Source organism: Myotis daubentonii, chromosome 11 (genome assembly GCF_963259705.1).
Source record: "Myotis daubentonii chromosome 11, mMyoDau2.1, whole genome shotgun sequence".
Lineage (NCBI taxonomy): Eukaryota > Metazoa > Chordata > Mammalia > Chiroptera > Vespertilionidae > Myotis > Myotis daubentonii.
The window spans coordinates 67,395,125-67,497,781 of record NC_081850.1 but is presented as its reverse complement, the minus strand read 5'-3'; the positions used below and the strand labels follow the sequence as shown (position 1 = coordinate 67,497,781).

Genomic DNA, 102,657 nt, shown 5'->3' with positions numbered 1-102,657 from the left:
CAACCATTAATGTTTTTATCCTTGTCTGGAAGAATCTCATCTGTTGGTAGAAATAGCTTCTTAAAATGAAGCTGGATAGTCCCCTAGCTATGGTGATAAAAAATAACAATGGCTCATTTAGAAAATGTTTGGGGGAAATTAAAAAGCTGAGCTATGGCCTGTTAGTTCTGAAGCTACTGAACATAAAAGCAGGAAGGGGAAGGCACCAAAAGCATCCACATAGCAGACTAAGTCTGCCTCCTACCCAGCACATGCCACAGTATTTGAGGATACTCAATCCAGTCTGTGGGCGAGATCTCTCTGCACTGAAGGAATGAGTTTCATCGGCACCATTCCACTAAAGGAAATTTTGTGCTGTTTGTTCCTAGGGTCACTCAAAAACATCCCTACGTACAAGTGTTGCCCAAAACAACAGTATATTTGTTTTTTTGGTTAGCCTTTGTCTAATTCAAAGCCTACAAACTGCAGTGCAGTCTTCACCATATTTACCAGTGCAAAAACGACAACACAGCTAATTCAATCACTCGTTCATTCACTAATATTTATTGAGCTCTTTTTGGTACCAGGGCCTGTACTTGGCCTTGGAATTAAAAGATGAAGATAACTTGATAGCAGAGAGTTTCTTCTTTTTCTTCTCCTTCTTCCTCTTCCCTTCTCTTCCCCAGTTCCCCTTCTCCTTCCCCTTTTTTTCTCCTTCTCCTCCCCCCTCCTTATCCTTCTTCCGTTTCTTCTTTTCTTCTTCATCATCATCATTTTTATCATGAATGAATACTGGATTTTGTCAAACGCTATCTTTTGTATAAACTGAGATGATTATCATATGATTTTTCTTTTTCAGTCTGTGTGAATTGCATTAATTTTCGAATATTACACCAATCTTGCATTCATGGGGTAAACCCCAGTACTGTCTTTTTTGTATGTGGTTGTAGTTAGCTTACATTTTTTTAAGAATATTTGGGTTTGTGTTCATGAGAGATATTGATCTGTAGTTTTCTTTTCTTTTAATATCTTTGTCTAGTTTCGGTATCAGAGTAATTAATGCTAATCCCATAGAATAAATTAGGAAATATTGTCTCTTTTTAATTTCTCAGGAAGTTTGTGTTTAATTGGTATTATTTCTTTAAGTGTTTCATAGAATTCACTAGTGAAGCTAACCACACTTAGAGTTTTCTTTGTGGAAGGTTGTTAAATACAAATACAGTTTCTTTAATAGACATAGGGCTAAATAGGTTATCTTTTTTTTTTTAAGTAAGAATCTGTACATTTCACCTAAGTCATCAAATGTATTGGCTGAACCTCCCTTATTATCCTTTTAATGTCTGTAGAAGCCATAGTTATAATGCCACTCTCATTCTTGATATTGTTTGGGGGGGGGGGGGGCGTGTATTCTCCCTTTTAAACTTTTTCCTGATTATTTGGCTGGAAGTTTATAAATTTTATTGAATTTCTCAAAGACCAACTTTTAGTTCCATTGATTTTCTCCCATTTTCTTTTGCATTTATTTTGGCCCTTATCTTTATTATTTCTTATCTTCTGCTTGTTTGGGTTTGTTTTGCTTTTTCTTCTCTAGTTTTTTAATATAGAAGCTTAGGTCATTGACTTGAGATCTTTCCTCTTTTCTAAGAGAAACATTCAGTGCTCTCTGACTTTATCTCTAAGCACTGCTTCAGCTGCATTCCACAAATTTGAAATGTTGTATTTTCATTTTAATTCAGTTCAAAGTACTTTCTAATTTTTTAGTTCTTCTTTGACCTATGTGTTATTCAGAAGTATGCTGGTTTTTAAATATTTCAGAATTTCCCAGATATATTTCTGTTACTAATTTCTCATTTAATTCCATGTGGTAAGAAAACATATTTTGTAATATATTTTTAAATTTGTTCAGACATTTTATGGATAAGTGTATGCTCTATTGGTAAATGTTCCATGTGCAGTTAAAAATAATGTATACCCTGCTATTGTTGGGTGACTGTTCTATGTCAATTAGGTCAATTTGGTGATAATGTTGTTCAAGTGTTCTATATCCTTACTGGTTTTCTGTCTACTTGTTCTATATGTTATTGAGAGAGGGGTTGCAATCTCCAACTATAATTATGGTTTTGCCTATTTCTCTTTTCAGTACTAACAATTTTTGCTTCATGTATTCAGAAGCTCTTTCACTAAGTGCATAAACATTCAGGATTACTATGTCCTCCTGATTTATTTCTTTACCATTATGAAATAAAATGTAGTGGTTTTGTTTTGTCTCTTTAGTACAGATATCACCAAATTATGGCATTTCCTTCCAAACATTTTCTGTATTTTCCAACATAGTTCAAAATTACATTGTATGCACCAATTTAGATCTTAAAATTTTTGGTATGTTACATATATAGCAGAGTATATATGTGTATAAATATGCATAGAGTTTTAAAAAATACAATGAAAAACCCACGTACACACACACTACTTAAGAAAGAATAGTACCAATGCCTTTGAAGTCATCTGTGCATCACTCTCTTTCTTCCAAAAAGTTATCTTCACTTTTGTATTAATCATTCACTTATTTTTCTTTAGTTTTCCCACTTATGTATTTTTAAATAACATTTCCCATTTTAGCCATTATATAAAAGAAATTATATTATATATTCCCTATGAATTATTTGCTCAACATTGTTTTTGAGATTCATCCATATTAATGTATATAGTTGTAACTCATTCATTTTTGACTAATGCATAAAATTCTGTTCAAAGGATATGGATAGACCACAACTAATACATTCTTCAACTGACAGACAGTTGGGTGTTTCAAATTATTATCCTGCTGTAACAAATGATACAATGAAGAATGTGAGTTGTGAATCCTGGTGCACATGTTCAAAATATCCTGTTTTCGTCACTTAAGTTTGTTTCTGTTTTTAATCATTCTTTCTTATTCTTTTTAATATCTGTATGTTATCTCAACAAGTGTATGCTCTGTTGTTAAACACCTAGAGTTTGTCCCATTTTTTTTAACTTTATATACAACTTTGGGGGGGAAATACATTTTTTGCACAGAATTCTGGGTTTTTTTTAGGTCATTTCATTAAAAAGGATTCCCAGATGTGGATTTCTTGAATCAAGGCAGAACCGATTTTTATTCAGTGGAAGGGTTAGGGTTTTTATTGCTGAAATACACAAAGTCATCCCCTTCCAGGTAATTGTTATCCCTTTGGGATCATAGATCCTTTGGAGACTATGATTAAGGGTATGGACCTGTTCAGAGACACACACACACATACACACACACACACACACACACACACACACACACACACTGTATTCACAAACCAAACAGCATACAATCTCAACAGTTTCTCAGACCCTCTGAAGCGCATATGCTGACATCTCTATTAAATTAAAAATATTGTCTTGCCCTGCCAGTGTGGTTCAATGGATTGAGCATTGTCATATGCACTAAGAGGTCCTTTGTTCAATTCCCAGTCAGGGCAAATGCCCAGGTTGCCAGTTCAATCCCCAGTAAGGGGCGTACAGGAAGCAGCCGATTGACGTTTCTCTCTCATTGATGTTTCTCCCTCTCCCTTCTTCTCTCTCTAAAGTCAATCAAAACATATTTAAAATTATATTGTCTTACCCACTGAATATGATTTTCTTATAATACTTCACCAAATAAGTCCACATACCAACTCTTATATCTGTCAAGTACCTTTTGTTTTATACCATCATTTACTGAGCACCCACATGTGCCAGCACTATACCAGATACTAGAGACAGGAGAATAATTAATTGCCCCTGGCTTCAAGGAATAGAGTCTATTGGAGAAGACATAAAATAACAAGTATTTACAGTAAAATATGTACAATAAGAAAGGTATTCATTAGACAAAGTGGAGATACCAATTATGGATTGATCAACTTTCTTTTACCAAGGGTTTGCAAAGAATGAAGTATTCTCTAGGACAGTGATGGTGAACCTATGACACGTGTGTCAGAGGTGACACGAGAACTCATTTTTTTGGTTGATTTTTCTTTGTTAAATGGCATTTACATATATAAAATAAATATCAAAAATATAAATCTTTGTTTTACTATGGTTGCAAATATCAAAAAATTTCTATATGTGACACGGCACCAGAGTTAAGTTAGGGTTTTTCAAAATGCTGACATGCTGAGCTCAGAATGTTTGTCATCACTGCTCTAGGACAAGCATGTCAAACGCAAAGGCTAACACGAGCCAAATAAATGAGGCATGTGGCCCGCCGGCCGCTTGCTCTAGGATGCTATAGATCAGTGGTTCTCAACCTGTGGGTCGTGACCCCTTTGGAGGTCGAATGACCCTTTCACAGGGGTCGCCTAAGACCATCAGAAAACACATATATAATTACACTAGAGGCCCAGTGCACAAAAATTTGTGCACTCAGAGGGGTCCCTCAGCCCAGCCTGTGCCCTCTCCCAGTCTGGGACCCCTCAGGGGATGACCACCTTCTGGCTTAGGCCCGCTCCCCAGGGGATTGGGCCTAAGTTGGCAGTCAGACATCCCTCCAGCAGCCTGGCAGCCCTCGGGGGATGTCCACTTGTCAGGGGGAGCAGGCCTAAGCTGCAGTCGGACATCCTTAGCGCTGCTGAGGAGGCGGGAGAGGCTCCCACTACCACTGCTGTACTGGCAGCCATCAGCCTGGCTTGTGGCTGAGCAGAGCTCCCCCTGTGGGAGCTCACTGACCACCAGGGGGCAGCTCCTGCATTGAGCATCTGACCCCTGGTGGTCAGTGTGTGTCATAGTGACCAGTCATTCCAGTGGTTCTGCTGTTAGGGTCAATTTGCATATTATCCTTTTATTATATAGGATATTGTTTTGTGATTAATCACTACGCTTTAATTATGTTCAATTTGTAACAATGAAAATACATACTGCATATCAGATATTTACATTACAATTCATAACAGTAGCAAAATTACAGTTATGAAGTAGCAACAAAAATAAGTTTATGGTTGGGGGTCAACACAACATGAGGAACTGCATTAAAGGGTCACAGTATTAGGAAGGTTGAGAACCACTGCTAGAGATAGAAGAAACAGCACCAGCAAAGACAGAGACATTATATAACCTAGCATATATAGAAAATTATACATGAATTTTAACATGGTTGGGTTAGAATGGTAGTGAACATTAGGAGAGGTTAAGGCTCTTCCTTATTTGGGATAGAGACTAAGAAAAACAACACTGATGTATAAGACTTTAGCAAATGATCTAACAACACAAAGGAAACCACAAAAGAAGATTTCCTCCCAAATACTTCCTTTATTACTCAAACCTACTCTTGCTACATACAAAGGGAAGACTTTGCCTATTTTTTTCTGCAGCTATCTGAAGTTTGGTGTTCAACATACAAGGTTTAAAACCTACCTATTAATACATACTGGCAACACATTTTAAATTTAACATTGTTTGAGGCTTTCATTTGGTTAGCAGAAGTATTAGGAAGCCTGTACAATAAGTATGACAATAATTTCTTCATAAATTTATCTTGAAAAACGAACATAGGTAAAATTATAACTTTTAAACATTCACTGAATGCTGCTTTTTAGCTTGTCAATTAACACTCCTAATACTATCTCATGAAAAATATTTTGTTTTGAATTTAGCTTAAACTATTTGTGATTAAGCATAACTGTTACTCTGAAGTTACTGATTTAATTATAGTGAGTCATGTGTAATTTTATATCCCTATGGAAAATGAATACAACCAATTTTGACAATGCCATCTAGTAAATATCTTTATCTGATGGACTTTCATCAAAAGTATGACTACAATACCATAAAAGTGTGTTTTTCCTCTTGTAGTAAATTTATAGATTTACTTCCTCTTGAAATTTTAAGTTGCTTAGATTTCTGCCATGCTTATTCTGTTTTCTTAAAACAACACCCAATTCATGTACATCATATATCTACATGTATAGAACCCTAGGTATAAATTATAAAATGGGATTATAAATAAAACTCATTTTCCTGTGTGACTAGAAAAGAAAAACAGGGCTATAAAGTTTAAATATCAACAAGTGATGTTGAATAAACCAGTTGAAGTTTATAAACCTGTCAGCACAAAGAAAGGCCTTAGTTTTTCTTCTTTTTCAAATACTCCCTTGGGTCTCCAAATGGCATCCAAGTAAACACCCCTAAACTATATAAAAATAGAGGATCTCCAAGGGTATTTTAAAATAATAAAAAGATGTACTCTCATTATCAGTTATCTAATAAACACACAGAACATGGTTGTAGCCCTTCAAATTTATCCTAAAAGGAATCCAAAAGGAGCAAGTTTTTTTCCTCTAACATTTCCATGGAAATCCCAATGGATCTGAGGGGACAAGCAAAAGCACAAACAAGCCCTAGCCAGTTTGGCTCAGTGGATAGAGAGTTGGCCTGCGGACTGGAGAGTCCCAGGGTTCGATTCCAGTGAATGGCACATGCCAGGGTGAGGCTCAGTCCCCAGTGGGGGTGTGAAGGAGGCAGCCAATCAATGATTCTGTCTCATCCTTGATGTTTCTCTCTCCCTCTCCCTCTCCCTTCCTCTCTGAAACATATATAATTTTTAAAAAGCACAAACAAGAATATACGTTAACATATGGGTTTTCCCCCTCAGGGTGTGTTGTTTTGGTTTGTTCTAAGAAGGGGAATTTTCTTCAATGTGGCACTTTTTTCCCAAGTGGAAAACATTCTTTTTAAAAATATATACTTTTCTTGATTTCAGAGAGAAAGGGAGAGGGAGAGAGAGATAGAAACATCAAGGATGAGAGAGAATCCTTGATCTGCTGCCTCCTATATGTCCCACACTGGGAATTGAGCCCCAACCCGGGCATGTGCCCTGACCGAGTATCGAACTGTGACCTCCTAGTTCATAGGTCAAAGCTCAACCACTGAGCAACACTCGCCAGATGGAAGCATTCTTTAAAAGGAATTCTTAAAACAAAAAGCATAGTTAACAAGTGAATGGTTTAAGATTTTCATGACATGGTTTGAAAATAAATGATCTGTGACATATATCAAAGGATTTCCAACCACTGACCACATAAAAAAGTAAAACAACAAGTCTACAATAGGTACAAATTATATACATTTATTTTTTAATAATTTTAAATAACACTCTTGTATAAATTCTTTTATATATTCAAATCATACACAAATTTAGAAATGCATCATGAAGCCTAGTACAACATACGTATGAGAACACATTTTTAAAATTTGTGTTAGAATTTTAGTGACATAAATACAAGTTTAATGTTTCAGAAACATTCTCTAATTGCTTGGGCTGAAATTTAATGTATTACAGAGTGCTTGTGCCTAGCATTAAAATTTAACTTTAAATCGTTTAGTTTTTGCATTAACTTAAATCTGGAGCCCTGGGCTCACATTCCAGGGCTGCTGTCGCAGTTACTGCGCGTAGGACAGATTCCCAACTGCTTTTGAAAAAGCATCATTCAGCCACTGACATTTTAATGATCCATAACCCGTAGTCCATTTGATATTTGACTTCTTCAGATGAATCAGCATGTTCTTCCTGCTTTTCCCCTTGGCATAGTCACGGCTCAGGGTTAAAGAGAAAACTTGCATTCATCTTCCATTATTACTCCCCTGCACTTACCAAATTCATTTTAGCTCCCAAACTCCTTACTATCAAGATCATAACAGACCCAAGCTTCTTCATGGATAAAGCCAGAAATGCTTTCCTTACTCTAATAGGTTACATTGGGTTGCTTTTTACTTCTCTAAACTTTTGTCAGAGAGCTTTCCTTGAGATGTGTAAATTCAACTCCTATTCATATACTTCAAAATGTATGAACCAGAGAATGTTCATTACAAGTGGTGTTACGTTCCCCACGTGTCCTACAAAAAAGTATAGGACCAATGTAAATAATCTAATAACCCAATCCCAATTGAGACTGTCAGGAGGAAGTACTGTTGTCAGCAGGAAGTAACTTTCTGCCTCCAAAACAACCAACTCATCTGACCAAAATGAAACCGGGGTCAGTGAGTATTGCTTTAATGGTCAATTTTCTTGGGAATATTGGGCTAGAAAGTAGTCATATAATTTGATGCTTCTATAAATCCTCTTCCCCCCCCAAATCTTCCATTCCATGTCTACTCTTTTATCCTCTCTTAAAATTCAGGTATCCCTAAGAGTAACACATTAAGTCCATAGGACCTTAGTATAAATGAGGTTTAGTTTTTTTGTCATTTTTCTCTATAACTGGAGAAATTCTTAATAAAAGACCTCTGGGAGTTAGAGGATAGAGGTGAGGGTGGGGAGGGAATAAGAAGACAAACATACTTAACAACACTTAGAGCATCTAACTGTCAGAAACGTTTAAGTGCTTGTTAAAATGAATTAATGAAGATAAAAGTATTACTCAATAGCAGTATGTTATTTATCCATTATATTCAACTAGCCTTATTTGAAAATAAACACATTTCTAATCTCTAGACAAAAACTCTTCCAGTACTAGTCTTTCTAAAGGACTGATGGGATCCTCGTGCTGAATGCCATAGTTCATAGGATGGATCATGCCTTTAGAGAAATGAATATTGTGTAATGCATTCCATGATAGTTTTCTAGTCTGATTTTGGTGATAGATCACTTCATGATTGACTTAAATTTTAAAGCAAAATTATTTCCACCAGAAAAAAGAGGGGACATGAAATATTACTTAAAAATGTTTAAGTCCTTCATTTTATTCCATTGGGAAACATTAAAAACATGATCTAGGACTGTTCATAAGTTTAAAGGTAAACATTCTTTGTGATTTGTTTTTGCAATTCCTTCTAAGGTCTGTTTCAAGGAATCTCTACATGACCAGAATCTGGACTGTTTGGCTTTGGTTCATGCCCCAATAAACACTCCTTTCTCTGTTGGGTTAACTTCTGTTTATCAAATGTTTATTTCTTGCCATCATTAATCCCTGGCATTGAGGGGTGGTAATCCGGGGAAAGGCAGGTAGGTATGCCACTTTGCAAAATTTCTTCAAATGTGCAGTGCACAGTCTATACACACATTGTGTGGCAACTGCTTGGGAATGCAGGTTTTCGCTCCCCGTTTGGAAGGATTAATTCACTTTAATGAAGCACAAACAGGTATTTTTATTTTCTTATCACCAATACTAGCTTCAGATAGTAATCTTCCTGTGTTCTTTCCACAAAGTCCTTCATAGGTGTATGCCCTGGATGGCACCTTGTACTTAAAAAATTAGAAACATTCACAGATGGGACTCTTCTTTCCAGCTTTCTCATGTCTGTGGTTAGGCAATTTCTGCATCAGCATGTAGTTGAAAGAATACGTGCTTCAAATTTAGGAGTCCTAATTCCAAGTATAATAGTGTGTAGTCTCGAACAAGACATTTAACCTCATCTGTAAAATGGGGACAGCAATTACTTCCTCAGGGGGCTATTGTGAACAACAAAAGAAACACATATGCAAAGATGCTTTGCAAATGGCAAAGGGCTATAGAAATAACTTATTTTAATGTAATGTAACATAACATAATCTCTACTCTCATGAGCAATGGCCATATAAATATCCAGAGCACCTCAAGTTACCAGAAGTAGATTATCTGCCTTTACATCCTCCAATGCATCATCTCCAAACCCTGAGAACTACTCAGTGGTGTCCTACAGAGGGATGGCCAAATTCCAGGTTTTCCTCTGGGGAAGTTGGCAAAGTTGTCAATTTAGATTTCCTAAGTCTAATAAATCTACTCTTTTTTAACCACTTGGACAATTTTCTGTTCTGCTTAATAAATATCTTCAGTTATCTCCTGCCTGCTTTTTCTGACTTTAATCCACAAACTGCCTATATAACAGATGAGAGCAACAGTGATGGCCTCTGGAAAAAACTGCCCCTAAAAACAAGGACTAACCATATCTACTCAACTACAGTACTACCCTCACCTAGACAAGAAGATAGGCGAACTGTAGCCCTGCAGAGAGATGGTACATTCCTCATGGTATATGAGTGATAGGCTATGTTCAATTGTAGGAGATTTTTTTTTGAGCTGGGGAAGATAAATATAAATATTTCACAGGCATGAAAATGGGACGCCAAGTAATATGATGGCTTTTCTTTTGGAACTTAAATATTTATAATTCCTTTGGAAAACTATATTTTACATTAAAAAGCATTTTAATGAGGCTATGTTCCACATTAATCTATATAAAATATAGAGTGGCTAATGTCTAATTAGGTGAGTAGCTTGGAGAGTACAGCCTGTGTTCCAGCTAACAATCACTGACTTCAAAATCTATTGCTTGAATCTGTAAGTCAAAGAACACATAATTCTATGTTTAGAATGAGAAAGGGAAAGAAAGATTAGAAACATTCAACCTTTTAAAAATTTCAACGATGTCCAAAGAGGGAATAAGAATGACTGATGCTCACCAGAGTCCCAGCTCTAGCAATATTGCCATCTATTTTACATTATTTTAACCAATCCCCATATTTTCTTTTTACAACGCCATTAACTGCTGTACAAATACATTCTAGATGATAAAATATGACATGATTTTTTTACAAATAGATACAAATACAATGTTGACCAGATATGCTACATTAAATATATACACCTTATTTCTCTAGAGGCAGGAATATTCCTTATTTTTAGATAATTCATCATTTACACTGAGACCCTAAGGAGGACTATTAGCTTCCTGCTTCCAGATATTGCCTTCCTCTCTGTACCATTAGAAGCTTATCTTGTGCCTTAATCCTATCATTGAGCAAGAATTCTGGAAGGAAAAATGGAACCCTTCTAAAGACCTTGTTGGGACTTTTCTGCTCCTATTTTAGAAACAATCAAGATTGTGTATTGTGATACAGCCCAGACATTAGCTTTTCCTCAATGATGTCTTTCAGTACAGTAAGTGAATATTGTCCCTGAACCTCCTTTTAAAAAAAAGTGTTTCAGGAATGGAGATGAAGTCTTCCAGTAGTCCTCTCCCCCTCCACATCCATCATCCTGTTTCCGCTGGTTGAGTGAACACTCCCGAAGAGTCTATCTGGAGGTCAATGCAATTAGGGCTGCACTATGGGGTTCAGCCTTTCTATACTCCCATGTGGTTTGTACAAAAATATACTTTACTTCAAGTCCTTATTGACAGTGACTGCTTTAAATCTTCATGGTAAACTAAAAGTAATAGGCTAAGTGCATTATGAATTTGTACCTGAAGACTTCGATGCACTATATGCCTTTGCTTTCTCAGCAAACTCTACCTAGGCTTTGTCATGCCCAGGGGCTGATGCTGTCTTAGTGAGCACTGTGGTCTAACAATTCAGGAGAACAGGTCTAGCTCCTTAGGCTTTGTAATTATGCATGGATGTTGTCAGAGTCAGTTGCCCATTGGGAGCCACTTCATTGCCATCATCTTCCAACAATCCTGACACGTCTGCATTGGGAATGCTGTCATGGTAGCTGCTGAAACTGATATTGTCTTCTTTCAGCTCGATGGTCCAAAAGGGGGCATTGAGTTTCCGGTTTTGGTACTCCCGGTACATATATACAGCCCCCACAAATCCCATCAGCAGCACCACCACAATGATGATGACAGTCAAAATGATGATGTTAAATTGGGTCCATGAAACATCAGCTAAAGCTGACGTGCTGTTTTCAGCAGAGCTTACTGAAAAGATAGTTTGCAAGGTGGTGGGGGTAAATGTACTATTTATAACAGGGGTGGGCACTGATGTGGTCAAAGAGGCATTGGAAACCAAAATGGTAGAACCTTCAGGTGTTGGAACAATAACTTCTGAAAATAAAAACAGAGAATGAAATGTAAAAGACAAAATTATCTAGTTTTAAGAAACAATAAAAGAAATACATGGGAGTGGAAGTTGATATGGCATGTTGACATGATAGTCTTCTTTAAGGTCATGCAAGTTAAAAATAACTTTTAGAGAAATATAGTGAAAAGAATCAAGATTTAGAAAGCTTTATTATTATATGCATGGCTAATATTTAAAATGTATAATATCTATAGTAAAATATTTGGGGAAATTCTAATGTTGGAATTTTCCATCTTTCTTTACTCTTGGATAGATTCATACAAATTCCTACAAAGACAGTAAATATGTCACTACTGAGTTCTAAATCACTTGGTTAAAAGTGACAGGGATAGATGACAATCATTTGAACTACAATAAGTTCAGCATGTCTGATGGCATTTCATAAGGGCAAACTTCTGTTCAAAGCAGACAAAAATGAAATGGGGAGGGGGGGACTGTATTTCTAGTTACTTCTGAATAACACAATTTAAATGCCCAAAGTTAATGTCAGTCAAGAGAAAAAAGAAACTTCCTTTAATTTCATGTGTAGTAATTCTTTCTTGTGTAGATTTTAGCTATTTTATAATTAACATACTACACTTTATACTTCTAATGCAGCATAGCTCAGTGGAAATACCAAAGGCTCTAGAATTAAGTAGAAGTTTGTGGTTATAGGTAAGTCAGTTAATCTTTTTAAAACTGAGATTCCTTATCTATAAATGGAAATAATAATATCTACTTGGCAAAGTTATTGGGTAAGATTAAATGAGATAACATACTATATAACATTGTTATTTTTTAATGTTTACAGTGCTTGGCACATAGTAGTCATTCAACAAAATAATTACTTTTATCTTTATAATTCATCACCATAATCATCCACATCAATTTATCCTAAAAAGAGGCATGTTTTACATTATTTAATAACTAATAATCACCACAGTCCTGACAGCTAACTGTAGACAAGGTATGCCTCCAAGTGGGAAAGAGAAATGAGTGACAGGATCTCCAGGCTAGTGCTGAGGTTCAATCTGAGTTTCATAGCCTGGATCACAAGAGGATAAGGATATCAAGAAAATGGCAGAAGGGCAACCCTTGCCACAGGCTAAGTGTCCATCAGCCCAATATTCAACATCTGTCAGAATATCAAAGGGTAGTTTGTAGAAGAACATGGTCTAATCTCTCTGTGACCTAGTAAAGCCTAAATATTCTTAACTCATCCTGAATTTCTAATCATTAATTTGTATCAAAACCTTCCTGAACCTCCCTATAAGAAACATTTTGCCATTTGAGTAACCTTTTCTTTTAAAAATCAAAAGGAATATTATTACTATTTCCTCCATTACACATGGGAAAACTTAGGCCCAAAGTTAGGATAGATGCTAAAACAAACTCATTTTTCTCAGCTGGAACTTCTAACTAGATTAGCGGTCCCTATTTAAAAAGACCTTTGTTGATTATTGGAGGTGATGAGAATACAGGAAGTAAAGGATAAAAAAAAAATGATAGGACTTTTAAATTATTAACATAAAAATAAAAGTAGATGAATAGAAAATGTGAAAACACTGCAATGACTTGGTCTTGGTCCTCAAATTTCTGGAGTTGATTTTGGAGTATCAGGAGAGCAGCAGGAATAGAAGGAATTCTCTTTAGGCAAATATCTATCAAAATCTATTTCCAGAAAACTCCTCTTGTGGGATTAGAAGGTTTTATAAAGCAAAAGGTAGCTGTCCTGAAATTTTCAATGCTAGGCTTAGATATTAAATTTACAACCTTAGGTGAAGTTTACCTTTCTTGATGCAATTTTCTTCCAGGTCTCGAACATAACCTTCTAGGCAGTTCTCACACAAAAACCCAGTGGTGTTATGGAGGCAGTTGATGCACTCTCCACTCTCGGGCTTGCAAATCTTTGGAGTTTTAATTGGGTCCACGTGGCCATGACATTGGCACTTCATACAGATGCTGTCATAATTGTAATAGCCATTTTCACATTTATTGCAGTTCTGGCCTGTGTAACCCTCTTTACACTGGACACATTTAGGTTCCAATTCACCCAATTCTAAAACAGAGAAAACACCAAAATAATTTAGTCCAGTCTCAAGCTCCAATTGAAAATGCAAAACAATTACTAGTTCTCAAAATGGGTTATAAGCTTTCCCTACTACCTCCTCTCAAACTTAAGAGACACATGGAATCAAACTAAAAATCTACACAATTATTTATTAATTGTCCAATTTATTGTGAGAATGATGGGGCCACAGAAAACCTATTCAGTAGAGAACAAAAGAAATATGCTTACATAAGAAATCTAAATAATTACAGTGAATAGGCACTCAATTTTTTATTCTTTCCTCTTTAGTCATGACAGATTAAATAAAATATGCTTTTAACAAAAATTTCCTCATTCCTCTCTCAAGTCTCATTTCACATATGTATTTGGATTTAACTGCAAATTCCTTGAAAGGAAATTTTTGCTGTTTTTATAACTCCCTTTCACCTGCAGCACCCAGCACTTTATGAACACATTTTATACCTATTGATAACTGATTCACTCCTTTTGCTTCTAAAAATAAAGATTTAGAGAAAGGCCTTACTTATGATACAACTGCCTGTAGATGTCACTGCTGAACAAGGGCAGCGAAAACATTCTTTAGTGGCATTGGGACTCTGGTAAAATCCTTCTTTGCATTCTTCACAGTGGTCCCCTTTGCTATTTCCCCGGCAGTTTAAACAAGCACCTAAAAGAAGTAAATTATTTTAAGAAGTTAAAGATTTACTCTGATAGCACAGTAACTTTATATAAATCATACCTGCAACCAAAATATCTTAAGAGATAACAAGAAAAAGTTATCCAATAGAGATTGGACAGAGTTCAGTTTCTACCCCGTCTTACTTCTACATTGGCCAGGTCTGCAAGTTTGCTGCCCCCTACCAGATTGTAAACTCTTTAGGGAAAGGTGATGAGAGTTGCAATAAGCCCTTGTTGATTGATTGCCTACATCAGGGGTCCTCAAACTTTTTAAATAGGGGGCCAGTTCACGGTCCCTCAGACCGTTGGAGGGCAGGACTATAGTTTTAAAAAAAACTATGAACAAATTCCTATGCACACTGCACATATCTTATTTTGAAGTAAAAAAACAAAACAGGAACAAATACAATATTTGTATTTGCATGTGGCCCGTGGGCCATAGTTTGAGGACCCCTACTGAAAGTAGGCTAGCTATTTATAAAGAAAAAATAAAAACAATCTAAAAATCATTGAAAGAAAATAGATAAAACTATACTATTTGAATCACTGGGATACTGAATTAAATAAGTGAACTAAACCTATATGTTATAAAGATGAATAAATCTTAAAAATAATGTCGATTGAAAAAAGCAAATTGCAGAATGATATATAGGGAAGGAGAGTACTTACTTTTTTTGTTTAAGTGTTTTTATTGCTTTCAGAGAGAGGAAGGGAGAAGGAAAGAGAGACAGAAACATCAATGATAAGAATCATCGATCAGCTGCCTCCTGCATGCCCCCCACCGGGGATGTAGCCCAAAACCAGGGCATGTGCCCTGACCAGGAATTGAACCGTGACCTCCTGGTTCATGGGTCGATGTTCAACCACTGACTGAGCCATGCCAGCTGGGCTGAACTTCTTCAACTTTGATTATTTTTATTGTTATTGTCATTAGGAGAGATGGTTCCTTTCTCACTAAACTCAGAGACAAAATTTTGAAAACATACATTGCCACATGCAAAAAGACTTTTCCTCAATTATTTCACCATTTCATAGTTTATATATAAACCTGTCAAAAATATAGCAAGTACTGATCATGTCTACAGGCAGAAGGCAAACTTTAACCTGTCAAACAGAAAGAAGGTCAAGCTCATATGAACAAGAAAGAGAGTACCAAGAGATAAGGTCAAAGAGAAAGGCAGGGGCCCCTGTTAAGTCACGGAGCAGCAGGTCAGCGAGGGGGCCAAGGGCTGAGTGGGTTCTTGGGGCTCCCAGAGGCCTCCTCTAGCATCTACGTCCATACACCCCGAAAGCTCCCGATCTTGTCTGATCTCGGAAGCTAAGCAGGTTCGGGCGTGGACTTGGATGGGAGACCGCCTGGGAATCCCGGGTGCTGTATGCTTTGTGTGTGTGTGTGTGTGTGTGTGTGTGCCCCAATCCTCCCTTTGTCGGTGTGAGGGGGGGGGGCGGGGGGAGACCTCTCCCAGGGGCTACTCTGGGAACTAACCCCATCCCAAATCAGGGAATGGTATCTCCCACCTTACAGACAGCACCCCTGGATTGGAGGGGGTGCGTCTGTTACATGTTTGAATTTTATTCCAAGAGGCCTTAAGCATGGGAGTGATATTATCTGGTTGTTAGGTGGAGACTGGACTGTGGTAGGGTGAGGGTTAGGGGATGAGAGAACAAAAGAGGAGGCAGAGATCAGATGAGTGTCAAAGTAGTTCAGAGAGAGGACAGTGGCTTACACAAGGATGACAGCAGTGATCATGAACAGTGGTCAGACTCTGGGTGTTAATGTTGAATGTCAAGCAAAGAGAACTTGCTGATGGATTGGATATTTGCAATAGGAAAAGAAAGAAATAAAATATAACTCCTAGGCTTTTGGACTCAGCAACTGGGTGAATGGTGCCAGTCACCAAAATCAAGAACACTAAGAGTAAAGCAGATTGACTTATAGGGTAAAATAGAGATTTTTTTGGATGTGTTAGGATTATGGTGCCAATTAAAGCCTTCAAGTAGAAATGTCAAAAGTATTGTTAGATCTTTGAGTGTGAAGATCAAGAAAGAAATGTAAATCTGGTCATCAGCACATGTGTAGATGACATTTAAATTAAATCCAGGGGGCTGAATGAGATCGTTTAGAGAGCATATAAATGGAAAAGATAAGAATGCCAAGGGCTGAGCTCTGAGGCACTCCAGTGCTTACAGCGGAACAGAGCCAACTGCGATGGGGAAAAAGAGCCCGAAAAGTGTGATATCCTAAAGTGAAGAAAGTCATTGAGGAGTGAAGGAGTGTTCAACTCAGTCAAGCTGCCATGGAACACTATGAATACATGAAGGAGCTGAATTCTTAAAAAGTACATAATATGAACAGAAAGTTCTAGTTTAAAAAATGGTCCCCCCACCTCCATTTTAAGGAAAACATGTGCTCAATAAAGAAAATCTAGAAAAATATAGTAGAATAGAAAGACAAAATAATTACCCAAAGAACTGTGTCAGTAAGATTTTGAAAGGTTACTTGACATCTCCATATACAGAGGTTTGGATTTTGCTTTTTAAATAATCTAAACGTATCCCACATGTCATTTTTATACCCTGCTTCTTTCACTCTCATGTTGTTATATATCATTCTTTAAAACATTTTAATGACAACATAATAACAGTTTCCATTTATTGATTGCTTATAATGAGCCAGGCACTGCATTAAGAGTTTTATAAGTATACTAGAGGCCTGATGCATGGAATTCATGCAAGTGACTCTGCTCTTGCAGCCCCGGCTGCCTTGGCCGGCCCTCGTAGCCTTGGCTTTGTCCAGAAGGCCGTCTGGACAGTTGTTTGCTGTTTGGTCTAATTAGCATATTAGCTCTTTATTATATAGGATTGCATTGAATCTTCACAACCCATGAAGCAATTACTGTCATTATCCCAAATTTCTAGATTAAAAAAAAAAAAAAAAAAAAAACAGGCTAAGAAACTTGCACAGGTAGATTTCACTTTCTGTGCTCTTAACCATGTATTGCCTAGATAACATAATTTGCTTCATTCCCTGTTAGAAATAGGATGGTCTAATTTTTTAGCATTATAACTACCACTTTGATGAACATCGTTGAACATAAAATTTTTTATGAATTTAGAATTATTTTCTTAGAATAGATTCCTAGAAACAGAACTACTGAATCAAGAAAGAATTTTAAGACTTTTGATACACATTGTCAAACTGCTTTCCAAATTTCCCCCCAATATACCTTATCACAAAAAGGTTACTTTAAAGTCTACTTCAATATAAAATACAAGGTATAGAGAAAGACTAGAGTGAGGAAAAATAAAGACTATGAAAACATCATAAGTGGCCACCAGAGGGCAACCATAACACAGCACTCCGGGGGAAAAAAAAATCGCATTTTAGACGAAAGACTAATTTTATATTAAGCTTACAGTTTTAAATCAAGTATTGGCGATGCTTCACATTGGATTCCATTTGTATTATATTTCAAAACAGAGAAATCATTTATTTCTATTATTACTAACTGCTTTTAGAAATCATAACCATGAAAAGGATTTCTTTGGCCTTAAATTATCTCCAGAGCAAGGACAGGTTGGAATTTACTTAACATTAAAGACAGCTAGCTTATTGCTGCAAGGAAAATAATTAGTTACAACCAGCAATGTGGACTGTTTTCTGGTCCCGCAAAAGGTCTAGGGAGCAATTTAAATCAACTCAGGGCCGAAACCGGTTTGGCTCAGTGGATAGAGCGTCAGCCTGTGGACTGAAGGGTCCCAGGTTCGATTCCAGTCAGGGGCATATACCTGGGTTGCGGGCACATCCCCAGTGGGAGATGTGCAGGAGGCAGCTGATCAATTTTTCTCTCTCATCAATGTTTCTAACTCTCTATCTCTCTCCCTTCCTCTCTGTAAAAAAAACCCCAATAAAATACATTAAAAAAATAAATAAATAATAAAAATAAATCAACTCAATATGATAAAGCATTTCTGCCATTACCCAGGATTGGAACTCATGTATTATATGTATTTCCATTTACTTGTTCATTTATTTTTAAAAAATGTTAGTACTTACTATGTGCCAAGTTACATGCTAAAGATAGTGTACAATGGTGAACAAAACTGATGTGGAACTTACAATGTAGTGACTAAGCCTTATGTGACTCATAATCACAAATAAATATATAATTATGAACTGTGATAAGTGCCATCAAAAAATACAAGTGTGTATAAATGGGAATTGTCATTTATCCTGGAGCATCAGGAACTGCTTTCTAATGCAGTAACCTTTAACCAAAGGCCTGAAGGCAGGATATGATTTATTAAGGTAAAGGGTCCAGGGTTGGGGATAGAGGTGTATTAGAAAGGCCATTCTAAGCATCCTGAATTTTTGTTGGGGAAAAGAAGATTTCAAAATTAAAGACCAGAAATATTCATTGTCTTTAGTTTTTTAATACTTTAAGTTTGCCTAAATGTGGTTTTCTTGTTCTTATACTGCCTAGGAGCCTGGCCAGCGTGGCTCAGTGGTTGAGCATCGACCCATGAACTATGAGGTCATAGTTCGATTCCCAATCCAATAGAAATTGAGATGGATTGAGGATGATTCACAATCTCAGTATGAGTCAGTTCACCAATGGTTCATCACAATTCTTGGTCGTGGCCCTCTAAGACTTTTAATTGAGAACCTAACAGGCCTGAGTCTTCTCTACCCTAAAAGACTGCAACAGATACAGCACTTCCCATCAGGTCCTACTCGCACCTTCAAAATCTGACAATGTCTTGAGAGAGAGACGGCTGTATGTTGTAGCCAGTCCTCTTTAAAGAGATTTTTGTCTCCTAAGCACTATAAGACTGAGATGTCTTTCTACCTTTTCGGCTAGCCTTCTATCTCCTACACAGTCAGCTAAGGTCCTAAGAGAAAAATGGCCTTGTGTTTAGAGCTCCTCTAGTTTCCAATCCAACACACAAGCCCCAAATGACTGCCAAAATCTCTTCTTGTGTCTCTTTCCTCAAAAAGCATTCCTTTGCTTGGGCTAACCTCTGTTCCTTAGCCTTTGCCCAGAATCAGCAAATGTCCCCTAGAAAGGAAATGGCTATGATCATCAGCTCATGTAGAAAGAGTTCTACACTTTCTGGAATTTTAGTTCATATCATCCTCTTTGTTTCCACAGCTCTCCAACCAATAAGATTTTTGAAATTTATTTGTATGTTTTTTTCAAGTTTTTGTTGCAGGAGTTTGGCTTGCTATACATCCCACTTAAAGGAGAAAGACCCTTACAAACTATTTAGAAAGAATCAACCTATACATGAAGGACCTCAAAATAAAAATAACAATGGACTGATTTTAAAAAAAGATACGGAAAGAGTGTGTACCTGTGAGGGCATCACAACTGGTAGATCGATTATTGCATTGGCAGGGCAAGCAGCCACTCCTACTAAAGCCATAATATCCATCTTGGCATCGATCACATGCAGAGCCGGTGACACCCACTTTACACTGGCATTTCCCAGAACTGCAAATAAAAGCAAAGACAATAAGCAAAGTAAATCAGTTTAAAATTGTGTTGCTAACATCCCATCATACGAGGATCTTAATGTAGAAATTATTTCAACTAGAAGTATTGGCCTTGTGTTTAGGGCTCTTCTAAATAGTATGACTTTTGGCTGTACCCCACATATTTTTCCATAAATATTCTATTAATGTAGTACTAATACTAATAATTTGTGACAACTTAATCCTCTACATTTAGGAAGTTTAAAATAAATGATAAAGGAGCCATGGAGAATATAAGTCCCAGAGGTTAGAAATCGTTGTTCATTAAGTACTGGGGCATAGAACTGATACCACTGCTACATCTCATTCCTAAATCATTCCACAGTTCCACCAGCATCCACACTGCCCAATCTGGAGATGAAAAGAAAAACTACCTAGCCTTCACCCAACCCTAGCTTCTGGATGAAGAATATGAAGACCAGGATCTTAATGAAAGTATCAACTAATATCCATTTAGATGCTGGAAACTTGATATAATTTTCTACTTTAGGTACAGGCTATATATTAAAATATTTCTGGTAATTTAACTGGAATTCACAGTTATGTAAAATGACTATATGGTGACATCTATCACTTTCTGGATTAAATCCATATAAAAATTATAGATGATCAAACCCAAAGGTCTAAAAATCTAAAGAAAAATAGTTTATTTAGTATCCCAACTCTTCCCATTAATCTATTTACTTTTTCTTAGATGATCATTACATTAATATCACCTCTTTCCAATCAGTGAAACTTAAACCTCTGTTGTCATTTTCAAGTCCTCTCTACCTCATGTTCTTATAATCACTCACTCAAATCCAATATTTCACTAATTTATGTCAAATTTTCTTTCAAAATATCTCTTGGTATTGTTATTTCCTCTACAAACATTTCTCTTAGAATGTCTTTCCTTCTCCACCTCTCAAAAATTTCCTATCAGGCTCATCTTTTTCTATGCAACTTTTCTCCAAAGAGATCTTTTGGCTTCCTGACTTCACATTCTCTGCACCATAAATTTTAACCTTAACTATGGTCTGTTCTATATTCATATATATATTCATATATATATATTCATATATATATATACATATATATATATATATGAAGCAAGACATATATATATATCTTGCTTCTCTAATTACATTGTTAAAGACCTGAGGCAAAGACTGTATCATGCAGGGGTTTTTTATTATCCTCAAGACATAGCACAAGCCTATGGATAGTGTACTATAACTATTTTCATTTCATACATCTTACTTGGTAAGTTTGCTGAGTCCAGGGACTGTACTTAGCCATCTTAATATCCTCAGAGTCTAGTACAGTACCTAGTTTGTTGTAGGCACCTAATATATACTTGACAAATAAATGGACAAGAAATACACAAACTGAATTTTAGAGCTTAAATACTGGAAGGGAAAAAGGTGATGGGCTACAGTAGTTACCTTTCAGAACAGCTAAGATTCTTCCCTTTTTTCCAACAGTATAACCCTTCTTTATGTGATCATTCTGTATCTCAAATTTTCAGGCTGCATCTGAGTAGATTTTGGCACCAGTGATATTGAATGGGAGACAATCCAAGGTAGAACTGCTTCTCAATATAATTTTTTTTAGAAATTCAGCTCCTAATAATGAGTCCCATGGTGTTGTTAGTTTTAGTTCAGGAGCCCAAGCTCAGATTGTTAGTACTTACACATATCATCAGTTAAAGTTATCCCCTACTATTTTCCATATTCCTATTTCTGTAGTAAAAACAGAAGTTCTAAATTTGAGAGTTATTGGAACTTTGGGTTAAACTTTGCAGAATGGAAGTAAAGCAACTTTCAACTCTGTGAATTCTACTTGTAGCATACAAACCTAAGAATTATCGTTTTATGTGAGATAATATATAAATAAATAGAAGCCTGGCTTCCAAAATCAGATCTACATGGAATGTTTTTAGGGTTTTCCTCAAACAAAACCAGTCCAGAAGGGAAAGAAAGCCAGGCTTCTATTTATAACAGATCTTAAAGTCTTGTATCCTGAGAAGTATCCTATCAACATCTTTCTATCTTAAAGCTGCCTAGTATATTGGATTGGTTATTCAATTTCTTGACTAACAAATAATTTACAGAAAATGTAAAATGGAAGCATCTGAAAGCAGGCGTGATGATTATGATGATGATAAAAACAATGCGCCATCGTTCACTGAGGGACTATGTCAATTATATATTCTCTCTAATCCTCAAAATAACTCTACTGGGTGAAGGTCATAATCCTCATCTTACTATTGAGGAAATGCAGACAATTTAAAATTATTGTCCACACCTAGAAATTATTTATACAAAGACAGATTACCCCCCTATACCATGCTACTTATCCTTCCCTAAGTTTGACTCTAAATTTCTACAAGAAATTTGCCTGCCAAGCAACTTGACACCCCTTGAGTATCAAGCTTCATTATGTAGATTCCAAGCACCACAATTCACCATTTATTTAAGTTCTAATCCCAGTGAGCTGTTTCTACCTTACCCAGGATAAACCTCCATCTCTTTTCTCACTGCCAGTAAATTTTAGGACTTCCTAAACAAAAGCTAAGAGGTCTTAATGCTTGAAGAGAAACTGCCTAGCAAAGTCCAAGGTTCTCAGAAGATAAATCCCAAAAATTGTGATGCTTAGTTAAAGCTTAATTAAAATTTGTACTGATCATAGTATAGAAGATGAGCATTGTTTTTAAAATGCTATAGAAATTGATTATTAACAACCATGTCTCTTAAGTAACTTTGCAAAAAATTTAAAGAGAAAAGAAACACCCCCCACATATATGTGTGTGTGTGTGTATATAGATATAAATATAGATACAGTCTCATACAAAACTATCCCAAGTTACTTAAAGATCTAGTAACATAAATGTGTGTTCATCAAAATGAACTTCAGGAATATCTTATGACTCAACAAGAAGCAACCAGTCAACTTAGGTCTTGCTATATTGTCAGAAAATTATAAAGGATATAATGTACCTTTCAGAGAATGGCTCACAACAGTTCACTAGTTCACTAGCCAAATTCCAAAGCTTTTAAAACATTAACCAAAATAGGCTTGCTTCTCATTTCTCTACAGACATTAGATTATTCAATATATAGAAGAATAGTTATTTTTAATGACAGTGTTTGCCCAATCCACCACCTATAAGAAAAAGGTATAATCTTAGAATACCTAATAATATATTAATAATTAATTAATATTATTGCTAATTAATAATATATTACTATTATAAGGTACAGCCAGTGTTCTCAAAGCAGATGCTATTCTTTTAAGTGGATTTCCCTTTTGTAGTTCTGCTCTGGGCACTCGGAAGACTAATTTAAGCAGGCATCTTTCTCCCTGTAGTATATGCTCCTTAGCTGATGATTTTTTTAAAAATCCATGAATGGCTTTAAGAATCTTGATAAAACAGTTAAATAGTCTAGACACTATGCTTCACTTTTCTTGAGTAGATTTCAGAACAACAGGAAAGGAGATGCTTTTTTCTCTCTTTTTAAAAACATATACAGAATGGAGTGGGGAAGTTTAATTGTGAGGCTGCTCTAGTAGGCTTTTCCACCATGCTACTCATGGCCCATGGCCAAGCTCTGCATGTATAAGAATTAAATCACTCAGCAAATATAAAGCTTCGCCTGTGTGACTTCTTTTATAGAATAAAGCCTTTACAACACCCCCTTTCATGGTATCCCTCTGTTAAAAACTGCTGAATGCTTTTTGAAGCAAAGGTCAATGGTATAAATGCAAAGAAGAAAAAAAAGTGGGTCTGTTAACAAACCACTTATGCTTATCCATAGGTTTGAAATGAAAGAACCAAAAACTCACGTATTCATACCTAGAGAATAAGAGCAAACTGGAGTTTGAATAGAAGTCAGAAATCTATACTACTGAAATAAACTAACAAAGAATTTAAGATAGAATTGCTCATCTGATGTCACTCTTTATAGATATGAGTTAGCTGCTAGTAAAGTATAACATGGTATAGAGAATGATATCAGAAAAAAATAATATATAATTAATTATAAAGTAAACACAAGCATTGTGGAACTAAGCTGCACTAAGTATAACTACAAATATACTACACATATCTTACATTATCCCAAATGGAATTCTCAGATTTTCTTATGGTGTAAGTGCTTAGAGACTTTATCACAGTGATAGGTATGAGCAACTATTATTTAAGGTTTGAACACTTAAAAATTATTTCTTAATATGTAAACAAGTAATGTTTTCTGAAGTGAAATGCTTAATATTTCAAAAGGAAATTCAATGTGTATCATCTCAAGATAGGGTACATATTTATATCATACAAGCATTAACCAAAATGTCTTTTTAAAGATTTTGTTTTGTTTAAGATGAATGGGTGGAGAATCTTCAGAATTTCCATTGTTTTATCATCACACTGGCTAGGGTGGGAAGGGTGGGACACAGGAAGGGAGGTATCAGGGTCTATGGAAAATTCATAGCCTAAGGAGATAGGGAGAGCAAATTCCAGTTCTGCTAGTAACTAGCTGGGATCAAGTATTTATTCCATCTTGGACTCAGCATTCTCATTTGTAAAATGAAGGCAATTATACCAAACTCTGTATGATTATTGTGAGAATTAAAGATTGCATATTACATATGTCTGGCACATAATCAGTACTCAAAAATGAAAGGAATATGAGGATAATAACAATGTCCTAGAGCTTGAATTTTTTTCCTGAGAATTGTAAGGAGAATGGGTTAGGTCAGGATCTCTAGTAGGCAAGATAGACAGACTAAGTTATTTACTTTTCAAATTCTGTTAACACAAACTTAGAAAAATTGAAAGAATTTATATGGTAATTACTAGATTGAAGCCAATGTGGGTAGGAAAAGAAAGCATATTATTGAACACATGGTAGAAAAAGTTTTGGGGAAGAGAATTAAAAATTGAGAAGGGCAAGGATCAGCAACTCCTACATTAGGCAGGACCAAAGCCAGGGAGACCTGATGTGCTTTTGTGCCAACTAGCTAAATGATTCAACTTTTTTTTTAAATTGTCATATGTTTTGGCATGTTTTGTTATTAAAAAAAAAAAAACATTGTCTATTTTCTTCCTAATATTTACAAGCTATGAAATGTATGTATGGCATTCCTTTAGCTATCATGTTATTAATTTTAACTCAAGCAGTCACAAAATAACCAAAGATACAGTTCTAATTAGGGGAAATTAATTTATTAAGAAGCTTTGCTTTTCCTCTTTCCTCCTTCCTCAGACAGTTTACATATTGGCAGTCTGACAAAGAACGAGAAATAGAAAAAATAGATAATCAAATGCATCATTATTTTCTCCCTCTTTTTAAATAAGTAAATTTAGTTTAGGGAGAGACTGAAAGTACTAAAATTACTGAACTTAGAGCCTGAAATTATTAGTAAATTGTGGATTACAAGCGCTCTCAATAATTTAAAAATAATATTAACAGAGAGCTAACTCTGGTTGGGTGGCTCAGTTGGTTGGAGCATAGTCCTGTACACCAACAGGTGGTAGGTTCGATTCCCCATCAGGGCACATACCTAGGTTGCAGGTTCAGTCCCCAGTAGGGACACAAATGGGAGGCAACCGATCGATGTTTCACTCTCACATCCATGTTTCTCTCTCTCTCTTCCTTTTCCTCTCTCTCTCAAATCAATAATTAAAAAAAAAAAGACAGCTAGAAAACATTTTTCTAACCAGAAAAAGCTTTTACATCAGAAAATAAATTCTTAATTTCATGTCTGTGTCATATTATAAAGGTAATGAAAGAAATAATTTTTCCTCTTTTGTTATGAAATAAACTCAATAATTAAACATTTTGGCAAAAGACTATCTGCACTTAGTGTTCTTCTATCTACAATCATGGAAAAGACCATTGTGCAATGAGCAAAGCTCCTTTTCTGGAGGGGAAAAAAGATAGCTTTATTAGTTGAAAACACTGGGCCATTATGCTAAACATTCCTTATATTTTTTTAAAGCAAATAGTCTAAAATATGTTTAGAGGAAATCCATATTCAGACAGAAAGTCTCAATACTCAAAAAGGATATTACCTAAGTACAAAAATATTTTTTGATAGCTGATCTTACCAAAATCAAATTTAAACGTTTACTTAAAAAGTCAGAAGTAAAACTTAATGGCAAAGAAAAATAAAAAGTGTCATATTTCCCAAACCACAATTTGGGAAGATTTAGTTAATTTAACTAGGAAAGTTATTTCTTACTTCCGTAAGTGTTTTTTCTTTTTTTATGGAAGAAATACAGCCATAAGCATTCTCAAACCCACACGATTACTCCGTTATTTGATTTGAGATTTCTGCATTTCAAAAGTTCATTTTGGAAAGAGAAAAAGCATGAAGTCCAGTATAATCTTCTTGAAAAGAAGATGCTTCTCAAATATGTTAACATTTTTATTCTTTTGTAACCACTGCAAAAGTTTCGCTAAATGAAACGGTAATTATTAATACTTGATTTGTATACATGCTATGTCACAAAAATTAACTCAGAGTGCCTAGAATTTAGAACTAATTTTTTCACAGAAATGGCAGCATAAGGGGTGGCTTAGTTTCCAGAAGAGCAAACAAAAACAAAATGTTTATACTGATAGTGCTGAGGACCAAGTCCTTTAAACCCAAGTCCTATGCCTTTGAGTTCTGAACCCTTAGGTGATGGAATGGTCAGAAGGCAATATTAACATTTACTGAGTTCATACTATGGAGTTATAAATAAAATACATAGCACAAAACTTATATATTTAAAAATAAAACTTCTTAAACTTGATGGTATCTCAGATCTCTATGAGAATCTATTGAATGTTATTATATGTTACAGACCGCCTCCACAGAAATATGTACATATTCACCATAACATTTCACATGCTTCCCTCCTCTTAGGTTAAGAACTTCTGATCTTGAGCATAGGAGCATATACTAACCCAGAAATGAAAACCATGGGATTTTAATGTAACAGAAAGAACATGGGATGTGGTTTCAGAAGACCTTGAATTGACTCTTCTCATCACTCTGATATTTAATAAATATCCAAGCTTGGGCTCATTATGTAACCTTTCAATTAATATTTCTCATCTTTAATTTGATAGGTAATCATCCTTATCTACCTCTTGGGATTGTTGTTACCAAATAAGAAAATGTACAGGAGAAAAGAATACTGTTAATTGTAAATGACTTTGTAAGTAGGTATTAACATTCCCTGGAAACTACTGAATTTATAAACACAGGTGCAAGTTTGGAAAACCCCAATTATTGAAACATATGAGATAAATAATACCAGAGAATTCACTTAATACATAAAGAACCAAAATAATGAAATTAACAATTTTTAACCTAGTCCTATATACTTTGAATGACAAAGTAATCATGGCTGAAGCAGTTATGTACCTTTTCATAGGAAATCCAGAGAAACTTCAAGTTAAAATATATCTCTCTCTGGGATTAAAAAATTTAGATATTTTGAGTGGAAACCAAGTCCAAGGAGAAAAAGGATGAATAGTCCCATATTTCTCTCTCTACCCTCTAGGAAACATTTCTTGCTATGAAAAGAACCATCTGAGATGGAAAGAGTCATGCTGATTTAATTTTCTTTCAAGGGACACAGGAGAAGACAAAGCCTTCTTTGTGGCAACAAGCATCCTTGTATTTCAGCCTAAGTCTAACATAAGTTTGAGAAGCTCTTCTTTTAAAACTTTAGAGAAAAAAGATATTTAAAACATTAAAATAGGCTGTGAATTTGATTGAATATTCTAATCACAATGTCATACATCTAAAATGGCAGATATCTATGCCACCAGAATAAGTGTATTTCCTTATCCTGATTCCTCTTCTGGACCTCAGGCCAAGAATTATCCAGAAACAACTTCGTCCTCATAAGAATATAGTAATATTATCCATATTCCCTTGACTAACTGCTCCAAATAACAATTCTATTAACTTTTTATTTAGAAATAATACTAGATTTAAAGAAAAGTTGTAAAGATAGTACAGACAGTTGTATATCCTTCACCCAACTTTCGCTTACGTTAACTTATCATATAAACATGGTATATTCATTAAAACTAAAAATTATTAACAGTGCTATAATTTTTAATACTTTTAACTAAACTATAGACTATTATATTTAGTCTAATTTTTATACTACTGTCCTTTTTCTATTCCATGATCCAATCAGCATATCACCTTATATTTGCTTGCCTTGTCTCCTTAGCCTCCAATCTGACAGCTTCTCAGCTTTCCTTGTCTCTTATGATCTTGAAGCTTCTGAAGAGTATTGGTCAGATATTTTGTAAAATGTTTACCAATTTGAGTTTCTTTGATGTCCTGTCACAATTAGACTGAGGTTATATTGAGGAAGAATATGACAGAGATAATGTGCCCTTCTCATTGCATTTTATTAGGGATTATATGATAACTATATAACTTATTACTGATTATGTTATGATCTTGATCATGCAAATGAGAATTTTTCATGTTAGGAATCTGTCTATATGAGACCTAAACTTAGTATGGTTATCATGCTTATTTAGAAAATAAGTAGAAGTTCAGCCACTCAATTAATAAACCCTAGGACCTACTAAAGGCAGTCTAGTCAGACAGGCATTGGTTTGAGCCTGTTTCTGCCACTTACTAGTCTGTTGGGGAGCAAATTATTGAAGTCTCAGTTTCTTCATCTGTAAAATAATACCACTTCAATCAGTTGCTATTTTATTCTTATAACATAGTACATATAGCCCTAACCGGTTTGGCTCAGTGGATAGAGCGTCGGCCTGCGGACTGAAAGGTCCCAGGTTCGATTCCAGTCAGGGGCATGTACCTTAGTTGTGGGCACATCCCCAGTAGGAGGTGTGCAGGAGGCAGTTGATCGATGTTTCTCTCTCATCGATGTTTCTAACTCTCTATCCCTCTCCCTTCCTCTCTGTAAAAAATCAATAAAATATATTTTTTTAAAGATAGTACATATAAAGCATTTAGTCTGGTACATAATAAACATTCAATAAATGTTAATGCTGTTCATTCTGGACTAGATAGTGGCAGTAGTAATGTTAGTGTATTGACCACGTTGTGTGACATTTTCATCTTAGAAGGAAGTCAAACTACAGATCAGAAAAACACTATATGTTTGTAAGATTTTAAAAACTTTTTTTTTAAATATATTTTATTGATTTTTTACAGAGAGGAAGGGAGAGAGATAGAGAGTTAGAAACATCGATGAGAGAGAAACATCGATCAGCTGCCTCCTGCACATCTCCTACTGGGGATATGCCCGCAACCCAGGTACATGCCCTTGACCAGAATCGAACCTGGGACCTTTCAGTCCGCAGGCCGACGCTCTATCCACTGAGCTAAACCGGTTTCGGCAGATTTTAAAAACTTTTAAGTGTAGTAAAATGTCCTAGCAGAGAGATATTTAACTTGAGATTAAATTTGTAGTTTCTTTCTTTTTTAGCAAGAGAAGTTTATAATGGCTTTGCCATTTGGGCAGGGATAGAAAAAAAACCTGGAAGTAGGTCTTCCTGACTGGGTGAAGAATCATTTAAGTTAGGTTTCCCTTAGCTATGTAAGTACTAGAGGCCTGGTGCAAGAATTCGTGCATGGGTGGTGTCCCTCAGCTTGGCCAGTGATTCGGGCCTAGAGGGCTGGCCTGCCATGGGGAGGGACCACAGGAGGTTGGCTGGCCATATGAGGTTGGCTGTGGGAGCACACTGACCACCAGGGGGCAGCTCCTGTTTTGAGCATCTGCCCCTTGGTGGTCAGTGTGCATCATAGCGACCTGTTGACTGGTCGCCTAGTCATTTGGTCGTTCGGTCACTTAAGCTTTTATATATATAGAAGATATAGTGAACAAGCCCCACTGTTCATAGAGAAGGGTTTAATGAGACCTTTTGAATACTGGAAGAAGGGGGGGTTAGGAATTTGTTAGGTAAAATATTCTATAAAATGTCCTTGATCAGTACTCTTGGAGCTGGCTTGGACAGTGGAATGTGGCTGTACGTATAAAACTGAAGGAGATGATTGTTAAGATCTATAACTTTGGAGTCCCAATTTAGAGCATTTTTTTTTAAGAACTGTCATTAAGGGAGTGGATTTATCCTCCCTTAAAGAATTGTTGCTGCCAATGATTCTGGACCAATAAAAACTTCATCAGAATAGTGAGCAAGCATCATCTGTCAGGTTGTTCAACCCAGGCCTCAACCCAGCAATTTTATGAAGGAGTGGCAAACGACAATCTCAGTGAACTAATCAGAATCACGTTCCCTTAATACTTAGCATGAGAGGAAGATTGACTCATAGAGTTATTTTAAAAAATTTAATTAATTGGTGGAGAATGGGTTGCCTCAAAAGGAGGGCACTGGATTTATGCTGAGGTATATGAATATCAGAGGAATTGACTGGGGAAAAACAGGTATGCCTAAATTTGAACACTATTTGTAGAAAAGTTTGTCAGTTATATAAGCTTTCGACTTCCCCATATCTATTATGTTTGTTACCCAAACAGGCCTTATTATAAAGATGAATAGTTTAAAAACTCTTAAAAAATAAAGGGCCCTTGAATTAATTTTAGCGACACAGAAAGAACATGAGTATGGGGACACTGCTTGACATTCAGCAGCAAAGCTTATGGAGGCATAAAAATACCAGGGGATACAGTGGGTGGGAGCAACTACTGAAGCAGAGGAAAACAAATTAAATTTCTGCAGCCTGCAACAAAGGAAGAATGGTAACCCCAGGGAGAGAGTATGGGCCTGAGAAGGAACCCTAGGACTGAGCAAATCCTCAAATTCAACTTAGAAATACAAACTACCTTTAGATTTGTGTGTATGTATTAATGTAAAAATCACAAACTTTCCAGAGAATTATGCACAGAAACACTGCATAACACCATTCTCATTATTCTCCATTCCTTTCAATATTCTACCCATTCTCACTATTATTACTCTAATTTTGACCCTCACTACTTTTCATTCTGTCTCTAATCTTCTCCTATTTACCCCCATCCATTCTACTACTGCTGGAACACAGTGCTCACCGTTCTTCTGCCTAAAAATTGCTTTGTGAATAAAATCCAAATAATTTGTCTGGCCCTTAAGGCCGTCTGTGACCTGACCCCAGCAGGATTTGTCAAATTTATCTCCTTTACCCCTACTTCTCTTACACCTTACATCCTGTGTAAGCACATCTCTGAGACGTTAATCTTGCTGTTTCCTATTCTGTAGTGACTTTCCCACTTCTGTCTAAATCCTTTCCTTTCTTCAAAACTAACTTCAAAAGCTATCTCCTCAATGAAATCATCTCTGATTTTTCCAGCTATAAATGATATCTCCCAGTTTCTTAATCCCCTTGACTTTTTATCTTAATGTTTTATGATGTGGGTCAGTTTTGTATATATTTCTTATTGACCTTACTAGATCAGAAGCTCCTTTGGTCTTCCATTGTCCTGTTTATCCAGCACAAAATGTGTTGAACAAATAAACACCCTGGTACTAAATATAGCATTTGTATGAACTTGGTTATTTGTACTATTAACATATGCATAACTACAGATTTGAGGGAGCTATCCAGAAGAAGCATGATATTTTAATATTATCAGTAACAAAACTTTAACTTTAAAATATTTCTTTTAAAAATTTCAAACTGACCTAGAAGTGGCTTAATAGAAATGAAAAGAGGAGAAGAGTCTGTAAAATGGTTTAGGGAAAGTAACATGTTCCATCAACAGCAACTACATCAATTCACTGAGATATGTTAATGTTCACAAAGGTCACCGAGAGCTGGTGGGGGAAAAGTACGGCGATGTTTGTTTTTGTTTTATTTTCTCATTCATTTGATTAAAGCTGATATCTAAGTAATAATTAGAAGACCAGGAGGACAGATCATGTCCTGTATTGAATGGAGGATTTAAGATAGAAATGCACTGAAAAACGCACAGAGCTTTCCAAACTGTAATAGCATTATGTACACTTAAACCTCAATACACTCAGTGCCTTTTTCAGAATAAGCCCCTGTCTGGCCATTTATTAACATTCAAGTTTTAGTCTAATTTGTTTTACTATAAATTTAACATGATACTTGGTATAATGTGCTTAACATAAACCATGTGGTACTGTACAAAATTTGTTGAAACAAATGAATCACGATAGGTCAGAGGCTGAGTAGAGTTTGCTGCTTTTGATCAAGATGGTTAAAATTCTTCAAGGAAAAAAATATTAAAGTGTACCAAAAAAAAGTTAATTTAAACTATAGATTGGTATGATTGCAACAATAACAATAGGGGTATAAAATAAAGTTATTTTAAAATTAAAGCTATGAGGCTTTGTTCTGTTTTCCTATAAAACAGCATGAAAAATGCGAGTTAAAATTTCTTGACTTTGGTACACTTTGTATATGCAACTGTTTACCAGACATCTCTATCTGAGTTTCCCATAGTCACTGAATGAGCATGTCCGAAAATTAACATCATCATCATGTCCCTCCAACTTGCTTATTTACCTATATTCTTTATTCAGTTAATGAAATATTTTTTCACTCATGTGCCCATGTGAGAAAGAAATATGGGAGCTATTTCTCTGCCTGTCTTATTCTATACATACATCAACTATCTAATCTTGTAGATTTTATCTTCCAAATATTTCTTACATTGGTTGTATGCTTTCCAGCACCATTGCCGGTCAATGCTTTACATCAGGCCTTTAATCTCTCTTGCTGGGATTATTATAATAGCCTTCTAGCTGGTCTCCTTGCCTGAGTTCTCTGTCTCTATCCACCAGACTTCTGATAGAGTAATTTTTCTAAAAAGCAAATCTGATGTCACTCTTACTCAATATTCTTCACTGGATAAAGTAACTTGCATGGCACACAGCAGGTCCTTCATGGCCTCGCCCTATTTATTCTTCATTCATTCAAGCTGTTAATTCATCAAGTATTTACTGAGACTACTTTGTGCAAGGCGTTAGTGATACAACAGTGAACAAAAAGGCAAGTCTTATGTCTTAGCATTCCCCACTCTCCTTCAATTCCTCCTCTCCACCATTATCAAGTACTAGAGGCCCGGTGCACGAAATTCCTGCACAGTTAGGGTCCCTAGGCCTGGCCGGTGATCAGGGCCAATCTGTGGGGCAACCAGCGGGGCGATCTGGGGGGGGCGGTGCTGCTGGCACCCGCCTTGGCTGGCCTGGGGCCTGCAGGCTGGGGGCAGCTCCTGCATTGAGCGTCTGCCCCCTGGTGATCAGTGCACATCATAGAGACCAGTCATTCCGCCGGTCGGTCTATTTGCATATTAGGCTTTTATTATATAGGATTCCTTGCCTTCAAGAAATAGTGAGCCTCTTGCAATCTACTAAAGATGCCTTAATTCTTTCATACAAACTTCTACTCATCCTTCAAGTCTCAATTTAGATGTAACTTCCTCTCTCAAGACCTCTCTGAATTGCTTATACACTTTATAAATATTCATATTTTATTTGCATTTCTATCTTTTCTCTGACAGTAAGTTTCTTAAACACAGGATTAATGTCTTTGGACACATAATTGGCAAATGCAATGTCTTTATTCAATGGAACAAGTGAATAAAATGACAAAGCTTTCCTCAATAACTAATTGTATACCTAGTGATCAAATAAATTTTTCTTGATCTCCCAGAATTACAGGCAAAGTAATAAATAAGAGTTTATACAAGTAGCTGTTATTCTCAATTATTACACAAAATATGATTTTCAGAGCCCCATATGAATGTGAGCCTTGGAGGTTTTGTCATCTTTATACTTGATGTTTATTTCAGCATAAGTTTACTTCATTAGTAAAATTCTGCCCTCTGTCCTGGGGCACAGTCCCATAATTAAAAGTGCAAAATACTGCCGTGGCTGGTTGCCCAGTGGTTAGAGCGTCGGCCTGAAGACCAAAGGATTGCATGTTTGATTCCCAGTCAGGGACACATACCTTGGTTGCAGGCTTGATCCCGGACCCGACTGGGGCGTGTGGGAGGCAACCAATCGATGTATCTCTCTCATTGATGTTTCTCTCTCCCCCTCCTTCTCTCTCTGCCTCCCTCTCTCACCCTCCCTCCCTCCTTCCTCCCTTCCACTCTTTTTGAAAATCAATGAGAAAAATATCCTCAGGTGAAGATTTTTTTCAAAAGTACAAAGTAGTAAATATTTCAAAATACACTGTATAGCAGCAACCACAGATTTTATGAAAAGTATATTAAACCACTACAGAATTTCTTTGCTATCTTACAGTCTAAAATAATGCACCTTAACATACTATGAATACATTTTTAAAAATCTCAAATATGTATATAATTGTCTAGATATAAAGTCAGCCCTGAAATATTTTAAGAACTGTATTAAGAGACTCGGGCTCTCACTAGACATACTGCTCTTTGAGATAAAATGCTATGTGATTTCTTCATTCGTTTATTAAACATATATCCAAATGTAAATCATGAAAACATTAGAAATGAATTCCAAAAGCAAAATTGAAAAGTTAATATATTATAAACCAACTCTGTCCCAGTTAAACAGGTTGGAACACCAATGGTGATGTGAGGGGGTGGCCATCTGTCAGAACATAAAGGACTTTGTTTTTGTACACAAAAACATTGCTCAACCCACAGCTGGTGCCTGTAGCCAAATTCTACGCTCACTGGGACAACTCCCACTAAAATATATTGGCATAAAGAATATGGAAATGAATTTTTAAAAAGCCAGCTGTTTGTTCCCAGGGTATTAGATGTATGAGAGAAATCAGTCAGAATTGAGTCCATTTTTCTACTTCTATTTATTTTTAAAAAGGGAACAGGGAGTTTACAACAGGAAAGAATTTGAGTAGGTGTTAGGAGATCAGATTTTTTTCAACTCTCTGTATAATCTTATAAAATTCATTTGAATTCACTTTTTTTTCCCTCTTGATACAGTTGTCTTCTCCTCTCTCTAACTTCCCAAATCATAACTTGGAAAGTACATGTTAGTTCCTACCTTCTCTTGAAAGCCTTTACTTATTAGTTCAGCTTATTCCTGTTCCTTTCCCACTATAAACTACTCTACTTAGAAACTTAGCATTGTTTTGTATTGGTTTTAGCGTCTTTGCATCCTTTATTGGTCTTGCATAAATTATACATTTCTTCACAAAAGCAGAAGCAATACTGTTTTCACTCCAAAGTTTTTAGTCCTCTTTTGTAAGTCATAAATCCTATTCCTCACTTCTTTTTTATTAAAACAGTTTTGACACAAAGAGATGGTAATATAATAGATATTGTAACTGATAATTATTCATTGAAGGGCTAATCCTCTGATGCTCTCAATTTCTACTACGCTAAAATGGATTGGTTTTCACCAAGGAGTTATTCATATAGCATGACCATCACATTGAAGTCAGGGTCTGATTATCAGAGTACAACCATAAGAAATTCCTATAGCCTGGCCAGTGTGGCTCAGCAGTTGAGCATCGACCCAGGAAACAAGAGGTCGCCGGTTTGCTTAGCAGGTCATGGGTTCAATCCCCAGTGGGGACCGTGCAGGAGACAGCCAATTGATGATGTCCTCTCTCATAGATGCTTCTATCTCTCTATCTGTCTCCCTTCCTCTATCTCTAAAAACCAATAAAAATGTACTTAAAAAGAAATTCCTATAAAATGTCAAATAGTTCACTCCATAGCATTGAAGTTTCTTACAATACTCACTCTCTTTGCTCAGTATCTGAGATTTTGAAAAAGGCTGTGCCGGCATAATGAATAGGAATACATAATCTAGATCTAGATTGAAAATGTTTCAATCCCGCCGGAACCGGTTTGGCTCAGTGGATAGAGCGTCGGCCTGCGGACTGAAAGGTCCCAGGTTCGATTCCGGTCAAGGGCATGTACCTGGGTTGCGGGCACATCCCCAGTAGGAGATGTGCAGGAGGCAGCTGATCGATGTTTCTAACTCTCTATCTCTCTCCCTTCCTCTCTGTAAAAAATCAATAAAATATATTTAAAAAAAAAAAAAGAAAATGTTTCAATCCCAACTCTTTTGCTTACCGGCTATTACCTTGTAAGTGAAACTAATTATCTAACTTACAATTCTTTTCCTGTGCAAGTGAGAATAATAACAATAGTGTTGACCTGATATGGCTGCTCTGAGAAGTTAATTACTACTAGATGCAAAGAGGTTGGGATAGTGCCTAGCACATGTTCAATTAATTTTACCTATTACTGTTTTTCTAAAATATAGAATACCCAATATTAAAAGTTTAATAGGTTTCTTTATGAAAATGGAAGAAAATATATCCATTAGAATAAATAATTTCTTCTTTAACCTACCAGAAAAACCCAAATACCTCAATCCCTACTCATAGCCAAGTCTGGTTGACTTAATCCTCCTCATTTGTGAATCACCAATTCTATTCCTTGCTTTTTTTAAAAAATAGATTCAACTTCTAGGAAGTTATAGAGCTGAATCCATGTGCTAGTCACAATGTAAGTGGGTACACACACACACACACTTCTCACAAAAATCCTTTATGTTGTATGTATTAATCTTATTTTACAGATGAAAACACTGAGGCCTACAGAGGTCAAACATCTTAGTAAAGGTTATATAGTTAGTAAGTGGCTAAACCAAGAATGGATCAAAATCTATTAATTTCAGATTCCACTTCCTTCCTACTACACCTCACATATTTGCCTACAATTTCCTTTCTCCTTTAACTCACCTGTATATAATTAATAGCATAACACAACACAGAGAGGTGTTTCCTCATAGTTTACCATATGTTCTTGCCAAAGCACATAGTTCTGCAACTTCCCTTTCTGTTCCTCTAATCTCAGGTCAATTTAACTTCCTTTCTGGTAGTAAGAAATGTGGTGCTTCGAGATAGATTTAGAGCTCCCATGTCTTCCTTCTAAAAATTTCTTTTAAGTACAGGCTTAGAAGTAAACATTTTTCTATCTCTCCAGAAGTACTCAAAGCAAATGTGTTTGCAGAATCTTATTTTAACAACTAGAGGCCTGGTGCATGGATTTGTGCATGGTGGGGTCCCTCGGCCTGGCTGTGGGGATCAGTCTGAAACCAGCTCTCCGACATCCCCTGAGGGGTCCCGGATTGCGAGAGGGTGGTTTTCAGTTGACGTACCCCAGAATCGGGCTCCCTCCTCTCTAGTTCTGGGTGTGTCACCCAAGAACCACCACTGCCAAGTGATCACAGTTCAGCAGCTCCTGCATTGAGCATCTGCCCCCTGGTGGTCAGTGCACGTCATAGCTACTGGCCGGTGGGTTGCATACACACACACACACACACACACAAACACACACACAAACACACACACACACACTCTAGTGGCCCGGTGCACGAAATTCGTGCACGGGGGGAGAGGGTTCCCTCAGCCCAGCCTGCACCCTCTCCAATTGGACATCCCTCTCACAATCTGGACCTCTGGCTCCTAACCGCTCACCTGCCTGCCTGCCTGATTGCCCCTAACCCCTCTGCCTGCCTGCTTGATCACCCCTAACCTCTCTGCCTGCCTGCCTGGTCGCCCCCAACTGCCCTTCCCTGCAGGCCTGATCTTGCCCCCAACTGCCCTCCCCTGCCGATCTGATCACCCCTAATTGCCTCTGCCTTGGCCCCCATGAACATGGTTTTGTCCACGAAGTCAGACGTCTGGAAGATGGCCAGTTGACCTGGTCTAATTAGCATATTACCCTTTTATTAGTATAGATAGTAGTGAATAGGTCATTAGATACCGGAAGGAACAAATCTCATCTTTTAAAATGATAAGAAATGTGAACCTTCTGAATATAACTTGTGTAGGCATGTTTTGGGGGAGTAAAGGAAGCAATGGTGAGCAATTATTATGTTCTCAACCTCAATAGAGGAATTAACAGTTTTCTCATTATAAAAGCCATATGGTACGGTGATAAGGACACTGAACTTAGAAGACCTAACTTGGAATTCTTTCTCTGCCACTTACAACCTTTGTGATTTAATAACATACATAAAAGGAGTTGCTGTGAGGATTGAAGCAAATAATTATATAACATAACTAGCATCCTAAATTTGTTATTGTTGAACTTGAAATCATAAACTTCTTAACCAAGTTCACGTCTATACTTTGAAGTACAATATGATACAATATTGTACAATAGTACACTATGATTTAGAAAGCATACAAAATATCTACTGCTAAGTATAAAGAACCTTTTCTGCTACAGAGCTAAAACTTCTTTAAAAATATTCCCTCATTAAGCTAACAATATTCCTTTCAAATTAAAACAAACCAGAATTTATTAAGTGATGTGTGTTAGGAATTTTATATAAATTCTACTCATTTGGCCTTCACAACAACCTTGAGAACAAACTGAGACTTGGAGAAATGAAATAACTTGTCAAAAACACACAGCTCCTAAGTGGCAGCAGATCTTGGATCCATACCCAGGTTAGATTGATTCTAAAGCTTGTGCCCTTTTTTTACATAACATCACCTCTTTGACTTTCTGACATGGGTCCACGAAAAGCTACAAGTCTCATACAAAGTCAAAGAATAATTATTTTCAGTGTAGGGAAGGCAAATCCTCAGATTTGTTCTACTAGATTAAGTCACCTCCAAATAACAGACTATTTTAAAGTTAAGTTTCAGACAATTCCTGCTTAATCTAGTTTTGGTCCCCAAAAATGTGCTGGTACATAAAGTGAACTCGGTCTTTTTCCCACTAGCTAAAGAAATTAATATATTATCAAGTTTAAGCCTTAGATGTGCAAAGACACTGTTCTAGAATTTTGTTAAGAGAAAAAAACAAATCAAAGAATACATTTCCTGAATCTCTAATGGTATGTTAATAAACAGAATTGTTTCCACTGGAAATGCCTGAACTTACTGCTTCCATAAAGCAGACTGCTTTCTCCATTATTTTTCCCATGAAGTTTAGAGAAACTATCACAAAGCAAAATTGGTGACTCGGGTGCTTCTGAAGAACTAAATCTGTCAGTTAGAAGCTTTGTAATCTTGGCATTAAATATGCCATAATATATATAAAATGAGGTGATAAAAGTCTGTGAAATATTTTGTAAGTCTATGGCCACTCTCCCTCTTCTTTTAAACCAGTCTGGTCCTTGAGAGCAGGAGCATTATTATTATTATTAATCAAATAAAATTAACTTTGCCTCTATCTTCTGCTGCTTACCTGTTGCAGAGTATGCTGAGGGCTCCATGTGGGCTACATTCACATGGCAGACAGAGCCCAGAAGTGTGATTCAGGTAAAAGCCCTCCTTGCAGGTTTCACAGTGAACCCCCTGATACCCTGGCAGACACTCGCACTGCCCTGTGGTCTGGTTGCAGCGATTCACATCCAGGCTTCCAACCACAGAGCAGTTACATACATATTCTGCAAAGGAGAGAAGGAAAGAGACATTATTAACTAAGATTTAATGCTTTCTTAATAAAATGAACTCTATTTTTCTTAATGTTCATAACAACTTTGTATGGATAGATAAAACTAATTCTAGTTCAAATCCACTTTTTATTCTACTTAGTTCATTTAAATTGGGAAATATATACAGTAAAGTACATGAAACTATGTATCATTCATATTTATAAAACTGACATTTCAATTTCCTTTCCAGTACTCTTCATCTTCTAGCTCTTTGACCTTACAATCCAATGTGTGTGGGTCTGTATATTACTAGTTTTTCTGGATTGTAAATCGCCAAAGGCAGGGCCTAAGTTTATCCACCAGGCACATGTTGGAAATAACAACATATTAAATAATAAATAATCCCATTGTATAGCTGAAAAAGCCTAAGGCTCAAATCGTTAACTATAGTAACTTACATAGATCAGACAAGATTGTGCTACAGCTGGAATCATAAGTTAATATGTTCTTCCTAGGAAGAAATTAACAGAGAATTGAAACTTTAAGTTGAGAAAATGATAAGATAAATCCCAGATGAGAAAGTTTATAGGGTCATCTTGATCGGTGGGTTAAAACCAATCAAAATTTGAATCTCTTTCTCAAGTTAAAAGATTTAGAAAATAAACATTTTCTTTAGATACATTTCAAACAGTTCTTTAGATGAAATTATTTAAAAGTCCTTGGTGTTAGCCTTTTAATTCAGATACATTTAAGGTCAGTTAGGATTTGGTTTGTGCTATTATTTATACTCATTTTATCAGGAAGAAAGCATTTTCAGCATAGTTTGACACAATATTAACATGGGACTTTGCAAACATGCAAAAACTTATAGTTAAAATAAACTGCAGATAAAACTTTGTACATATTTTAGGAATAGCCCCCATTCCAAAACAGCTATGAACCTAGGTTTTAAAAGCCCAGAGAAATCTATGATACAAATTATACTTCTGAATAGATAAGGTACTATATAAAATGGCTTTATTCTGACAAAAGTTTAGCTCAAAAAAATCTTTAATGTAATTTTTGGTGATTTCTTAAAAGTTACTAGATAACTGAAAATCCAGAGTTTTAAATAGAAAGTTATAAAGGAGTTTATTTTTCTATTCTAGAAAAGGAAATTAACCTTCAAAATAATTTATGTCATCAGAAGCAGTTTATTCACACAAGTCAAAACAAAGGATTCCACACAGATATTCCCACGTGGCTAACTCCATACCTCCCACATTTCTTCAGTTCCTAACCTTTAGTGTTAGCTTATCTCCCTTTTCTTTCCACCTCTTCTAATTTGTAAATTTACCAAATGAATAAATATATATGGGTGATTATTTTATGTATATGTCAAGCTTGAGTAGTGAGTTAGTTACAAACCTAGAGTTAAGTTCAGATTTCTTCAGCCCCAAACTTCAGAAAGGAATATGCCTCATATCTCAATCAATATTCTTATTTTTATTAGCTATATAAGCATGACATTTCTTTGACAGTTACATTTTCACATTATTTCTACTCTGTGTGTGTGTGTGTGTGTGTGTGTGTGTGTGTGTGTGTGTGTGTGTGTGGTTTTTGTAAATAAGGAAGCCATGTTTAGTGGTCTGTAAACCTGCCAATGACAACTTCATGGCAAGACCTTCACTCCACCAAAAATGACTAGAATGCTTAAAATAACACTTTTCTTCCAAAATATGGCAGAACTTCAACATGCATCCAAATTCCTCCTGCTGAACCAATTTCACCACAAGTTACCTAACCAAATTATACTAGTAGGGGCAAAACTAGCTAAAAAAAAAAAAAAAGTTTGTTTAACTCTATAATAAAGACTGAGAATTTTGCTCTGACCAGTGTGGCTCAGTTGGTTGGAGTGTCATCCCATGGACCAAAGGGTCGCAGGTTCGATTCCCAATGAGGACACATACCCAGATTTCAGGTTCAATCCCTGGTCAGAGCACATACAGGAGGCAACTGATTGAAGTTTCTCTTTCATCTCTCTTTCTCTCTCTCTCTCTCTCTCTCTCTCTCTCTCTCTCTCTCTCTCTCTCTCTCTCTCTCTCTCCCTCTCTCTCTCTCTTTCCTCCTCCCTTCCCCCTTCCTTTTTGTCTAAAATCAATAAAAACACATCCTCGGGTGAGGATCTAAAAAAAAAAAAAAAAAGATTGACAATTTTATCCTATTATTTCCTTACTAATGTACGTTCATCTGAAACCTGAATCAGTATTCCCAATGAATAATTAGTAGTATTTTTTTAAAGAACTCAATTAATCTAAGAACTCTGAGGCAAAACTAAGGTTTTTCTTCAGTAAAGTTTTAATGGATAAATCTTCGATATTAACCAAGTTCATTAGTTATTTCTAAGGAGCTAATTCAAGCTCTTCATTATCCCCTGAACATATTCTTTCTAGTCCCATCTTTGAACCTTTGCTCATTCTGTTCCTCTTGAAATATTCTCTCCTCTCCACATATTGAAACCTATTTCAAGAATAGCTGAAATTTACTCCTCCATACACTCAATCTCTATTGTTTTTATTGTGAATCCATAACATCTACCACTTACAACTCTCATATGACAATAAAGTGAAGGAGTTTTGAGCACAGTCTGTAGAGGCAGACAGCTGCAGGTTAAATCTAGTTCTCTCACTTACTAATTTTATGACCTTAAGCAAGTTAGCTAACCTTGTGCCTTTCATTTCTCATATGTAAAAAGGGCATAATATAGTACCTATAACATTTAGCCCCAACATCTAAGCTGGAAGTAATTTGGAATTCTGCAATAATTAATACAATTGCTGGTAGAAATGAATACCTAATAAAATAAACACAAATCAGACGTCAGATTCATAGGCCACATAGCTTTGTTGTACCCTGTGGATAAGATCTGAAAGCCCAGTTTTTAAACTGTTTAAAAACAGAAATATAAAGGCCCAAAGAAAAGACAATACACTCATGTTTTTATCTGAGAACTTAAACTTATGGGATAATTTTGATATAAAAGTATTCAAAGTAATTATTGCATTTAAATTTAAAGTTGTGGGCCATCTATAAGTAGAGAATAAAATGGTATCCCACATATACCTCTATACATTACTAATATGGGTTCCTATAAATACAATGACAAAAACAGAAAGGTTTAGGACGTGGTTTCAGACAGAATGAAAAAGAGCATTTATTCCTAACAGTAGTAAGTGAATGACCACCTGAGTGCCAGGAAGAGAGCCGATGTATCAAGACAAAAACACACTATCATGTTAACATTCTTCTCCAAATTAACCAAAGGAAAGGAAGCTGAAGCAAAGCCCAGGAAGATGTGCATCTTTCCTGTTTGGAGCTTAGAATCCAAGGCCCTATCCCAGGGATTGACCTCAAATGAAATGACTCAAGTTAAATAAATAGCCTAAGCAACAGTAATAAATGTAAAGTACCATGAACATCCATTTCATGTATCAGGAAAACTTGCTAACTTGTAAGTAGAATAGTATCTCAGAGCCTTCACAGTTCTTAATATTCATATGGAACCAGATAGGAGTTAATTCAGAAACAATGCAATTTACTAGGAGGTTGGCAAAATGAAAAGAAATAAAATTTCAATTGATAGAAGCAGTGGGAGGACCTATAGCCAAAGAAAAGAGATGAAGTGCTGATTTTTTTTTACAATATATTTTTTATTGATTTCAGAGAGGAAGGGAGAGAGATAAAGACATAGAAACATCAATGATGAGAATCACTGATTGGCTGCCTCCTGCACGCCCCCCACTGGGGGGGATTGAGCCCACAACCCAGGCATGTGCCCTTGGCCAGAATCGAACCTGGGACCCTTTAGTCCACAGGCCAACACTCTATCCACTGAGCCAAACCAGCCAGGGCGAAGTGCTGATTTTTTAATGAAGTAGAACCATAGACACCAGAGCAGCACAAAGGAGTCTGTAACATGACTAATGAATGATAATGAGAATGAAACTATATGAAGAGGACACAAAAAAGTAATCACAGACAAGTCTCAATAAAATGCCAAAAGCTCATTTGGTTGCCTAAGAGTAAATATGGAATAAACTCTCTGTCATTTCAGTAGCAGTTTTCCTTTCAATGTTCTATAATTCTTAGGAAAACTATAGAGAAGAATGTTAATGTGTAGAAAGCAAATATTAGCAGAGAGACTGAAACCTTTGGCAACATTTTTTCTTTTTGTTTGGCTTCTGAAGAGCAATGAAACACAGTGATTTGAACCCTGAAGAAGAATAAGAAAATAAAATTTGGTGCCAAACTGTTTGAAAATAGACATAAAGACCCAAAGGAAAGACAATACATTTGTGTTTTTCTCTGAGAACTTGAATTTATAGGATGTTTTTTATGTAAAAGTATCCAAAGTAATCCTTGCATTTAAATCACACTCTGTACTTTTTCAAATATTCCCTACCAAGGACCAAGAGATGAAAATTTTAAGCACCTAAAAAATATAATAGAGTAATTTTGTTTAGAAGTCCCACAAGCCCCCCAACCCACCCCATGCACAAACAACTGTTCTTGTAAGATATTATCTCCTTGAACATACTAAAGACCTCTTCTGGACCTTTCATACACCTGGCAGGCTTCTCTCTGTGTCAGACTTAAACCACCTTATGTCCCTGCTCAGTAAAAAGTCCATCATATCTTCTAGAAAATTTTAATTGTGTTTTTTTTTAAATATATTTTATTGATTTTTTACAGAGAGGAAGGGAGAGAGATAGAGAGTTAGAAACATCGATGAGAGAGAAACATCGATCAGCTGCCTCCTGCACACTCCCCACCAGGGATGTGCCCGCAACCAAGGCACATGCCCTTGACCGGAATCGAACCTGGGACCCCTCAGTCCACAGGCCGACGCTCTATCCACTGAGCCAAACCTGTTACTGCTTTAATTGTGTTTTTGTACCTGCAATTACTTTGATGAGAATAAGCTGACGTTAGAAAAATTTTAATTGTGATAGTATGTTCTAATTAATGTGTCCTTGGTCTTCCTGTACCTCTTTCTGGAGTCCTTTCTGGGAGATGTAATGAACTATGATGTCTGGAGACTCAAGCAGTTTGGTACAATACTGTGTTTAATCTTTTACAGATAAGAACAAACTTTAAGGCAGTAAATAAAAGATTTGAATAAGAAGATGAAAAAATTGTATCCTCAGTCAATTCATGATGCAAATCTTATAGAACAAAGAAATGTAAATTGATAATAGCATTGTTGCTGAAGTAAAATGATTACAAAATAAGTATTACATAGATACTGGAAAAATACTTGTAAATATAACTAACACAGACCACTCACAAAAATCTAGTTCAAGAATATAGCCTGAAATTCTATCTATAGCTTCTTGCAAAATTATAGAAATTCTTTTGAAAAATTTAATTTCTGACTCTTTTTCATTCCTTCAACAATGACTTCACTCTTGTTTTTCAATATCTTCAAATATTGAAAGAATAAAAAAATTGGTCCATGCTACTCCAAAACTTTTCATTCTTCCCAATATTCAGAAGACATATATAAAATGTAATATAATATTAAAGGCATCTTCTGGCCCTAACCAGTTTGGCTCAGTGGATAGAGCGTCGGCCTGCGGACTCAAGGGTCCCAGGTTCGATTCCGGTCAAGGGCATGTGCCTTGGTTGCGGGCACATCCCCGGTAGGGAGTGTGCAGGAGGCAGCTGATCGGCGTTTCTCTCTTATCGATGTTTCTGACTCTCTGTCCCTCCCCCTTCCTCTCTGTAAAAAATCAATAAAATATATTAAAAATAAAGGCATCTTCTGTTCAATCTCAAAGTAGCAAAAACTAAAAGATATGAATTTAAAATGTATTAAGGTTCAGTACTTAATCTTATATCCAAATTCAAAACATTAAAAACTCAGTAAATTTAAGCTTATCTGAAAATATTTTAAAAACATTATCAATATAAGCTATAAGCAAAGTATTCTAAAGTATACTTTTTGTTCTTAAATTATTTAATATCTGTAAGAGGTGTTTTTCTCAAGCACCACCAGTTTTCAAATTGTTCCAAATACTCCTTAATCTAGGGGAAGGATTTATGCTCAGGACTTCAAAATATCTAGAAACTTTACATTTTATTTGCATACCATACGTTAGTATCATCAGCAGGAAAACATAATTACTTTGTTTGTCAATATTAGTAGGCCATCTATAATTATGAAGAAAGTCAGTGTCTTGGGCTTATTATTAAGCCCAAGGAATAAGCTGATTCCAGAATATAAAATACTAGAGGCCTAATGCACGAAATTTTTGCATGGGTAGGGTCCCTAGGCCTGGCCTGTGATCAGAGCCAATCTGTGGGGCAACTGGTGGGACTATCGGGGGCCCCCCACTGGCACTCACCTGGTGCCACCCACTTGCCAGCCCCGCCCCCCGCCGCCACTGGTGAGGGAGGTGACTGGCAGGGTGATGCGGGGGGCGGGGGGGGCGGCACTGCCCCCCATCCGCTTGCCAGTCAGCGCCGCACCCCACCGCCACAGCCACCAGTCACCTCCCTCTGCGGGGCAACCAGCTGTGCAATTGGAGGCCCCCACTGGCACCCGCCTTGGCTGACCTGGGGCCTGCAGGCTGGGGGCAGCTCCTGCATTGAGCATCTGCCCCTGGCGGTCAGTGAGCATCATAGCGACCTGCCATTCCACCAGCTGTTCCACCGTTCAGTTGATTTGCATATTAGACTTTTATTATATAGGATTTAGGGAGCTTTATGAACTGAGGTCATATAACAGAGATCATGTCATCACCCATCATACTGGAACAATTGTTACCATTTACCACTGTACCCTCAAGCCAAAGGAAAACATAACTTTCTACAGAATAACTGTCTACTCCTATACCTTCTCCCTTTCCCTCTTCCTTTTTCTCTATCAATTGTGGTCTATTGTTTGTATATTAAATGAGATAAAGAATACAATGCAAAGTAAGTATACAATCCTATCTAATAATAGACAAACATGGTAATTAACTGTACCTTCGCTACCATCGCCATTGGCTGATCAGCGTGATATGCAAATTAACCACCAACAAAGATGGCGGCTAATTTGCATACTGCAGGCAGGGCGGGACACCAGGAGCCGCCATCCAGGCCCCTGTGTGAAACCCCAGGAGCCCCTAGGAGCCGCCGGAAAGCCAGGCCGCAGGCAAGGTGGCCCCCTGGGACCCAGGAGCCGCCTTGCCTTCGGCCCGTGATCGTGATCGTGATCATGATCATGATCGGAAAGCTGGGCCGCAGGCAAGGCGGCCCCCCGGGACCCAGGAGCCCATCAGCGAGGTCTGCAGGTGAAGCAGTGATCAAGCTATGAGGGGGAGTGTGGGGGGCGAAAGGAGCTACAGGAGCAGCTCTGGCCGGAGACTGAAGACTCCAGCCAGAGCAAGGAGCAAAGACTAAAGGCTCCAGACGCAGCTAAGACTGTATCCAGAGCGAAGATAGAAGGCAGTGGCCAGAGTGAAGGTCTGGGTCCCGGGTGCCAGAGGGAAACTGGTGCTGGCAGCCAGGGAAAAGAAGGCCTATTGCACGAATCTTCGTGCAACGGGCCTCTAGTATAATAATAAATACTACTTTTAATATTTGGACACATATTATACTTTAGTATGTTTATCAGAAAAGCATATATCTAAGGCTCTGATAAATACTTTTTTATTTATTCAAATTCTAAGTGCAATATAGATATCAGATAATAAGAGTGTTAGAACCATGATCTGACTTACAAAAGTAGAAGTTCTCTTCTCTATACACAACACAATCATTAGAACAACATCCACTGAATGGAAGTCAAAGAACAAACTTCACATTAAGAGATAAGGAGTACCCACTTATTAGAATGCCTAAAATTAATAAAACAAAAAAACCTGACGATATCAAGTGTTGACAAGGATACTTTCAAAAATTACTGTTGTGAATGCAAAGTAGTACACACTTTGGAAAATACTTTGACAATTCTATATAATAAAAGCCTAATATGCTAAGTGTCTGACTGTTCGACCAGTTGCTATGACACGCATTGACCACCAGGAGGCAGACGCTCTGACCAGTAGGTTAGCCTGCTGCTGGGGTCTGGCAGATCAAGATTTGGCAAGCTGGGCCAGACACGCCCTTGAGCCCTCCCGCAGTCCCTCCCCAGCCCTGATCGTGCACCAGTGGGGTCCCTTGGCCTGGCCTGCCCCCTCTCGCAATCTGGGATCCCTCAGGGGATGTCAGAGAGCCGGTTTCAGCCCGATCCCCACAGGCCAGGCTGAGGGACCCCACCCTCTAGTTTCTTATAAAGCTAAATATACTTTACAATATGACCCAGTAATTCCACTCCTAGATATTTATCCAAGAACAATGAAAACCTATGTTTACATAAAAACTGGTATACAAATTCTTATAGTAGCTATATTCATAATCATCCAAATCTAGAAACAAACCGAATGTCCTTCAACTGGTGAATTGGTACATCCTTACAATGTAATACTACTCAGCAATAAAAAGGAATGGACCACTGATAGGCACGAGTATAGAAGATATCAAATGCATTATGTTGAATGAAAGAAGCCAGACTCAAAAAACTACATATTGTATGATTCCATTTACATGATATTCTGATAAAGGCAAAACTATAAGAGCAGAAAATAGATCAGGGGTTTGCCAGGAATTGGAAGTAGGAAGAAGGGCTAACTACAAAAAAGGAAGCACAGGGAATTTTGAGGAGTAATGAAACTGTTTTGCATCTTGAATGTGCATTTGTCAGAACTAATAGAACTGAATATCAAATGAGTAAATTTTATCAGATGTAAATTTCATTACAAACAAAAACTTTTTAAAAAAGCAATGAAGTTTTACTAGATTCTTAAATTTTGCTAAAAGGAAGCCATGATATGCCACAAGCAACTACTTTAGCTGGACTGTAGCACTAAAGTCAACGTGGCACCCAACTAATAAACTTTTTCAAAGCTAATGTTACAATTAAGATAGCAAGAATTGACTAACGCTTTATCTGATTACTAGAGGCCCGGTGCACATTGTAAGGAAATTAATTAGAAGAAATATTTTAATACCGCTATTCACCCTTTCTCTATAATAGAACTGTCAACTAAGTTCACGATCGACAATAACAGATGGAAACACATGCATGCGATTGGCACCAGCAAGAGCTTTATATATATAGATAAACTTGCTTAATTAGACCTGCTTTCTGATTTAGCTAAACTTTTTCTAGCCAAGTGAAGCATCCCAAGTTCTCTTTCAGGTAACTGTCAGAAACACAGCAGTAAATATCAATACAAAGCAGATTATTATTGTAGATCATGCAGGGAGAACGAAGGGTAAAATATTTAACTACAGCAGTGTTTGACTATATCCTGTGCAGTGAGAAAACCTGAAGTCATTTTCAAGGTTCACCATTTCTTACTTCTTTTCAGTCGGGTCAAGTTTCTAAGCTTCCTAAATCGTTTTCCGGCTAATGAAAAGAAAATAGGATTCCACCGAGTCTCCTATCTACCTACTCCAGGACTTCTGTGAGGAATGAGATAAGGCACGGGAAAATGCCTCACAGACATCTGGTTAAAGTGTAAAATGTTTCTACCTGGCTATAAAGCAAGGTGTTCCTGGGCTGAAGAAACTGCAAGGAGGCTAATCACTAGGGAGAGGAAGACAGGAGTTGCTATGTGATATCACTACCTGGAGCCCACAGCCACCGTTGCCAGGCTGGACTGGGTTGGGCTGTGGGCCGCATTTTGCACCATGGGGTCTCGGCAGCGTTGGTGGGTGATATGGTGGGCTGTCACTCAGGGGTGGTGGCAGGGCCTGTGCCCCATTTGGGGGAAGCCGAGGGTTGCTTTGTCAGCACCAGGTCCATGGTGCTGTTTCTCTGTAAATGGCCAGTGTGCGACACGGCAGCTCCTGCGTTAAGCGTCTGCCCCCTGGTGATCAGTACACATCATAGCAACCAGTTGGATGGACGGTCAGACACTTTAGCATATTAACCTTTTATATATATATAGATTGCATAAGAAGTTGTGGAATGTTTTAGGATTTAAAATGCTATTTAACTAAAAGAAGCAGAATCTTTCTCCTTTAGCTCTAGCTTAAGTCATGTTGTAATTGCTCCAATGTAGAATGAGGGAGAATAGGAGAAAATGAGAGCTAAAGATGTATAGGATTTCCAGCTGTTTTTTCAAATACAATCATTTATTTCCTTGAGATTCATCATTAAAAACCCTACTCTATTTAAACAAAGGCCAGGAAAATGCATGTATGACAACTCTGAATCTAGCCTGCCTATCCAACCTAGAACTTCACCCTTTTTAACAAAACTAGGATAGCATCTACAAAAATAACATCTCTCTTGATTTTCAAATTGAAAAGGAGAAATAATTATATCAGAATCAAGAGTAATAATACTTTATTCAAATCTCATTCTGGACATCAAAAGAACAGAAAGTAACAACAATGAAATATGCTATCTTGACTATAGGCCTGTTGTCCTAAGTGCATGGTATCTTTATTTCAAAAATGTACTTTTTATTAGGTCCATATTTCTCTTTGTAGGTTTAGAATATAGGAATCTTAGAAAGGCCTCATTCTAAGGAAGAGGAATTATCAATACAGAGTTTTTATTTTTATAAAAGGTTTTACTCTAGTGTAACAGTAATACTCAAATTACATTTCACATTTATGTTATGTCAGGGCTGGGTCACAAATCTTTACAAAGCTGGGAACTTAATTTTAAAGCTGATGAGATTTTTGAGTTAAACCAGACTTTGAAGAAATTTGGAAAGTTTTAAAACCTTCACTTTTAAAGAAAAGCTTTATGCTTTACCTTTTAAAATAAAAATGTATCCACTAAAATTCCAAATCACAATTCACTACTGCAAAACATTTCTTCTACTTTATGGTAGACATGAAAAGGGGGGAATAACATGACACCGGTTTCGTAGAAATTTTTTCTGTCTCGAACTTAAGGACCATGTTGTTAGTGCTTGTCTCTGGCTCATTGCCACTTTTCCACAATTCAAAGAAATTCATCTAATTAATGAGACAAGATGACAAGTTCTGGGAAAGGTTATAATAACTAGCATTTACTACTACTATTAAAAAAGTTATTGAGTGTATACTATGTGTACATCAAACATCACACTAGAAAGTTTATACATATGGTATTCTTTAGTCTTCACCACAATCCTGTGAGTTAGGTACTTAAATAAGGAAAATTACTCTCAGAAAGGTCAAACAAATCACTCAACTAACCAGTACTGGAGAACAGTTTGGAACCCAAACTGAGTAACTCCAAAGTCCACATCTTTTCACCACAACAAGCTTCTGCCTATGAAAACAAGTAGAAAAAAACCCTAGACAGAGCCAAGATGCCTTAAAATCAGAATTTGCTGCTAACTAACTATCCAGCACTGTGACCTTCAATAAGTCTAATGCTCTGAGTTTCAGTGCCTCAATCTATAAAACGTGAATGATTCTTGTCCTCTGTCTCTATGAAGTACTTAGGTATAAAGCTAACATAATATGTGTGTGATCTTTATGCTAAAAACTCCAAAACCCTGATGAAAGAAACCAAAAAAGACCTAAGTAAATGGAGAGGCATACTGTAACAATTAGATCTACAGATTCAATGACCCCAATCAAAATCCCAGCAGGGTTTTTTTGGGTAGATATTCACAAGCTAACTCCAAAATAAATATGAAAAAGCAAAGAAACTTCAATAGCAAAGAATAACAAAGTTGGAGGACTCTCCATAACTGATTTCAAGACTTACTATAAAGCTACAGTAATCAAGACAATGTGTTATTGGTAAAAGAATGGACAAAATGGCCCTGGCCAGTGTGGCTCACTTGGTTGGGCATTGGTTGTCCCATGCACCAAAAGGTTGCCTGTTTGATTCCCGGTCTGGGCACATGCCTGGGTTGTGGGCTCAATCCCCGGGAGGTGGCGTGCAGGAGACAGCCAGTCAATGTTTCTCTCTCTCCCTTCCTCTCTCTCTAGAAATGAATTTAAAAAAAAAAAGAATAGATACAATGGTCAATGGAACAGAACAGAGAGTGCAAGAAGAGACCCTTACAAATATCAACTAATTTTTTGACAAGGTGCAAAGGTAATTCAACAGGAATATGATATTGTTTTTCAATAAATGGTGTTAAAACAGTTAAAACATCCATGTGCAAAAAATTGAATCTCAGCTTAATCTCACACCTTGTACAAAAATAAACTCAAAATATATCACTGCCCCAAATGCAAAATGCAAAACTATAACACTTGTAGAAAAAAACACAGGAGAAAATTTAATTAACTTTGGGTTAGGCAAAAGACTTTTAGATACAATTCATTTAAAAAATTATAAAGCGGACTTTATTAAAATAATAGCATTTGCTCTTTAAAAGACTACTAAAAGAATGTAAATATAGCTACTGACTGGGAGATTTTTCGCAAATCACATTTTTGTCAAAGACTTATATAAAGAATATACAAAAAAAACTCTCAAATTTCAACAATAAGAAAACTGAAACTTTTAAATGAGGGGAAGGTCTGAACACACACTTCACCAAAGAAAATGAATGTATGAAAAATAAAAATTGAAAAGATGTTCAAATCCTTTATTAGGAAAATGCAAATTAAGCCATAAATAAATAGCTAACTGAATGACCAAATCACCTAATAGAATGACCAAATTTTTAAAAAACTGGCAATACCAAGTACTAAAAAGGATGCTTAGCAAATAGAACTCTTACATATTGCTAATAGGAATGCTTGGAAAACAATCTGGCAGTTTCTTATAAAGTTAAATTTACACCTACTGTATGACCCAGCAATCCACTCCTGGGTATCTACCCAAGAGAAATGAAAACTTATGTCCATACATAAGTGTTGGTAAATGTTTATAGCACTTTTATTCATAATCACTAAAAGTTGAAAATAACCACCTTCAATTGGTGAATTGTTAAATAAACTTTGGTTTATTCTTTTCATATCATATTAATATATTTTTAATACTTTTTATTGATTTCAGAGAGGAAAGGAGAGGGAGAGAGATAGAAAGATCAATGATGAGAGAGAATCATTGATCAGCTGCCTCCTATATGCCCCACACTGGGGATTGAGCCTGCAACCTAGGTATGTGCCCTGTCCAGGAATTGAATTGTGATCTCCAGGCTCATAGGTCAATGCTCAACCATTGAGCCATGCTGGCTGGACTTACATTAATGTATTTTTTCACATCAGAATCTGTTTCTGATTTATTAAGTTGATCTATGCTTATACCAGTACAATATTAAAGTTTTAATAACTGCAGCTTTATCACCTTTCACTAATGTATTACTCTTCTTTACATTTTCTTTTAGTTGTTCATACTTATGTTTCCATCAGAACTCTGTTGGCAGTAGAAACCAAGATGGTGGCATAGGTAAACACCTGAAATTGCTGCCTCACACAACCATTTCAAAAATACAACTAAAAGACAAAACGGACATCATCCAGAACTACAGGAAGGCTGGCTGAGTGGAAACTCTGCAACTAGAAGGAAAGAGAAAAGCATACTGAGACTCAGAGGAGGTGCGGAAGTAAAGTGCAGAGGTACGGAGGCGCACGTGGAAAAGGCAGGCAACTGAGGACACAGTTGTTTTTTTCAATCGGGAGGGAGTCTCAAGCTCCCGACTGCTCTGGACTCCAGTTCCAGGCAAGTCTCTGGGGACCCAGACTCATACGGGGAGAAACTGGACTGTATGGCATCAATCGGATCTCGAGGGAGGCTTTCTCTCAGAGGTGCTTGCAGCCATTTCTGCGGGACACTGAGACGTGGGGCCTCTTAGGGTAGGACTGAGGAGCAGCCATAGCTGCTTGCTCCGCCCTGTTGATCCCCTGAGACCCCACCCAACCCAAGCTGTGCACAGAGGCTTTTGCATATGAAAGGCCTGGCCCTTTGCAATCTGAAAATTACCTAACAAACTGCAGCTGGGTCAGAGAGACCCAGAACTTCCAAAAGAAGGCCCAAGGCCCCACAACAGCTTGCATTGCTTTACAGCTGGGCCTCATCTGGGCACCTCCAAACCCCAAACAAAGAAGAGGAATCTGCAGATCTCTCCGTAGCTCCTGTTGGGTAGCCTCAGGCAGAGGCTAAATTAGCACCTCCTTAGAGATCCAAGAGCCAGTGTAGTGTACCCAGTGGTCAGAGTGGGACCATCCAGATTACAACTTCTCAGATCCATAAGGGACACACTCAGGGGGCAGTCTCAGTGAGCACCAAAGCCCCACTGAAACAAGTCTTTCCCCAGAAGGGTGTCTCCAGCACAGTTCTCCCACTGCAGACACAGCTGATTCTCACAGCGAGTTGGCCTGGAGGTCAATTCCTCCCAGTGATACCTACAACAATCAAGGCTTAACTACAAGAAGACTACACACAAAGCCCACAAAGGGGTACACCAAGAGTGTCCACCTCAGGTAATTGGGGAGGCTGAGCCACTGGGCCCTATAGGACACCTAGCACAGAAAGCCACTCTATCAACACAGGGAAGCAGCCAAAATGCGGAGACAAAGAAACAGGTCACAAATGACAGAAATGGAGGAAAGCAAACTACTGGATAGAGAGTTCAAAACCATGGTTATAAGGTTTTTCAAGAATTTTCTAGAAACCGCTGATAAATTTAGTGAGACCCTCAAGAAATCTAGTGAGACCCTCAATGTTGTGATAAAGGACCAACTAGAAATTAAGCATACACTGACTGAAATAAAGAATATTATACAGACTCCCAACAGCAGACCAGAGGAGCGCAAGAATCAAGTCAAAGATTTGAAATACGAAGAAGCAAAAAACACCCAACTGGAAAAGAAAAAAGAATCCAAAAAATATGAAGATAGTGTAAGGAGCCTCTGGGACAGCTTCAAGCGTACCAACATCCAAATTATAGGGGTGCCAGAAGATGAGAGAGAGCAAGATATTGAAAACCTATTTGAAGAAATAATGGCCGAAACCGGTTTGGCTCAGTGGATAGAGCGTCAGCCTGCGGACTGAGAGGTCCCGGGTTCAATTCCGGTCAAGGGCATGTACCTGGGTTGCGGGCACATCCCCGGTGGGGGATGTGCAAGAGGCAGCTGATCGATGTTTCTCTCTCATCGATATTTCTAACTCTCTCTATCTCTCTCCCTTCCTCTCTGTGAAAAATCAATAAAATATATTTAAAAAAAAAAAAGAAAGAAAGAATGACAGAAAACTTCCCCTACCTGGTGAAAGAAAGAGACTTACAAGTCCAGGAAGCGCAGAGAACCCCAAACAAAAGGAATCCAAAGAGGACCACACCAAGACACATCATAATTAAAATGCCAAGAGCAAAAGACAAAGAGAGAATCTTAAAAGCAGCAAGAGAAAGAAACTCAGTTACCTATAAGGGAGTATCCATACGACTGTCAGCTGATTTCTCAACAGAAACTTTGCAGGCCAGAAGGGAGAGGCAAGAAATATTCAAAGTGATGAATACCAAGAACCTACAACTAAGATTACTTTACCCAGCAAAGCTATCATTCAGAATTGAAGGTCAGATAAAGAGCTTCACAGATAAGGAAAAGCTAAAGGAGTTCATCACCACCAAACCAGTATTATATGAAATGCTGAAAGGTATCCTTTAAGAAGAGGAAGAAGAAGAAAAAGGTAAAGATACAAATTATGAACAACAAATACGCATCTATCAACAAGTGAATCTAAAAATCAAGTGAATAAATAATCTGATAAACAGAATTAACTGGTGATTATAATAGAATCAGGGACATAGAAAGGGAGTGGACTGACCATTCTTGCGGGAGAAAGGGGTGTGGGGGATGTGGGGAGAGACTGGACAAAAATCGTGCACCTATGGATGAGGACAGTGGGTGGGGAGTGAGGGCGGAGGGTGGGGTGGGAACTGGGAGGAGGGGAGTTATGGGGGGGAAAAAGAGGAACAAATGTAATAATCTGAACAATAAAGATTTAATTTTTAAAAAAAAGAACTGATAGCTTTATAATATTGAATTTTCCCATGTATGAGCACTGGTATGCTTCTCCATCTATTCAGTCTTCTTTTATATATCTCTCAGTGAAATTTCAAACTAAAAAATATATGTATATGAGTACCATACATATCTTGTTAAGATTATCTCTAAACTTGTCATCATTCATGGTAATGGTTAAAATTGTGATTTTTCCCATTATCTCTTCTAGTTAGTAATACTTATTAACTTAGATTTTGTGGTATACTTACATAGTCATTTTGATGAACTCCTTTATTATTTCTAATGGTTTTTCCCTTGACTCTTCTGAGCAAGACTTCTATTTTTAAGTTACATGGAGTGAGGTCTTCCACTGAAGGTCATATCTTACCTAGCTTACAACAGATATAATTCTGAGTTTTCTCAACGACAACAGTTTGTTGGCAAAATAGAGCAAACTATTTCACACAGCTGCATATCTTAATCCTTAGGTCAGCCTTATTATTGATTATAATAAAAGTAATTACCATTTACTATTACCTATCATGTCTCAGTCTTTGTCAGGCATTTTACTTGCATGAACATTTAGCTTCACAACAACCTTGCAGTGGTTATTTAGAAATAGAAAAACTAGAATTTAAAGAAGCTACGTACTTGCTCAAGACCACAGAGTTACAGTAAAGTAGTTGAGACAGCATTCAAACCCCAGATTTATCTAACTCCAATGCCCTTCATCATTCCACTTCACCACAGAGCTTTCTTCCTTAAAAAGAAGGGAAGAAGTGAAGGGGCAAAAAAGAAAAAAATTCCACCTAGTCCTGTTAAATGCAATTGTTTTATTGTTTGCGTGGGTTGTGTTTTTTTTCTTTTTCTGTTTTCTTTTTAAGCAAGTGACACTGAGTCAAATGATTAACAAACAGTACAGTAGGGGAAAAGACTTGCTCAAGGTACAAAAATTTCTCAACTGGAGACTTAGAACACCTCGCATTTGCTTTTGGCTGGTGAATCTTAATATATTATTTAGAGCGAAAGACACATGCTCATGATTTAATATTTAGGATTTGTTTATTTTATTTAAATGTAGTCTCATAGCTAAAACTTGAAAAATAATTAATTATAATCTTAAAAATTAAAATAAAATGATACTGCTAATTAGCATTTCTAATATCTCTAGAAATTCTGGATATGAACTATGCTAAATTGCCAAACTGCTATCTGAACCTAGGCAAAAAATTTTTCCTTTTGTGCCATTATTTTCCCATTTGCTTGCATTTTTCAAGGCTTTGAAAAAAACTCATTTTGCCATTTACTGAGTTAATGGCTTACTTTTTGAAAGGGCATTTTATTCTGCAAGGCCCCTATCAAATCTAGGGTGTACTAAAAAGAACTAACTGTACACCTGAAATTAATACAAAATAATATTGATTATAAAGTATAATTGAAAAATAAAATTTAAAAAATAAACAAACACTGCCTAAGTGGATTGAAATAAAAATTATTCTAACAAACTTTGAAGTTACATGAGCTTTTTTATTTATAGCAGTTTTCACAGTACCCTTGAGCTCAAGGGGAGATGAGGTGGGAGGAGAAGCAAATACAGAAAATGAATTTGAACAACTTAAAATCTGGCTCCAGGCCACAACAGAAAGAGATCAGTCTATGAGGTCAAGGGACCTGGGTTTAAATACTGAAACCATTGTTTATAAGCTCTTTGATCTTAAATTTCACGCTCTCTTTATAAAGACTTTTCATAAAATAGTGCCTTGCACGTGTTCAATTAATTTTAGCTAATATAACATTCTAAAATATAGAATGTCCAACCACACATATTTGGGGTAATGAAACCTAACTTAGGAGGGTATTCTAAGAAATAGAAAAGACAAGGCAAAGAAAATACTTAGGACAGGACTTTCTCTATCCCCACCCAACTTTTTATTATAAGCCAACATTTTATTTTTTAGCAAAGAAGCATCCTTAAATGTTAATACAGATTACAAAAATCGAGAACTAAAAGGGATCATCAGAGATTTCTGAATGCACTAAAAAAGTATCCTAAATAAATTCATTCATGCCTTAATTTTGTAGCAATAGAACAGAAAATGTAAGAAAAATAAAAGAACTTCAGTTTCAAGTACTGCCAATTGTTTCAAGTAATACTAGATTTGCCTTAGTGTCTCTGTTTACAGAGCACAGCTGAGCAACTTAAAGGCTAGAACTACGTATTTGCTCATCATACTACCTGGAAAATTAATTCAGAGAAAAGGAGTGCATAGAGAGCAGGCGGAAAGGTCAACTTAAAAATACCATTCTAAGATGCCCGGTGATGTAATCTAGAAACTTTCCTAATTTTCAAAAAAACGTAAAGTTGTTCTCAGATATTATTATTTAGCATTCATCCCAGCCAATTCTTAAACATTTTATTAAGTGGATGGTTTGTGGATTACTAGGAATAAATATGTATTTGATCACAAAATTATGCTAAACTATCCTGGGAAAAATACATGGGGTACACAGGGAAGAGTCAGTAAAGAAAAAACTACTTTAGGGTTGCAACGAAGACTGGCAGGAAGTAACAGAAGAAGAAAATACATATTACAAAGGTATACTGGGACTCTGAATTCCAGTGAAGGAGTTCACACCTCATCCTACATGGAATGATTCTCCAAATGAGTACCACCTGCTTCAAAATCACCTGAGGAGCACAGCAAAACACTGATTCCTGGGTCCCATCCTATCCTATATAATAAAAGCCTAATATGCAAATCGACCGAACGGCGGAATAACAGGTGCAACGACCACAAGCGGGTAGATGCTCAACACAGGAGCTGCCCCCAGTCTGCAGGCCCCAGGCCAGCCAGGGTGGGTACCAGCGGGGGTTCCCTGATTGCCCCGCCAGTCGCCTCGCAGAGGGAGGCGACCGGCAGCAGTGGCAGGGGGGTGCGGCCAGTGAGCAGCCAGTGCCAGGCCGGGTAAGGCTGGTGCCAGCAGAGGCCCCCCAATCTCCCCGCCGGTTGCCCCACAGATTGGCCCTGGTTGCCGGCCAGACCTTGGGATCCTACCCGTGCATGAATTTCATGCACCAGGCCTCTAGTACCTACATAATTGAAATCTCTGGTAGAGGTACTCAGAAATATGTTTTGTTTGTTTTTTTACAAGTTTCAAAAGTGATTCTGGTACCCAAAAAGTTCTCTAGCAAAGGGAAATATGAAAGATTCTTGAGCAAAGTAACGATGTGGCCAGAGTTGCCCTTCAAAAGTAAAAACGACAAAAACAAAAATAGCAACAATAGTAATGTCAACAGTATTTATCTCTACTATTTATTATTTGTTCACTTATTTATTTACTTATTACATGCAAGGCACTATTTTATGTACTTTACATGCATGAACATTAAAAAATTTCAAGGAGCCAATAAGGTAGGTACAGGTGAGAGAGGGGATAATATAAAGAAATGGAGGCACAGAGAAATTAAGTAATTTCCCCAAGGTCGATGCCATAAGGCATTCATTTGTGATTAGATTACCTTTAGCAGCAGCATAAATGAAAGATTCAGGGGAGACTGGAGGTGAAGATTTATTGATAAACTATTGTAGCAGTCTAACAGGAAAATCGGAATCTGGGCAGTGTCACTAGTAAAGATTGCTTCTGCAAACATACAGATACCTGTCTGTATATTATACAGTGAAATTAAGTCTATTTGCTTTTTAAATAAATAAATACTGCAAGGTGGAAAATATACCTGTCTGTAGTGCTAAAAGTTTAATAGATTTGGAGTTAAGAGCCAAGTAAAATAGCTGAGCCTTACATTATTCCAAAGAACACTTAACAGAAGTACTTTCTTCTCTTGGAACTGGATAGTGGGCTATCTTTGTGTTCCCTATCTAATTCTCTTACTCCTCAAAACATGTTGACAAATTCTTCCCACTCTCCTGCCATTCTTCACTATTATCAAATACGAAATACACTATAAACATTGTTCTATACTGCAAGCTATGAAGTTCTTTGCTTTATCATCATGACTAAGCCTTTGGGTAACACCTCAAATTCAAAAATAAGGGCATGAGGAGGAAGAAACCCCTCTTCCAACTCCACTGCTCACTTCTGCTCTTGTACACACCATTAGAGGAACTTAATCACTCCTCTTTAAAAACACATGCACATGTGCGCATACACACAACCCCTAAAAAGAAAATCGAAATGGTCATAAGTGGTCTAAACACAGATTGGAAGGCTGCATTTTTTTCAAATAAGAATTTGGGAGCAACAAGATGTTGAAGACCTTGTTCCAGTTAGCAAACAATACAAAACACAACCTTCCTTAGCCAATAATTGCTAAGGCACTACTGGAAGTTAACAATCTCAGAAATTTTCAAGGATCAGTGGTCAATAAACCAAATTAAAAAATAAATTATTTGTCTCTGTCCTCCACTCCGAAGTAATAGTCTTGAAGAAACAAGCAATTTTATTTAGCTAATATATCTAAGGGAAATACACTCTGGCTAAATAAAATTTGTCTCCACATTAGTGGAATTCACCTGTTCTTCCTACTTCACTTCTGACTTCACATATCCTATTCATCACTTTCTATACTATTAAAAGCTATCAACACACTGTCACTGGGATTGCAAAATGGTGCAATTGCTATGCAAAACAGTGTAAAAGTTTCTCAACAAATTAAGAATAGAACTACTATATGAATAAGCTATTCCACTGGGTATTTATCTAAAAAATACAAAAATGCACCCTAACCGGTTTGGCTCAGTAGATAGAGCATCAGCCTGCAGACTCAAGGGTCCCAGGTTCGATTTCAGTCAAGGGCATGTACCTTGGTTGCAGGCACACTGTTTCTCTCCCATCGATGTTTCTAACTCTCTATCCCTCTCCCTCCCTTTCTGTAAAAAAAAAAATCAATAAAATATATTTTTTTAAAAATAAAATAAAAAATGCTAATTCAAAAAGACATATGCATCCCTACATTCATTGCATTATTCACAATAGCCAAGATATGGAAACAACCTAAGTGCCCATCTACAGATGAATGGATAAAGAAGATTTGGTATATATACACAATGGAATACAACTTAGCCATAAAAAAGGATAAAATATCGCCATTTGAGACATGGATGGACCTTGAGGGTATTATGCTAACTAAGTGAGGTAAGTCAGACAGAAAAGGACAAAAAACATAAATTCACTCATATGTAAAATATAAAACAAAACTAAACAGAGAAAAAGAAACAGATGAACAAACAAAACAAAAACAAACTCACAGACACAGATAACACATTGGTGGTTACCAGAGGGGAAGGTGGGTGAGAGGAGGGCCAAATGGGTAAAGGAGGTCAAATGTAAAATGACAGATAGACACTAGACTTTTGATGGTGAGTACATTATAGTGTATAGAGATATCAAATTATAATGTCTACCTGAAATTTATAATAGTATAAATCAATATTACCTCAATTAAATATATATTACATTAAGTGCCCACAAAAATAAAATAAAAATGTAATAAATCAAAAAGAAATTATTTGGCTTCCTTTTCCACTCCTGAAGTAATAGTCTATTTAAAAAAAAATTTCATGGCCAAAAGCTTTTCTGAAAGAAAGGATTTATTGAGCCAAATGCTAGCCAGAAAAGGACCAGGTCCTGGGTCATGCAGTCTGAACCACCAGCAGCAGGGCTAGGTGGAAAAGACAAACATGTCCACTGTCATGGAGTTGAAGAGGCTCTTGCATGAACACAGTTTGGGGGAAGAAGACATAAGTTGTTTTGAAAGGATTTACATTGACTATAGTTAAGGGGGTGGGAGAAGGTGAAGTGGCGCTAGTTCTGAGATAGGTACCAAGTCTATAAAGAAGAAGTGTTTGTTCTTCAGGACTGGTTGTGGGCAGCAGTCCAGAAAGTTCATGTACAAGCAAGAAACGGAGTTGCCTGGCTATTCTCTTTAGATAATCATGGAAAATAGCCACCTGGAAGTTAATTCAAAGTTTCAACATATATTTAGGAATGTAAGCAGTCTTTGTTGGTTTTGCCCTGCAGTTGTTAACTGATTAACCTCTCTTGTCTCTTCCTTCCACCCTTCTGCCTGCTATAATTTAATTTAGGGCATCTCAGATTTTTTTTTTCTTGTCAGTCTTAGAGAAGCAAGCAATGTTAGCTAAAATATCTAACAGAAACTTGTAATCCTCACCAGAGGATATTTTTTCATTGCTTTTCAGAGAAAGTGGAAGGGAAGGAGGAAGGGAAGGAGAGAAAGAGAGAGACTGGTTGCCCCCACATGTGCTCCAACCAGGGGATGAGAGCGAACCTGCAACCCAGGCATGTGACCTGTGACCCTTTGGTGCGAGGGCCAATGCTGTAATCATTGAACTACAGGCCAGGGCAGGCTAAGTGAAATTTATCTCCACACTAGTGGAATTTACCTATTCTTCCTACTTCACTTCTAATTTCATGTATTCCACTCATCACTTTCTATACCATTAAAAGCTATCACCACACTGCTGGTGGGACTTTAAAATGGTGCAACTGCTGTAGAAAACAGTTTAGAGGTTCCTCAAAAAGTTACAAATAGAACTACCATATGACCCACCTTCTGGATTGAAAGCAGGGTCTTGAAGAGGCATTTGTACAAACCCTGTTCAGAGCAGTATCCTATATAATAAAAGCATAATATGCAAATCAACTTAATGGCAGCATGACCAGTTGGCGAGGGGGTGGGACTGGCGGGGGGACCAGCGAGCAGTAGGCACCAGGCCAGCCAAAGCGTGTGCCAGTGGGCAGAGGGAGGGGACGGCGATGGGGGGGAGAAGGGAAGGGGGCGGTGACCAGCGGCAGCAGAGAGGCAACGGGCGGGATGCAGGCTGCTCTCTGGCCAGTGCCCCCTTGATCACCTGCCCTGTTGCCTCCCACAGAGGGAGGCCACCAGCAGTGGCAGTGGCGGGGCAATGTGGGGCAGGGCCCAGCACTGTCCCCTGATCAGCCTGCCTAGTTGCCTCCTGCAGAGGAAGGCCAGACTGCAGCTTAGGCAGGGGAGCGGGCCTAAGCCATCAGTCGGACATTCCCTGAGGGCTCCTGGACTGCGAGAGGGCTCAGGCTAGGCTGAGGGACCCCACCCGCCACCCCAAGTGCACGGATTTTCGTGCACCGGGCTTCTAGTTATTCATAACAACCAAGATGTGGAAGCAACCCAAATGCCCATCAACGGATGAATGAGTACACAAAATGAGAGAGACACATAAAATGGAATAGTATTCAACCTTAAAAAGCAATGAAATTCTGCTACATCTACAACATCGATGAACCTTGAACTTATTATGTTAAACAAAATCAGTCAGTGACAAAAAGACAAATACTAATGATTCTACTTATATGAGGTATCTAAATTAGTCAAATTCATAAAAATAGAGACTAGAATGGTAATTACCAGGGATTGGAGTGGGGAGGGTGTAAAAGGAATTATATTTCATGGGAACATCTTTAAATGCATAGGACCAACTTCAGAATAGTGGCTACATCTGAGTAGGGAAGGAAGAAAACTGGAGAAAGAAGGAGCACTTGGAGCTTTAATCATATCTGGCATTTTATCTCAAAATGGGGAAAAAATCCAAAGCAAATGTGGGAGAAAATTCAGATATTACAAATATGAGAGGTAGGTATACAGTGAATAACACTCTATTACTTTCTACACTTTTTTGGAAGCTTGATATATTTCATCATTTTTTTTAAATATATTTTATTGATTTTTTACAGAGAGGAAGGGAGAGAGATAGAGAGTTACAAACATCGATGAGAGAGAAACATCGACTAGCCGCCTCCTGCACATCTCCTACTGGGGATATGCCTGCAACCCAGGTACATGCCCTCGACCGGAATCGAACCTGGGACCTTTCAGTCCGCAGGCCGACGCTCTATCCACTGGGCCAAACCGGTTTTGGCTATCTCATCATTTTTTATAAGACATAAGCTTCTCCCCATTTACATTTCTCATTAGTAAATATTCTTCTACTCAAACTTATATTACAGTATAGTTACTTATCTACCTGTCCTACCTAGATTCTAGAACAGGGGTGGGGCCAAGGTATTAGGGGTGAGTTAACTTTTATCAAATATAGCAGGCTAATTTTTAAGTTGATAATTTTGTATGGTCCGTGAATGATGTTATAAATATCCAAATGGCCCTTGGCAGAAAAGAGATTCCCCGCCCCTGTTCTAGAACAGGTTTTACATCTGACTTATTTCTAAATGCATCCTCAACCCTCCCCAAAATACACATACATGGCTCTGTGAGAGTCAGATACCAAGTTAGATGATTTAGAGGTCAAACTTAAGTTGAGTGATAGTTACCTGAAGCAATAAAGTAGATAAACAATTTTTGCCTGGGGCATCCAAAATTATGGCCTCAAAACAGGACTATATATAAGTCTGAAAAGTGAAAGATAAAAAAGAAAAATAGCATAGTATTTTAAACAGAACTGAATCAGGAGTACTGAAAGGTTTAAAAACAAAAAGGATGCACATCTAAGGCCATGGATTTATTCATCCACTCAGCAAACGTATTTTGATTCACTATGTGCCACACATTATATTAGGTGCTGGGGATGCAACAGTAAATAACATACACCAAAATCCATGCCCTCATGCCCTTTATATCTCAGCATGAGGGAGACATACAATAACTGACTTAAGTTAAATATCTAGTATGTTAGGAGATAGCTAATGGTAAAGAGGAAAAGCAATGCCGGAAAGGAAAACATGGAGTGCAGGGAAGAGGAAGGACTGCATGTGTGTATGTTGGGGAGTGCAATTTTAGATAGGATGGACAACGGAAGCCTATGTTAAGTGTATGAAAGAGTTTTCCTTTTGCATGTTCTTTATGTGTGCTTCTGGGCAAGGTATGAAGGTTTAAAAGGCACAAAGCAATTTTCTATTAAATAGCAATGAATAAATAAATGAGTGAATGAATATGACTAGAAGATGGGGAGAAAATATTGAGAATATGAAAACAGCATACTATTTTTCTCTCTGAGTTTGTTAGAGAAAAGATTCTTGGTAAAGTCCATGATTATTAATTCACTCAACAAATTAATATTGTGTCAAAATAGGTAGTGCAATTTCTAGATGCTGGAGATAGAATAATGTGGAAGAAAGACGTGATCCCTACCCTCATAACAGCTGACAGTGTCATAGCAAAGAGAAAAACAAAGAAGCAATAATAGTGTGGTAAGTACTAAAATGGAAATATGCACACCATGTTTTGGGAAAAGATGGTGTGCCTATTTGCAAAGGGAGAAACAAGTAAAGTTTTCCAGGAAGAAATCTAAACTGGCACATAAAGAATGAGGAAGTTTAGCCAGGCTAAGAATAGAGGGGAAGAATATCTCAAATGCAAAGGGGTAGCATATGGAATGACATGGAGGTAAGACAGAGCACAGCACATAGAGAACTGAGTCAAGTTCTTTTTGGCTCCAGCATAGAATAGGAGGTAGGAGTGGTGACAGGTGAAGGACTTTTTTAAGAGCAGCTGGGTAGCTATGGAAGAATTTTACACAAGAGAGAATGACATGATCACATCTACATTTCAGAAAGATTATTGATTGCAATGCCAAGAATGGACTGGGAAACAACGAAGGTAAGGAGACCTTTTAGGAGCCTCCAAGCGAATGTGTATGTTACTAAGACCACAGGAAATTTATCATTAGCTGGGCCAGGTAGTAGGTTCATGTTCTTAAAACTTGTTTTTCTACTGTAGCAAAAACAAATCATATGTGCCAATAAATTATCAAAGTCTCTTATCTCAAAGATAGGGAAATTATATAAAATCAAAGACCCTAATAAAACCGGCCCATACAAAAATTATTATTGTAATTGTACTTTACAACCACCTAAAGTAATTATGCTGTTCCCTAAGAGAGCATCTTTATTATACATTATGTCAATATCTGATAACAATTTCATTCCTTCCCCTTCCCAAAACAAGTTCTCTACCCATTTTAACAGCTTCTGAGACCTTGAGATCAATGGGTAAAAGACAAGTACAGCTTTTCAGCTGAATAAACAAAGACAGACAATGAGCGTAATGTAACAAAATGAGTATACCCACTCAGATATTTTCCAAAGTAGGAGTTCATGCCCAGCTTCCTCGGTTGGAAAGCCCAGGGAAATAAACATTCTGGCTATATAACTAAACCAATATCAAAGACATATTCATTAACACCATCATTTCGGAATTGTTCAGTGGACAGTATGTAAAATTTGGGGAAAATTATGAGGTCTGAGGGCTTAAAATTTTTTAATGGTAATAAAAAAGGTAGTTACACTGGGGTATTTTGTTGACAACACCAGACCTGACACATTAAATCAATTTTATTCACTGAGAGAGGCCAGAAAAGCAAATAACTTTCATCAATGCCCTCTAGAACTCATATTGTATATATCAAGTGTACATTAAAAAATGTTATTGTAGTAAAAAATGTGGTTGTAGTCAAAGGCAGAAGAACCACTCAAAATGAAAATTAATTGTTTGTTAGGGTATATTCAAAAAGACTAATGTTTTGTATTAACTATATAACATGTACTATGTTTGACTTAAGTGATGTAATGTTTGAGGCAGCTTCTCTATCCTTTTTTCTCATTCAATATAAGCAGTACATTCCTAACCAGGTCTGCTCAGACACCCAGGGTGCTAGTGAATGGTAGTACAGACTCTTCAGTGACCAAGCAACAATTATCCAGGAATTTGAAAAGAACTTTTTATAATGAAAAGTTCCACTATCAATAGACCATTTGCCTGACTTGTTTTCATAGTTGAAACTGACTCTCTGCTGGAGACCAAAATTTCCCTTGTATTAGCCATATAGTCACTTCACCAGCTTAAAATTAGGATAGAGCAGAGGAGGGGGAAAGTGTTTCTAAGACAACAAAACATGGAAGAAATTAGGTGATCAAAGAGAAAAATGTCCTTGTTATAAAAATAATGTGGGCCATAGGCATTTAAAAAGAAATGTAAATAGTAAGTTTCTTGAACTAAATAAATATTTATGGAATAAGCATGGTTCAAATGACAAATTTCAACACAAATTGTTTGCAGTTTATATGACCATTGACAAATTATTTTTTTTAGTTCATTTACTCACATGTAAAAACTGGATAATCTAGTATAACCAAACCTACTCAAACAATTCGAGTCCATTTATATTGCTGGTTTTCATCCTCAGTTGGGCTATATAAAGTAATTAGCAATGTCAGACGCAACATGAAAATTACCGATTTTCATTACCTCTTCCAAAAAATAATCAAATCTCTAGATTTAATTTTTTTAAAAAGAAAAGATGTTCTGCCTAATCATAAAGAAAGCATTTTGCTGACTCTGTATTTGATGATAATAAGAAATTATTCAAATTTTTTTTGCTTAGGTATGATAACAGCATTGTGGCTAATTAAGAAAAATAGGAGAAGCCTTGGATTTTAGAAATACGTTCTGAAATATTCATAAACAAAAATTATAAAATGTCTGAAATTTATTTCAAAATAAAACAGGAGGCAGGTAAATGGATAGGGGTATGAATGAGGCAGTATTGGCCCGTATGGTTGTCTGGGTGGGTGACAGGTATGAAAGAAGTCATTACACTACCGGTATTCTGTTAATTTTTGTGTATTTTCAAGTTTTTCCATAATAATAAAATTTTTAAGTGTCTATGCTACTTTCACAGACATATTTTCGCAGGTTTTTGTTTATGATAGTAAGGTTATTCATTGATGCCCTGAGCAAAGGGTCAGATTTTAAATATGCATGCTAGGCAAACGCTCTTCGCCAAGATTAATTTGAAAAAAAGTAGGTTGGTTTAAATGCATTTTAACAAAATTTCCTGAATGTTTGGAAAACAGATGAGTTTCTATTTCAAAGACAATTTTAACAACTAACATTTACTGAATTCTTTCCCTGTGCTTTCACTGTTTTAAGTGGTTTAGCAACATTATCTCATAACATGACACTATGAAACAGATTTACAGAAAGGTAAGAGATGGAACTAGGATTTGAATCCAGACAATGACTTTAGAGCCAACACTTTTAGGTACTAAGGACTGAATACTTTGAGGCTCAACAATATTGGTTTTTGTAGTGTTGGAAAGAAGTAAGAGAAGAGAAGAAAAAAACTACTTCCGGCTCAAAAATATACATGCATTGCCTTGTCAGGGGAAACAATGTATATGGTGGGGGAATGGAAAACATTTGACATTAGGTAGATAGATCAAATACTGAATTATAGCTAGTTACCATTCATTATTACATGACCTTGACTAAATTAAGTATCTTAGTACATTCAGCTTTAATATTCTCACCATAGCAATAATAACAAAATAGTAATTGTGTAAGGTGAAGGATATGTTAACTAACCTTAATTAGGTAAACATTTGCAATATATATGTGTGTATCAAATCAGCACACCGTACATCTTAAACTTACACAATGTTATATGTGACAATGAAGGTGGGAGGAACCTCTCTTATCCTTGGTTTCCTCACCCATACTTTGAAGGTTTGAGGTAAGGATGGAAGGTGAAAATATAATCTACACTAATAAAAGAGAAACATGCAAATTAACCATCACCCGCCACTCCGCTACACCCACCAGCCAATCAGAGCAACTATGCAAATTAACCCAACAAAGATGGTGGTTAATCTGCATACACAGGCGAGGAGTGAAGACTGAAGAGGACTGAAGATGGTGGTGGCCATGGAGCTGGAGCGAGCAGGAGGCTTGGGTTGCTCCTGGTGACAGAGGAAGCCAAGCTTCCTGCCAGCCCTGTACTCCTCTCAAGGAGTGGCTGGGGGCCTGGGTCGCCAAGGGGACCCAGGCTTCCAGCCCACCCTGGGCTCCACTCGAGGAGTTGGAAAAAAAAAAAAGGAGGGGCTGGCAGCAGCCGGAGCGTAGAAGCCAAGCCTTGCTGCTATGGCCAGACCAAAGGCCTGGGTCCCAGGTGCCAGAGGAAAACCAGTGCCGGCAGCCAGGGGAAGGAAGGCTATTGTGAGAATCTTTGTGCAACGGGCCACTAGTCTATTACATAAGTATCCTAAAGCATTTATATACCAGTCTGTCTTCCATCAGACTGTAAATGCCTAACTCATTCATCATTCTATCCTCAGCTCCTAGCTCAGTACCTGGCACATAGGAAGCATTTAGGTTTGTTCAGTCTAACAGCAGATCCATTAAGAGGTCTAGCATCAATTGCTGGCTTTGTCAAGTCTGTGTGTTATACCAACAAGCAAAATAGGTTTCAAATGTTTGCTTAATAAGAGAGGACAGAAAACTAATTGATGTCCCCCTCCTATTATTATATTATCTTAGCATGTAAACCCTTTAATTCAAAATTAATGCTGGAAAAAATTTAGACAGAGAGCCAGTGGCCTCTAATTATCTTTTCTGGGGATCATTTACTCTTTCAGAAGTGCACTGTAGTTTCCAGACTAATCTAAAACACAAACCTTACCATGTAACTTTGAGGCTTATATTTCTTCATCGCTTTTAGAGGAAATTTCTGAGCATGATATATAAAGTACCTCATTATTTCACAACTGCAGAAAATTCCAGCTTCAACTTTCACCATTCCTTGTTCAATCCTCACATATCCTCTCCTCCCCTACTCAGGCGACTCAGGTCTTCAGTCCCCTGTATAGGCTGTACATGTGCTTTCTTACCTCTGTACTTTTTCACATGCCACTCCCTTTTCCTAACCCTAACCCCTCCCCCACCCCAAGACTCAGCTCAGAGAAAACTTCCTCCAGAAAGCCTTCTCTGACATTATCCTGCACCCCACCCCCCTCCAACACACACACACACACACAAAATAGTCTGGGTGAGGAATCCTCTCTTTGATGTTATAGTATGTGCATACCACTGTGATGGAACTTACCATCCTGTCATCTGATTTTCTGTATCCTATATGTTCTCAAGGACAGAAACCATCTTATTTGTCTCTGGAGCATCTCTCTACCCCAGCTCTAAGTGCATAGCAAGTGATTAACAAAGATCTGATAAACAAAGGAATCTTATTTTGTTAAAATGGAAAGCCTACTGTAAACTTACTGACATATCCTTTTCCCTATTACTTAAGTAAAAATGAGTGCAAAATCTTAAGTTGAACCATCTTACTGAGACACAGTTCAAGGCCCAGTATGAACATACCAAGACAAAAAATATAAAATAAAAAGAGGATCTGAAATCTTGTCTGGTTGGGGAAAAAAAAAAAGAAAAGAAGAAGAAGAAAAAAGAAGCTTGGTTAAGCAATAAGGAAATAGAAAATAATAACTTCCTGACACTTGTGGCTTTAAACCCTGAAGATTACTTAATCACTGATTTTAAGTGTGTGTATTTCTGAGTGACCTATTATATGAGAATATCAACTAAAAGAAATATAGCACAGAAAATCCGCACTTTCTGATAAACTGTTAAAAGTCCTGTTGTTAACAAGAAAGATCATATGTTAAGAGAAATAATTCTCTAAAGCAGTAAGTTTAAGTAAACTTCTTTTTGTTTGCAACAAATGTCTGGAGTCTATTTGGAATTTATCAACAGAAATTTTATGCAAAAGTTAAACAATGATTAATAAGCACAAAAGTATTTTATTAAGTTGAAAAGTTTTTATAGCAATGCAATAGCATTTTTTATATTGTCTCTATTTCTAACAAACTTGTATGTCATCTTTTACACTTATTTGACTGAAATGCTACTAAGTTTTTGGAATTATGCAATTTACCTTTAAATGCCTTCCTAGCTAATATGTAAAATTACTTATCTGATTCATAACAGATACCTGTCTTCCCTTCTGGAAACCAATTCACTGTACAGGTCAATTAGACTAACAAAAAAGTAAAAGTAAAATGGACAGTTATACTAGTATGCGAGGATATGCTTTGCTCTTTCAGGTAAAGTGCATACTTTCTACTACAAATCCAAAGAATTAAAGGAAAACCAACGAGGGTGGTTAAAAAAATCTATGGTATGGGCAGAAAAACAATGACTACAAATCGGAAAAGAGAGTGAAGGTGGCAGAAGTAAAAAGATGCATTAAAATTAACAACAGGGCCGAAACCGGTTTGGCTCAGTGGATAGAGCGTCGGCCTGCGGACTGAAAGGTCCCAGGTTCGATTCCGGTCAAGGGCATGTACCTTGGTTGCGGGCACAACCCCAGTAGGAGATGTGCAGGAGGCAGCTGATCGATGTTTCTCTCTCATCGATGTTTCTAACTCTCTATCTCTCTCCCTTCCTCTCTGTAAAAAATCAATAAAATATATTTAAAAAAATAAAATTAACAACAGAGATTAGATATAATAGAATACATTAAACTCAAACTACTTTTAGCATAGTAATTTACCATGATAGAAAGAGCTTAAAAAATAAGATAGATTTGGGTTTGAATCCCAACTAACTAGTATTTCCTAGCTACATGTCTATTGGGCAAACAACCAGACCTCATCTCAGATTCTGGTTCTCTGTAAAATAGGTTAACAATACAAATTCAGAATTGAAAAAAGTAGAGGTAGTGAAGAATCAAAGAAAATGGAATTAGTGAAAGTGCACAGCTATTCAAAATAAAAAATACAAAGAACAGCTCACATTTAGAAGGCTTACTTGTGTCTGACATTCTAAGTACTTCATATATGTTTTCACTTAATCCTTATAATAACCCTGTAAGGTAAATGCTATTATTAAGCCCATTTTACAGATGAGAAAATTGAGGCACAGCCCAAGGTTGCACAACTAATAAGTAGTAGAGAAAATTACTCAAATCTAAGCAATCTGGATCCAGAGATGATAGTTTCCACTAATAATAATTCTTTGGTTAGCTTGAACAACAAGTTCTCTTTTAAACTGACATAATTGTGCTGTTACCTCCAAAAAGTTAACCTCTAAAAGCTACTGGACTTTAATCTACAGTACATCTCTGCTACTCTACTGCCTTTGTACAAATAATTTCATAATCATGAGACTTCATTTCTTCATTTCAACGCAAAATGTTATTGTCGTACGTTATTATACTTTAAAACAAGATATAAGACATTTTGCCCAACAACCTTTTCTTTCAGGGGTAGATGCAATCTCAGGATATACGTAGCTGGTTATACAAAAGGAGACAACAAAAACAGGTTTTACGTCAAGCAGGTATGGTATTTTGGGCCATTTTTGTAGCTAGTGATTATGATGATAGGTCTGGGAAAGAATTCCAGATTTCCAAATTGCCCTTTTCTGGTTATGCTTCTGGATAGAAGGAAGAGATGACTAGAGATGAAAAAGGCAGTTTCTGGCCTCATACTGTAGTATTCGGTCTAGTTGGAAATTAACACATAGTTCTTAATGATCTTCCTTGTCATACCATTCTCAGAGATAAATAATTTACTATTAAGGAGTATTCATTTATTTAATAAATATTTACTGAGGTCCTACCAGATGCTAGGAATTAATCTAGGCGCTGGGCATATAGTGGGAGAGAGGTGGGGGGGATAGGGAGGGAGGAAAGGAAAAAAGAATGAAGGGAGAGAGGAAGAAAAATCCCTGCACTTATGGAACTTACATTCTAATGGTGGTGAGTGGGGAGGATTTATGTTCAGTTCAACTATTTATTGAGTACTTACTATGTGCTGAACACTGTCCTAGGTAGATGTAAGAGAGTACAAACATCAAAAAGACAGAGTCAATAGGCTACTTGAACACAAGATATAAAGGGGTCAGTTGCATAAGCAAATAATACTTTAAAAATAAGAATCCTTACAAAGTAATAAAAAATAAAATATGTACAGTAATATCCTATATAATAAAAAGGCTAATATGCAAATTGCCCCCTCGACCAGGAGTTCAACCAGGAGTTCGACCAGGGGGCAGGGCCAGCTGGCCAACTACCCGCGGCCCCTCCCCCCGACGTACTAGGCCTCTAGTAATATATAAGGTACAATAGTATAGGAAGCTGCATGGATGTTTTTCAAGGACAAATAAGTGGATCAAGTGAAAGAAAGGGATGTGGTAGACAGCTTAGTGTCATAGTCTAATCTCCTACTATTTCAGAATTCCTTCTTTTTGGGGAAATTATCAATCTTTTAAATTTTGCTATCATACCACAAAAGTTCATAATACCAGATCATTTTTTTCCCTGCTTTCAGGGCATGGGCAAGTGATTGAGGCTTTAACAATCATATGCACCCTCACCTGGCTTGAAATTAGAGACTAATGATCCAAAGCAATGAGCGTGATGCTCTAGGGCAGTGATGGAGAACCTTTTGAGCTCCGTGTGTCAGCATTTTGAAAAACCCTAACTTAACTCTGGTGCCATGTCACATACAGAAATTTTTTGATATTTGCAACCATAGTAAAACAAAGATTTATATTTTTGATATTTATTTTATATATTTAAATGCCATTTAACAAAGAAAAATCAACCAAAAAAATGAGTTCGCGTGTCACCTCTGACATGCGTGTCATAGGTTCGCCATCACTGCTAGTGGCAAAGGGAAAATGGCTATGGTATGATAAGTGGCAGCAGTACTTAGTATTGCAACTATAGCCTCTAATGTTCAGTGGTGGTGTCAGTGGCATATTCAGTGGACTTGTCTGTGACACAACAGGGCATATGTCTAGCTCCATGTCAGGAATTTAATTCCCTGGAGATTCTGTGAACTCTTCAATATCCTTTTAATAAATTCAATTTCTGTTGCTATAATTAAGACCCTTATTAAAGCTGAAGAGAAGGGAATTCCAGGCAGAGGGAGCAGCATAAGCAAAGCTAACTAGAGACCAGTTAGTTTAGTGATGAAGAAAGGAGGCTTTGAAGCTAGACAGATGTGAATTGGAATCAAGGTTCTACATTTTACTAGCTATAAGACCTTGCTCGGTGTACTTAAACTCTCAAAGTCTCAATTTCTGCTTAGTAAAGTGGGGATAATAATACATATTTCTTGTTAGGTTCTTTGAGAATTAAACAAGGTCATGATAATTCATTTAAAGCGCTGAGTATCTGACCCAGATGACTGCCTTATTAACAACAATAAGCATGGTATTTGTGGGAAATAAAAGCAGTTTGTGCTGGAGTTTAGAGCATAAGGAGATGGTAGGAAATTATTACAGAGACAGATTATGAAGACATTTTAAATCATATTAAGAAACTTAAGCATTTTGGGCTGGAATTATTTATGTGGTTAATTAGGAGAATTATATTAAAGTATAATTATATTAAATTATTAACTAGGAGAATGATATGACCAGGCTTTGCACTGTATATATATTCTCCACAGCTAAATTTGCATAGTTCAACCTGACCGCTGCCCTTGTACACATGCAGCATGTTATTGTTGAGTTTGATACTATACAAACTGAAGCTATTTAATTATTTTTAATAAATACAAATCCTCACAATTGTGTATATCATCTGCCAATATATTTTGCAAATATATCTGAAGTAGCTGGGTCTACACTTAAAATAATAGTTTCTCCTTTGTCTGAACTTTGCATAATGAGGGAAGTTTATAAAATGGGGAAAGGAAATACATCCTCAGGTGATTGGCAGAACTATTCATTACATTTGCAAATCTGAGATTCTTCTATGATTTTCATAAAATCAAATGTCACCTGCTACTTTTTTAAAAAAATATACTTTATTGATTTTTTACAGAGAGGAAGGGAGAAGGATAGAGAGTTAGAAACATCAATGAGAGAGAAACATCAATCAGCTGCCTCCTGCACACCCCCTACTGGGGATGTGTCCGCAACCAAGGTACATGCTCTTGACCGGAATCGAACCTGGGACCCTTGAGTCCGCAGGCCGACACTCTATCCACTGAGCCAAACCGGTTAGGGCTCACCTGCTACTTTTTAAAACATACTGACTTGCATCAGCATCTTGAGCTACATTCCCTATTAAGTTAAAGATGAAAGATTTTACTGTCAAGTCAAGAACAATCGATACTACCATTTTGCAGTGTGTGGTATTTCTTGCCAAATGCTAATAAGCATTACAGTCTCTGTTAGACCAATCCTGCTGGCGCTGACTAGACAACCTCATAGTTACTGTTAGGTTCTGCTTAACACTTATCATGGTTGTCTACCTATTTACTTTCAACTAATTTCCACTATTATCTCCTCTCCCTAGCTCCACTCCACAACCATACCTACCTCTGAGAAACACTCTTTGATCAGATTTTGATTTTCACAGTAGCTACTGAAATCAAACCTGAGTCACTGTAATTCAGAATGAGTGCTGAGAAGGACGATGTATAGGCTTGTCGGGGGTGGCTAGGGAAGGCGATAGAAACAGAAGCCCAAATGTGCTCTGTGCCACTGACTGCTTTATTTCATTCCCATCTGCTTTGGCAATGCAGCTCAGTTTAGTCAAAAGAAAAAAGAACACAGACTTTTAAGTCAGACAGAGCTGGGTTTCAATTCTAGGTCAACACTCAAGAACCATATTAGGCTGGTACTATTATACTCAAGTTACATATGATGGTATAGAAGCCCGAGGAGATTATGTGACTTGCACTGTGTATCTGCATGTTGTATTTGGCAGGCTCTCAAAAATATCAATGTGTAACCAATATAAAGTTGAGTGGTCATGTCTTTCTATAGGCCAGTCTTATTTTTACTCTACTGGGTCATTTGTGGCTATGGCCTGATACCTTCAAAAGATCCCAGAAGAGTATACATCTGCCAGAACTGGACAATGGCTGTTTCAGGGATTCCTTGGAGTTCTATCTTTGCATTTGCTTTTTGAAAACAGCTTCCATTTAGTCCAGTTCTGAGCACTACTATTCCTGTGTATCTGCAACATGTCACAGGATAATTCTGGCCACTCTAACCTGGGCCACTCTGACAAGGTAAGATGTGGTCAAGCACATTAGTATTACTCGATACCTTAGCACTACCTGTTAGAAAGGTTAACTTGTTACGATGTGCAAGTCTTCCTGAATACCAATGTTTTGCCAGTCTACAGACGCTGTCAAGAAACCTGGTAAATTTATTAATCTAGAATTGACAAAGTTTTCTCTGCTGTTTTTCAAACACTGTAAGTAGGTAATAAAAACTATTAATAATAACGATAGCTAACTGAGTATTTAGTATGTGCTAATTATTAATCTATGCTGGTTATTAAACACTTCTGAATTGTTTTAAATGCATTAATAACTTAACCCTCTCAATAACACTATTATTCATTATTGCTTTGATTTGAAAGTTATAACCCTTTTTTCACAAATTTCAGAGAACAGAGATCACTGTATGAAATAGATATCTGTTTCCTGAAGGTCAAAGCCATACTTTAGCCCAGCACCTAGGCATTTTTTGGCAATATATGTGCTAGGCAGATGGACACCTTGATTTCTCTCATCGCAGAATTGAAAATACTAAAAGACTGGCTTGGTTTCAGACTGCTTTGGGCTTTCAGAGACCACTTGAACCCAAGAAAAAATCATGCTTGTGCTGGAACAGACACAAGAAAAATAATCACAAGTTTAGTTCTGGCAAGGAGTACCAAGTCTCAAGAAAAGCATCATATGGAGTCTGAGATCTCTATTTAAAATAGATTTATGTTCTTTTTGGTGACGTGACAAATAATTTAAATGTGGTCAATTTTTCCCCATTTTGATCTGTCATATACCTGACTTTTTAGAACCCACACCTGTTTTCATAACAAATAAGTGACCTAATTTATTGCTGTGAGAAATGAAGCAATGCATGCAGTAATAAAATGTTAAATTCAGTCAGTGATTAAAAAGCTTTATGGTATAGTTTTTTTTCTGTAACTATTAGGAGACACCTAATATAGTAGCTTGAACAGAGTAAGCACTCAGAGTTTGATCATTTAAATTACAGTAATAGCACCAAAAGTACTACTTTCAACTTAATTTGAAAAGTGTTCCATTTCACAGTGCTAAGTATTTGAAATATATTACATTAAACAACAATTTCAAAACAATACATCCGAAAAAAACCAAGATGGCGGCATAGGTTAACGCCGGAGATTGCTGCCTCGAACAACCACTTCAAAAAACAGCTAAAGACAGAACGGACATCATCCAGAACCACAGGAAGGCTGGCTGAGTGGAAATTCTACAACTAGGAGGAAAGAGAATATCATACCCAGACTCAGAGGAGGCGCAGTGCTGAAGTGAAATACTGAGGTGTGGAGTGCGCGCAGAGCGGGCTGGTGGCAGAGGGCGTGGTTGTTGTTTTCAATCGGGAGGGAGTTTCAGACTCTGAGCTCCAGATCCAGGTGAGTCTCTAGGGACCCAGACTTAAACAGGAGAAGCGGGACTGTCTGGCTTCGGTCGGAACTCGAAGGCAGCTTTCTCTCCGAGGTTTGCAGCAGTTGCTGGGACTCTGTGAGGCAGAGCCCCTAGGGATGGAACTGAGAGCAGCCATAACTGCTTGCTCCGCCCGCCCTGTAGATCCCCAGGGACCTGCCCCGCCCAAGCCCAACACAGAGCCATTTGCCAAATAGCCTCAGGCAAATGCTAGATTAGCACCGCCCTAGAGATCCAGCACAGAAGCTCTCCCACTGCAGACATAGCGGACTCTCATAGCCAGTTAGCCTGGAGGTCAAATCACCCCCGGTATTGCCGACAACAATCAAGGCTTAAGTACAACAAGACTGCGCACAAAGACCACTAGGGGGTGCACCAAGAAAGCATAAAAAATGCGGAGACAAAGAAACAGGACAAAATTGTCCATGGAGGATATAGAGTTCAGAACCACACTTTTAAGGTCTCTCAAGAACTGTCTAGAAGCCGCCGATAAATGTAGTGAGATCCTCAAGAAATCTAATGAGACCCTCGATGTTGTGATAAAGAACCAACTAGAAATTAAGCATACACTGACTGAAATAAAGAATATTATACAGACACCCAACAGCAGACCAGAGGAGCGCAAGAATCAAGTCAAAGATTCGAAATGCGAAGAAGCAAAAAACACCCAACTGGAAAAGCAAAATGAAAAAAGAATCCGAAAATACGAAGGTAGTGTAAGGAGCCTCTGGGACAGCTTCAAGCGTACCAACATCAGAATTATAGGGGTGCCAGAAGATGAGAGAGAGCAAGATATTGAAAACCTATTTGAAGAAATCATGACAGAAAACTACCCCCACCTGGTGAAAGAAATAGACTTACAGGTCCAGGAAGCGCAGAGAACCCCAAACAAAAGGAATCCAAAGAGGACCACACCAAGACACATCATAATTAAAATGCCAAGAGCAAAAGATAAAGAGAGAATCTTAAAAGCAGCAAGAGAAAGAAACTCAGTTACCTACAAGGGAATACCCATACGACTGTCAGCTGATTTCTCAACAGAAACTTTGCAGGCCAGAAGAGAATGGCAAGAAATATTCAAAGTGATGAATACCAAGAACCTACAACTAAGATTACTTTATCCAGCAAAGCTATCATTCAGAATTGAAGGTCAGATAAAGAGCTTCACAGATAAGGAAAAGCTAAAGGAGTTCACCACCACCAAACCAGTATTATATGAAATGCTGAAAGGTATCCTTTAAGAAGAGGAAGAAGAAGAAAAAGGTAAAGATACAAATTATGAACAACAAACATGCATCTATCAACAAGTGAATCTAAGAATCAAGTGAATAAATAATCTGGTGATCATAATAGAATCAGGGACATAGAAAGGGAATGGACTGACTATTCTTCGGGGGAAAGGGGTGTGGGAGATGCGGGAAGAGACTGGACAAAAATCGTGCACCTATGGATGAGGACAGTGGGTGGGGAGTGAGGGCGGAGGGTGGGGTGGGAACTGGGAGGAGGGGAGTTATGGGGGGGGGAAAAGAGGAACAAATGTAATAATCTGAACAATAAAGACTTAATTAAAATAAATAAATAAATAAATAAATATAAAAATAAAAAACCAATACATCCATACAGAATTACCTCAATGGTAGGGAGGGAGATAAGTATTGATGTAAAAATATTCTGTAGTTACCACTAAAATGTTAACTTTAGTTGTATCTGGGTCTATTTTGTCTTTATATTTCTTTATATTTTCTAAAATAAACATATATTATTTTTGAAATCATAAAAAAGATTAAGTGGAACCCATTCTAAAGAGATCAACTAAAAGTAATACTAAAGATCTACAAAAGCATAAGTGATTTATTTTATGAGTTTAATATGAGATAAGGATTATTTTATTTTCAAGGTAGTACAGGAAGAAAAATAATACTTTAGGATCCCAAATCTTTGGAAAATACCAATACAAATTTGTTAACTACAAAATAACATAAAAATATTTTTGCATAAAGAAGCCCCTTAAAAATGCATGTGTTTACTTCTTTGTTGTGTTTAATCAAAAGCTATCTTGTTCACATTACACTGTAAGCTACATAAACCATGTAATCAGGAAAGAATACCAGAAAACAGTTTGAATTCTATAAAGCCTTTGTGTTGAGAAAAGCCCACCATAATTTACACATATAACTTATCAAAAACCTTGGGAGACTGGAAGTAGCAGGCTTCATGTTATAGTCAGAGAAACTAAGTCACAGAGCCATTTAAAAATGTGCTCAAGAACTCACAAAGTGAATGGAAATAAAAACTGAAATGCAGTTCTTCTGACTGCTATTTCACTGATTAGTTTGCCCGTGGTTGGCAAACTGCGGCTCGTGAGCCACATGCAGCTCTTTGGCCCCTTGAGTGTGGTTCTTCCTAAGCCTTAGGACAGTGATGGCGAACCTTTGAGCTCGGTGTGTCAGCATTTTGAAAAACCTTAACTCTGGTGCCGTGTCACATATAGAAATTTTTTTATATTTGCAACCATAGTAAAACAAAGACATATTTTTGATATTTATTTTATATATTTAAATGCCATTTAACAAAGAAAAATCAACCAAAAAAATGAGTTCGCGTGTCACCTCTGACACGCGTGTCATAGGTTCGCCATCACTGCCTTAGGAGTACCCTAATTAAGTTAATAACAATGTAACTACCTATATAGTTTAAGTTTAAAAATTTTGGCTCTCAAAAGAAATTTCAATCATTGTACTGTTGATATTTGGCTCTGTTGACTAATGAGTTTGCTGACCACTGGTTTGGACCATTCAACTCAGCCTTCATGGGCAAGTTTAAGCAACAAATTAACTTAAAAACTAAAACCAGTTGAACAGGATAGGTTTGCAGGCAACATACCAAGAATTCAGTATAATAATACCCAACAGCTAGATTGCTTTGTGTTTTTGATACACTTTATAACTATTCATTAACTCACACAACATCAATGGATGATGGGGCCATATTGTTAATGCAGATCATATAGAACAGACAAATCAAAAGACAAGGTAGGATTATAATGAATATGAAGTCAAATGAGAAGTCTATGGCAGAAAAAGCCCAATGGGAAGCTTCTTCTAATCAAGCAAGCCTCAATAAACAATAAAATTATACTGGAATATCAATCATCTCCTCTTATCCCCTATTATTTCCATTAACCCTTCCCAAACAACTATTACATCCCTGTAAATGATAGGACTGAAGGGAATCTAAAAGGTACTCAATTCATCCAACTTCCTTCAGAGAGACGAACATCTAAACTTTCCCTAGAATATTTTTGAAGAAATTTCACCTTTAAAGACCGTTTCCAAAATTAAAATGGTCATAGAGAATACAATTTTCTCCTTACAGTTAACTGTTACTCCTAACCTCTTCTTTTTGCTCACATACATCAAGTAAAAGCACTTTTTAAAAAAGATTTTAAAAAATAAATAATTAAAATATAGTAAGAATAAAATTCCTGGTAATATGACAGTTTCTGGGAAGCATGCAAGACTGAAACAAAAGTTTCCAAAGTCAATCTAAAACTAAATAAAGGTTATTTACCATTCTCTAGCCAGGTTGAACACATTCCTACTCCTTATCATTTTCCCTGTGACTAATCAGAATACATTCCTTTTTCTAATTGAATAAATTCCCTTTCCCTCAGAGCTTAGCTGTCTCCCTGGCAAGGATATCATATAGAGCTGCTGGTATATTACCAGAATAAAAGCAATCCCATATGATCTAATTGCAAAACATATGGGCAGACTGAAACCAAACTTTTGAGAGCTCTATATCTTTAAAGGAAGATCTAATCAAAGACCTTCTATTAGCAAAGGCTATGAACCATGACATAAATTCAAAATTTGCACAATTTAAACAAGAACTATTTTAATAAGCTATTTTAATTAATTTTTAAGTGCATGCTTTAAATTCCCTAGACAGAATTAAATGGATAAAGAACCACTTCTGTTTTCATTCTCTTCTAGATCCCAGTTAAACCTTCCCAAAGGTACCAAATCTTAGATGTCATCCCTACCATATGTCTAAGATTTGTCAAGCCTCAGGAAAGTTTCCTTTCTTCCGTATTGTCTTCAGCAATCTCCTCTCTTCAGAACCACAACTCACTGAGACTAAACAACTATCTCTGATGCAAATCAAAATTGCTAAGTCAATGACAGAAATTATAATTAAGTGGCCCTAGGTAATATCAACTAACTTGATGTCATGTAAATAAATGCTTACCAACCTTATCACAACTTTTTTCTATTTTTTATTTATTTTTATGATTCTGAAATTAAAATTAGATATATTCAGAGGAAATTTCAGAAAAATACAAAGAAGATAATTAAAATGACCCATAATCTCATTATTTAGCTTTAGCCACTATGGCAGTGGTCAGCAAACCATGGCTCTTGAGCCACATGTGGCTCTTCGGCCCCTTGAGTGTGGCTCTTCCACAAAATACCACGTGCGGGCGCACACGTACAGACAACATTGTGGAGTGAAAGAAGATGTAGTGTCGAGGATTGAGAAAGGTGTGTTGAGATGGTTTGGACATATAGAGAGGATGAATGAAAGGAGATAGACGAAACAAGTATACAAGACGAGTGTGGAGGGAGAGTTGGAAGGGGTCAACCTCAGCGAACGTACCTCAATCAGATTGAGGACATTTTTAGCAAAGGCCAGTTTAGGAGTACCCTAATTAAGTTAGTAACAATGTACCTACCTATATAGTTTAAGTTTAAAAAATCTGGCTCTCAAAAGAAATTTCAATCGTTGTACTGTTGATATTTGGCTCTGTTAACTAATGAGTTTGCCAACCACTGCACTATGGTATATTAGTATATTGCTACTAAACATAATATAATTATTTTAATGTTTGCATAATAGTTCACAGATTACTATAATTTCATTATCGTAGAAATGTAGAGTAGAAAAATTCCTATTTCAAAAATCTTTACTGAAAGAAACCCAGCATATAAACCAGATGAGAATGGAGCTGACTAAATTGTGGATGGTGATTTGGGGGTGGGAATTGGGGGTGGAGGGCCCAGAAGTAGAACCACTTGACCTCCCAAACACATCCAAGGAACCCTAGGTCTCAAAATAATACAGTTTACTAGTAAAAACCACAAATCTAGTCTAATTCTCTCACTTTACAGATGTAATTACTTGCCCAAGATCAGAACTGGTGAAAGACCTGAGAAATAACTTACAGAAAAGTGCTCCGCTTTTCCAACTTAGCTACTCTTTGTACAAAAGTTAGCAGGTGTTTATTTGTCTATTGCTGTTCTTCCTTTCCTTTAACTGAGAAAAATAGAAGGGACAAAGTTATGTAACAAAATATAAATAAATAATGTAATTTGCTAGATTTCAAGGAACTCCATTTGCCATAAGTAGTAAAGGGGAAAAGAAGGAGAAAAGTTCATTTCTAAACTATAAGGGAAGAGGCCAGGAGATTACATTATTTTCCTTAAGAATACACTGCAACTGTAGTATAGCTACAAACCATTCCTTCTTTTTTACTCATTCAATCATCAACTATTTATTGAGAATCTAATCGATGCTGAACACTTGGAATACAATTGAGAACAAAACAAACAGAAGTCCCTGCCCTCAAGGACTTTATAAACCTGACTAGAGGCCTGGTGCACAGATTCATGTACCGGTGGGGTCCCTCAGCCTGACCTGCACTTTCTCACTATCCAGGACCCCTCAGGGGATGTCGGATAGCCAGTTTCAACCTGATCTCTGCAGGCCTGATCCAGACAGGAGGGAGCCCAACCCCCACAGGCCCGATCCAGACAGGAGGGAGCCCAATCCTGTGCATTGAGCATCTATCCCCTGGTGGTCAGTGCACATCATAGTGACCAGTCAACCAATCATTCGGACGTCTGGTCGCTTAGGTTTTTATATAGATAGGTTTAAGCAAGCTACTTTATAATTCTAAATCTAAATATTTGCCATCCATAAAATAAGGATAATAATATTTAACTACTGCATTGTTTAAGAATTAAATAACATGCCCTAACCGGTTTGGCTCAGTGTAGAGAGCATCGGCCTGCGGACTCAAGGGTCCCGGGTTCTATTCCAGTCAAGGCCATGTACCTTGGTTGCAGGCACATCCCCAGTGGGGAGTGTGCAGGAGGCAGCTGATCGATGTTTCTCTCTCATCGATGTTTCTAAGTCTCTATCCCTCTCCCTTCCTCTCTGTAAAAAAATCAAAAAAATATATTTTTTTAAAAAAAAGAATTAAATAACATGTGTGTAAAAAAAATCCTGGTAAGTAACTGGGCTTGTAATATGTGCTCAATTAATATTAATTACCTTTCCTGATGAAGTGTTAAATATTAAATTAGAAATGAGAGGTGAAAGAGTACCACGTCTCTTTGCCACTGACACACTGATTTGAGGAATTACAACTAAAATAATGTTAAGATAATTCCAAAGAGATTCCTACACTAGGAGAGAAGTAAATCATATTTCAATCTGAAGAAGTGAGATTTACATGAGCCCTCTCAATCAAGTTCTGCAGTTCACTTTTGTTACCTACATCACCATTTACTTTCAATGAATACTGGGCTTTTTCTATAACACTCAGCCCCATATTGTACCTAGGAAATAAAATGTAAAGTAAGCAATCCTTTTTTCCAAATACCATTTTCCATCCTATAAATATGGGTAAGCTAAACCAAAGATTTACATTCACAAGATAAACTTAAAAGACAACAGTTTGAAATACAAAATATCAAATGTGAAACCCACAAAAAACCTGTAAAGATTTTGTCAATACTCACCAATAAAAGTACCAACAGAAAACAGAAGCTTAACCTTTATTCATTCAAGTAATACTCAGAAATTAACAAAATATGGATGTCAAAGTCTTGGAGATTCTAAGAGCACCTTGTAAACTATAAAACACCGCATACTTATTCTTTATTAGAAGCACTTTGTTCACTATTAACTTTAATAAAATCTCTATAGGGGACATTTTGTCATTCAAAAGAGCAAACATTTGTTTCTCAACCAAATTAAACTCTTTATACTGGTATACAGCACCAATCCACCTACTCTCCAAACCAGTTCATATTATTCATTAATAGAAAAAAAATTGCTACTTATTCAAAGTATTTGATTTTTTTTAATTGAGACAGATAACTTCTGTTAAGACAGTTTTTTCTGTATTGTTCCTCAGGAGAATGGGTTAAGGGGAGGGAGATTGGAAGCTGGGCAATAAAGAAGACCCCAGAGCAAAACCAAAACTTTCCTCTCATTTTTTTCTAGTTCCTTTTTTCAAAAAGGGATAGATAAGTAATACCATGTTTTATATACCATATAAATGATGACATTTTCTTTTCAAGTGGGCTTAATAATCTAAATTAAATAGAGTAAAAACAAATTCAAAGGAAGAAAGTCAAAGTCACAGAGAAAGACAGGTTTTGTTCTGAGTGCAAAGTGTTCAACTCTGTGCACCCTGTTACCAGGACATCTTCAAGGACCTTTTGTTCCTCTAGAAAGACTTCTTGGAAGAATTGAGCTTTGAGAAGGCACTGAAGAAGGACAAAGTGGTAAATTGTTACATAGAGAGGATAATTTGGTTCCTTAAAGAGCATGAAAGAATGGATGAGGCTAAGAATAAGAGATAAGAGTGAGAGGAACATATAGGAGTTTAAAGTTAAAAAATAAATTAGCAAGGGGAACGAAAGACTTTTTTTAATGAAGAAAAAGTAATAGGAAAAGATATCACCTGACAATAATAGTGATCTGTGGAACAGTGACATTACCAGAGGGATTATTTTGACACAAATTTATCACATGTACTTAGATACATCTAAGAGGATAATTATTTTGAGTGGACTTTTACTGTGATCCAAACACATATGTATTCAGACATAATCTTTATCTTTTTTTGTCACAATTTTTGAAAATCTCCCTTCAAGGTTACCAGTACAATTAGGGTAATTGTTTCTACTGAAAAACAGATAAACCATAATGTTTTCTTGAAAAAAGACGAAGGGACCACAGAAGAGGTGTCTGTAACATGATCTCAACATTAGTAATAAAGGTTATCATATCATATCTAAAAAAAAAATCAAAATCAAGGCAAAAAAACATAAACTAAAGCTATTTATAACTAAAAATATCATCTAACACTGTCTTTCAGCCAAACACAATCTTATATTTCTATTATCTTCTGATCTATTAAGTGCCCTAAAGCAGTAATCTCTCTACCCATAATTTACCCATCAGTAAAAACAGCACTGTGATACTTTTCTTCCATTCTTTTTATAAGGGTGCCAGGAAGTCTGGAAGTTAACATATACATGTTTAGAAATGCTGAGATGAAAGTAATGCACACTTTAATTTTATGGGTCTTTAAAAAAAATTGAGATAAAAAGACCTAGTCAGATTATATCAATGTGTAAATTTTCAACTAGCCAGAAGGCTTCCTGGGGACATAATTCAGAATAATTGAAACTAATGTTCTGGAGTTTAACTATTATGTTCCAGAAACTAATCAGACTAAGGAATTTCTACAGAAAGCTAGGTATTTAGCCTAGAAATAAGATATAGTGAATTTGAGATGTCTTGGGCCTGGCCCTAAAATGACTACAGTTAAATTTTTCTCTGTCACAGACCATATTAGAATCAAATCAAAGGAAGAATTAGAGCTATAATTTAAAATCACAGTTGTAAAACAGAAAACATGAGGTGAATGAATAGTGCACAATTGAGTAAAGGGAATACATGCCAGAGAACAGTGTGGTGTTTTTTTCAGTTTAGTATCCAAGAACCAATATTTTTAGCAAACGCTTTCCTCTTCTCTACTATGTAGCTCCTCCTTTTTTAATTTTTTTATCCTCACCCAAGGATATGTGTTGTGTTGATTTTTTTTGTTTTAGTGTTTGTTATTGTTTTTTCAGAGAGAGAGAGTGAAACGATGTGAAAGAGCTACATCCATCAGTTGTTTTATATGGCCTAACCGGGGATCAAACCCAAAACCTAGGAATTGAACCCACAACCTTTTATGTGTACAAGATGACGCTGTAGCTACTTCTTTAAATGTCAATAATACAGATTCTGGAACCAGAACAACTTGGTTTGAATCCAGGGTCTGTCACAGCTAGGCTTCTCTAAGCTTCAGATTCCTTATCTACAAAATGAGGATAATAATAACTTGATTACACCTAATTGTTGTGAAGATTAAAAAATCACATATGTGAAGCATTTAGAACATTGCCTGGAACATAGTGAGTACTATATGTGTTTGTAATTACAATAACAGTGGTCCACAATCCCTCAGATCTGATGCTAAATACCAGAAGCTCCAAAAACCAAATTTTTTCTGTAACTCATTTGGCAGCAAAACCTGAGCTGAAAAAAATTCAAGGCTATTTATAGTCTTTATTTATCCTACTTGGTGTGAATATATATGCATTTTGCCACAAATATTTTAATGTGCTTGATTATAGGAGACTGCCCCAGACTTCACTAGGGTGTATTTATTAACTTTCTAAAACCTAAAAAATTCTAAATTGTGAAATACATCCAGCCCCACAAGTTTTGGATAAGATTATGGACTTACATTACCTTTGGAGTCTGAATAATTTCTATTTCCTTAAAATGAATGGCATATTCTTAAATAACTATAAGCAAATAAGACCCTGAGTTTAGCAGTAGAGAATTTTAAGATGAAGAAAACATTTCCCAGTACAGTTAGGAGCATTATCAGAACGTTCCTTTCAAATAAAATCCATTTGTAATAATTTATGTATGTGTCATAGTAATCAGATTTTTCAAACTCTAAACAAGGCCTATTCTCTTAATTTAGATCACAAATAAATTATTAAGAATCTTTGGAGGGGCCTGAACTGGTTTGGCTCAGTGGATAGGGTGTCAGCCTGTGGACTGAAAGGTCCCAGGTTCGATTCTGGTCAAGGGCATGTACCTTGGTTGCAGGCACATCCCCAGCAGGAGGTGTGCAGGAGGCAGCTGATCAATGTTTCTCTCTCATCGATGTTTCTAACTCTCTATCCCTCTCCTATCCTCTCCATAAAAAATCAATAAAATATATTTTTTTTAAAGAATCTTTGGGGGGGGGCATTAATGTGTCCTCAATCATGCATACCACATCATTATAGAACTTTTGAGCTGGAAGAGACGCTTGAGAACTAATCTAAACTATTATTCCTTTCCTTCCAAACTGTTTAACATCCATAAAGTTATTCTCCCCTATGAGGTAAGAATAACCTGCTCTAACTTGTCCTTAGACTCTGGCTATAGGAACACCCTGTAGGTGAATATGAATAAACTGGGTGGGGTACACCAACAGACCTGGGATCTAAAAGGATGACTTGAACCTAGCATAATAAACCTTACATGGTTAGCAAATGCTTCAGCTTATACTTTAAAAAAAAAAAAAAATTCCAAGTCCAGAATAAAGGAAGATTCATCTAGCACATGTTAAAAAAAAAAGAAAAAAGAAAGAAAGAAAGAAAAGAAAAAAGACTTATCTTAATGGACTCAATGAGTCAACAACATAGTGTGGCTGCCAAAAAAGCTACTCTTGATTAGGAATAACTACATCAACCGTGGTATAGCATCCAGAAAGAACGAGGTAACTGCCCTCTCCGCTACAGCTAGTACACATCTGGAGTATTTTGTCCAGCTCTGTGTTCCACACTTTGGAAGAGACACAGAAAGATTTTAAAAGTTCAGAAGTGGGGTGACCAGGATAGTGAGGGAATTTGAAACCATGTCACAAAAAGAACAGTTGAGGGAGCTGAAGGTATTTAGCCCAGACTCAGAGGGAACATGATCACTGTCCCCAAATCCCTGAAGAACTGTCATGACACAGAGAGAGCAGACTTATTCTGTGTGGCTCCAAAGGGCAGAACCAGAACCAGTCTGTGTTAACCACAGGGAGAAATATTTCAGCTAAGTCTATGGAAGTATTTCCTGAAATGTAGAGTCCCATTAGGAGGTAGTGGTAACGTTCTATCTGACCCTAAAGATCCATATTTTTTTCTCCCGTAGTCCCGCATTCAATCTTGGCTGCCACAATCAGACAGAACGTGCAAGGACCCTTTTTTCTTGCATCTGCACTAGAACCTTAGCAGCAGACGGTAACTGCTCCAGCTCTGTCAAATAGACGCATTAAAGGCCCATAACCTTACAAATCAAACATGTGTTATCACCTCAGTCTCTTACTGTTGTTATAACTATTATTCTCTAGTATCACAGCCTCTCCTTTCACCCTATTTAAAATGTCCTACCTAACCAACCAATCAGCCAAATGTTTTGCCAGCTCTGTGGGAGGAAAAGTGCCTACTTACTGGGCAATTAGTTTCAGTTTGCGATCAGAGTCCCTGTAAATAAAAGAGGGCCCAAACTGAGGGGCAGGAAGGAGCTCTCAGCTAGACCTCCATGAAAGAAATTCTTATTAATTCAAAGAGCAACACATAACGTATTATCAAAGGCACTCAGTACTTAGAGGAGCATTAAAATAAAACACCCTGTACAACCATCTTCCCAAATGCCAGGGTATCTAACTTTGTAAGCCAAACCAGGTCTCTCAAATTCAGGTGGAAGTTTTCCTTGTGTCAGAGAGATGTGCTTACTGTTTGAAGTAAACTAGAACCCATGCTCAGATAAAAAGGCTGCACCCGATTATATCACTGTAAAGCTAAAACTGCCTATTAATATGCCCAGTCAGTTCAGCCGCTGAGAATCACAGGCAATCCATAGTGAATTCACAGAAAAGTACAAACTACAGAAAATTTAAAAGACAAGAGTTACCGAAGTTGGGCATCCTCCTAAGACTTTTGTGACCCAAATACCACCACAGACATAGGTATATGTTAGTCCTTGAAAAGCCTTGAACAGTTCAGATCGCAAATATAATCAATCTTGCTTTACTTCATCTAAAATTTATCTGGAGTCTATAAAACTCCAGCCAAAGTATTAGAGAATATAATATATATAATGGACTCAACAAGAACACATTCTTCTCTGTGCTTTTTAAAGTGAAGCCCAGAAGCAAGCTAAGTGTCCATAATAAGAGACTAATTAAGTTATGATACTTTTCTACAACACAAAAGGCAACTGTTAAAAATAAATAAATAAGGTAGATCTCAGTACTAACATGGGGCAGCGAGGGGGGCATGATACATAGTTAAGTGAATAAGCAAGTTGCAAAACAATATATACAGAATTATTTCATTTAAAGTTTTTAAAAACTATTTTATATGAACTTATACACAGAATTTTTTTAATTTTTTAAAATATATATTTTTTTTATTTCAGAGAGGAAGGGAGAGGGAGAATGACTTAGAAACATCAATGATAAGAGAGAATCATCGATTGGCTGCCGCCTGTATGCCCCCCACTGGGGATGGAGCCCACAACCTGAGCAGGTGCCCTGACCGGGAATTGAACTGTGACTTCCTAGTTCATAGATTGATGCTCAACCACTGAGCAATGCCGGCCGAGCTATACCCAGGATTTTCTGAAAACCCTGTGTATAAGGTCATCTATGCCCAGAAAAATGTCTGAAAAGAGATCGAACTATTAACAGTAGTAACCGCTAGGGACTGACTGGAACCTGGAGGCAATAAAGGAATGACTTTCACTTGGTCCTTGGAGGGCCTCTGTTTATTTGTAGTATTTTTTGCAAGTGATGGTTACATTGTGATTTAAAAATAACAACACAAAGATAATGAAAGTAAAATAACATCAATTACACAGACTTATTTATCATATACTGACCCTTCAAAATAAGTGATCTTGCTACTTAAATGCTACTGTGTGCTTCAAATTCCAGAAAGTCTAATTCATCCTTTTTCTATTACACCTTACTCAAACAAATAAAAATCACCACAAGTCCCTACTAGGTTTCTCAAATGTTTTATCACACACACACAGCCTGATCATAAGGATAACTAACACACACGTTACTACCACGCTTAACTCTGCACCAGGAACTGCTCTAAGCACAATAAATGTGTTAACTTATTTACTCTTCACAGCAATCCTATGAAGAGTAAAGTGCTGTACTATTATTATTTTCATTTCACAGGTTAGGATTCAAACCTAAGAACAGGCTCTCCAGAGTTCATACTCTCAACCACTTGCTTCCTGTCTCTCAATAATACGTCAATCTCTCCATACGAAGGCCAAAAAGGATTATATTCCAGCAGGCTAATACACTCCTGAAGCTAGGAGAGATGCAATCTTGGCTTCTTGTGAGTGAATAATCTGCAATGCCAAGCTTGAACTCAAGATTCAAGACTGTATTAAGACTAATAATCATGTGAGAAACTCCGCAAATTCAATTACAGTCCAAAGTCCATACCTGACTCCGCAGTCAATCACGGAGCCTAAGAATTAGGTCAGGGATCCATTAATGTCAAGTACAGCTAGGCAAACGGTTTGGACAAGGTAGGTGTTATTTGTTTAGTTCCAAGCCCATTTTAGATTTTTATTTTTTTTAAAAAAAGGAGAGAATAGAAGTAGTCTCTGACTTTGCTTGAAGACTTCAACCAGCAGGAAGAAGAGCCTTATTTTCCATGTAGACTCAAACAGAAATCAGCATTTATCGGCATCAGCACATTTAACACTCTAGCTTAAGGGAAAGGGAAAAAAGGACGTCCCTGCTTAAATTGTGTATTTGTCCAAACACATTGACCTTGTATCTGAGAGAGAGGGGGAAAAAAATGGTGCAAGGAAGGGATTTAACCTAATTTATTAATGTGCTCAACCTAGATACACACCTGTCCCAAATGACCTCCTGAATCCACTTATTTCGGGGGGTGGGGCGGTGTTACAATATCTCTCTTTTCCTCTTTTGGCCTCAAGTGGTCTGTACTACTATTTGTCAACAAAATGCTCCGGGCGCCCCTTCCACCTGTCACACGCACCTCTGATGTTTATATAAACAAGGAGAAATGAACAAGAAACTGGGGCTTCGGGAGGAACCCCTTAGACTCAGCTTTGGACTCGCTGGCTGACGGGGATATTGTCCTGGCTTTCAAACTTCCCCAATGACCCAGGCAGAGAGGCAGGATGGGCGAACCGAACCCACAAGTTGGTGCCCATTCTGGGCGTCTGACCAAGGCCAGGAAGCCCCGTGTGGAGGGAGGTGCGATGCCTCCCGCCCGCCCAGGGGGACAAAAGACTTTCCAGGCTGGGGGTGGGAGGCAGGCTGGCTGGAGCCTGCCCCCCGCACCCACTTGGGAGTCCGGATCTGGGGAGCCTCAGGGACAAGACACGGTCCCTCCCAGCCCACAGCCCATCCTAGACCCGGGGCTGGGGTCGGGATGGGCAGCCGCTGAGCGGGTCCGGCCGGGCGAGGAAGCGCTGGGACTCACCTGGGGGAGGGGGCGGGGGCGAGGGGGCCTCGGTGGCAGGTGGGGTGGGCGGGACGCGGCTCCGGGGGACGACTGGCGTCGGGGTCGGTGGACGACGGGTCGTGGGCGCCGGAACGGTGGTCGCCGCAGGGGTAGTCGGCGCCGGGCCGGTGGGCGCCGCGAGGGTGGTGGGCGCGGGTCCGGTCGTCGCCCGAGGGGTGGTCGCGGTGCTTTCCGCCGCCGCAGGGGCGGTCGACGAGGGGCCGAGCGGCGCCGGAGAGGTGGTCAGAGCGGGTCCGGCCGTCGCCCGAAGAGGGGGGTTCTCCGGGGACCCGGCTGAAGAGGTCGCCGTCAGGGGTCGGTGGACAGTAGTGCGCGGGGGTCCGGTCCTCGAGGTCTGGGCCGTAGTAGCCGTGGCCTTAGAGAAGGGGTGAGTGGGCTCGCCCTCCAGCCCCGGGCTCGGTGACGCGTCCACCTGCCCCGCGGCCCCGCTGCCACCGGTGACATTCCCCGCCGCGGTTACTGAGGCGGCGGCGGCGGCGGCGGCGGCGGCGCAGCACAACAGGGCGAGGCCGCCCAGGCTCGGCAGGCTCCTCATGGCGCGCTCGGCTCCGCCATTCATTCATTCAGTCATTCGGCCGGTCAGTCATCTTCTCCTCGCTGCACTCGGACCAGGGAAGCCGCCGCAGCCGCCAGCGCCAACGCCACCCGGCGCACCATCGCCACCTCCCTCTGACAGGCGGCCGGCCCCGCGGGCGGGCCCCAGCGCGGAGGGAGCGACCCGGCCGAGCGCGGACAGCCCGCCCTCTCCGATTGGCAGCCCCGTCCGACCAATGGGAGGCCACGCTCTCTCACGTGACACCTCCGCGCCCCAGCCTCTTTGTAGCCTCACGGGCCAATCAGAGGGCGTCAAGAGGAGGGGGCGGTGCTAAGGCTGGAGGAGGGTGGCGCGAGCCCCGCTCCGGCGGATTCGGCTAGCGGCAGCGCGGCTTTGTCTGCCCGAGGAGCGGGGCGCGGGCCTCGGGCACCGGGCCCCGCGGAGCAGACAAAGGACGCGTCCCGCGCGGCAGGCGCCGGGCCAAGTCGTCTGCTCCATTGGGCGGCGAGCGCGACCCGGGGCGGGGATTCGGCTCTCGGGAGCATCCCGCCCTCTCGAACAATGGGGCGCCGCGCCGCACCCGGGTGGGGGACTGGGCTGGAACCCCGGCGATGGGCGAGGGCGACAGCAACAAGGATGTAGAGTGCAGCATTGCCTCTGCTGCCCAAGAGAGCCCGGCCTCGGCCCTGCGAGGTCTGCGCTGCCATTCCCATTTCAGAGATGGGGAAACTGAGGCCCTGGTTGAGGGCCTCGTTTAGCTAAGACCCACGCCCTCCCCAGGCACCTGCTGTGGGCCAAGCTCCGTGCCAGGCAGGCCAGGGCATCTAGAGACCGGAAGGAGCGAGCTTCCTGCACGGGGGAGACGGACTCACACGCACTGTCCCCAAAACCTCGGGGGAAATAGGGCCGAACGGGTGAAACCTCCGCCGCTTGCGAGTGGTTGTGTGCCCAGTGCGCAGTTTTCTCACCTCTAAACTGAGAATGTAACTCCACCCCCACCCTCCGCACGGAAAGCTGCTGTAAGAACTACGTTCTGAAAGGGCTTAACCCCAGTAAACCAGTATTCGTGCGAACTCCTCTCCGTGGACGGGGCTGGGACAAGCCCCTCGCACGGCCCGGTGGTGTCCCGAGAGCCGCCAGCCTGTGGCAGGGGTGGGGTGTGTCTGAGAGCAGAGCTTGACCCCGGGTGACACTCAAACCCTGACAGCCTCGCACCATCGGCCCAGGACCCAGCGCTTTCTGGGGCGCCGCAGCCTCCGCTCGCTCGGCAGCTCAGAGGGAGCCAGGCGGGCGGGTTTGTCATCTGACTGGGCTTCATCCCAGCCCCGCCGCCAGCCCATTCCTGGCCCCGCTAGGTGATGCTTGCCTTTGTGCGTGGCTCCCCATTCGTCATTGGCCTCCAACCAGGGGGGCAGGATGAGATTTGCGTGTGAACCTACATCTATGTTAATGAGGAAATGAATTTATTTACCTGCAGGAGTGGTGGGTAGGGAGAGGATAGGTACATGCTTGTGTATAAAAGCATACACATCCTTGTGAGTCTGTGTGTATGAATATTACATGTATTTGTGTGAGCTTATGATATGGGCGCTATTATCTATTTGTGTATGTTGTGCACTCGGATGTGTCTTATGTGTATTTTCTGTGTTTGTTTCATTTGTGGGTATTTATGAGTGTGTTTTGGTAGGTCTGTCTATGTATGTAAGGGGGAGGAGGGCAAGATGAGAGAGGTAGGTGTGGGTAATCTGGTTTCAGAGCAATATTTAGCAAACACAAAGCAAGATTGTTTTCACTTCTCTCAGGATAAACACGTCATGCCCTCCCAATATTCTCTGGCTGATTCTGCCTCTCCCTCAAACCTCAACCAAAGTACCATATCCTCTAAGACTTTTGTGGTTCTCTGAGTGAGAATTAGTCTCTCCATCCCCATTTTCCCACTGTCCTTTGTTTATTCATTGATTACAACCCTGGTCCATCAATCTATCTCTCCCCTGCCTCTTCCTAAAAGGATTAAGGATGGCTTTCAGAAATATACACAAGATAAGTTGAACTTACCACAGGGCTTTATTACTTCTCCCAGGCATGCAAACGCCTACTACTAAAACCACTAGAACTCGCGACTTATGTCTGTCTCTGTCATTGGGTTACTCTCTCTGCTCTCAGACTCGCAGGGGTAATACATATATGTGAGTGTTAATCCATGCTGGTTAAATTGAATTAAACTGAAAAGTAATCCATGTGCTATGGGAAGAGCTTGTATCTTTAGAGTCAGGCAGATCTGGGTCATGGCTCTGCCAACTGTGCAACCTTAGAAGAAACTTTGCACCGTTTTGCACCTCTCAGTTTCCTCATCTCTAAAATGGGACCAATAAATTCTGTCTTACTTCGCTGAGAGAACGTTTTTACAGAGCCTGGCACATGGAAGATGCTAGATCCGTGTAGGTTCGTCTTTTATGTGCACCAGTGCTGACTGTGAGCCTTGCTGGCTGAAGAACCACAGCAGAAACCTCTGTCCCGTAACTTCCCCATCAGGAGACGTGGCTTGACAGGTGCCCTACCAGGTAGTCCCAAGCGATAGCTGAAAATGCTGGGTTGACCTTCAGCTGTGCTACATCCAAGATTCTCTGGCAGAAGGAGAGAATTGCTGATGCAGCTTCTTTGCCTGGAGAAAGACTAGAAGACCTTGCCGAAGTGATCCAGGCCAGCTCTGGGCCTCACACAGGGATCATCCATGCTTCTACCATGTGTCAGTTACCGTGTAATATGTGCAGAGATATTGTTTTGAAAGGCAACTTAAGTGTATTAATGTTACTCATTCAACATTTAATTCTTAAATTTATTGCTCTGCCTTTAACTCTAAACTGCAAAATGAATTTTAACAATTTTCTTAGGGATAATACTTTACTCTGTGTTTTAAATTCAGAAACACCTTAAGTATCCAACACCAGAAAAAAAGAGTATTGTATCTTCAATTTAATCATATAAAGTCATTGTAAGAGTGGCTAAGAAGACCGTATAACAACTAGTAATACGAGATCATTGATCTCTTACTAGGGGCTAGACATTATATTAAGAGATACACATGAAATATTTTGTTGAATTCTAAGAAAACCCCCAGGAAGTAGATACTGTTATTATCCGAATTTCACAGATAGGGAAACTAGGGCACAGGGAGATTAAGCCACTTGCCCACGCTCACTTAGTAAGGATAGCTGGCTCTAGTGGTTCCCTTAACAACTGTGCTGTAAAGGAAAAATGCTTATGATATGATGTTAAGAAGAAAAGAGAAAATGAAAATTATAGTCATGACTCTGTGTAACTAAATGTCGACTGGCACTTTCTGTTGCTCCAGAATTACAGCTAAGGCTCAGGGCTCTAAAGAGAGCTGTCAACCTAACCATGACCCGTGGGCCCAGGACTAATGAGGGGCCACAGAACAGCAGGGGTCAGGGAGGGCCTTGTCGGAGTCCATGAGCAGCCTGACCTTTCTCCTGTAAGGCAAAGGGCCCCATCTGATTCCTCCTTGTACGCTCAGCACCGAGCACGGTGTCAAATACACAGAAGTGGCTCAAGAAGTGTTTATAGAGCTAAATGGAATCGTATAGTAGGACAGACACTGTTCCAGGAGTTTTGCATTCATAAAGCATTTATTCCCCAAAGGGAGGGCTATCACCGGTACTTAAAAGAAAAGGAAACTGAGCTTCTGAAAGGTTAATAAGGGACTTGCCCAAGATCTGCCCAACTTCAAAGCCCAGGCTCTTCTCTAGACCCCACAGTCCTTTAATGTGGCCACTGTGCAGCACGTAGTAGGAGGCTGATGAACACATACTGAAATATAGTATCCGTGCACACCACACTAGCTCTCCTGCTAGAGCAGAATGGAAGAAAAGAGAAGCTTTGGGAGTAAGAAAAGAAGGCATAATAATATAATAGATGTGGCTCAGCAAAATAACTTCATCTCCCAGATTCCAGTAAAACACGAAAACTTTGCCCCTTCTGGTTTCATTGAGACAGCAGTGCTGACACGGACTATTTCTAATCCTGCCGGAGCCCAGCCACATATCAGATGTGGCTAAATGCAAGGTTTGGCATCAACGTTAGGATTATTAGAGCCACTATTAACAAAGTCTGCCTGGAAAAGGACACTAACAGACAACTCACAGGGAAATACAAGTGGCTAAGAAGCATGAAATACCTGTACTGTACATTAAACTTAAGTAATCAAAGATTTGCAGATTGAGACAATAAATTATCATTGTTTAACCTATTAGCTTGGGAAACATTTAAAACAACTGGTAATGCTTGTTGCTGGCAAGGGAGTGCCTCACGCTGTTGATAGGAATGTAAAGTGATAGAACCTTCCCAGACTAGAAGACCTTGCCAAAGTGATCCAGGCCAGCTCTGTGCCTCACCCAGGGATCATCCATGCTTCTACCATGGGTCCTGAAAAATGCTTGTACTCTTTTGACTCACTTCCCCTTCTAAGAATATATCCAAGGGAAATAAATAAGCAGATGTAAATAAAGATTTACGTACAAAAACGTTCATCAAAGTGTTACTGATAATAGTGAATATTAGAAAAAAATCTAAACTGATAATAAGGAATAGGTTAAATACTTTGTGGCCTATGGACTCCCTAGGTTGGATTCATATACGTCTATAAAAAATGATACTCACGAAGGGAACTCTTTGTGAAAAAAATGGGTTACGCTATACACCTCTTTTAATGATCAAAATCTGGACACACAGCACCCAAGGAGGGCCAGTATGTAGAGCAACATGAACTCTTATTTATAACTTGTGGGAAGGCAAAATGCCACAGCTACTTGGGAAGACTCACCCTATGATCCAGCAGTTATGGTACTTGCCCAAAGGAGCTGAAAATGTATGTGCACGTCAAAACCTGCACACAGATGCTTATAGCAACTTTATGCATAATTGCCAAAACTTGGAAGCAGTCATGATGTCTATTAGTAGGTGAATGGATAAATAAACTGTGGTACATCCAGACAACAGAATATTATTCAATAATAACAAAAATTAGTGGGTACAGCCATTGTTGCTCAGTGGTTGAGGGTCAGCCCATGAACCAGGAGGTCACGGTTTGTTTCCTGGTCAGGCAGAGCACATGCCCAGGTGGCAGGAATCAGGTGTGTGGGAGGCAGCTGATTGATGTTTCTATCTCTCTATCCTTCTCCCTTCCTCTCTCTAAAATAAATAAAAATATATTTAAAAAACAATTAGCTCGCCCTAACCGGTTTGGCTCAGTGGATAGAGTGTCGGCCTGCGGACTGAAGGGTCCCAGGTTTGATTCCAGTCAAGGGCATGTACCCTGGTTGCGGGCACAACCCCAGTAGGGGGTGTGCAGGAGACAACTGATCAATGTTTCTCTCTCATCGATGTTTCTAACTCTCTATCCCTCTCCCTTCTTCTCTGTAAAAAATCAATAAAATATATTTTTAAAAAAACACAAAACAATTAGCTATCAAGCCATGAAAAGACATGAAGGGTCTTAAATGGATATTACTGAGTGAAAGAAGCCAATTTGAAAAGGCTGCATACTGTATGATTCCAATTATATGGCATTCTGGGAAAGGCAAAACTATGGAGACAATAAAAAGATCAGTGGTTGCCAGTTTTTGTGGGAGGGAGAGGGGAGGGATGAATAGGTGGGACACAGGAATTTTAGGGCAGTTAAATTACTCTGAATAAGGCTAAGCGACCATACAACCATCCAACCATCCAACCAGCCAGTAGGTATGACATGCACTGACCATCAGGTGGCAGACACTCAACACAGGAGCTGCCGAGCTGTGGTGACTTGGCAGCAGTGGTTCTTGGGTGATGCACTCCGGAACCAGAGAGGAAGAAGCCCAATTCCGGGGTGCGACACCTGAGAACCATTCTCTCACAATCTGGGACCCCTCAGGGGATGTTGGAGAGCTGGTTTTGGCCCGATCCCCGCAGTCCAGGCCGATGGACCCCATCTGCTGGAGGGACCTGCTCACTCCGCAGATGCCCTTTGAGCCATGGCACCACCCCAGGTGTGGCCAACCGGGGTGTGTCTGGCTCGTCTCACCCAGTCCTGCCCCCCTGGCCACCTTCTAATTAATTTCCTTTCAAAGTGCACGAATCCGTGCACCAGAGCACTAGTATTATAATGATGGATATGTGTATTATACATTCATCTAAACCCACAGAATGTACAACACCAAGAGTGGACAATAATGTACACTATCGACTTTGGGTGAATATGATGTTTCAATATGGTTCATTAATTGTAACAAATCTATTCTCTGGTGAGGATGTTGATGATGAGTAAGGCTATGTATGTGTGGGGGCAGGGGGTATATGTACCTTCCTCTCACTTTTTGCTGTGAACATAAAACTACTCTAAAAATATAGTTTTATTTAAAAATAGGCTTATACTATGATCCCAATTATGTAAAACAATGTGTGAATATATATATTAAGTAGAATACCAAAAGAAAATACACCAAAACATTAACAATTGTCTCTGAATGATTGCATTCATGGGTATTTACATTTTTTCCCCCTTCATACTTGTTTGTTTGCATTTTCCAAATTTTTTTACAATGACTACGTATTGTTTCAAGAATCAGGAATAACCATCAATAGAACTCATTTAGGTCTGGACGTAAGTCTGCCAACCACGTACTTGATCTACCTCCATGGTATCTTTTCAAGATGATGATGAGGAGAAAGCCTTAAGTCATAAATTCACATTAATTGCAAATAGCCTTCCCCATACAATGAAGCTAAATATTGAAATCCTCCTTCAGAGACCTTCTGGCCTAAAAATAAGCTCAGAAAAGCATTTGCTGCAGTTCTTGGAGATCTGCTGCAGGACATCAGTCACAGTGGGCACCCTTGCTCGTCATCAGTGTTGGCTGCAAAGCAAAGAATTTGAACCATTGCGGGGAGGAATGAAGCCAGAGCTTCACAAATAACTCTTTCCCTTAGGTTGCTATAATTGTAAGAAAGGGGACTTACTGACAGGTGCAACAGACACGGAGGTTTCCCAACCATTACCTCAGCTAAGCTTTGCAACCACTCTTGGGGGAAGGTAGTAATAACAGTAATCATGACTAACATTTACTGAGCACTTGTTAAATGCCAGGCACCAATGCTAAACAATTCACACACATTGTTCCCTTTACTCTTACACTATGAAGTAGGAGTGATTGCCTCCACTTTATATGTTAACACACTGCCACCCAAATAAGTCCAATGATTTGCCCAAGGTCACCAAACTATCAATGAAAGGACTAGAATTCATAGCCATTTATTTAGACCTCAAGTCCAGAGTAATGTCCACAACTGCTTACTGAACTTCTTCAACTTTTTTTTTAATTCAATAAGACCAGTCTTCACTTTTCTTTTTCTTTTATCGTTTGTGTTTTTATTGATTTCAGAGAGAGGGAGAGGGAGTAAGGGATAGAAACATCAGTGATGAGAGAGAATCATTGATCAGCTGTTTCCTGAATGCCCCTCACTGGGGATCAAGCCTGCAACCCCAGGCATGTGACACTCGACCACTGAGATACACCAGCCAAGCTAAACTTCTGCAACTTTGATTATTTTTATTGTTATTCTTATTTAGGAGTTTACTAATAAAGTGCTGTGTTCAATCCTGGTCTTTCTAGCTGTATAACCTTGGACAAGTCACTTTAGCTTTGTGTCTCTACTTTCTGTCTCCTCTGCATAATGAAGGCCATAATATCTATCTCATAGGACTCAAGTTCAAACAAAACAATGTATATAAAGTGTTGAGCCAAAGCCTGCCCCACAGTAAATGCTCAAAAGACATTGGGACAGGTCTGATTTTCCTAAACCTCATCTCCTCACAGGCCAGGAAAGTACTATGTCCTTGGGGTTCAGTGCCCAGGACGTCTAGATTCTCAGAGGAGCACCACTCCCCAACCTGCTTCCATGACTTTGCCCTCTTGAAGAGCCCCCTTCACTGGAGTGAGTACCTGTCATTGAAATGTGTACCCAGCTTCTAGGGCTGTGACAGGAATGGCCACTTGACTCCTAAAGTGCCCAGGCCTTTAGGACTACGATGCTCTTTGTTGAACTGTTTTGAAGTAGCCATGCTGATTTCATGCTGGCTTCCTAGGGCTGGAGGGTATGGAAACCCAGTCCTAAAGGAGAAATTGTTTCTCTGGAAAAGACACAGAAAGAGAAAATATCAGAGCTGGGTTCAAACCTGTCCTTGTGCAGATGACAAACCAAGACGCAAAGAAAAGGGCCTTGACAAGGTCCTCACCACACATCAGCAGCAGACCTGACATCAGATGCAAACCCTCTGACTCACGGGCCACCATCAGAACCAAATCGTGTCTTACAGAGGAGGCAGGTGAGGGTCCGCTAGGGACCTACAGTCGGCTAGCTGGAAATCCAAGCGCCTGTCTTCCCAGCCACACACTGCCCTCTGACTTCCCAACCTGGATTCTCATGTCACCGGGCTCCCTCTCCAGGAACTTGCCTCCTGAACTCACAGAAATGGTGTCTTGCTGCCAGCGTTTGATCAGTGGCCAAGGCAGTATTTTAAATGATGGCAATAATCAGGGTCTGCTCTCGGGCATCAGTCAGGAATCGGGAATGGCAAAATCTTCCAAATTAGGCCACGTTAGTGTAAGGGAACTAGAAACAACATCCTTCCCATTCCATCAGGCCTAAATTAGAACAGCCCTGAAGAGGGTCCTGGGAGAGCAAGCCTGCTCTCAGGCCTGTGGGTCTGACTTCCTTTTTCACACAATCGCGGCACTTTTCTTATGACTGTTGAGTGTTTATTAAGTGTGTGCAATGCCTCAAGTGCAGCCTAGAATTTGTAATTGGATGTAATCCTGAGCCACATACTGGCAGCACTACTTCTTTCTTTATTTTGTTTTTAAGATATTTTCACTGATTTCAGAGAGAAAGGGAGAGGGAGGGAGAGATAGAAACATCCATGATGAGAATCACTGATTGGCTGCCTCCTATACGCCCCCCACGAGGGATCAAGCCTGCAACCCAGGCATGTGCCATTGACCCGAATCAAACCTGGGACCCTTCAGTCCGCAGGGCGACGCTCTATCCACTGTGCCAACCCAGCTAGAGAAGCACTACTTCTTTAGAGACAAGAACCTTGGGATGTCTGCCATCTGCTTCCACGCTGGATAATGAGTCTATGAATCAGCTAAGCCGGGCTTCCAACCCCGAGTCTGTCTCCCTTCAAGGTGAAATGGTCCTATGGGAAAAGTCCATAATCTAGTGGGCCCTTACTTCCAGCCTATGTGACCTAGGCAGCAATCAACCTCTCTATACTTCAGCTTTGCCCGCAGTAAAGTGTGCACACATGTTTGGTCTACTCATTCTGTGCTAGGGGAGTCATTCATTCATCAGAAATGTATTAAGAGCTGATCTGGAGATGCTCTGGTGAACAAGACAAAAATAAGTGTAAAAGGAAAAAAGAAGTGTGTCCTGAACATGTGCTTACAATGTATTGAGTGGAATAATCAATTCGCAAATTAATGGGTGAACAAGCAAGGTATTTACCGATTATGGTAAATGTTACAAAAAGATTAAAAGGGTGTTGTGACACCGAATAACTGGGAGACGTTCCTTTAAGGTGATCAGGGAAAGCCTTCTTGAGGATGTAACATTAAACTTGAAATCGGAAGAAGGAGCTGGCTCTGCGAAGACCAGAGGAAGAGCCAATGTGGGACTATGAGGTGGGGAAGAACTGGAAGGGAGACCAGAGCGGAGGAAGCGTACCAGTGACGGAGAGAGTGGTGTGAGATAGGGTGGGACCTAGTTATGCAGAGCTCCGGAGCCATGTCAGTAGGCTAGATTTTCTTCTACCAACAATGAGATGTCAAGGGAGGGTCCTCGGGAGGGAATGAAGGTGGATCACAGGGCGGCAGGACAGGGGCATGGGAACCAGTGAGAAGGCCAGGTTGTTCAGGTGTGAGAAGATGGTGGCCTAGGCTGGCCTAGAGGCAGACTGAGGATATATTTTAGACATAGAATTGTCAAGACTTGTTCTTGGATTGGGTGTGGGTGACGGAAGGAAAGAAATCAAGAATGATTCCTAGATTGATGCATCAATGGGGTCACTCATTCATTCAACAAACATCAATTCAGCACATATATGTTGCAGATAAATAAGGGGGTGAAGTTCAAAGCTTAGGAGAAACCAGAAAATAGGCAAATTTCTACTTTTAAGTAGGTGCAGTCAATGTGAGAGAACATCTACTTCTGTTCAGGAAGAAGGATCAAAGAACTCTCCCTAAGGGAGAGGAATTTGAACTGAGTTTTGAAGGAGCGACAGGAAGATGGAAAAGGCTTTGGGCCATAGAACAGAGTTCTGAAGTAACAACAACAATAATAATAGCGTTGTGGCAGTAGCTGAGATTTGTGAAGTCCTAACAGCGTGCTAGGTACTGTAAGCACACACTAACTCATGTAATCCTCACGTGGGAACTCTGAGGCACAGTTAACCTCTGTCACGTGATTTGCCAAAGGCCACACAATCTTATTCCAGGCTTCAGTCTCCAGAGGCCACACGCTAACCATAACACAGCCTGCCTCTCCGTGGGAGAGATCTGCACCTAAGGGGTGGACAAGGGCAGAAAGTATAGGGTGTAGTAGGGTAGGAGTCGATGAAGGTGAGATAAATGACATGAAAGTATTTTTCAAGCGATAAAGTACCGCCCCCAAGCAGATTATCATCGCTATTATTAAATAACCACCTTCCCCTCTGTGGGAAACAGGCTTCTCAGCAGTGTCTCTGGATGTTTGGCCTTGGAGGACAGTGGCTGCTTGCGGGGAGGGGGGAGGAGGCAGGGGGACATCTCAGGAGAGGATGAGTTCAAGTGAGTCAGACTGTGACTTGGAAAGCAGCAGGTGTGGGTTCCACCCTAGCTCTGCCCTAACTTATTACATGGTTTTGGGTGAGTCGTTTCTCCAGCCCGGTCTTCCCTCTGCAGAAGATGGAAGGAGGGAGGAGTGGGGATTC

General features: G+C 38.4%; 1 protein-coding gene across 2 annotated transcripts; it reads right to left on the bottom strand.

Annotated features, from left to right (window-relative positions):
* Positions 1-7,072: 7,072 nt before the first annotated feature.
* MEGF9 (multiple EGF like domains 9) lies at positions 7,073-91,833 on the bottom strand. Of its 2 annotated transcripts, XM_059657818.1 has the most exons (6): positions 91,058-91,826; positions 39,227-39,428; positions 19,890-20,029; positions 14,380-14,523; positions 13,575-13,844; positions 7,073-11,769 (listed from the first exon to the last, which is right to left on the bottom strand). In XM_059657818.1, exons 1-6 carry the CDS (start codon positions 91,656-91,658, stop codon positions 11,318-11,320), a joined length of 1,809 nt encoding a protein of 602 aa, XP_059513801.1. In that variant the 5' UTR covers positions 91,659-91,826; the 3' UTR covers positions 7,073-11,317. The 2 variants fall into 2 exon arrangements, with proteins under 2 accessions (XP_059513801.1, XP_059513802.1); XM_059657819.1 differs by lacking the exon at positions 13,575-13,844 and having other exon boundaries at positions 91,058-91,833.
* Between the last annotated feature and the right edge of the window lie 10,824 nt (positions 91,834-102,657).

What these genes read in the sequence shown, in the direction of transcription:
- MEGF9 (XM_059657818.1), bottom strand. Translation starts at nt 91,658, where the DNA reads ATGAATGGCGGAGCCGAGCGCGCCATGAGGAGCCTGCCGAGCCTGGGC. An exon ending in TACAGGCAGTTGTATCATAA is followed by an intron (nt 13,845 to 14,379) that starts GTAAGGCCTTTC and finishes TCTCTGTTTTAG; the next exon opens with AATTGGGTGAATTGGAACCT. An exon ending in AGAAAATTGCATCAAGAAAG is followed by an intron (nt 11,770 to 13,574) that starts GTAAACTTCACC and finishes TTTTATTTTCAG; the next exon opens with AAGTTATTGTTCCAACACCT.